At 36.5% G+C, this 144,179-nt stretch overlaps 6 protein-coding genes, 3 long non-coding RNA genes and 1 pseudogene across 23 annotated transcripts in view; 5 read left to right on the top strand and 5 right to left on the bottom strand.

Annotated features, from left to right (window-relative positions):
* The window catches only part of LOC139815139 (FHIP family protein AGAP011705), a 197,076-nt gene extending 178,739 nt beyond the window's left edge, over positions 1 to 18,337 (top strand). For 3 of the 4 annotated variants that reach the window (XM_071781805.1, XM_071781806.1, XM_071781807.1), the window contains one exon: positions 1,074 to 6,956. In XM_071781805.1, the coding sequence (XP_071637906.1) occupies positions 1,074 to 1,233 (160 nt within the window). In that variant the 3' untranslated portion in view covers positions 1,234 to 6,956. Of the gene's footprint in view, positions 1 to 1,073; positions 6,957 to 16,322; positions 16,635 to 17,067 lie in introns of those variants that run through there. The other variant, XR_011732674.1, reaches the window with a different exon arrangement.
* E(r) (enhancer of rudimentary) lies at positions 18,011 to 20,346 on the bottom strand. The gene is made up of 3 exons (XM_071781808.1): positions 20,100 to 20,346; positions 19,095 to 19,182; positions 18,011 to 18,337 (listed from the first exon to the last, which is right to left on the bottom strand). The coding sequence occupies exons 1-3, from the start codon at positions 20,100 to 20,102 to the stop codon at positions 18,117 to 18,119; spliced, it is 312 nt and encodes a 103-aa protein (XP_071637909.1). The 5' UTR covers positions 20,103 to 20,346; the 3' UTR covers positions 18,011 to 18,116.
* A 5,244-nt stretch (positions 20,347 to 25,590) lies between these two features.
* On the top strand, positions 25,591 to 41,994 carry Fancd2. The gene is made up of 16 exons (XM_071781518.1): positions 25,591 to 26,720; positions 26,813 to 27,083; positions 28,645 to 29,004; positions 29,095 to 29,452; positions 29,606 to 30,039; positions 30,120 to 30,211; positions 30,458 to 30,632; positions 31,611 to 31,868; positions 31,997 to 32,330; positions 36,042 to 36,357; positions 36,444 to 36,650; positions 36,744 to 37,041; positions 37,227 to 37,444; positions 37,925 to 38,133; positions 38,217 to 38,371; positions 41,505 to 41,994. The coding sequence occupies exons 1-15, from the start codon at positions 25,835 to 25,837 to the stop codon at positions 38,361 to 38,363; spliced, it is 4,563 nt and encodes a 1,520-aa protein (XP_071637619.1). The 5' UTR covers positions 25,591 to 25,834; the 3' UTR covers positions 38,364 to 38,371; positions 41,505 to 41,994.
* Tango2 (transport and golgi organization 2) lies at positions 39,866 to 41,672 on the bottom strand. Its single transcript, XM_071781528.1, has 4 exons — positions 41,531 to 41,672; positions 41,143 to 41,389; positions 40,792 to 41,010; positions 39,866 to 40,665 (listed from the first exon to the last, which is right to left on the bottom strand). The coding sequence occupies exons 1-4, from the start codon at positions 41,670 to 41,672 to the stop codon at positions 40,446 to 40,448; spliced, it is 828 nt and encodes a 275-aa protein (XP_071637629.1). The 3' UTR covers positions 39,866 to 40,445.
* A 691-nt stretch (positions 41,995 to 42,685) lies between the features above and the next one.
* Positions 42,686 to 46,518, top strand: LOC139814974 (uncharacterized). Its single transcript, XR_011732633.1, has 5 exons — positions 42,686 to 42,909; positions 44,345 to 44,438; positions 44,508 to 44,760; positions 45,073 to 45,411; positions 45,763 to 46,518. It is a non-coding gene; the product is annotated as an uncharacterized lncRNA (long non-coding RNA).
* A 124-nt stretch (positions 46,519 to 46,642) lies between these two features.
* On the bottom strand, positions 46,643 to 47,601 carry LOC139814975 (uncharacterized). The gene is made up of 3 exons (XR_011732634.1): positions 47,414 to 47,601; positions 47,126 to 47,340; positions 46,643 to 47,045 (listed from the first exon to the last, which is right to left on the bottom strand). It is a non-coding gene; the product is annotated as an uncharacterized lncRNA (long non-coding RNA).
* Positions 47,602 to 48,037: 436 nt separating this feature from the next.
* On the top strand, positions 48,038 to 135,391 carry Dredd (Caspase-8 Dredd). 12 transcript variants are annotated; one of them, XR_011732628.1, is made up of 9 exons: positions 48,044 to 48,388; positions 48,599 to 49,163; positions 50,472 to 50,749; positions 50,808 to 51,000; positions 116,903 to 117,028; positions 119,482 to 119,619; positions 133,377 to 133,609; positions 133,793 to 134,055; positions 134,132 to 135,391. XR_011732628.1 is itself a non-coding variant. In XM_071781521.1 (7 exons), the coding sequence occupies exons 2-7, from the start codon at positions 48,623 to 48,625 to the stop codon at positions 120,099 to 120,101; spliced, it is 1,482 nt and encodes a 493-aa protein (XP_071637622.1). In that variant the 5' UTR covers positions 48,067 to 48,289; positions 48,599 to 48,622; the 3' UTR covers positions 120,102 to 120,281. The 12 variants fall into 12 exon arrangements, 7 of the variants coding, with proteins under 7 accessions (XP_071637623.1, XP_071637624.1, XP_071637622.1 ...); XR_011732632.1 differs by lacking the exons at positions 119,482 to 119,619; positions 133,377 to 133,609; positions 133,793 to 134,055; positions 134,132 to 135,391 and adding exons at positions 56,364 to 56,595; positions 57,760 to 57,857; positions 61,088 to 61,181 and having other exon boundaries at positions 48,041 to 48,388; positions 116,903 to 116,919; XR_011732631.1 differs by lacking the exons at positions 119,482 to 119,619; positions 133,377 to 133,609; positions 133,793 to 134,055; positions 134,132 to 135,391 and adding exons at positions 56,364 to 56,636; positions 57,760 to 57,857; positions 61,088 to 61,181 and having other exon boundaries at positions 48,041 to 48,388; positions 116,903 to 116,919.
* LOC139814976 (uncharacterized) lies at positions 96,837 to 98,822 on the bottom strand. Its single transcript, XR_011732635.1, has 2 exons — positions 98,216 to 98,822; positions 96,837 to 98,141 (listed from the first exon to the last, which is right to left on the bottom strand). It is a non-coding gene; the product is annotated as an uncharacterized lncRNA (long non-coding RNA).
* On the top strand, positions 108,176 to 116,896 carry LOC139814972 (uncharacterized). The gene has a single exon (XM_071781527.1). It carries the CDS (start codon positions 110,471 to 110,473, stop codon positions 111,362 to 111,364), a length of 894 nt encoding a protein of 297 aa, XP_071637628.1. The 5' UTR covers positions 108,176 to 110,470; the 3' UTR covers positions 111,365 to 116,896.
* Positions 134,190 to 136,785, bottom strand: LOC139815414 (uncharacterized; annotated as a pseudogene).
* Positions 136,786 to 144,179: the final 7,394 nt, after the last annotated feature.

The following is a 144,179-nucleotide window of genomic DNA, read 5'->3' as shown; positions in this document are numbered from 1 at the left end:
TTGGAAGAAGCTCAAGAGGCAAGAAATAATTAAGGACTATAAACGATATCGACTTAATCATAGTAGAAAATGTAGCCGTCTGTTTACAAATGAAGATGTTATGCATATGATGCTCGTGTCATCCGATCCGTTAATAACTAGTTTAAGAAGTAAACCACATCAAAAAAATTTAGACTTAAGCGATGATCGACGCAAGAATTACTTTGCTCTTATACGTAAATTAAATGTAAATTGAATTTTTATTTAATTTCAATCAAATACTTGTTCCTATCATTAATTTTTAATAAATATACACTTTTGCAATTTTTATAAGTCAACATTGAAAGGTTCTATGATCATTCATTGCATATCTTACAAGTAACATAATTTTTTCCGCGATTCGCGCAAACGACTCCACTGTGCGCCGCGGCCGCAGCATATCCCCTCTAACTGGCTAGTTCGGACACGAACCATTAGCACGGACGCAAACCATGTGCGGTTACCGAGCGAAACGACGTAGTTGATACGCACTTTCTCAGGCGGCGCGTCGGAAAATGTGACACAGAAAAATTGACGAAAAATGCCGGGATGGCCTCTCTCAGGTTTCTCTCTGACTAGATTATAGCGCGCGCTTCGCGCGCGCCTTGTGATGTTTTTTATGTGTTATTATCTGTGCAAAAAACATTTGTACACTCAATTAATCGATTGAATCGAGACGACCAATCACGTTCGCAATAACACGGTAACAATTGCAAACGCGATTCAGCCAGGGTTTCGTACCGCTTTTATAAGAGGATCTATATGACTATATATATTTACATTAATTAAAATATATATATTTTTGTATATATTTAAAATATTAACAGATTTTAAAGTGAGACTGTGTATACTATTAAACGTTAACGAATAATGATTTGAAAAAATATTTATTTATTTTTACATAAAATAGATTTATACAATTGTTCGGTTTAGATTTTATTTTATCTCAATATGCAATAAGAATTTTATTCCAATACAAATGCTTGAAAATCGATATGCAATATATAGATGTATGCTATTGATTAGGCTTTAAACATAATCTTCTTTTTTAACAGATATACAAAAACTTCGTGGGAATCGCCAACTGAAGTGACCCCAGTACAAAATGTTGTACTATGTGCTGTTATATTAGATGAATGGCTTAAAGAGCTCGCAGCGATCACTCAGGAGCATGCCATTATGTCCCTTACAGATAAAAATAGATTTAAATCTTAACATGAGAATTTATAAGAATATAAAACTGACAAGAGAATATTTGAAAGTATCCTACTCCGCTTATACACGCAATTCAAATGTAAAAAAATAAGAGGCATGTATTTTTTTTCAAACAATTTAATTGTACATAAAATGCTGAATTTAGCATATTTAAACGAAAGTGGTGAGATATATGAGACGAGCGTGGCCTAGTAGACAGCGCACTGGTTTATTGAACCGAAGTCCCGGGTTCGATTCCCGGTAGAGCCAAAAATTATATTCGCTCGTTCTCCTCTCGGAAGGCAATGGCAAACCACCGAGAGTATGTCTTGCCAAGAAAGCTTCTCTAAAAAAGTATAGTTGTGCAAAAACGCGTTGATTGAACATAATTTTATCTATATTCGTGTTCAGGCCCGTATTCTAAATAAAGACCCTTAAATATTATTGTGTCTCCGAATCTCAAAGTAAGTGATTCCAAAGAGTAATGCATGCTGAACACGAATCCAGTGAATTTCTTTTATTTTCATTGATTTCTAATATTTTATGAGCAACCAAACTTGAAACTTGTGTCTGGGGCGAAGTCGTCACCAAGCCATATCATGGAGGCTTTCGGCGAAAATCAAAGTCAAAGAAGCAGCAGTGGTCGGATTCCGGCGATGACTCGGATAATATGTGCTGCGTGTGCTCAGAGATGACAGAATAGAGCTGACCAGAAACGTGCGAGCATAGGACACATAAGTGTGTGCGCTTTTCTTGTAATTATTTTCCGCCATTGTGTTTTTAACCCTCAGGGTACAGACTATAAAAAAGTTACGTTCCGTATGGACATAGGTTAGCCTAGCCCGGCGACTTTGATTGACTGTATATATCGGGCTGTAATTTGTCAATTAAAACAAATTTTTTTTTTATTTCTTTTTGATTTTTTTTTTTATTTCTTTGGATCAGAAATTTTCTCAAAAATACAATGGCGTTGATAGATTTATTACATTACTTGTTTAAACAAAGATACATTTAAAAATGTAAACCATTCTCAAAAAATTTTCATAAAAATTCACTTTTTCTTTTAAATTGCATAACTTTATGAAAAAAAAAGATATCGACATTTTTTAAGTCGCGTTTGAAAGCTAAAAAGTTGTTCTTTGAAATGGCTGAATTCGTTTTTTGATCCATTCCAAAAAGTATATTTTTTTGAACTATGAAAATACCCGTTTTTTGCGACAGCGATATAACGTTACTTGCTTGATTTATCGTAATAACGCAAAAAAAAAATATCAAAGTAAAAATAGTTCTTTTGGATGTTGTTGATTAGTATAATATAAATAAATAACAAAAATTGAAATAATATTAACATGCATGCACGGATACGTTATACTGGTATCCTACAGAGCATCATTTTGAGGTTAAAATGCACAAAAGTATATTAAAAATAGTAAATCATACATACCAAAATACTAAAAAAAAAAAAAAAAAACTACTGCAGCAAATACTCGAAAAACACAAATTTTTTTTTTTTAACACGGATTTTGTAACGTTCCGTACGGACTGGGTGTAGACTACTCGAGTTCAATTTTCAAAATCGTATAACTTGAGCACCAAGCGTAGACTGACGCTGCCCCTTGGCGCTCACATAGTAGCTACCTCAAAGATTTCCCCCCCCCCCGGTACGGACCCCCACCATTCACTTCCTTTGAAATGGCGCTACTTTCAAAATTCGCTCGGGTTACGCTAACCCAGTGTGTACCCTGAGGGTTAATTAATGTTTCCATTTTTCTATTAAAAAATAATTAATAAAATGTATCCTATCATTTTTCATGATCAGAATTATGAATTTTCATTTAAAATTCAGTCCGAGAATGGAGTGACGACTCCGCCCCAGCAGTTTTGACATTTCAAATTTTGTACCTTTGTCGTTTTCACTCTATACCAGTTGAACAAAGCGACGTAGGCCAAAAATGTCCGTATAAATTTTGTAGCCAAGGGTTCACTCTTTACAACGGTATACTACATTTTACTAAAATTATTTGTTTTATTGTTAAAAATCGGCACCGAAAAAATAGTGATGACTTCGCCCCGGTCTCCCCTACATATATGTTTCAAAGTTTATATTTTATTTATTTCGCACGCTACAAAACTTTTTCTTCAAAATAGATAAGTATTGGCATTTTCTGTCACCGGGCGGAATCTTCTGCTTAATAATGTTGTGCATTATATATACATTTTGTCTTTTATTGCTTTTTCTTAACATATTATATTTTGCAATATGCGATAATTTGTAAAATTAAAGCAACCATTTAGTATAATTATAAATGATTGAATACTGATTTTTTGTTGAGATATTTTTCTGTGGCACATTTAATATATTGTAATGTTTTCTTCATACATAATCATACAGGGTGTAACAAAAAGATGAGGACAGATTGTGGTTTTTTTTCCCGGAGGGAGAAGAAAAAATGCCTCGCGCATTCCTGACCCCGGCTGTCAGATTATGTGGGGCTTGCACCCACTAAAAAACCTCTCCCCAACATGCAGCACGCCGGACATAGGTTACATCACATAGGAGACTCGAGGTATTACTTCACGAGATGTAACAGTCCTCACGCAGAGGCAACAGTAAGACGTAAACCGAAGACACAGGACACACGGTAGGTCATCTCAGGAGGGGTGTTTCCGCCCCCGGAAGAGGACGCACCCTAGTCGGGCGGCGAGATTGCGCGGCACCATTGACATGAGAGCCCCATGTCCTGCAATATCGAGGACCAACGCGTCCATCACCCGACCACCTCGGGACGCCCCTAGATGACCGCGGGCAATCATATCACTGAGGGTCCCCTTCATCGGCTGCGAGAACGTTCGTCCAGGGACATTCCCACCCCCCCCCCCCCACACACATACAGCAGCACACGCGCATGTGTGCGAATTAGACGAGACAGGGACCGCCTCTATCCGGAGAGGGGTTCCACACATAACTAACTAACCCACGAGTAAACTCGTTAGACTGGGGCATGCACCCACCCCGGGGTTTTTCCCGCTCCCGGAAAAGAACGCATCCTAGTCGGGCAGCGGAATCGCGCGGCACCAATGACATAAGGGCCCCTGTCCTGCAGTGTCGAGGACCAGCGCGTCCATTGCCCGACCACCTCAGAGGACCCTCATGATGATGACCACGGGCAGTCATATCATTGAGGGTCCTCTTCATCGGTTGCGAGAACGTTCGTCCAGGAGCATTTCCACCCCCCACACATGCAGCAGCACACGCACAGACGTGCACTAATTAATCAACCAATTAACCCACGAGTAAAGACTCGTTAAAACCAGGGCGTACGACCCACCACCATATGCGGGATCCTAAGACCCCCATCCCCAGCCACGCACACGCGGCGAGAGGCGACAATCGCCCCCCCCCCCCGCCGCCCACCCCAACCCCTAAGGGCAAGGGGAGAGAGGAGGGAGAGGGAACGCAGACTAAAGACGCCCCGAGAGAGCCCCGCCGCAGCCGAAGAGTTCCCAGGGGAAACGACCAACCGCGGACCGCAGCCACAACGGGACATCCGGAACTCGCTGCCTAGCAGCGGGTCCGGAGCCCCGCGAGCACAGCGGTGAGCGGCGGACCCCGGCCGGCCGACCCCCCAAGAAACCAACGGACCCCCACGACCAAGCCCCCGAGAGAGAACCATGATACGCAAAAACGCAACCTATAAAACTATAAAACTATAAAAGACTATAACTATAATGCGGGGCAATACAACAGCCCCAAGGCGGACCAACGCCGGCCGCCCCAGACCCCACCCACCCCTAGGAATCCGGGAGCGTCGCACGAGTCGACGCACCGAACCCCAGGAGGGGAGAGAATCCACACCGACCAGCGCCCGACCGCCCTAAAGGACCAAAAGAAAAAGCCCCGCCCGCACACAACAAACAATCCGCAGAAATATAAAACAATATCAATAAAAGCGGAGTCGCTACTTGTCCTCCATCGCATCCCCGGCGCCAGGTCCCACGGGGTCCAACAGTATCTGCTGCTGTTTTCTGCGCTCGTCCTCTTCTTTTCTTTGCAGTACTTTTTCGGCAAAGACCGAAAATGCCTTCCACGACTCCTTACTGAAACACATAGCTTCGACGACTTTGTCAAGTGCCAGGTTCTGGCCGATGACAGCAGTCAGCTCTCCCCTCTCAAGGCCCCAAGAGCCGCAAATGGCTAAAGTATGTTCTGAGGTTTCATCCTCTGCGTTACAGTACCGACAGACGGGTGTTTCCTCCTTCCCTATTTTGAAGAGGAAGGCCCTAAAACAACCGTGCCCCGTCAAGAATTGCGTTATCCTGAACGTTAAGAACCCGGTACGTCGGTCCAACCATCCCTCGAAGTTCGGGAGTATCGCTTCTCTGGTTCTTCGTCCCGCGAGACGCGGATTCCGGATGTGGTTCTTCCATTCCTCCCGCAGAGCCTCCCATTCGTGCTCCCGAACGGCAGCTGAGTACACTCTGTTAAATGTGCCCTCCTCTTTCATCCTCCTTAGACGCATATACGTGCGCTTCACATATTTCGCGTATAGATCTATCAATGGAATACGGGCAAGTAATGTAGCCGCCTCATACGAGACGGTACGATATGCTATTATCGTACGGGCGGCAGTCAACCGCAGTGCGCGTCTGAGGATCCGTTGTTTGTTTTTAGATGCGCAGAATTCTTCGCCCCAAATAGGAGCCGCGTAGAGCGCGATCGAAGTGTTTATCGTATAATATAACCTACGCTTGCCCTCCAAAGGACCTCTCAAGTTTGGAAGCAGCCCGTACAATGCCCTGTTGACCCTAGTGATCTTTTCCGCAACATATTTAATGTGCGTATTAAACGCCCAGTTCTTATCGATATATACGCCAAGGTACTTCATACTATATGAGATCTTAATCTCTCTTCCGCCGTAGACAAAGATGGAGTTTCGCGGACAGGAACCAAAAAAGACAGCTTCAGTTTTAGGCCACGAGATCTTTAGGCCCAGGTCGCTAATGTTAATCAGGAGTCTTTCAAGACATTCCGTAGCGAGAGAACACGCTGCGTCGAAATCACTCTCCACCACGACTAGGAGAGTGTCGTCTGCATAGCAGACGACATGACAGTCCTTGAATAGTCTCGTTCTTAAAACCCGGTCAAAACCAACATTCCACAAAGTGGGGCCCAACACCGAGCCCTGTGGAACCCCTCTGTTGACCGGTCTCGTATGCCTAGTACCATCCGGAGCAATATATCTCACCCTTCTACCTCTGAGGTAATCTTCCAAAATCCACCGCAAGTACGGAGGAACCCGCTTATTTCGAAGTGCCCCTCTAATGCTTGCATGTTTAATAGAGTTAAAGGCGTTCTCTATATCAAGGGATATTGCCAAGGCGACCCCGCCTTCCGCCCGGGCGGTTATTATATTTTTCACCAAGAAGAGGGCATCAACCGTTGATCGCGACCTTCTAAAACTAAATTGGTTCCCGGACAGGTCGTAAGTCGGGTTTTCACTAAAGTATGTATCGAGACGATGTACGATGACCCTCTCAAAGGTCTTGCCAACCTCATTTAAAAGACATATAGGCCTGGCTTTTGGAACTCGCCGGGAGGTGAGACGTCCCCCTTCGGTATTAGAACAAGATCCGCCAGTTTCCAGTTCGTGGGAAAAATTCCTACCCGCATATAGTGATTGTAAGCCAGAGCGAGCCGGTGGACCATACTCGAAGGAAGCTTATTCAATACGGTCGCTTTAAATCCATCAGGACCAGGCGCCGTCTTCGCATTTTTCTTCGCTCTAATTGCCTCTATGACTTCGTCCGCCATAATAGGGGTTCTTCCCTCCTCGCAATCGCCAAGATCTACCGGGATCAGTTCTCTACCCGGGGGAAAGAGCTTATTCAGCAATCGACTAAGAATGTCCGGTTCCAAGCTGACGCTAAGCGGTGTGGTGGGCTTACGCAGTTTGTCCATCACCAGCTTATACGGCAGACCCCAAGGGTCATCGTCCAACACATGCACCAACTCCTGCCACGCCAGCGAGAGGACAGATTGTGTGCTTGTAGGGGAGGTTGATATAAGTAATTTGAGTATAGGAATGCATGTCCGCTGAAGCCTCATTTCCGTGCTACATGGCAGTGAAGTTGCCTTTTGGTAAAAGAGATAGCTAAAAATTTTATTTAAGAAAGCTGTTCAGAATTAAAAATCAGGCCCGTATATCAAATGTTGAATCAATCGGTCTACTTTGGAGTTTTTGCTTTTTTATCATTAAAGGTATGCCATGAATAAAACGTCAAAGGCCGATTGATTCAAAATTTAGTTTAGGTGCCTGATTTTTAATTCTGAACAGCTTTCTCAAATAAAACTTTTCCCTATCCTTTACCGAAAAGGCACTTTTACCTACATAGGTAATTAGACAACTTCACAGCCGTGTAGCACGGAAACGAGGCTTCAGCGGACATGCATTCTATACTCAAATTACTTATATCAACCCTCCCTATACTCCGTCCGATTATGGTTGGTTCTGCGTATAGGCGAGCAAAGTGGAGGTAAAGTTTCTAAAGCGTGGCGTATCGTATACCCGTAAATAGATGTTCTGTGGGCGGAGACCTTTGCGAAACGGACGAGTTTTCGTATACAAAGTGTGTCCCCATCTTTTTGTTACACCCTGTATAATGATCAAAATCATCCATAATAAATTTTTTAATAAATTTTGAATAAATAATTGAAAATGTTTTTAATGATGTTTATACGAGATTAACAAATTTATACGAGATTATGTCAAATTAGTTGATAGAAAGTTTTTATTGTGTGTAAAATCAAAATTTTACTTAAAAAATTGATAATTATTTATTTATATGATTCATAATTAAAGATTAATACGGATTAATACGCGCGGATTAATTCTTATAAAATAAATAAAAAATTAAGAGAAGATACAAAATAAATGGTAAACAAAAACATTTTTTAAACATGGATTTGTGAAACAGAAATTTGTGAAATATTTATCCGAATAGCTGAATAACAATTTGCTGAATATATATCTCTTTATAGATAATTATATTCTTAATAAATGACTAAAAATTATATACGACTATGAATATCAGCTTTTAAATATATTTATACATATTGTAACTGTGTAACATAATCTTATTTGTTACTAAGAAAGCACATGTTTCTTATTTTAAACTGTTTTATAACTAAGAGTTATTAAAATCGAGAAGGACACTTATAAATGTTAAAATGAGAAAAACAAAATTCTATAAATATTTTTCTCTTGATATTTTGTATCTGTATGTATATGTATGTATGTATGTATGTATGTATGTATGTATGTATGTATGTATGTATGTATGTATATAGATAGATAGATAGATAGATAGCGAGATAATAACATACGTAATAATACATGTTGTGTAATTATAATACAAATATAAAACTTTTCTTGTAATTATAGCATAAATATATAATACAAATTGTAATTATAACACAAATATATAAAAAATTCTAACAATTAAAAGAACATAGAATTAGTAAAAACTTTAGCATAATTATAACAGTCATTATGTTGCATATTTAAGGAATATTATAATAATGATATAATATATATTTATGAAGTCAGATAAAATCGCAAATACCATACAATCGCAATAACATATCCATAATAACTCCACACACACACACACACGCGCACACGCACACGCGCGCATACACACATTATAACTTTATTAATATATATGTATATTAATATATACATACATACATATATATATATATATATATATATATATATATATATATATTAATAAAGTTATCACCTATATTATCACACGATCAAAGCGCATGCGCATGTTGTGTGAATAGCCAAATCTGTTGAGAACAAATTTTGAAAATGACTGCTGCACATTTTGTCAATGGAATGTCAACAGAAATATAACAGAATATAATGACAGATTAACTGTAGAACCAGTAGAATATGCCATTTCGTAACTATTTACATAATGCATTCCATTTAAATGTGTACGAAATGACAGTTTCTGTCGATTATCTATTTTGTCAGATTATATCGACATGTTCTGCCAGCAAAACACGAGTTTAATGCGGACATAAATGATACCGGATCTGTTGCAATATCTGAATAAAATTAGATTTACATTGAAAATATTAAAACTATTGGAATCCATCATGGGAGCGGGGCTTACATCATATGGTCGAATATGACCAATTTAACCGCGTAATAAATATTTTGTACCGGTAATATCGCGTAGGTTTTTGATAAATATGTGGCTAACTATGCAACATATTTGCGAGTTGGACCCGTACAAGTCCCTCTGAGAGGAAAATTATAGAGAGGGAGAAAATATTCTGGGGTCCTATTACGTATCTTTTCACGAAGTAAACATGCGAAAAGTGAGAGAATTCACAGAGTATCTACGATTTCATTGGTCAAAATCTAGTAAATTTGCACTTTTCGCATTTTTACCTCGTGAAAAGATACGTAGTAGGCCCCTGAGCGTGGGTGTGCGGTTTTAATAGTTCACATCTCGTCACCTGTAACTCTTATAACGACAGTTTCGTTATCATTATAACACTGTGTACACGTGTATATTAAACTAAAAGTAAATTAATATATAGATATAATATTATTATTAAGATATTCTCACAATTCATAATTGCAAATTTGATAAGAATACTTTATAATTCTCTCTCTTTTCTTTCTTTTTTTTCTTTTTTCTTTTCTTCCTTTCTCTTTCCTTCTTTCTCTTTTTTTATTTATATTTAACAATTTATATAATTTCTATATAATTTACATATTTTCTGTTCTATAATTTAAATCAGTTCTTACAAATAATATAAAGTACATAAAATCTTATTATATTTACACGCGATTATATGATGCAAAAATATAATTATATAATTATTCCGAATATTTTTAAAAGCAATGCTAATTAGAACCCAACATGAGTTGAATGTAGATAATAGAAAGTAATCCAAATTAACATCTCTTGGTATTTTGCTTCTAATTAATGAAAATATATTGGAAATTATCTTCTTGCATTCATATATGTTTATTTATAGCTTGTATTTAATTTTACACAATCTATGAGTCCATATTATCCTAAATTTTTATTTCAAATATATTACATTTTATTTTATATATAAATTATATTTGAATGTTGATATGTTGTAATTAGTCGTAATTATTAATTGATTAATAATTAAAGAAACATAAATATATAAGTAAAGTTTTTAAATAATATTTTTTTGTGTTATTGTTATTTACAAACATATTTTTTGCAATTAACTACATAAAATAACACATATGCTGCAGATAATAACATATATAATAACAATATATATATTGCATATAATTATATTATTGTACTTATCACTTTTGTCAGGTTTTTGTATATATTTATCTATTTAACACATATCAAGAGGTTATATAAATGTATTAATATAAAGTTTAAGAAATTTCTATTCTTAAATTTTAAGAATAGAATAGTATATATAGAATAGAATAGGTATGGGGACGGCGCGTGCCACTCTTAGCCGCTAAGGGCGCTAGTGAAATTGGAGACACCGAGCTGTCACCGAGTACCGAGCATATCGTTGACGAGAAAATCTGTGTAACATAAACGTGAATATTTCGGAATTTTTTAACATGCCGGGAATGTGTGTGGCATATGGATGTAAAAATAAGGGAGAGCATCGGTTCCCGAGGGACAAGAATGACAAGATGATGAAAAATAAACGGTGGATCATCACTGCTATAAAACGCAAGGATTTATGTCCGAATACAAATTCGGGTATTTATATAGAATAGCTACTGCACTTCAAAAATTAATAAAAATAGGCTCATTCGACGCATTTTGGCACGAAACGAAAGAATCTGGCAAAAAAATGCGGCGGTCTGCCCTGCGAAGCGAGATATTTAACGTTAAAGTTGACGATTCTTAGGTTAGAAATCCTGTCATACCAACGTGATGTAGCGATCATGAGCACACACACATGTGTGTATGTCCTGCTTTATAGAAGTTGTGATTTTCGTTAAAGCAGGGCACATACACACGTGTGTATGCCCTGCTTTATAGAAGTTGTAATTTTCGTTAAAGCAGGGCACACACACACACGTGTGTATGCCCTGCTTTAGTAAACAATTTGTCAGCAAATTGTAACCAAATTGACACCAAATACGCGCAAAACTTGTCGACAAATCCGGTGCAATCTGTGTCTGCAATACGCTTGTGTTTTGCTAGCAAAGCTTGTGTACATGACTTGACACCAACGTGACGCTAAATATCGAGCAAAACAGCAAAAGTTTAACGGCAAATTTGCGCTATATTGTGAACAAGGCTTGCCAACAAAAGCTCGACAGCAAATTTGTGCCAAATTGCGAGCAAACCTTAATTGACGAAAGAACTTGACGCCAAATTGACACCAAATACCGAGCAAAGCTTGCCAGCAATCTAATAGCAAATTGTTGACAAATTGCTATCAAAGTTTGTTGACAAAACCCGACGCCAAATTGATATCAAATATCAAACAAGATTTGAGAACAATACTTAACAGTAAATTTGGCACCAAATACAGAGCAAATCTTGATGACACAGATTGACGCCAAATTGCAGCAAGCCTTGTTACGTAGCCATTAATAAATACTAAAATATATTTTTTTAGGGAAAATTAAAAGCATTAAATTATAAAAAACATACCTATAATTTTTTATTGATTTACAATTTTATTGATTTATTGATAAATTATTTTATACATATGTTAAAAGAAATCTTTATATTTATAAAACATTATGACATTTATAAAATCTAACGGTGGCAATACAATAATTAATTATATATTAATTACAGTAAATGTTATACAATGTGAATTTATATAAAATATCTTTATGGGAAATTTTTTTCCTCATCGTTCTTTTGGTTCTCATTGTTCTCATCACTATTCTCGCAATTTTTAGAGTTATCATCGTTGTCATTTGAATGAGCCTCGTTTGCCGATGTGTCTGTTAATGTTAAATATATTTCTATAATTATCGTTATTCTCGAAATCAAAGTGTTCAGAGTAGAGGAGACCGGAGCTAACTCGACGCTATTTTTTCAAAGGCAATTTTTAATATTTAATTAAAATTTTTAGGCAAATTCAATGGTATATATTTAAAGAGTTCCTTCAGGTACAAAATTGATTCAAAAAGTTTTGTTGTACGTCGCTTTGTTTTGCCGCTAGGAAAGGAAAAGTGACGCGAAGACAAATTTTCGAAATGAAAAATGCCGGGGTAAACTCGACACCCCGCCGGGGCAAACTCAACACTTTGTCTGATCGACACAATTTGATCTGGAACTTATTTTTTATTGTTTGAAACTGAAAATACATGGTTTATTGTGTATTTGGAAAGTACAATAATTCGAAATTAAGTAAAACAATCATTGGAAATAATGAGAACAAAAATTGTTGAACTTCTAATTATTTTCATCTAAACTCATGTCTAAAAAACAATTTATGCAAGTAAATTCACGCGAACGTGCGCACACATTTGTCATTAGCCATATGATTGCATGACAAGCATCGTTTGTTATTGGGAGCCGATGAAACGGCGTGGTGTCGACTTTGTCCTGAACGTCGATTATTTTCACTTTTGTCACTCCAAAAACATAAAAATTTGGAAAATATGCAAAAACTATTACCGGATTCATATAGAGCATCACCCATCAAAATCACTTACATATAGATTCGCAAGAGTAAAGATCGATGAAAGAGTAGTTTTTGAGAGATCAGAAAAATTACTTTTTACCATCAAAAACGCTTATGTCGCTAAAAATTACACCATAACTCAGAATGTCACCAAATTCCATTGATAATACTGGCACATAAAGACGCATTTACAATAGGAAAGGCAAGTTTCTACGATAGATTTAAATTGGCAAAAAGCTTAATGTCAAGTTTGCCCCGGTTTCTCCTATCGGTCGAGATTTTCGGATCATCGGTTTTAGAAGTGTAAGGTTTTTCCCACTTTAAAATAGCAGGTTTATTTTTCTAAAATTACTAGCTATTTATAAAAAGTGCTCTGGAAAAAAGGAATTTAAAAAGTAGTCCTAAGCACTGCTTAAAAGGTGACAAAACTCCGATTTAAAAATTGGTCAAATACATCCATAGGAGCGAGATCCTGAGACAGTCATACTTAAAATTAATCTCGTTTAATTAAACAAATTTTAAATACAATTAACGTTTTACGTTTCGACTTTATATACTTAGTCTTCTTCAGAAACCTGATACATAAGAGATAATACATAAAAAATAATTAAAAAATAAAAAAAAAATAAAATTGCTATACATAAAAAGGATAAAGAATAAAGCCGCATACTTTGGACTGATTTGCCAGAAACGTAGATAAGATCTACACTATGACATAGTATAGACCTTAGCCACAATTAATGTATATACGAGTTGTCAAAAATAAAATAAAATAAGTCAAGTAATAAAATTGTTACTATTATCTATACTGTTGTTATTATTATCAAACAATATTATTTATTATTTGACAGTGTAAAATTGTAATGCATATATTAAAATTACATTAGGGCTAGAATATAAACCAGAGCCACAAGTATGAGAGCAATTCCAAGATCTCAAGACGAGAATTAACCAGATCTTACAGGACGGAATTAAGGAGTCTGGATTACTGATTGAAATCAAAGTAAGAAAAGAAAAGAAAAGAAAAGAGAGGGGGGCCTCTGCATTTGTCTACGAGATCAATTCTAGAGCTAGAATATAAACCAGAGTCACAAGAATGAGATCAATTCCAAGATCTCAAGACGAGAATTAACCTTACAGCGCCCCTTGTACTACTGCGATCAATGTCGATCTTCCAATATGGCGTCCCAAATGAGAATATCGGAAGAGCCCTGCTCGCTGGACTGGACTCCTTGCCTCAATCCTCCCTCTCGGACGAAAGCTGCCGCAGCTCTCCTTTTCCTGGCGGTGAGCTCTCCTTGGTAAGTCGAATCTCGCTCGGTTGGTCTCCAAAATACGTGCCGCTTAGCTCAATTAGTTACGAAAGAAAGAAAACGTACTCTTCTCGTCCGAAGAAACGCAGCAAGAGCGGCCATGACACTGAACGAGAGCGAGGAAGGAGGTGGGGGCGCTTTGAAAGTGGCGACTCATGCGTCGCGCCATCTGAATGAAACGATCGGGCGTTTGCAAAACGCGAAGGAATTCGAGCGCGTCAATTTGTTCTTAAGTTTTGTTACCAAAATTTGCTCAATATTTGGCATCAATTTGGTGTTAGGTTTAGTCAACAAACTTTAACAGCAATTTGGTACCAATTTGTTATCAGGTAGTTGCTAAGCTTTGCTCGGTATTTGGCGTCAATTTGTTCTCAAGCTTTGTCACCAAAATTTGCTCAATATTTGGCATTAATTTGGCGTTAGGTTTTGTCAACTAATTTTAGCGGCAATTTGATGCCAATTTGTTATCAGGTACTACTAAGCTTTGCTCGATATTTGGTATCAATTTGGCGTCAATTGTGTACGCATGTTTTGCTACGTATTTGCTAGCAGTTTGTCGACAACATTTGATAAAACAAATTTTGATGCAAATTTGTACCATTTCTGAAACCAAAATTTGTAGCAAGTATTTGGCATTATTTGTTCGAACAGACTTGGCTATCTGGGGAAGTTGTAATTTTCGTTAAAGCAGGGCACATACACACGTGTGTATGCCCTGCTTTATAGAAGTTGTGATTTTCGTTAAAACAGGACACATACACACGTGTGTATGCCCTGCTTTATAGAAGTTGTAATTTTCGTTAAAGCAGAGGGCACATACACACGTGTGTATGCCCTGCTTTATAGAAGTTGTGATTTTCGTTAAAGCAGAGCACACATGTGTGTATGTCCTGCTTTATAGAAGTTGTGATTTTTGTTAAAGCAGGACACATACACACGTGTGTATGCCCTGCTTTATAGAAGTTGTGATTTTCGTTAAAGCAGAGCACACACACAGTGTGTATGTCCTGCTTTATAGAAGTTGTGATTTTCGTTAAAGCAGGGCACACACACACACGTGTGTTGCCCTGCTTTATAGAAGTTGTGATTTTCTTTAAAGCAGGGCACACACACGTATATATTAGTTATTTATGCCTTCCAATACTCAAAATAGCTGCTATATTTTCCAAATTTTTTTTATTAATAACTTTTTAACGAATAACGAGCGCGAGCTGAAACCTTCTGAAGGTCACTCAGGAGGGTGACTTTGACAACATACTAAAATATCAAGGTCATCCAAGGTAATCCCCCCCCATCTAAACAATTACCATATTTATGCATTATAAGTATGCATACGTTTAAAATTCGCACACTTTTGCATGCGCGTGCGACCACGGAGCATGCGCGTGTGGCCGCAGGGCATGTTCATGATCGCTACATCACGTCGGTATGACAGAGGATTTCTAACCTAAGAATCGTCAACTTTAACGCTAAATATCTCGCTTCGCAGGGCAGACCGCCGCATTTTTCTGCCAGATTCTTTCGTTTCGTACCAAAATGCGTCGAATGAGCCTATTTTTATTAATTTTTGAGGTGCAGTAGCTATTCTATATAAATACCCAAATTCGCGACTAAACATATGTTTCATTATATGTCTATTAATTTTATTGTAAACTCACTACTTTCAAAGCCGGTGGTAATATAATCCTCAGGTCTAAAGTGGTTTGTGCACAGCGAATTTGTATTCGGACATAAATCGCGTTTTATAGCAGTGATCCACTAATGGCGTTTTCGATTTACTACTCAACCCGACTCGGATCGCATCAATGGACGTGGAATACATACATAAGATATGTATGTATTCCACGTCAATGATGCTAGAGTCCTGTATACATGATGCGACCCGAGTCGGTTTGAGTCGCAAATCGAAAACGCTATATGTCTAACATAGCGGCTTCATACTGATTAAAAACGCTTGAATCATCAATCAGATTATAACGACCTTTTAAGAATAGTCGAACGCGGACTAGCTCGATCGCCGAACCAGGGGCTCGATTGGAAGACCCAGAGGCAGTAACCAGATTTTAATTCACACAAACAAAGTTTATTAAATGATCAAATTAATACAGATTTCAGCAAATTCGACGGGAGGCCAATTTTCCCTGTGATGTGTGCGGGGTCCTTTCTTCAATTTTGAGCCGCCGTATTGAAACTGCCATTCTGAGTTTTGGAAATCTAATACCAGATTCGTTATCAGTGACTCTAAAAATCTCTGGATCTAGAACGCTCCGATTTAAAAATTGGTCAAATACATCCATAGGAGCGAGATCCTGAGACAGTCATACTTAAAGAAGTTAAGTTTCGACTTCTCTTGCGAGTGCGCCGCCACCTATGCCACTAACATAGCAATTCTCAACGCTCGCATCCTAGCGAAAACCAGCGTAAGTACGCAATACAAACCTTTAAGTTATGAATTTTTGTATGTAAATAATTTTTTTGAAGTTCTAGATATTGCCACTCACGGTCGATTTAAATTACTTTAATTCTTATTATAATATGTTAATATAAATTTTTGAAATTTGTATTTAGCACTAATGCGCGTTATATATTATCAGTTGCTGCAACATGCAGAAATGTCTCCTACTTTTACAATATTTTATATATATTTATACATATTTATTTTGTTTATATAATTTTAAATCTATTTGTTACTAAAAAGTGTTGGCTGACATCATGGCCAAGATAAAATTGTTAATTACAAACAACTAATTGGTCACAGACGTTAAAAACTGACAATCAATCACAAACGATTTACAAACGAAATACACTTATTAAAAAAATTAAAAATTATCAAATTTAGTAATTTCTGTCTAGCTTATAGAGGTCAAATCTTTCAACCGTGTACGACAGCTGGTTTCACGGAGATCAAGACAAGGCCAAGCTAGTACAATTCTAAATAAGTTTCAACTCAACACATGAAGCGAGGTCCACCCTACACCCCCATGTGTAGCAAGGCGAAACAAGATCCAAGCTAGTACAATTCCAAATAGGTTTTCGTTAAATAGTACAGTATATATTTTAAATTTCGCGTACTTTTACGTCACACTGTTCAGAGAATCGATTGTGTATCTTGAAACAAAGTGAAAATTACAAAAGTGAACAGATTTATTAGATTTCGAAAAATAAAATCGTAGATATTCTAGTGAATTTCCTCACTTTTGTAATTTTCACCTCAATCCAAGATACAATCGACCCCCAGAAAACGCACATGGAACTCGATTTTTAGATGAAATAATTATTTCCCAAACGTTGAAAATATTACAGACGTGTTTCCCAAATTATTTCACATTGATTAAAAAGAAAAATATGTTTTCAAAATTGTCTGCTAACTATACGCTCAATTAACTTTTGTTAATTATAAATAAACTATTATTTCCTAAACTATGAGAATATATTCCTAAATTTGCCCAAACAATTACAACAAAAAATAAGAAATATCAAATATGAATTAAAGCCAGTGCAATTCACAAATTAAAATTAATTTTGTTAATTATACCAGCTTTATATATAAATCACAAATAAAAAATTATGAATTAAGCCTGTGTAATTCACGAATCAAATTTTAATTATGAATTAAAGCCTGTGTAATTCACAAATCGAAATGGATTTGTGAATTAAAGCTTAGTGTAATTAATAATTTAAAATTGATTTGATTTATAAATGTTTTAATTACCAATTTTGCAACCCTGCTTGAATGATATACTTTACGTAAAGAGGAAGGTATAAAACGTAATTACTATATCAAAATATAATAAGATATCGTAAATTATAGATTTATTACAACAAATAATATATAGATGTTTAAAATTATCTTATATGAAATTATATGAAACACACACGTATACATGTACTTTATATACTGATTATTCTCCATGTCCTGCAGCTCTACGCAGTAGTACATATATCTTTTCCTTGATCCAATCCTTATTATAGGGAGCATAGGTATTTGTTGATTTTTGATACACAAGACAGGATAAATCCGTCAACTGATCAACGAAATCAAATAATTGACTAATGTCATAAGTGATAGTTGGAGTGTTTGGATTTCGTCTCTTCAGATGTTCTTCATAAATTTTACAAACACCTGTAATAGTAAACAAATAATTAAAGTATGTAAAAATATTATAAAAATACAATTTTGATTCATAATCATCTATATACATAAAAACAAATGTCTGAAACTGTACAGGGTTGGGTACGTCCCTACAAAACGCCCTTTTAGACCCCTTGGGGTAATAAAGTATCCATTATCTATAAAAACAAATGTCCTGACTGACTGACTGACTCATCAATGTCCAACCCAAACCCTTAAACCTAGAAACATGAAAAGAGTATGACGTAAATACCCACTAAGATTTTTAGAAATTTGATTCCTAATGGGATGAAAAGGAGCAAAATGTGTTCACGGATTCCTCAATATCTCTTAGGCCTGATGAGATTTGACTTGGTTTTTGGTTACAAAGGTTACCCATACAAATGCTTAAAAACACAATTTAGGATTTTGCCCTAATCGACCTTAGGACAACCTAAAGGGGCAAATCTAGAATCGGGAATAAATTATAGAATCCTTCACATACTGTTGCAAAGCAAGGATATCAAGCTAGTAGATCATATAATACATAAAAGACGAACTGCATTCTGTCGTAATATATTTTTTCTATTTTTAATGCTTATAGTCTAGAATGAATTCACTGTATGCTGTTTAATATATGCAATTAATGTTTTTATTCAAAATATATAATTATATGTATCATGCATAATTAAAGAATTAATATCTTTTATTAAAGTTTATAACTTAAATTTATAATGTAATATTATTATAAATTATAATGTAACATTACCTTCCATGCATTCATTAATGCTTTCATAATCAGAATATGTTCTTGTTTCAGGTCTGTCACCAGGTTGTACTAGTAGTATTGTATGAGACTAAAATCAAATAAAATAGAAGTTAATAATAATAAAAACTTAATATACACTATTGATCATGAATTATAAATATTAATCGATTAAACTTATGCCTCTATTGTCATGTTATACTTATATACCATGTCTCTTGATAAAAAATTAATAAGGAAGCAGAAAAACTCCAAGTTTTTTAATGTTACAAAAATACCAATTGAAATTCATTACAGTCCATATTATAAATAGCTATAGTTTCTTTCTACACTTATAGATTTGCCTATATTATCACTAATTATAATATAGAGTTAATCGATAAATCTGGAATATTATGATTTGCCATTATATATAAGAAAGGTAAATTTTATCTTATTTATGAGATATTATCACTATCAATATACAATATATAACATACGAGCAATATAATATATAATATACACACAAGTTTTCCTTTTTCAATTATTCAATTATATGTATATCAAATAATTAGATAACTTATTTTTCTTATTTAAATTTAAGTAAAAATCAAGATCATTGATTTCAAACTAGGCATATTATTCTCTTGAGTTTCTGTTCAGTATTCTGTTCAGAATAATAAAAATAACGGACTATAGAAACATTCGTGATTAGTACCATTACTATGAAATCATATTTTCAACATTTTTCTTAAGAGTTCATCGAAATTAACCATATTTATGTATCTCGTTCGTCTTTCAATAACAAACTACTAATAATCTATTTATAAATATAGAAATTTTATAATTTCGAACAATTTGAAAGTACAGTATAGGTTGAATCCCATTATTGTCATATATCCACAATGTACTACAAATACAGATGCAAGAAAATTTGTTACAATGTTAATGTTACGAACACACATAATTGTATAATAAAGTTGATTCTCAGAGATAGACATATAATGATGGACAAAAAACTTTGCTTACCATTTTTATTTATGCGCTATTAGCGAAGTATCGATCATAGAATGATTAATCAGCAATTCTCGCAGACAGCGATTCAGATAATATGGGACGATACGCCCTTTAAAGGACTTGAAAGCTAGAAAGAAATCTGTCGGAATTAAACGCGAGCAAATTACATTATACAAGTGCAATTGTCGACAAATAACATTTCCTAGATTCTTCGATAATGTGTTCGTCCCAGAAGTATGTACCATGTGTGTTGAAGAAAAAAAGTCTCTCAGCCTGCCCTCTAAAGAATTATCTTCAAACTAAATAGAATAGTGGGAAGAGAAAGGCCCGTATTCATAGGTCGGTATTCAACATTGATCTCTATAGTGTTATGAAGCGACGTGGTAGCCAATAAACTTTTGGTTCTTACGGAAAAACAACACGTTGATTGGCTGCCGCGTCGCTTCTTACCGCGCGGCAAGCGTTTTCGTGTCCTGTGTGAAAAAGCCATAAGGCAGGGCACACACTTTTCGTAGAACATAAAGGTGGAAGCACATAAAATTGCAGGAGCCATGAGCAGAAAGCAGAAGCCATATGCGCATGCGCTATGGTATCCGTAGCTCTACAGATACCATAGCGCATGCGCATATGGCTTCTGCATTCTGCTTATGTCTCCTGCAATTTTATGTGCTTCCACCTTAACAGTAAAGCGGGGAGCACACACTTCTGCATAACGCATAATGCGTAAGCATAAGAAAATTGATTGGTTCATACACATGTGCATAAGGAAATAGACCAATCAATTTTCTTATGCTTACGCATTATGCGTTGTGCAGAAGTGTGTGCTCCCCGCTTAAGGTTTCGACCAATCGCGTTTCTCGATTCTTAAGGTCTATCCAAACAAACTTGCATAGGTGCATAACCATATGCATAAAGAAAGTGATTAGTCTATTTTCTTATGCACATGCATATGGACCAATCAATTCTCTTATGCTTATGTTTATGCGCTATGCAAGTTTGTCTGGATTGACCTTTAAGTAACGCGATTGGTCGAAACCTTACTGTTACATTCTATGAAATGTGTGTGTGCCCTGCTTAAATCTTTATTACGTGCAATGGCCTTAATTGGTCAATTTCTTACGACTTACGACTTACGACGCTACGATACGACCAATGTAGGACCAGCCTTTTATTACGACAAAGTTATTACATTGATGTAGTAAGTTTGTCGTAAAAGAGCGTTTACACAACATTTAACGTCAGTAGTTATAACATCAATGTTATAACTTCGGCGTAAATCGGGCCGTGTAAACGTAGTAAATGGCTGCGTTCAGCCGATACTCCGCTAGCCTAGCAATCGTGAGCAGTCGCTCGTTTCCTCTCCTTTGACCCAATGGATTAAAAGAAGAGGAAACGAGCGACTGCTCACGATTGCTAGGCTAGCGGAGTATCGGCTGAACGCAGCCATTGCCGCGTCGCCGCGTTCTGTGAACGGACAATGGGCGCGTTTAGCAGGCATAACTGTTGCACAACTGTTGAATTTGTCTTATTAACACTCTGCGTTGATTGGTTGGTTCTAAAAGTCAGAGCCAATCACGTTTGACTGCTACTGAGCAGCTTGGTCTGCTGAACGCGACCAATGTGCCGTCGTGGAGTCAAACCGGATATAACGTTTTTGATGGCGATTTATTTTGACTGTTGAATAAATATTACAGCTCGGAAAAAGAATCAAATAACCGGATATCCGGGTACCCGTCCGCTTGCCCGTTATGCCCGTATAAGACTATGGATTGAGATTTTGAGATTGGATTAAAATTTGACCAATCAGAGCAAAGTTTACTAAACTTGAGATCAGTTTTCTCTGTTCTGATTGATTAAATTTCAATCCAATCTTAATCCCAATCCGTAGTCTGATACGGGCATTAGTGCTGGTCTATGTACAACCTTGCTTTAAGCCCCGGACAAACACTTCGTACGTTCCCAATTCAAGCAACGCGATTGGTCGAAACTTTGCTGTTATGCTGGGTCTACAATTTGCGAGTCGCAAAGTCGTGAGTCGCAAGAATTGAACAATCACAGTCGAATTTGAGGAGAATAATCGACTGTGAATTACGACTCGCATTGTAGACCCAGCATAAGATTTGATCTTTTTCCGAGCCGACAACGACGCCCGGCCAACTTGGACAGTCGACACGTAAAAATCATGACTGTGCGCATGCGCACGACATACTATTCCGACAGACAATTTATTGTAGACCCGGCTTAATCACAATCGAATTTGAGGAGAATAATCGACTGTGATTGGTCAAATCTTACGACTCACAACTTTAAAGAGCCAATCACGTTCGACTGCTACTGAGCTGCTTGGTCTGCTGAACGCGACCATTGGCTATAGCGGGGAGCACACACTTCTGGGCAGCGATCATGTACTTTTCCCCTAGGGTGGAAACGTGAAAAGTGAAAAGTTTCACGTGAACTCTAATTCGCGCGATCATGTACCTCTCCCAACCGCGGAAATATGAAACTTTTCACGTGAACTTTTTCGCCATGAAACTTGGTGGCGGAAAGGCGGAAATCTAGGGAATTAATAAATGTACTTCGGAATAAGAATAAATGTGGTACGGTACATATGTATATATATACATTCTTGTTAGCATTCATCAACATACATACAATTATAATAGTATAGTTATATCGTTTTAATAATATTTTTATGCATAATTATAATATGGCTGCAGTATGGTGGGTTTTGCAAATGGCTAATGAGGAAGAAAAGAATTTATTAAGAATACAGAGAAGACAACTGCGAGATGCAGTTAACCCTTTTGAAATTCCAGAATCACAATTTCTTTCTTTATATCGGTAGGTAAAAAAATACTTTAACAAGATTAAATATTAAAAATAAAAACATGAAGAAAAGTATAAAGATAAATTACATAAATATAATAATTTATATATTTTAAAGTAAAAATAATTTTTATACGTAGAACTTTGAATTTATTGTATCTTATTTATTATATATCTTGTTTATTTTATTTTATGTAACAGTGTAAATATATTGTGAATATAAATATATATATTAAAAATATTTAATGCACAGGCTTTAGCCTAAAAATATTTTGTAAAAAATAATTATTTATTTAACATTTTCAATAATACATGTAATAATACTTTTAATTTACCAAATGTAATCGACTCTCGGTTTTTCTGTCTATTCTTCCCGTCACTAATTCGGGATTGCGTTTTAAATAATTTAACAACATTTCCTTTTGTTTCATAGTCACATTCATGTTATTTTTGTCTGTCAAGTTATAGGTTATATTATTTTGCGGTTTGTCGTATATGCAGTGCTGTACTGATTTCACTTTCCACGCATCCAAGCTACATTACATGATCGCTATACGTGAAAAGTTTCACGAGAAATCTGAATGAGTGAAAAATGAAAAGTGAAAAGTGAAAAATGAAAAGTGAAAAGTTTCACGTGAAAATACATGATCGATGCCCTGCTCAGGATCTCGCATAAAGGTGAAATTTTATGGGCAGTGAAAAGTAGCAGCAGATCGTACTGATTGGCTACAAAATAGAGAAGATCTAGGAACTCGAAAACTTCTCTATTTTATAGCCAATCAGTACAATCTGCTGCTGCTTTTCACTGCCCATGTTTCTTGTGCTCCTCGCTTAAAGGGCCTCGCACACAAAATTGCATAGGCTGCATATGCATAGCATAAACCCGCTAAACCAATGAGCATCTTATGTAAATTAATATGGCGACTTTATGTTAGATGCTCATTGGTTTAGCGATCTTATGCTACGCTTATGCTAAGCTATGCATTTTGTGTGCGATGGCCTAAACTTTGTTACGTGCAATGACCTTAAAGGTGGAAGCACATAAAATTGCAGGAGCCATAAGCAAAACGCAGAAGCCATATGCGCATGCGCTATGGTATCTGGGGCCCGATTCTCTATCGACAAACGTATGCGTAAACTCTGCTCTAACAGAAAAGCTGCAAGCTTATTGGCTAAAAACTGTGCGATAGCCAATCAATTTGCAGCCTTTCTGTTAGAGCAGAGTTTGCGCATACGTTTCTCGTTAGAGAATCGGGCCCCTGCCTTTATTCTGCCCATGGCTGTGGCTTCTGAATTTTCAATCTACATAAACTATGCTTATGTATTTTTATGTAGATTGAAAATTCAGAAGCCATGGGCAGTATGCAGACACCATAGCGCATGCGCATGTGACTTCTGCATTTGTGCTCATGGCTCCTGCAATTTTATGTGCTTCCACCTTAAGCGGGGAGCACACACTTCTGCATAACGCATAATGCGTAAACATAAGAAAATTGGCTGCGTTCAGCCGAACCTCTGCTTAGCGAAGCGAAAGGTAGCAATTAAGTGTAATTGGTTGGATCCAAAGGTAAGAACCAATCACATTCAATTGCTACCTTTCGCTTCGCTAAGTAGAGGTTCGGCTGAACGTAGCCATTGATTGGTCTATTTTCTTATGCACATGTGTATGGACCAATCAATTTTCTTAAGGTCAATCCAGACAAACTTGCATAGCGCATAAACATAAGCATAAGAGAATTGATTGGTCCATATGCATGTGCATAAGGAAATAGACCAATCCGTTTCTTTATGCATATGGTTATGCACCTATGCAAGTTTGTCTGGATAGACCTTTAAGGCCATCGCACACAAAATGCATAGCTTAGCATAAGCATAGCATAAAACCGCTAAACCAATGAGCATCCAGCATAAAGTCGCCATATTGATTTACATAAGATGCTCATTGGTCCAGCGGTCCTATGCTACGCTTATGCTAAGCTATGCATTTTGTGTGCGATGGCCTTTATGCTTAAGGCTCAGTCACAATGAGAGGAATAAGGAATAAGATAAAGGAATTAGGAATAAGGCATATTGCATCTCACTTTAATGTACGTGTACTGAAGTGAGATGCGACATTCCCTTATTCCTTATTCCTTTATCTTATTCCTTATTTTTCTCATTGTGACTGAGCCCTTACGCATTAAGGTGGAAGCACATAAAATTGCAAGAGCCATGAGCACGAATGCAGAAGCCATATGCGCATGCGCTATGGTGTCTGCATACTGCTATGGCTTCTGAATTTTCAATCTACATACACTATGCTTATGTATTTTTATGAAGATTGAAAATTCAGAAGCCATAGGCAGTATGCAGACACCATAGCGCATGCGCATATGGCTTCTGCATTCGTGCTCATGGCTCCTGCAATTTTATGTGCTTCCACCTTTAAGGTCTATCCAGACAAACTTGCATAGGTGCATAACCATATGTAACCATATGCATAAAGAAACGGATTGGTCTATTTCCTTATGCACATGCATATGGACCAATCAATTCTCTTATGCTTATGTTTATGGGCTTATGCAAGTTTGTGTGAATATAGCTTTATGTGTTGTGCAGAAGTTTGTGCTCCCCGCTTTAATGCATTTTGTGTGCGATGGCCTTGAGGTTCCAAGTTCCTCTTTGTCCCTACTGTATATCCTTATATACTATGGTTTAGTCCATGACATTGTGAAAAAAAGTCCCGCCTAAAAGAATTTGTTTATGCTCGTTTCTTTGTCTCTGATAAGTACTGTGACGGTGAAATAAGTTTTAAAAGATAAATTTTATCTTTTAATTGCTAAGAAATCACCATCAATTGCGAAGTGCTATTTTCAATCAGTTTTAAAATTTCTAATTCCGAGAATACTGAGAAAGAGAAAAAAATTTCTTCTAATTTCACTATGGATAAGAGAAAATTGACAAAAAGTAACTTGCACAAAGAAGTACAACCAATTAATCTTATTAATCAATCGTTAGAGAAAATAAACTCTGGCAATAAACAAATGAGTTCCCACAGCACTAATATTATAACACAGGAAAAGAGTGGTTTATTTTGTGAAGAAAAATTGTCAGATATCAGATCGTCAACGTTAAGATCCTTAAATATTTCGAGAGAAAAGAACAATTTCTCTATTAAAAGTAAAAAAAAAAGTTTTTGTGAATCTGAGAATGATGTGTCAGAAATGGATGATTTAGTTGTTGCCTCTAAAGTATTGAAAGCTAAGACATCAATGTCAAAACAGCTTAATAACCAAGCAAATACATCTTTTATGTCAAGTCAACAAGAGAATATACATTTATCAAGAAATAGTGTATCAACAACAAATAAGTCCTTGGATACTGCTAATCCATCTGTGGAAAAATCAGTTGCACAGAAGCATAAAATTGCAAATCTTAATTTAGAAGAAACTTCAGATAATCTTGATCTTTCAAACAATGAATATAACGTTATAAAGATGAAAAGGAGCAAAACTACATTTGATAGAAATACAAAGCATATTACCCAAGATAATATCAGTTCTTCTAGGAAAATATGTTACAAATCACCTATTAAAACAGTTACTAAACCTTATAGTTCTCAGAAAAATAAACAAGATAAATCTAAGGAATTTCAATTATGCGCAGAATCAGAGAAAAATAAAATTAATAATAAGGAATTAAAGAAACATATAATTAATAATGAAGAACATCTTTCAGAAAAGCAAAATTTCTATGTACCATCTGTTTTTTCTAATTTTTTACAGAAATGTGGTATTGTACTATCAACTGATGGCATATATACACTTAGTAAGTTTTTCTTTATTATACATATTTTTTTTCTATTTTTTAATTTTTAAAAAATTTAGAAGATACTTTACATCTAAGATTTATTTTTACAGACGTTCCTCCATCCATTGTCAAATGGAAAATGAAAAAAGTATTGAATTTAAAGCAATATCAAAAAATATATATAATTGATTCCATAGAGGAGCATATTAGAAATGAAGAAAATTTTGAAAAAATGTTGAAGGATGTGGAAATATCTACTGATAATGGTTTTGGTGTTCTAAGCAAAATGACTTTTGCAAGAATTCTATTAGAAGTTACAGAAATTCAAACAGACGTATATAATATCTTTATGTCTAAACTTAATGAATCTATTCTTTTAGCGTAAGTATTGAAGATTGAAATCTATAATTTTGCTGATTCTAAATTCAAATATTTTTTGCCTATGCGATAGTCTTTATTCACAAATAAATAAAATATGATAATTGATACAAATATTGAAACATGATAATTTTCTTTTACGTGTCTCAGGATTTCAACTTACCAAAATTAATATTGATTTCAAATCTCGAATATTGATATATATGTATGTGTGTACACTGCTTTCCAGAAGTTTGAGAAAGGGGGAGGAGGGGGGAGAGAGAGAGGGAGAGAGAGAGAGGAGACCACGTATAAAATTGAAAAATATTTTAGTGAAACTACTTAAAAGTCTAATTCATGTCTTACTCAGTATTTTTTATGTGATTAATTTGAAAATAAATAAGTATTATATAGTATTATCAACATAGTTGTGATTAACATAATATTTAATTCTAAAAACAATATTATTTAATTCTAGAAAAAAAATAAATTAGTCATAAAGCCTTTTTACTGAAATTGAACTAGAACTATTTTAGAAAATGGATGGAAGTTTTCTGTCAGAAAAAATTAATTTGTAGCTAAACTATTTAGATAGTAAAAAAAGGATTAAATGTATACGGCTGTTTTGATGAAAAAAGCTAATAATACTTTGTATTGTAAAAAATATTGTTCGTAGAACTTTTAAACAGTTTATATAATTTTTCATTTTATTATAAAATAATGAATAAAATAAAAATTTAATATATAATTTAACAAATTTAATATAAATACATATATAAAAATACATGTGTGTGTGTGTGTGTGTATATATATATATATACACACACACACACACACACACACACACACACACACATGTATTTTTATATATTTATATTAAATTTGTTAAATTATATATTAAATTTTTATTTTATTCATTATTTTATAATAAAATGAAAAATTATATAAACTGTTTAAAAGTTCTACGAACAATATTTTTTACAATACAAAGTATTATTAGCTTATATATATATATATATATATATATATATATATATATATATATATATAATATAATAAATATGTATATATATGGTGGGGTAAAAGCCATAGTGGTGTAAGTCAAATTTTTTATGATATTGACTCGTGTGCATAGATGCAAACTGTACAACATATAAATTGCATTTATGCACACAAGTCAATATTTTTAAAAATTTGACTTACACCACTATGGCTTTTACCTATGTACAATGTGTATGCGCGCGCGCGCGCGAACGTGCGTGCGTGCGTGTGCGTGTGTGTGTGTGTGTGCGTGCGTGTGCGTGTGTGTGCGTGTGTGCGTGCGCGCGTGCGTGCGTGCGTGCGTGCGTGTGTGTGTGTGTGTGTGTGTGTGTGTGTGTGTGTGTGTGTGTGTGTGTGTGTGTGGAATTATGGAATTGTATATGTATGTATATATGTACAACACGCATGCACTGACACACACACATAGACACATACACACACGTGCACAATTAATTCTATTGCTTGTTATGTGTTTTATAATTATGATATTGAAAAAGACAGTCATATTTGAATTAATCCAAACATTTTATACATCTTTATATAGAGACACTTTAGAAGAAGTTCCTTGGGCTGCATTACTATTACATCAATTTCGCTTTTTGGATACTATAACTGATATTGATATATTAACTACAAATATACAACAGCTATTAGAAACGTGTCCATTGTGGTTTCAACATGAACTCATCTTATTTCTGCCTGACGTTTTGTCAGATGCTCAGCATCAGACTATCGCTGAAATTCTAACAAAAATGTTAGAGGAAAATTGCGAATTGACGAATGTAATTTTGAATTGTATTGCCAGTTTTAATCTTGGCAAGGAATACTTGGAAGAATATAAAATTAAAGTATTACAATTGTTAAAAACGAATATGAAAATAGAACTTGTACCAATTGTCATCAGGTATATTTATATTTAATTATAAATTTGTTATTATTTGTTATTCGTGCTCTTAATATATTTTGTTGCAATAACTTTTTAATTGTATTGCAGATTTCTTCTCAATGATTGTGTATCTTCTGATATTGTTAAACAAATGTTGTTTGTATTACGTAATATAGAAATGCAACCGCTTGCGGGAGATAAAGCTGAAAACTGTTATAAAAATCAAGTACAGATAATTAAAACGTTAAAGATATGTATGTTACTGGCTAAAGATGTAACAGATGTCGCAATAACAGTGATAAAAGATATTAATAAAAATCCAAAACCATTAGATTTAATAATTTTGATCGTAATATTCTCTGGGACAATAAGGCAAAAAAATGCAGAAGCTTTATTGAAGCAAAATATACGTTGTGGTTTTTACAGGATAAGTTTGCTTCATACACTTTACAATGATTATAAAGAGGTTTGTATACATATATCTTGCAAACGAAAAATTTATATTTGTCTCTTTATTTGACAAAAATCACAATTATGTATAGCATGATGCAATATTGTACATATATACATATATGTACGACATTGTATTATGCTTCATATTCATATATATCTTTTTTAGGTTGTTCGAGAATTACAATCGTCAATATTGCAATTAGCGGGTAAACTGTTGAAGTCTGAAGAACGTGTGTTTATTATTTTTGCAATAGAATGGTTTCGATTACAGTTTCTCAGTCAAAAAGAAATGCCGTTTAAGCAACGTGAGATTGTAAAAAATACTATTCTTCTTATGGGAAATAATGATCAAACTATGAAACATGCACTGAATGTACTTTGCAAAATGGCAGAGAATTCAACAGAAAGAGGTTGTTTAGTATCACACTGCAATCATTTGAGAATTTTACTAGAAAAAATAGATTGCTTTGGATTAGAAGAAGTTGGCATTTTAAGTGATTTATTGCATGGATTATGTCTAGCTGATGACTCTACCTCAGAATCTTTACGGGATGATTTATTTATATTGTTACAAAAACAATTATCTAGTGCAAAACCCATGTAAGTCAGGTATAAAATTAACATAAAAATTAGATTTATAATCTTTATATAAAACGTAAATGTTGGATTATTTATTTTAGTACAAAATGTAAAGGTGTCATGGGAGCAGTAATGGCAATAAAACATTTGGCAGAGAAAGCTGAAACATGTGATCAAGCTCTCAAATTATTCAGTACGTTTATTTTGCATAATCTTACTGTAACTATAGTGAGTGAGTAAGTGCGTATATGTGCGAGTGCGTGTGCGTGTGCGTGGCGTGTGTGTATATGTGGTATAAAAGCTCAAATAAGACATTTATTTATGATATAGTTTAATGCAACATTTGCTTTATGAAATAATATAAATAAGTAAATGTAATTAATATAAATAAGTAAATGAAGAAAAATGTATAAATGTTTTATATAAACATCTTTTACAGATAAGGTAATGAAGAGCGTAAAAAGTTGTTGTAAATCGCAGCCTCTGTTTTATGACCAACTAGCACAAATAATTGAACGAACTGAACTCATTAACATTGATTTTGTCCAAAAAATTAGTAACTGTATTGAAGATGAGTTTGTGAATACGTACATGACAGATAAATTCGAATCCAGGTAAATGATGCAATACAATATACTATATAATTGAAAGGTTTTGTGTGTGATATGTGAATATTATATCTACATATATATGAATTCTTTTATGATTATTTACATAATTTATTATATTTACGTGAATATGAACACATTTTATACATACACGGTGTCCTGCGTTTTACCCGACAAATTACGGAATCATATTCTACAAGTAAAAATAAGAAAAAAATATATGAAGTTTGGCTAGAAAAGCTTTATTGCGAAGTTAACAAATATTGAAGCGGAATACGAAATAAAAATAGTCCTCTGATCTCTGAGATTACAAGATTTAACGCTTATTAGACACTGTATAATAAGTTTTTCTGATGCTTTAAAGAAGTAGTATTTTTTTTCTCCAAATAAAATATCCCAAACCACTGCATATTTTAGTAAAATAACATTCAAAAGAAATTATATTTATATATAAAATTATAAGATAATTGTTACTTTTAAAATTATCAGATAAATATTAACCCTAGAACAATACACGGAGTTAGCGTAACCCATAGCAATTTTCAAAGTCGCGCCACTTTTATATCGTACGGGGAGGGAGGGGGGAAACTATGCATGCTTTGGAGAACTCCCTACTAACTAAGATACACCCATAATCGAGCCAGCGCATTATAAGGCTCCTGGTCCTTGAGCCGAGAACTCCGCGTTGACGATGACGACGTACCGTCGCGACAATGAACTTGATCTAAATGCTACAGACACATGCATCTTCTACTAAAAAGATATATAATTGTTTCTTTATATATATATGATATAAGATATAATAAAGAAACAATTCTTTTTAGTAGAAGATGCATGTGCTGTGTGTATACACACACACACACACACACACACACACACACACACACACACACACACACACACACACACACACACACACACACACACACACACATATACACATATACATATACATATACATACATGTATATAATTTTTCTTCAGGGAAGATCTAGTACCCAAATTTGGTCTAAATAATGCAGAAGACGAACCACAAAACTGTGTATTAAATTTTGGAAATAAAAAAAACGGTCCAGTTGCATCGATACTATTTCGACTTCTTAAGACATGTTGTATGAGGCTCAGTGAATATGAAGAATTAGAGGCCATAGATGCTCTTTTGGGATGCGGAATGTTAATGCCACAAAACTTTGATATACCAGAATCCTCAACATTAGATCTTATTATATGTGGTATTAATTGGTAAGCACTTATTTTAATTAAATCTTTTTTATGATGCAGTAATATACATATGATACCTGCACTCCTAATATTTTATCAGTCTGGTTAAAATTGTAAATGGCTAAAAAACTGTAAGAGGACTGTTACAGGCTTAGAGAAATAATCTCGGGCTTTGTCACGCAAACGGATCCTTTACTGCGAAAACAAGTACTAAAACGTTTAGATACTTTGATATATTTGCAAAGTGAATTGATTATGCTGTTAACATTATGTGACACTAAATACCAACCACCACCATGTTACTTCCATTATTTTCCGTTGCCGCCGTTTGTAAAAATTGAAAAAAAAAATAGTAAAAAGGGAAAGAAATCTATAAAGGAAAATAAAATGAATGCTTCTGTGACAATAGAGAATGAATCCTGGGAAACAGGTTCTATATTATGCTCTAAAAACCCAGCATATTTCAGAAAATTTGACGCAAAGGTATGTCAAGAATTTTAGCATATATACAAGATATGTTTCCATTTTCAATGAACTTTATGTATAAATCCTAGAAAGAAAAGTTTGTATGAAGATAATCTTTGTGTGCTCAATCTCTTTCACAGATAATGATGTTATATGTGATTATTATTGCAAATATGATAAGCGATATAATAACAGCATATAATTTAATACCATTATCTATTATCCTTGGTCAGATGTAAAAATACATTATTAGATATGAAAAGATCTAAATAATTTTATATGATTATATACAATCAGATCTGAAATTTTGTGCGATATGATCTTATCTTTATATAATTATATTCAACTTGATCTTATTATGTATGACAACAGATCTGGTTGAATATGATTTATATATGATTATATATATACAATTGAATATATATATACGTATATTAAATAAAATATATATTGTGTATATATATTATATATCTATATATATAAAGGAAGATGTCCTGACTGATTCACTGAAACCGAATTTTTACCAAAAGTATATGAAATAGGGGTAGAATTTTCCGGCGAGTGCTACTATGTGTATAGTTTTTGTTATATATATATATATATATATATATATATATATATATATAATTTGTTATATATATATATATATATATATATATATATATAATTATATATTATCATATTCAACCAGATCTGTTTTATGGAGGAAAAAGCCATAGTGGTGTAAGTCTGTTAAGATATTGACTCGTTTACATAGATGCAATCTATAGGTACAATATATAAATTGCATCTATGCACACAAGTTCATATTTAAAAAAATTGACTTATACCACTATGGCTTTTACCTCTCCATATAGGTATAATAAGATCGAATATGATTATATAAAGGTAAGATCATAACGCGCCAAATTTCGGATCTGATTATATATAATCATATATGTATAATTACATGTTATTATGATTATATATATAATTATACATATATAATCATATTCAACTAGATCTGTTGTCATATATGTATAATAAGAGCAAGTCGAAATGATTATATAGAGATAAGATTATATCACACCAAATTGTAGATCTGATTATATGTAATCATAAAATTATGTGTTATTTAGATCTTTTCATATCTAATAATGTATTTTTATATTTGACCATATTATACACACTTTTTTTCTCGGGTATAGCTAATTATTCCTGATTGACACCTTAAATGTTCACCAAAGATATTTTTTAATTACATAATTTTTTTACAATTAGAAGTATCTTTTACGCTTAGTTTACATAGATTCAGTGACGTAAATGTGGCGTGAATTTAATCATATAATACAAATTAGATTTTTAATTTTAAAAATTCTAGGTGATCTGTGCAATAAAAATAAGAGAATCCTGAAAAAATCGAAATAATCTTGATGTAATCTCGACTTATTGACAAAGTCAAATAAAGTTAATGCTATTAACTTAGTTAATGTTTTTTTCCTTTTTTTTTAAATTAATGCTATTTTTTTAACGTTTTAAATAAGTTACTTTATATTTATTCAATTTTATACTTTATATCTATTTTTGTAATGACAACTTTAACCCTAGAACGGTGCACTTCTAAAAGTAACGTAGATGATACACATAGGTTAAGCTAATGCCGTTTTCTTTCTACTTTAACTTTTGATTAACTATGCACATTTTAGGACAACTGTTTTTTTTTTAATTGATAGTTTAGAATCTCAGGAACTTGAATATCCACGTTAGAAAGCAAAAAAGCTTTTGCACACGAGCTATTTACAAAATATCAAATCAAAATTTTTTTTATTGAGTAAAATTGAGGTTTTTGGTTATTTAATCATATTTCTTTTTCTAAAACGAGTTGTGACCTAATTCTACTGAGATTGTAAAGGTCTGTAGTTGTACTTTAAGGGGATTAATGCATATTTTCAATTACTTCCAAAAAGTATAATTAAGTACATATTTTGAATGATAAATATAGATAATTTTTGGCTCTTAGTAACTTTTTATGGTAATGAATAAAATGAATTTTGCATGATTTGACATTTTGTATTAAATATTTTAAGTGAAAAATTGATAAATAATAAATTTCTAATGACATTAGTATTCTAATGACAATAAATATTGTAGCAAAATTTGCGTTATTGTACATACATTATTAGATAACTTTGGGGTTATAAGATCAATAAAAAAGTTTTGTTGATTTTTTAATTCCATTTTATTACAAAATTCTATTTAATTATTTTTTCAAAATTGGTATATATCACGGGTTTACTAACGTTAACGATACATTGGGTTAGTGTAACCCGGAGACTAACTTTCGATGTTTCTTACTCGGCAGTTTTCAATGCACTGGTTCGGTTATGAGTGCAGCTTAGTAGGGGGCTTTTAAAAATTTTTTTTTCCTTGATTCGGACTCTCCTCCCCGTACAATATAGAAGTGCCGCAACTTTTAAAATCGTTGTGGGTTATACTGACCCAGTGAACCGTTCTAGGGTTAAGTTGTAATTACAGTTAAGCTTCTTTATTTTTTATTATCTATATTATCCTATTCTTTGTTCTTCTTTTCTTGTGCTGCTATCACTACTTCATATTTATGTGGTCATGCTAAAAAGAAGAAACTAGTGAAAGACAAAAAATATGATTACACAAAAATATAAAGTACAGTTCAATTTCTTAAGGCCTCCGCACAATGAAAAATATAAGGAACAGATATTAGCGAATAGAAATAAGAAATCAGGAACAAAGCTGGTGTAGCATTAATACACTGCTTCCAATAGGTTAAAAATCTATTGCCTATGTTATTGCCTGTTTCTGTTGCCTGTGTTTTTCATCGTGTATCCAGGTTTATTTCTGATTTCTTAGTCCTAATCGCTAATATCTATTCCTTATATTTTTTATTGTGTGGGGGCCTTTACTCTTAATATCTATATTTTTAATATTCTGAATCTTTATATCTGTAATATTTTTCTTTGTATTATCTCGTAATTCACTTTTGTAACATGATCGTACGTATAATAAGAAATCGAGTAAACGGCAAAAAATACTAGATACATATTTTAATCTTATTTGTTATTAAAGCAATTAACGTAACATTTTCATTCCGTGCTTGTATCATTAGATTAGAAATGGAGATTGAACAGAAAGATTTGAAGAACAGAAAGGTTGGTCTTTCATCAAGTTAGAATAGAAAATTTGATTGTGTAGTGAAGAAGCTACGCAAGAGAAATGATAATGGAATGGGAAAGCAAAAATTTAAGAAATACACAAGATAGTATAAATTATTATAAAATATTAAGTATTTTATTGTAATAGTAAAATGAAAATTTTTTTTAAATAAAATAATAAAGTATAAAATTTATTTGAAATTGAAACTGGCAAACATGATTGCTGCAATAAAAAAAAACTTTATATTTCTAAGTATTATCCAAAAACTGAATTGATAGCCTGATTTTTAATTTAGAAAAAAAATTATTTTGAATATTAATCAAAGAATTTGTAATTAAACAGATATCTGGTGATCTTGAGATACTGCATACATATCATAACTTCTAAGGATGTGTTTCGTTTCACGCATGATGCGCATAATGCATCATTAATCCTTGTTATCACCAAATGTTAAACAAGGCTAAATAATGCATTACACATATCATGTGTGAAACGGAATGCATCTTAAATTGTCGTTACAAGCTTTGATTATGTTTGATAATACTGTGTCATGATATTTAGATAGCCTACCTTTTGGACGTTAAAATAGATGTACAGTCATCACAATCTGAAACACAAGGCATATCAATAAAACAAGTGTGTTTCCTTGTAAGAGAACTTTTGACAATATTCGAAAATGAACCTTCTGAGTGTTTTGTCAAAGATTTAATCCATTTATTACCAAAGATCTGCTCAAAATTGGATGACGTTGTCAGCAGATTAAGACAAGATGACAATTGCAATTTTCGAAAAGGCGCAATATTATTATTGCACCTTCTCACTAGCATTTTTAATTGGAAAGGATTTTCGAGTGTAACATACAATACATTGCTACGTGGTGTGATATTTTTATTAGTTAATTATAGATAACAATTAGATATCTGACATGTATGTTATTTATATTTTATTGATATATCTTTTTAGAGGGATTACGTACTTTGGCTAGACAAGTCAATGAAGAAAATGCATTATTGCGGTCTTGTAAGGAACTCGTTGCAGAATCATACAAATATTTTGAATCATTGTTAGATATTGCTACCGAAATAGCATTAGCTAATGTTCTTGTCAACATGTGTCAATCATTAATGAAACATTCTGAGACTTATGTCCAAGAGTATAAGGGTAAACATGGTAAGTGGACTGTTACTGAAAATTTTTAACAAGAACAGTAGACATTTTCAACAGTACAAGAAATCATAAATTCCTTATACTGATTGATTGCAGCAAAATTAGCGTATGAATTTCTTTGCTCGGAATGGCCTGAGGATAAGCATACTGGTCCTCAATATAAGTTATCTGTTATTCAGTTATTAAATAACTGGATGGATAATGAACCATCGCCTCTAAAGGCAGTGACGTCAATTTTGAAATGGTTACCAGATGAAGTCTACAATTTTGAAAATGTTCAAAGTTCCTTAACAAGAATACCTTCTGTGAAAAAATATATTTTTCACTTGTTATATAAAAAACTATTTGACGGTTTAATTAAAGGTATTAATATAGCATTATTAGCGGTCAACTCGTAAGTATTATTTTATTTCTTTTTTTTATAAAAGTAGAAACTAAATTTTGTGTAGAAAAACATTCAATGAGTTTTATATTAGTTAGAATTTTTAGAATTTACACGTTAGAATTTTTACTAAAGATTTATTACAAATTTATTATGAATACACTAACTCTTTTCAAATTACTGATTACATTTTTTAGAGATCCAAAAAGAATAAAGGTATGGCACAATATTACTTCAAATGTTCAAAAACTTGTGCAAATTTGTAAAACGTTGCAAACAAAACCTACTATACGACTATTTTTACGATACATGCCACTGTTAATAAAACAATTTCTAAATACTGGTATGCCAATACTTGAACATAATCTGAAGTATCAAACAGACGACGTAACTAGTATTCTAAAAATGATGCAAAGTAAGGAATAAATTGTTTTTATTGATGAATTATATGGAATGTCTTGTGAACTATAATTTCAATTTTAATGATTAGTTATCTAACAAATTAACAAAAATTTTCTCACTAGAAAATCAAAAGATATCATTTATTATTTTACTCACAACTAAAATATTTTATTAAAATGATAAGTATCTAAAAGATAAATTTTAGTTGATTTAGCTGTAATCTATTTAGTTCACAAAAAACTTTCTTTTTCAATCATTTTGTGATTATAAAGTTGTTAATTTTAGGACATTTTTGCTAAAAACTTGTTTTAAATTCATAAAAAGAATTTATTAAATTAAAATGTTGAATTATAAAACATTCTGTGTGCGAGCGCAGGTGTGTGTGCATGCGTGCGTGCGTGCGTGTCTGATAGTAGAAAAAAAAATAATATTCTTTTCTAATTTATTTATCATATATCATATATTTTTCTTATACATCATATATTATGTTTAGATGGTACGCGATACTTACATGCTATATGTTGCGACTGCACAGAAAAGAAGAATTTACCATTGTTTAAATATGTGCCTGCAGCGAAATCTATAGCAGAGAAATTCATTTATAGAGTCAAAGGGATGTTGGTCCTTAATGATAGTGCAGCAGCATTTTGGATGGGAAATCTTGTCAATAAGAATTTAGATGGTCGTGAAATTCTTTCACAGGTTTTTATTATTTTAGACTTAGATTTTATCTTACATTGTATCAAATAAAACAGAACTTGAATTTTAATTTATTAATTTTCCAGACATCATCAGAGGAAACTCCTTTACTAGACATGAATAAAAACTTGGAAGAATTAGTAAATGCATCATCTGAAATTTTGGATTCTGATTTAGGCGAAAAGCCAATAGAAGAGACAGAAGATGAAAATGAAGACATAGATGATTTGTAATTGTATAGGTAAGTAAAAAATAATGTTCTGTAATTTTATTACAGAAATAATATTATACTAAAACATTATGCAATTGTATAGTAATAAAAAATTTAACAGTGATGATGAGACATGCTTAATATATTTTTTACTAAAAATTTAATAGTGATAAAACATTGTTTTATGTGCAAACATTATTTTATGTAGTAACTTAGGATAATTCACTCATTTACGTGGAGTGAATTATAAATTACTACAAAACCCTGTTTACGCGGAGGAACTATCGTAAGTTACTACAGAAGTAACACTCGCGTAAACATAGTAAATAAGTATGTTTAAACACATTTTGAAAGATTATTAGGAAAACTGTGTATAGTAACGGTCAAAAGTACTGCATCGCTTATGGAAAGGGAAGTTGTTACTTTAATGAAGAAAGACGTACATAAATGATATAAAATTCTATTTTAGTACCTAATGTTTTATGCTTTGATAGGAATACTTTGAGAAAAAAAAATCAAGATCTTAATGATTTAATTGATGTTGAATAATTATCATTGATGATAATTATTTAATGTCGTAATTAAATTTATATACGTCTTTCTTCATTAAAGTAACGACTTCCTTTCCATAAGTGATGCAATACTTTTGACCGGTACTGTTCATGTTCATGCACATATATTTTTGTATATAAAATGTACATATTTTCCACATACACAATGGGATTATTAATTTTGTATCAGAAAATTCAGAGTATTTTAATAATAATCTTAATTATTATTAGAATATCATAGAATATAATATGATTATAATATAATTCAAACAATTCAAAATTTTTTAGCGTTTGTTATAATAAAAGAATACATAACATAAAATTAAAATAAAAAGATATTTAAAATTTGAAGTATAGGTTTCAATGGAAAATCCATACGAATAAACCGGGTTAACTAAGAAGGTAAATGAACTAAGCTCGGTAAATGATGCGCGAAAGTTTTTTATTTATTTTTATTTTACATATTTTCCAACCTTTGACTGCGTGCCGACTAGATTTGTCAGACTTGAAACACAGCTCCCGGTTGGAGTAGTAAAATCCTTCCCCCACACCTAATTAAATCGATTCGAGTTAATTTTTGATGCTATATGCATATAAATAACTAAAGAAATCATTGCGAAAAATATTACCTCAGCCAGGGTTTGAACCTGGAACTTCATTCCGTGAAGGTGTCGTACCAATTCGACCACTGAGGCATGTGCTAATATTTATCGCAATAACCTATTAGTAGTTGTAATATTACGCGTACTTTCTGCCAGCGTGATTTAAAATTCGAAGTATAGGTTCCAATGAAAAAGATATTTATTGCAAAATCTTGGTACTGACAGAAATACAAAATAATAAATGGAATTTTTTTAACGTGTTTGATCCTCAATGAGAAAGCGTGCTGAATTGTGTGTTAAAATAAGTGGATGACACATCGAACATCTGCTATAGAAAAAGCTTATAACTCAGAAATAAGTGATTTTTGGAGTAATGTTTATTAAGACTTTTTTATTTGTTTTCACAAGTACTACATACTGTTAAAATTTGGTACCACCTCTTTTGAACACTCAGTATACATATATCACACACATGGACTGGTCTCGTCCCATTTAGCATGAGATATTATCATATTTCTTGATAATATGATTATGTAGCATATCTTTCCTCAGACTATTTTAAAAAGAATAATTTTTCTAATCATATTCAATTAAAAAATCAAACATGATAAATCTATAAAGTTTTCAATAGTTAATAAAAGATTTCTCTTAAATATTTCTTATACCATTGAACATGTCTCAAGACATGACATTGAATATGTCTTTTATTTTTATCAATAAGTGAAATTAATAAATATTTATTATGAATACTATGGATATTATATTTTGAATTTTATATTACTAAAATTTTAACTTATTGGTTTTGTGTATCTCTATTCTTACTTAGATATTTTTAAGAAACAATCTTTATTTAATTAAGTTTTGATTTATATAAATACAACATAGCCTTTTTTTATTACGGAAATAGATGTTGAAATAGTATTAAATGACTTAATTAAAGTCACTTAAATATTAATAAGTATTGTCATATATCAATTTATTTTGAAATTGTTGCCGTTTCCATGTAAAATCAGGCATAAGAGTTTCTTCAACAAATGTTACATTGTTTGAACCATCAATTAATAATATAGAATGTGTCCTTGTACCATATTCTTTTCCAGAAATAAAAATTGAACTAAGATTTTTATATTTCATTGGACATCTTCTTTGTAATTCGTCATCTGGTAGATATCTGTAATAAATATATATTATATATACGTGAATATTTTATATTAACTGAATACAAACATATTAATACAATTTTGATATTAAAATTATTTTAATATCTTAGTATTAAAATTTAATATAGATGGCATACTTTTTTTTTGATTTTAAAAAATGAATAAGCTTTTCAATTAGATCATCTTGTTTTGATATATCTGCATCTTGTACAACATGCTTGAATTCTTCCTTTCCTACTTCCACTTTTTTATAAGAATGATCTAATCCACCATTTCCAATACCTATAATATCACTGTTATAAATTTTTTTAGATCCAGTAGATTTTATACTACTCAGATAATGTACGTCAGCATTGCTAAAAAAAAATACACAGTAATTAAGAAATTTAGTAAAATTACTTATGTAAGATTTTAGATTTTATTACTATTATAATTAAATAAAGGCAGCTGAATATTCAGGTTTATAATATTAGCTATTATCTACGTACTTTAAATTGAATAAAACCAAACAATAAGGATTGTATGGTTGTCCATTAACATTTTCCTTGTGTAAGGTACTTAAGTATGATTCTATAGAATCATTAGAAGTAATAAAATTGCTTATCAAAGAACCACGACCTTTTCTTGAGGAATTGGTTATACTTTCTCCATTAAGATTTAAAATAACAGCAGCTTTTCCTTTTATTGATAAAGCTAACCAAGTTCCACCTTCTTTGCCAGGTTCCATGTCAGTACCTATCTCATATAATTTTATATAAATTTAAAAAAATTGATATTTTTCCTTTAAATTTAATATTGTAATTCAAGCTATTAAATGTTTAAAGAAATTTTCACAATGTTATTGTTTCAGAAAATTTGCTGATATTTTCATCATACCTCCCAAACATTCAGGATGTTTTTCCCAATAGTGGGCTGATGATGCAGGACGTTTATATGTTTCATCTCGATTTGATGCAATTATTAATCGATAAGATCTAACAGCAGCGTTTGGATTGCGATAAATAAACAAGATACACATAGTTAATTAGAATATTCGTACACTTTTCCTTTTTTCAATTTATAAGTTTCTATTTTGAGTTGAGACACAGTATCACATCCCTTATTCGTCAAGAGATTTAAAGAAGAACTTATATTTGCTGGTATTTATATTGTCATATTTTCACATTCTGTGACACCGATAACGTTATCAGATATCGGTCATAAATTAAGATAATGTTATATTGCACAACCTCTGATGATATGTATTTGTTTTGTTCTACTGTTACAAAAATGGCTGTTTATAAATCAATACAGATACTATGTTAAATAAAAATATAATAAAGTAAGAATTTTTCTGATAATACATTGCATTTAGTTAAAATTTATACCAATAACAACATGAGAGTTAAGCTCTCTTGTAAAAAAAATACGTGTAAAACCTTGTTATATGAGCTGGCAAGCGTTTCAATAATAGATATTCAAGAGAAAGAATAGAAATGTTGAAAAATTAGATCCAATATAACATGTATGCAATGAAGTTTTTCTTCCACAAAAGCATGTAAGTACTGTGCAGTATGTACTATGTTATGTGAGTACAGAGTTATCACAATTCTTTAATCAACAAATTCATATTGTGTAAATGCCAAGTAAATGCCATAAGTATTCAGATTATTTTTAATAGTATTAGAAACGAATAATCAATTTATATGGAAAAGTTTCGTGATAAAACTGAAAAATTTATAGACAAATGCGCAATTGTCTATTGACAGCCATTTGTGCAGACTCGACTCAGGGTGCACTCCCATGTAGAAGAAAAAGCGGAACAAAAAGGAAGCATAGTAGGGGATAACCAATCAGAACGTTTCTTTAAAAGACGATAATTGTATAATCACCAACGAGATACTATAAAGACCGACAACCCTAAAGCCCCTTGCACAATAGGCGATAGCGATAGCGACAGCGACAAGGTTGCCGACAAAGCTATTAAGGGGATCCTGCAGCCGTATGATTTACCGACATTATCGTTAATCAATGGATCTTTTAATTGGCTTTACAGAATTGCAAGTTCTTGGTCTAGAATTAAAGTCCGCACAAAAATCTAGGGTGGAAAACGCGATTTTATATCAAAAGCACCAAAAAATTAAAAATATTACTTATTGGGGCACATACATAGCTGTCACCTGACGACAATATTTGCTTAAAACAAAAATTCTACAGTTTATACGTACATAATGTTTATCATCCACCCTTGGGAAAACATGTAGGAATAATATCGTGTAAGTAGAAGTAAGATTCAATGCGTACAAAAAAAGATCCATCTAATAATTATTTTAGTAATGTAAATACGGATGCAGGATGACAAGAAGAGCAGCAACAGTAGTTGCCGGATTTTGCGTAAGATGGCGAGCAATCGAAAAAAGGACAGATGTCATTTCGTTAGACAAAGACAAATATAGGGAAAACAAAATTAGAAAGGTTGACATTATCGACCTCGAGGAAGTTCGCCAGTCACTGCAGGATCCCCTTAAGTTGCCGGCAACTTTGTCGCTGTCGCTATCGCTATTGCTGTCGCCTATTGTGCAATTAAGGGGCTTAATTTTCGTGACTACCAAAATCTCATTGTATGCTAACGCCCTCTTAGCAACTTCGCGGCCAAAGTAGGAAATAAGAGATGTGTCGATAAATTATTATTACAGACGCGCTCGTAGATATATATTTTGTTTTACCTACAGACTTTTACTATAAAAAGCTGTTTTACCTTAGCAATTCACTATAATTTTATTTGAGTGACAACAGAAAACCTGTAAAAATTGATAAAATAATAACAGCTTGCTATAAAATAAAAAGACTTGGGTGTAACAAAAATAAAAAATGGGAGTTACCCGCATTACTATTGAATTGATATAGAAATTTTCTAGAATCTCGAAACCAATCTCAAACAAATTTTTCGAATATTAAATCCCATTTCGAGAGTTTTAAAGTTTTTCATGCTTTTTCGACAAGTGTGAGTTTAAAGCGCTTTGAAAATAATTCTCTTTAATTGTCGTCAATATTCGACTCAGTGTCTCGATTTTCGCTTATTATTCGCTATATAAATTATATAGTAGTAAATGATTGATTTATTCCTGCTCATGTGGAGTACAGGAAGGACTTCCACTTCTTATATATAAATTCTATATTTTAATTATAAATATTAATTGTATTAAATAGAACTTATACAGCACAGAATCTTGTAGTTTTCATCATCGTCATATATTGCAAAAACATTGCAATTTTTGCATATTGCAATGTTCCAAAGACATTGCGAAAATATGCAACATAATCCCAATAATATTATAACAATATTTTAAAAATATAATAAAAGTTAAGTACTTAAAAATGTATTTTTTAAGTATAGTATTTTAATAGTGAAGTTTGATAGAACAAAATTCCGTAATTACAAAAATTTTTCTACTTAAAAAGCAATTATATTTATAATTTTATAACAAAAAATAAATTTAATATCAAATTTTAATAAATATTATTTAAATTTAATATTAACTTTTAATATTATTTTAAGTTTTAAAAATTATTACTGAAACAAATCTTATATGTATATGGGGCATTCCATGCGAAGTGATCCACCCCAAAAAAATGTTTTTTTTTTTATTGTGCTGAAATTTGCACAATCTATTGCCCTATTGACCATAATTATCCACACCAATTTTTTAGACTCACTCGATGCAGCTCGCCCTTAAGCGCTATTAGAAGTCACGCAGGTGCGAGCCTGTATTTGCTGATGCGACAGAATTTTGAAATTGGGAATGTAAGCTGTCATGAGATCTCGTGATGTTGTGAACTATGAAGCGTTGTTTTAATCTTACATTCTTCACAGAACTTTGCGCGCGTCAAGATGCAAGTCACAACGTCCTTATCCGCTCTTGTTGGAAGAGGAAGAGCACCTAGCGAGGGTGCGTTACGTAGGGCCTTGAAAACGGTACTGGTATACACCGAGAGAGATACGGAACTTTCAGACACGTCGAGTTTTCCTGAACAAGTGAAGGATCTACTATTCAATCTTCATATGATACTGTTAAGATGAAGGAATTCCAAGAGGATCCTGAAATGCTCTTGGATGTAATGTATAGGTAAGATTTCTGAATCTTAGCAAACAATTTGACTTAAACACTTCGAGTGCCAAGCACATTTCGAGCGTGATCTCTGCCCAAGAGTGAATTTTTGATAGTTTTGTTTTAAATATATATTCAATGCACTGCCAAAATAAGGTTTTATTCAATATATTTATAAGTAACAAAATCGTTTCTACTTGAGTGAATAAAATCGTCACCCATAGATGGATGATAGGCTCCCTGCGAGAACTTATGCGTCACTCAGATCTGAGTGACGTGATACTCAAAGTAAACATAACGAGCTAAGGAATGTATCTAAATTTTGTTTAGAATCGCCAAGGGTTATCAAAGATCGCTTGATCTTCGCCTGACTTGGCTCGCAAACATGGCGCAGCAGCACATGGAAAGGAAAAATCACACGGAAGCAGCAGTGTTTGGTGCACAGTGCCGCTCTGGGAGCGGAATATCTTCATCTACTCGAACCTGGTGGCGGCGGTCGGCTCGTAGGAGCCGTTGCTTTGAACGCCGTAACACTGAACCCTTTAGAGGAGAACGCCGTCGGCGATGACGCACTGGCCAGAAAGGAAGAAGGGCTTTGCTTAGGTCCTGATTTTCCAGAAAGTGGATTGACGGGTTTATTGGAGCACGCGGCTAGCTCTTTTCACGCATGTAAAATTTAACTTCTAAAGGAACTAATAAAATTAAGATTATAATTTCAAATATTGAAAAGTCTGAAAGTAAAATTAAAATTCAGAATTCTTCCGATTTTTTAAATCTAAATTAAAATTTTCAAGTTAAAAATTTTATTAAGTCATTCTTTTCGCCCTTATAACGCGCGAATGTTGAAGGGATTTAAAAAATAAAAAATTTTGAAATGTTAAAAATTCTGTAACTTTTATTTAGACATACTGACGTAGAAGTAAAATATTTTATTCGGATCACATAATTATTAGAAGGATTCTATCATTAATCGAATGTTATAAAATTACAACAGTTCTTATCTCATGTGTATATTTATAGTGTTTCAGGTCACCTCAAGAGTAGATACTCCTGTGTCGCCCACGACGAACGATAATACGGTTCATCAAAATCCGAATGGAACTACAACGCACAGTAGTTCGACTAGTCCTATAACCGATAAGAACAAACAAGTGAAAAATGGCGTGTCGAATATCGGCGACATCGAAATCACCACCGCGAATGCTGACGCTTGGATTGGAACCGACGAGGCGCCATCCCCAGTTCAGCCTCCGTCCTCAGCTAGTTCTGGTTTTACAAGGAAGGGTCAACCCTCGGGGTCACCGATTTTGTCGAAATTTTACTAAAATGTATTATTGATATAGAAGTGACAAATGCTGTACGGAGACGATGCGCTTCTCAACCGTTGCCGAGCGTGGCGTAGCGAACTAGGCGTCGGACTGCAAGCGTGAAGGTTGCTGGTTCGCGTTCCGTTCCTTTTATATAATTTTTTTTCTTTTTTTTGTACTTATATTACAGTATACATCATATACAATATATTTATTATTATTATTATTACTTTTAAACAAAAAAATGTTTATTATTATAATTTTAAAACTGTGCATAAAATGTTCGTAAAATATTAGCGATTTTGAAAGTAAACAAATAAATAAATATATATATATATATATATATATATATTGACGGGGATATTTACATAATATTAAAAAAATTGTATGTATATTTATTGGTTTATTTATTAGTTTTGTATAGGTATAAAAAAAAGGTTACAATAAAAAAAGGCGTACAAAAAGAGAATATTATAATAAAATGATTGCGATTATTCGTCGTCTTGCTCTGTAACTTTACAAACTTTAGAGTGATTGAAATAAAAAAAACAAGTGAAACATAGAACTGACTTACACCAAACACACTTTATAAATCCAATTTTTTCGCAAGCACATTTTGTTTTTAATAATGAGACAGAAAAATACACGTCATTAACATTCAAAAAGCTCGTTCGTTCGTCAGTTTTGATGCAAACCATGCGTATTTAATCATAAGTGAAAATACCGGAATACCAGGCAATTGGCAAAATCGTCCGGCGACCAACTACGTCTTTTATCCGAACTCCGTCTTTCTAGCGAACCACGTCGCGTCGGCGGTTCCACTTTCTTTCGCCACTGTTCTAGACCGCCCGACTTTCTGTCTAAAGATCCAGCACTGCCAGTGCTATCCGTATCACCACCGCCTCCGATTACACCAGACAGATGAATTGCAGTCCACGCGAGAGGCATTCTATAACGACCCAGGCGTTCGCACGCAGCAGCGGCGGCAGCTCTGACCTATACGGAAATGAATAAGACAATAATATGAGAAATTGCCATTTAGAATGCATCAGTATTTTATTTTAACATTTTATTACCTTATCTTTATTTTTATCTTCGCGTAAATATGGTTCGGCACACTCCGATATATCGCCCTGCAATACTTTCTCGAGCCATACGACAAGAAACAAATCGGGGTTTATTAATGCTCAAAACGCAACTTCTAGCTAAGGTACTTGCTATAAGCGATGTGTCCTCCAAGCATTCTTTTCAATCTCACTGAATTCATATCGACGTAGAAATTTTTGGACACCTGAAATATAACAATTTGTAATTAGCATTATGCATTCTTGAAGTTGTAAATTCAATGATAAAAAATATCATACCTTTTTCTTTTCTCTGGCATCGTATAATGCGAGACTCGCGAATATTGACTCCACTTCTAGTTTTAACTTTAATTACAGACATTTTACGAGAATTTATGAGCAAAGAGGGATTTTTCAAATTTCCTCGGATGATTTTATGAGCAAAAGTTCTGTAGGTTATATAGGTTGCTGATTTCTTGCCAGTCTTGCCACTCGTCGTCAGGAAAAGTACGTGCACTTTATTGCACTATAGCGCAGACATTAAAACGAAATATTGACCTTTAATTAATTTTTATTAGAATACAGTTGTTTTCTAAATAATAAAAATTATATCGACACATTATCCAAATGATTCTGGAGCGATTGGATTAAAAAAAAATATTTTTTAAATACTTTCTGCTAATTATACGCTTATTAATTGATTTTAATTAATTGTGATTAATGTATGGTTTTCCAAACTCTGAAAAGTTTTTTCCAAATATTTCCAAATGATTTCCAAACGATTGGGTAGGATAATTTTCAATAATTTTTAATTCGTTTGCCAACTATACGTCGGTTATCTATCGCTGAGCACAGCTGAGCATTAAATACATATATATCAGTTATATGATCATGGTGAATTTGCAGAATGGGTAAAATCTGATTGGTTGACTACTCCCCACCACTTTCGGACGACTGCGCATCCTCCGGAATGTCTCACCTAGTAATGGGCGACTGGACGCTCGATGCTCCCATCCCGTCTAAACGCACTTATACGAGCTAACAGTTCATTGAAGTACCGGGAGTCGCCACTTGTGCAGTGGGAGCGCGTTTGATGTTTTTTGCATAAAAAATAGCCAACTGGCAGTCTATGGTTATATAGTTAAAGTTTCCGACTATAATGAATACGAGCCTTATGTTAGTGATTTTGACTGATTTTGACGTGCAACGCGTGACTTGTATCTTTGATATATTTCTCAATACATTTTTTAATGTATATTTGCATGGTATAGCATGGTATTTACATTAAATTTAAAATTTTTGTGTAACATAAAAATACATATTTTGTGTAATATTACATTAATAAATAGGAAAATCTTTTTTGGCAAGAATTTTGTTTTTGTAGTCTGTTAATATCTTGTTGATTAACATTGAGGTTATCACAATGAAAAAAATTAAATAAGATGCAGAGCGATTGAATTGTATTGAATAATATATATATTTCAGGAATATTATTGAGATATACAATTTATGATGTCATTGTCAGTAGATGCAATTGCATATCATGCAGCAGAAACAGTTATAAACATAAACATTTTAAGACAGATAGAAGATGATCTTGACATAGATGAGAAGATTTCTATATTATTTTTAATAATAGACAATTATTCGGATGGATTTAATAATATTTTCAAACTTTTTGAAACAAAAACAGAAAATGCTTACGTAATTGTAGATTATGTAAAAAAACATCCAGAAAATTGGAAAGAGAAAATCTTAGAGGCATTATGTATTTTGAACAATCAGGAAGTAATAAGGAAATTAAGAGTATCGTTCAATGATTTAAACTTACAGTATGTTCCAAAGCTCATCTTCTATTCAAGAAGTATAAATACAGTTGCAAAATGTTTATATAGATTATGTGAATCTTTGAATGAAAATGAACAAAAACTATTATTAAATAATGTTAAATCTGAAAACTGTAATTATGAACCATTATTGGATAATGTAGACTATCTTGAATTACATATGCTTTATTGGATACAAATTGGATATATAACAATTTCAAAAGGTATGTTTACTTTAATATATAATCTGTGTAAAGTAACAGCTTATTTAAACAAACAAAAAGTAAAAAATGTTTCTTAAAACAAACATTTTATTAGACTATATGATATATCGAGTGTATCATTTTAAGTGATTCAGCTGAATATCTCTTGAAGTAAAAGAGATTGGAAAAATTGTTTCAGACAAAAGTTGTTTGGTTCGAAGAGGGACATAAGATGGTATCATTGGTTTGACCATGGATGGTCGTTTAAAGCTCACGTGAACATCTTTAATTTCTTAAATGGAAACTCCTATTTTTCAATGCATATTCTTGTAGCTAATCTCGAGAGCTTTTCAAAACACTATAATAAAGTATTTTTTTTATTAAGAACTTTTGGAATTATAAGCCTTGAAAGTTCTAGTATTTTGACATAAAATACAAAATATCTTGTAAAACATTAAGTTTTCAGTAATGTTACCTTAATACTTTTATGCACAGAATAATGAGACAAATCAATTGGTATGAAAAAAGGCATAGTTCCTTTAAGAAAAAATATGTAATTTGCAACACGCATCTGTATATTTTTTCTTAAAGGAACTGCCTTTTTTCATACCAATTGATTTGTCTCATTATTCTGTGCATAAAAGTATTAAGGTAACATTACCGAAAAATTAATGTTTTACAAGATATTTTGTATTTTATGTCAAAATACTAGAACTTTCAAGCCTCATAATTCCAAAAAGTTCTTAACGAAAAAATACTTTATTATAATGTTTTGAACTCTCGAGATTAGCTACAAGAATATGTATTGAAAAATAGGGGTTTTTATTTAAGAAATTAAAGGTGTCGTTCACGTGAGCTTTAAACGATCATCCATGATATATATATATATATATATATATATATATATATATATATATATATATATATATATATATATATATACATATATATATATATATATATATATATATATATATATATATATATATATATATATATATATATATATATATATATATATATATATATATACATACATGACAACTTAGTTTTGTTTATTTACCTAATAAACTCGAAATATTTTTACATGTTACATATATTACAGTAGATTATATAGTTTAAAGAATTTTTTGTATGTGTATAAAAAAATTTTTCTTTTTATGTATTTTATTGTATTTTGTATAAATATATTATATTTTTAAACGTTTAGAAGATTTAATTAAACATTTTGATGAACAATATATTAGAAATGGAATAAGCATTCTATAGAACTTAAATTAGTGTTAATAATATAAGATTAAATAAGTTTTTATATTGTTCTATTTTTAGATAAACTGCATAATATGAAGAAATTATTAAAACATTTAAAAAAATTTAAAGATGGCCGTTTAAAAATAATTTGTATTGAATTGGAAAAATTAGAAAATAATCTACATGTTGTTGATAATTGCGGAACTCTTGGATGTATGATAAAATCAGCGTATGATAAAAATTACTTACAATTGACTCCGCCAGAAGTATCATCTCGTACTGAAAGGCATCATTACACAAGGACTATTAATAGTGGATTATGTATTATTATAAATCAGGAACATTTTCAAAAAGAGGTACTGTTATTGATCTTAATCAGAAATAAAAGTTTATTCTATATTTTTATCTTTTCAGTATGAAAAACGATGCGGAACAAAGGCAGATTGTATTACTCTATCTAAAACATTTAAAGCTTTTGGATTCAAAGTTGAGGTACTTCAAGATCTGAAAAAAAGCGAAATGTTAGAGAAAATAAGAAACATTTCAAAAAACCATGGTAAAAAGTATGATTGTTTGTTTCTCTGTATTTTGAGTCATGGATATGAAGGTGAGTAATACTTATATTAATAAGAAATATTTTGATTGGATTTAAATTCTTTTTAGATTAAATCACCATTTACGGTCCGAGCTTGGATCTTGGTAGCCTAATTATTGTATATATATTTGTGTATTGCACATATCTTTTCCAAACATTAGTAAATTGTCAAGATCTAAGCTCGGACCATAAATGGCAATTTAATTTAATCTAATTTGATTGTCATAACGGTCGTATATTTCTTGTATTATTGTTGATTTACATCGCCTGAAAAAGGCGTTCAAAACTGTTATTAACCGATTATTGCGATAAATATTAATTACCACATGCCTTAGTGGTTGAATTGGTATGACATCCTTCTCAGAATGAGGGAGGTTCCAGGTCCGAATATTATCTGACTGAGGTAATATTTTTAGCAATAATTTCTTTACAGTTATTTAAATAGTTAAATCAAATCGATTTAATTACGGGGAAAGTTGGGATTTTACTCCAACGGGAATTGTGTTATAAGTCTGACAAATCTAGTCGGCGCGTAATTTACTAATGTTTGGAAAAGATATATGTAATTGTGGTGTATTAAGGTAACCAAATAAATGATGCCTTGTGCGGTGTTATGAGTTTATTCTATATCTCAGTGCCGTCCAGATACTACTACCCGTGTACATGTGTGTGTCTCGCAGTCGCTACGCTACTCGCACGAATCCTACCACCCGCCTACCGGTCACGTACATCACGCCACCTATCGTTAACTCCCGATTTCGACTACGGTCGGTATATAACATCTCCTCCCCCTCTAATTTATGAGTCTGATAGTCTTCATATCGTTATGGTGCTCTTTTTATTCGAGTCGATCTTCGTGGTTCCCTCTCAGGTTCTGGAGCTGCTTCGAGTTCTCTCTCGGGTTCTGGAATATCTTCTGGTTGTGCTCCTGCAACTTCTGCCGGTTGTGCTTGTTCAGTAATATTTGGGAACTCCTCCCAACTACCTTCGTCCTCTGTTCCTCTGCCATTTTCCCCTATTTCCCTCCGGGGGCGAATTTGATCAACATGCCTGATCCATTTCGTATGTTACTCGTCCCGTAAATTTTACTATCCAAGCTGCTATCCATTTCTCTGATGTAAGGTAATTTCAACGAACACTGGATCCTGTGCTTCAAATACTCGGATCTTGGATGTTTTGGTTACTGGTATCTCCTTCGTATTATCAGGGTGTAGGCCATCTAATGCTGTACGCAATCGACGTCCCATGAGTAACTCTGCTGGTGAGACACCTGTTGTTGTGCTAGGTGTAATGTGTTGCGTGAATAGGAACCGTGCTAGTCCTACGTCCCACTCTTCCTTCGGTATCTTCTTCAAAGTTGCCTTCATTGTTTGCACGTACCTTTCGATTTGTCCATTTGAAGATGGATGGTATGGGGCGCTATACATTGCTGTTATTCCATTCCTTTGTAAAAAAGACCGATACTCACTTGAAGTGAATACCGTTGCGTTGTCTGACACAATGGTTTGCGGTAACCCATGTGTTGCAAATAGATTTCTTAAGCCAGCGGCACACGGAGCATGTTTTCCTGCTGGATTGCTTGCGATCTAGTAAATTACTAGAAATCTTGAGTGCTGAGTGGTGCAATTATAGTAATTGACTAGATTGCAAGCAATCCAGCAGGAAAACATGCACCGTGTGCCACTGGCTTTAGTTTAGTGATGACTGCCATTGAAGTGCAATTCTTCATTGGAAACACTTCCAACCACTTAGTGTATGCATCTATGACTAGCATAAATGTCTCCCCTTGCAACGGTCCAGCGTAATCTATATGTAGACGCGTCCATGGTTTTCCCGGGGATAACCATGTCGTTCCTTGCACTGGTGCCATATTATTTCTGGTCAATTGACATTGGTCACATTTGCTAACGTATATCTCAATGGGTTTGTCCATTCCTGGCTACCATATGTAACTACGAGCCAATGCCTTCATCCTAACCACTCCTGGGTGTGCATTGTGTAACATTTGTAGAACAGATTTCCTGGCTCGCTCTGGTATCACAACACGTGATCCCCATAATATGCAATTTTTGTGTGCTGATAATTCGGTTTGACGTGACAAAAATGGTGTAAACTGCTCTTCTTGTCGGTCTTCTGGAAAACCATGCAATAGCCAACAATGAACTCTGGATAACACTGGGTCCGCTTGGGTCCATTTTCCTATGTCGTTCATATTTATTGGTATGTCCTGTATAAATTTCAACATCTGAATCTCGCCCGGCGGTGGAATATCGAATTCTGGAGTTTCCAACGGTAATCTGCTCAAACCATCTGCATTCGTATGTTTTTTTACCTTGCCTGTATATTAGTTTGTAGGAATAAGCTGCTAAAATTAGACTCCACCTCAATAACTGTGGTGATATGACTTGTGGTGTTGCTTTATCTGAACTCAGCAAACCCAACAAAGGTTTATGATCCGTTATAATTGTTACCTCCCGGCCATACACATATCGATGAAACTTTTTTACTCCGAAAATGATCGATAATGCTTCTTTTTGTAACTGCGAATAATTTCTTTCCGCCTTGGATAACGTTCTAGATGCGAACGCTATAGGTCTTTCCTTGCCATCTAAATCCGTGTGTGACAGTACGGCTCCCAATCCATATGGTGATGCGTCGCATGCCAAAATGAGAGGTTTCTTCGGATCGTAATGTGTTAACGCTGTAACTGATATTAGCATTTCTTTTGCAGTACGGAATGCTTTCTCGTGCGTCATAGTCCAACTCCATTTCTTCCGAGCGTCCAAAAGTCTGTGTAAAGGTTCAAGTACTGTTGCTTTATGTGGCAAAAAACATGAATAAAAATTCAACAATCCTAGAAAAGCTTGGAGCTCTTCCTTATTTCCAGGAGCACGGGCCTTCGCAATTGCCTCGACCTTCCCTGCAACTGGATGTATCCCTTCTGCATCTATTCTAAACCCTAAATATTCCACTGCGTCAGTGTTTCGAATACATTTACTCTTCTTAAGTCGTAATTCTGCATTGTATAACCTTTCTAGTACTGCCTTTTCTCTCTTTTCTAATTCTTGTTCTGAATCCGCTGTTATGATTACGTCGTCTAAAAACTTCCCTACTCCTTCCAGTCCTGCCAGAACAGTATCCATTTCTTTTTGAAAAATGCCTGGTGCTGAGGTGATCCCATAAGGTACTCTTAAAACTCGCTTTAATCCTCTTGGAGTGTTTATTGTAAGTAACCTCGATGTTGCTTCATCAACGTGTAATTGTAAATATGCCTCGGATAAATCCAATTTTGTAAATCGCTTCGTTCCTGCGTGTTGTGCCAATAATTCTTCTGTTGTAGGTAATGGATTCTTCTTGATAGCTTTATCGTAGCCCGATAATCTCCACATAAACGTATACTTCCGTCTTTCTTTACAACTACTACTATTGGTGTGGCCCATTCTGAATGTTCGACTGGTTCGAGAACACCTGCTGCTTCTAACCTACGTAGTTCTTCATCTACTTTCTCGGAGTGCATATGGTATGGGTCTGCTTTTTAAAAATATAGGCTTTACCTTTGGATCTACTTCTATACTAACTGGCGCTCCCGTATAAGTACCTAACTCCTCCGCAAATACTTCATATATTTCTTGTCGCTTGAATCTGCTGTATTCCTGACAATGATATCCCTAACGCGTTAAACCAATTCCTACCTAGTAAATTAGTTCCTTTTCCTTTTATAATAATTAACGGTAATTTGTGTATACATTCCTTATATTCTACTCGCGCTATGAACATTCCCTTTACTTCTAATTGCTGTCCATGTACGCAATGTAATATTTTCTTTCGACATTTTCGGTTTATGCGTCGGCCATAACTTATTAAAAGTTTCCTCGCTTATAATAGTACACGTAGCCTCTGAATCTACTTCAAACAAAAGTGGTTTTTCGTTTATCTTTAATTCTAACGTAAATGTTTTTTCGTATGTTATTTCTCTAACCGTATTTAAACTATATTCAATCGCATTTTGTGTAAGCGCATACGGAGCGTCTGATACTACATGTGTATTACTCTCACTTGACTTTTTTGTATTTAAACTACTATTAGTTATCGTTTTCTTTTTTGCAAAACAAACGCGTTCGATGTGACCTTTTTTTTACAATACCGACATTCAACGTTTACGAATCGGCATTCGCTAGTAGGTGCATGTGTTTCACCGCATCTAAAACAAGACTTTTTCGCTACCGACCATTTCACCGGTTTCTCGTATTTAGTGTTCTTATTTCTATCGTTCTTCTCAATCTTGTGCGTATTTCCGGATGTGGGCAGTGACCAAGTCCAGTGCGTTTTTCCTGGCTGTCTCGGCTGCAATTGCGATGTCCAGCGCTTTCTGGAATGTTAAGTCTGTCTCCGCTAATAGCCGTCGTTGCACTGCTTCATCCGCTATGCCACAGACTATCCGGTCTCGCAGCATACTGTCTAATGTGGTCCCGAAATTACAGTGTTCTGATAGTTTACGTAAATCTGCAACATATTCCGCGACAGATTCTGAAGCAATTTGACTTCTTTTATTGAATTTAAATCTTTGAATAATTTCGGATGGTTTGGGAGTAAAATGTTCCCCTACTTTTTGTATAATTTCTTCATACGGTAACTCACCCGGTGTTTTCGGCATAACTACTGAGCGTATGAGAGCGTATGTTGCCTTGCCGCATGCACTGAGAAGAATAGTTCGTTTCTTAACCTGGTCGATTATTCCGTTTGCGATGAAATAAAATTCCAATTGTTCGATATATTGTGTCCAGGATGCATCTCTCCCTGGCTGGAATTCCTCTATGCCTCCGACCGTTGCCATTTTCCCACCTTGAGCCATCGCCATTTTTCCAGAGCCTTCCCGATTTCTCGTGCTCGTCGAAATATTCTTGTCGGAATGTGTCCTTTCTTACTATCCTCGTTGGATATCGTTTCCACGTTCACCTCGTCACCAATTGTGGTGTATTAAGGTAACCAAATAAATGATCCCTTGTGCGGTGTTATGAGTTTATTCTATATCTCAGTGCCGTCCAGATACTACTACCCGTGTAACATGTGTGTGTCTCGCAGTCGCCACGCTGCTCACACGAATCCTACCTCCCGCCTACCGGTCACGTACATCACGCCACCTATCGTTAACTCCCGATCTCGACTACGGTCGGTATATAACAGTAATATACAAAACATATATAGGTATAATGGCTACCAAGATCCAAGCTCGGATCATAAATGGATTTAATTTAATCTAATTTGATTGTATATCATAGCGGTCGTATATTTCTCGTATTACTGTAAATTCTTTTTGTTACAATATACGAGGATGAGTCAATAAGTATCTATATTCTATTTCTATAATTTATTAGAACAACAATAGAGAACGCAGGGCGGCGGTGTGGTCTAGTGGTAGAGCGCCAGACTCGTAATCTGAGGAACCAGGTTCGAGTCCACTAGAGCCATGAATCATGGAAAAGTTTTTTTCCGAAAAAACCGCGCCCCTCCGTGCAAGATGCGGAGAAAACTGGGCTCCGTTTTTTGGAAGAGACGTTAAACCGTTGGTCCAAAGGGGGAAACAGTAAGGTAGTGGATGAATTGGAGGTTAGGGTTGAGTACGTCCCTTCAAAACGCCCTTTAAGGTGGTATGTCCATATAACCTATGAAAACAGATCGATGCAGTTTTTTCAGTAAAAGTAATTAAGCAACTGACGAATCTTCATGCTAAATTTGAAATGGATTGACCGTGTAGTTTCCGAGATATTATTGTCTAAAAATATGCTTTTTTCCCTATCTTAAGCATTGCGTTTATGGCGGACGACGCGTGAGAGACCGTAATTTTGAGATAAATTGATGGTAGTAAATTATAGAAAAGACAGATCAGGTTGAAAATTAGAATAAAAACAGAGGAGTGTCTTCCGAATCATATGGTACCAAAGCCAACAATCTTAACCGTATAGAATGTTCACAAAATTAGTTAAAAGACATCGATTTCAGTCCATTCCTCACTGTGATCACAAACCTTCGGATATGTGGCAACGTCGCGCTTTGAATTCATAACGCGAGTTGCATAGGTTAAAACGCGGTTGTTCGTTCATGATATAAAAGTAAATGTTGCACTTAAATAAAATTAACCTCTAAGTTTATTGCTCCGAACGATACACGTGCAACCATTTGTTTACATGAATGTTGCGACGTTGCCACATCTGAAGCTCTTCTGTACTACGCTAAGAAAATTGGACTATTTTCATTCGCCTCTTTTTTATTATTGATTATTTATTCGATTTGTGATATACAATCATTTTGAGAAATTCATTAATGAATTTAGTCGACTATGAAAGTGTATGAAATTAGAAGTTTTAAAATGAGGTTTATTTTGACTCACATAGTCGCGAATAAACCACCTTAAGGCCCCTTGGGGTATATAAAGTAAAATTCTTTATCCTTTTTTTATCCAATAGAGAACGCAGAGAAAGTTTGGGTATTCTGAATCACCACAAACCTTTTTCAATACAACTTGAAAAATATTAAAGATAGCTGAACTTTCTTTACGTTGAGTTGTAATACCAAATGTTTGATACAACGTGTTTGACACTTTATTTATTTTGCAAAAAAATAATTTTTATTATGTTTTAAGGCGTTAATAATAAGTATTTAAGAAGGCGTTAATAATAAAATAGTCTATAATAATTATTATATTATACATTTATTGTATTGTAATTTATTACAATCTTTACCAGCTTCTCCAACATGAAATGGATTTTTTAGCTTATTCCGGATAGTGAGTTGATAGGCCATGGATCTCAAGTCTCGTCTTGTTAAGCCGTAGAATTTTGCTTTTACTATCTCGACTTGTTCAACATTAGGTACTATTTTTAACTTTTCATTGTATAAAATAGAACATTGTATAAAATACACCATATAACACTTACTAAATATACCATGCTAAAGTTCTATGTTAGTTTTACATGCAACAAAAACTTACCTTTACAAACCCCCCCCCTCCCTCAATGACCACCTTTACATATATTATAGAGGTCACCCTCCTGAGTAACCTTCAGAAGGTTTTAGCCATCGCTCGTTCTTTATTAAAAAATTATTAACAAAAAAAGTTTGAAAAATATAGCAGTTATTTTGAGTATTGAAAGGCATAAACGACTAATATGTATGTGGAAATAGTACATACATGTATGAACGAAGGAGAGTTATTTGAAGCAGTGAATCATTAATATTAGAGTCCCTCTAATCAGAGTCTGAACTTGAAGTTCAGGATATAAGAGAGAAAGAGAAAGCGGTATACATTTATATAGCTTTCTCTTTCTCTCTTGTATTTCTTTCTCTTTCTGTTCTTTTGCTTTTACCAAAAATGTCGGAAGTTGCTGCTGTGTGGCCAGACTCTTATTAAAGAGACTCTAGTTAATATATTGAACAGTCTCTTTGTTGAAGCAGAGAATAGTTGGCACAGAAAAGGGTAAAAATGAAGGTAAAGGGAGGCACCTCTAATAATCTTGACCTTGACATATTGGAGCTTTCCAGCAAGCGACACAAGTCGACACAAACGTTGTTCTATTTTTCTTTTTTGGCAATGAGTAACAAAGACAAAACGACACTTGTGTCGACTTGTGTCGCTTGCTGGAAAGCTTCCGTTGTCAAAGACATGACCCTGAGTAACTTTTCTTTAAAACTTCATCGTCGGTCATTGCTTATTTAAATGATTAAAAAAGGGGCAACCGCCCCTCCCCTACAGGTAGGGTTGGGTGGGGGTGGATGTTGGTTCGCGTGAAAAGTTGAAAGCCTCAACCGTACAATGATAGACCTCGTTTCGCCTTATAAGCAAGGATGAGGTGACGTGGGATGGATCTTGTTTTTTATGGAAAATACAATATCCAGAGAATCATCTACGCGAAGCGAGGTCCGCCCCACCCCTACTTACAAGACAAAATGAGGTCTATCAGTGTACGGTTCGGGTTTTCAATTTTCCACGCGAACCGAGGTTCACCCCCACTCATCCCTGCCTACATGTGTGTGTACTGTTTATACACATATCAGCAAATTACTTCCCTTAGTAATACTGACACAAATTATTATATTTTTCAGTTAAATTTGTTCATAACTTTTTAATAAACAACGAGCAACGGCTAAAATTTTCTGAAGGTTACTCAGGAGAGTGTTCTCTACAATATATGTGAAGGAGATATGGTCATTGAGGGGAGGTTTATAAGGATAAATATTTACCCGCCAAATTTTCAACTTTAATTTGTTATTTAACGACACGTTGTGCCACGCTGCTGCTTTGTATGTTATGTTATAGGGCCGACAGTTAGTAATTTCACTGCTGTCCGCTAAATTGTAACACTTAATATTCTAGACATTGCGGTAACTGGTTCTGTTTATAAGAGTATTTCATCTTACTCGAACTCCTATAGTTATATTATTTTTCAACAGCCCCCTTGCTTTTCAATGCACTTGTTCTAGCGTTCCACAAGCTTGTATATACTTTCGGAAAAAATATTTTTTGTTTTTCAGTCATGTATATATACCGCTTCTTGTTAATCTGTGGCAAAATTGACGACTTTTTAAGACATTTTTAAGTGGACCACATAGATGGTAATCCAAGGGAGCGAAATCTATATGCAGGATGCTCAAAACCCAGTTTCCGAAGCGTTTGAATAGTATAGATAGCAGTATGACAGAAGAGGTGCATACATGGCTGAGGGACAAATTAAAGACATTTTTTCCCGAGGGTATATGCAAGTTTGCGGAATGCTGGAAGAAGTGCATTGAAAAGCAAAGGGACTATATTGAAAAATGATGTAATTGTACGTTCTCTGCTATTATTCTAATAAATTATATAGAAATAGAGGGTAATTATTGATTCACTCACGAGATCATTATGCATCATTACAAGTTTAACATAGGTGAGAGTGGGACACGTTCGGACACTTTAAACATGGATTATGTTGTCAATTAATATGGTATAGCAACTTTCTCATAATACAATTTTATTACATTTATGTGAGATAGTATATAGAAAATACGATAAAGTTACATACTTTTTCTGGAATATGTATCTTTTCTGTAGCATTTATCTGAACCTATCTCATACCGCTACTTCCGTACAATACATGGGACATATTTAGATGTAATTAAGGAGTAACACCACTCTAGAGGCCCGAAAAATAGAATTTTTTGTGGTTAAAAAAAGTAAATAAAATCTATTTAAAAGACTATTGTACATGTATCTTAAAGTGTATGAAACTATTTTTTATTTTTCAAATGGCGGCACTGAAGCCTTGTAAGCGTAAGCATTTTTTTGCGAGAGGTGCTCGGGGGCTTGCAGCATAAGTGCCGCAAATTTTGACCTGGAACAAAAAACAAAAATTTTTCATATTTTGCATGATAATAGCTAGATAAATACGTAGGGGATTTTAAAAATATTGTTTTATATAGAAATGACAAGCATTAAAAAAAAGTTAATTGAAATTTTCAAATTATTTTTTTTCAAATGCTTGCAATTTCTATGAAAAACAATACTTTAAAAATCCCCTACTTATTTCTATAGCTATTATAATGCAGATTATGAAAAATTTTGGTATTTTTGTTCCAGGTCAAAATTTGCTGGCACTTATGCTGCAAGCTCCAGAGCACCTCCCGCAAAAATAAAAAACGCTTACGTTTACAAGGCTCCAGCGTCGCCATTTAAAAAATAAAAAATTGTTTTATACACTTTAAGACACGTACAATAAAGTCTCTTAAATAGATTTTTTTATTTACTTTTTTTTAGTTACAAAACAATTTTTCTAATTTTTGGGCCTCTAGAGTGGTGTTACTCCTTAAATGTAACACAAAAATATTGCAAAACAACTCTTATAATCATCTCTTTAATCTATTAAACGATATAACTTTTGTGAGACTGGTATTTTCTGACTTCTTCAATGACAAATGTTAATGCTTGCATATAATCTATATCTATATATCTAGTCTTTGCCTGCTTGCTTTTTGTCATACTACTAAGGAAGAGGTATTGGTTTATTTAATTCAACATTAAAGTCATAAGCAAGCTTAACTTTCAAAGTTAGCCCAAAATATATTTTAGATGATGAAAAAATATGCCCCGGCCATGAAGAATAGAGATAAGGAGTCCGAACTGTATGTTCTGGACATGCGACTCAAACCGAGGCCCGGCAATGGTACGTATCAAATACATAACCCAGATAGCCAAGCGTGATAGAGCATATTGAGCAAATTAATGCATTGCATGTGTTTTCATATATTTGCTGTAAATTTGCTGACATCGAAATATAACACATTACAAATACAGCTATATGACTTATATTCGCTCGTTCTTCTCTCGGAAGGTAATGGCAAACCACCGAGAGTATGGCCTAGTTTACACCGATCACTTGATACGCGTATTAAATAGTAAGTAACTAGTAAATAAGTCTGATTATTGGCTGATCAGTTCAAATATATTTGATACGCGTGTCAAAAGATCGGTGTAAACTAGGCCTATGTCTTGCCAAGAGAACTTCTCTAAAAAATCTAGCCGTTCGGAATCGGCGTTAAACTAGGGTGCCTCCCCATGCAAGACGGAATCTCGGAAAACGGAATCTCGGAATCATTCTGATTGGTTAGTCCCATGAGGCTAACCAATAGCCTCATGGGACTAATCAATCAGAATGATTCCGAGATTCCGTTTTCCGAGATTCCGTCCTGCATGGGGAGGCACCCTAAGTCCCATATACAATGTGTATAATCCACGTGCGCAACACATGTATATGAAGAGAAGTCACCACGCTCGGACACGAGTAATATAGGACTGAGGATGGAACTTAAATGTGTACTTACACACGTTCAAGTATACGGCTACTAAATAAAGACTAAATAAAGACAAATCGGGGGCAAAGTGCACGAAATGTAAAAAAACAATTAACGTATACATGCTTATACACGCAATCAGTTGACGCAATTTCAAGAGCAAATGGTCCGCAATATTGGTACGTTATGTTGTCTGCAACATGTCAGCAACATGACAGCAATGAATGATTCATCGTTCCATCTTGAGCATCATGATGCAAACGTTACGGCAACAACACATATATAATGATTTCCATCCGTTATTGTGTATGTCATCAAGCTATGAAGTTTTTTAATTGTATCTCGTTGCTAACGAAGTGTTGACAATATGAAATTGTCACAAATCTTTCACAAATTGATGCTGTCAAGTTGCAATCAATTTGTTGTTAATAGAAATATAATTCATATGAGTTCAACTCGACAAGCATAATGCTGTCTCACCTTGTCCCGAGTTTGTCAAAATTAGTTGCATTAACGACAAGCTGCTTGTTGGCAACATGGCAGCAAACTCACAGCATTTGGCTATCTGGGAATTTACGTGTTTAACACGTATCGAATATATATTGTCATATATTGTGATATAATATTTGAGGTAAGAGGAAAAGTAAAAGGAAAAGATGCATAAAGAAAAAATTGTAAAGGTACTCTAAGGTAGTATTCAGCGTTTGAATTTCCCGCGCTACAAGCGTTACCACCGCGGCGCTCCGCGCATGCGCGCCTCGCGCCGTAAGACACCAGCGCCTCTAACACACTACACTAGCGCCTTAACAGACAACCCCAGCGACGCCCTGTGTGGTGATTGGCTGACCCCCTCCAAGCGAGTAGGATATGACGTACTATCCGGTAGCGGCGGCTACCGAGGAGGATTCGTGTTCCGGCGTTCGCCCGAGATAGTCGCGTGCGGTCGTCGCGGATCTTTTGTACCCGAGTGCGCAATAAAGAGCCTTACAGCATCGAGGAGTGTACCCCTTCACTTCGCCTTCATATTTCCTATCCAGAGATGCCAATGGTGCTGTTTTGCCCGCTGCCTGCGCGCCTGGTGGGGGCACGCACACAGCTGACGGAGCCGTGTACGTGTGCGCTGGGCGCTCGGCGGCGGCTCGGCCAGCTTCGGGCGGGTAGAAGAGCGCAGACATACACTCGGATGTCTCGTTCTTCCGCGAGTCGTAGCATAGCCATAGCCGGTTCATCGAAAGTCGTATGCGTTAGCGCGTCGACTGACTTGGCTCATCTATTATGTCTCGCGTATCTTTTCTGATGTTGATTTATGAATAAAATATATATATTATAACATTGCAGATGACAATAAAATATCCCTTCCCACACTAGGCGCGATACACTATCGTGTGTCTCTTAATTATTTAAAAGTAATGAAACTAACAACAAAAAATGTTAGTAAAATTTATTAATTACATAAATGATGTCTAATAAAATTATATTATCTTTATTCTGAAAATAAACTATATAAATTAAGTAAAGAAATAAAAAACAGAAAAAGCGTAAATAATAGAAATCCACTCTTGGCCAATATGTACGCTTTCTTCTAAAAAAATCTTGTTATTAATTTAGAAAAACGACTTCTGAATTCTTACATTTTTTTAAATAAAAATATATTACTATACATTATCAGCACACTGCGTAATTTATATTTTCTCTTTACCATATACGATTATATATTTTTTATCCATTTATTTTAATAAATATCTGTACATATTGTTGGAATACATTTACTGACTTAATATGACTCATAAAAATGTAAAATTAAGTAAACGATGACTTTCAGTTTTTATTTTATATTTGCGGTTTATTATTAGTAATAAATTAATAAAGAAATGGAAAGTTTTAAAATATTTATTTTCTTTACAATTATTTGATCTATATTTATAAAATGTGTAATATTAATGTCAGCAATAAATCGTATATTGGTTACCGCTTCTACATGACAATCAATATAAAAGATATTTTATGCTCGTAATCTTGCACTTTTTATTTATCAAAATATTTATCAAATTTTTCAATATGTTATCAGCAATCTTTATAATCTATAAATGCATATTTTGGTGTAATAACATGGTCTTTTCATAATAATGTCTGAAAGCTGTACTTTGGATTATCTTAAAAATGAGAACTGACTATATTAAGACTGACCTAATTCATATTTATATAACACCTCTATTTCACTATCGCGAACAAATAGAACATTTAATATTTTTACAATAATAATATGGATATACAAAGCTCAGACAGTGTCACAGGTAAAGATCAGGACCCCGTGGTTCGTCACTCCCACAGTATTTAACGACTCCAAACCCTCTCTACCTGTGTGTATGTGTGAATGTGACTAGTCTTAGAGACATCAGGGAGGTTTCGTACCTAGTTAAGACTTAATTACATACAAAATACCGGAAATTTTCTGTTTTTATTGACAAAATATCTGACATAATTAATCTAAAATGGATGACGTTTCTTGTTCGATATGTTGATCGCGAAACTTTAGATATTCGGTCACAATTAGTAAAGTTAATTGATATTGATGCAAAAGATTGTAGTGCAGAAAAGTTATTCAATGCATTTCAAACTGAAATGCATCAACTTCAGATTCCATTTTTAAATATTATTGCTCTGTCATGCGACAATGCGTCTGTTATGACAGGAAAATATTTATCTTTCAAAACAAAACTTGAATCAAAACGCAAAAAATTATTAACATTTTCATGTCCTTGCCATTGTTCTGCATTAGCTGCGTATGATGCGTGCTCTAAAATGCCTGATATGTGCAAAGAATTTCTGAGAGAAATTGCAAGTTATATTAACAGTAGTCCAAAGCGTTCAGCTATTTTCAATGAATTTTGCGAATGTTTTCAAGATACAAATTATAAAATTTTGAAGTTACGCGAAACTCGCTGACTTCCGCGTTATTCATGTATTGACAGAGTTCTTGAGTCGTGGGATATACTAAGAAATTTCCTTACTGAAATGGTCGTGGTTGAAAAAGCAAAGGGGTCTGGGGAATATTTATTGTCTTTGATGCAAAATGTAGATTTAAAACATCATATAATTGATATAGTGAAATAGAGGTGTTATATAAATATGAATTAGGTCAGTCTTAATATAGTCAGTTCTCATTTTTAAGATAATCCAAAGTACAGCTTTCAGACATTATTATGAAAAGACCATGTTATTACACCAAAATATGCATTTATAGATTATAAAGATTGCTGATAACATATTGAAAAATTTGATAAATATTTTGATAAATAAAAAGTGCAAGATTACGAGCATAAAATATCTTTTATATTGATTGTCATGTAGAAGCGGTAACCAATATACGATTTATTGCTGACATTAATATTACACATTTTATAAATATAGATCAAATAATTGTAAAGAAAATAAATATTTTAAAACTTTCCATTTCTTTATTAATTTATTACTAATAATAAACCGCAAATATAAAATAAAAACTGAAAGTCATCGTTTACTTAATTTTACATTTTTATGAGTCATATTAAGTCAGTAAATGTATTCCAACAATATGTACAGATATTTATTAAAATAAATGGATAAAAAATATATAATCGTATATGGTAAAGAGAAAATATAAATTACGCAGTGTGCTGATAATGTATAGTAATATATTTTTATTTAAAAAAATGTAAGAATTCAGAAGTCGTTTTTCTAAATTAATAACAAGATTTTTTTAGAAGAAAGCGTACATATTGGCCAAGAGTGGATTTCTATTATTTACGCTTTTTCTGTTTTTTATTTCTTTACTTAATTTATATAGTTTATTTTCAGAATAAAGATAATATAATTTTATTAGACATCATTTATGTAATTAATAAATTTTACTAACATTTTTTGTTGTTAGTTTCATTACTTTTAAATAATTAAGAGACACACGATAGTGTATCGCGCCTAGTGTGGGAAGGGATATTTTATTGTCATCTGCAATGTTATAATATATATATTTTATTCATAAATCAACATCAGAAAAGATACGCGAGACATAATAGATGAGCCAAGTCAGTCGACGCGCTAACGCATACGACTTTCGATGAACCGGCTATGGCTATGCTACGACTCGCGGAAGAACGAGACATCCGAGTGTATGTCTGCGCTCTTCTACCCGCCCGAAGCTGGCCGAGCCGCCGCCGAGCGCCCAGCGCACACGTACACGGCTCCGTCAGCTGTGTGCGTGCCCCCACCAGGCGCGCAGGCAGCGGGCAAAACAGCACCATTGGCATCTCTGTTCCTATCCTGACAATATACCGGCCTTGCTATTGCCCGTTGGTTCCCTGCAATAACCTGTGGCCTAGCCGGCCATCCCTTACAAAATATCAATTTATTTGAATTGTTGAATTAAATATCGTAAATCAGAGGCACACGCGAACGCCGACTGTCTTTCTCGCCTTCCTATAAAAGAATCAGGTAAATGAGGACGTAGTAGATATTTTTCAATCAAATACAATCGAAAGTCTTCCACTCACACTGTTAGTCCTAGTTTACAATAGGTGTTTTAAGCCCTAACCCCCTTAGAAATTGACCAATCACAGTCAATTATTCTCCTCAAATTCAACTGTGATTGAACAATTTCTTAAGGCTTAGGGCTTAAAACACCTATTGTAGACTGGGACTTACAGAATTAGCTACAGCTACAAGTAAAGATAAGGAACTCTTAGCAGTTTTAAAAGTTTTAAAATCAGGGAAAGATCTTAAAAACGTATCAGGTTTCAACTCAAATGTCGGTGAACTTACACTACAAAATAACGTTTCTAATTAATAGCGTTTTCGACTGGGCCGGGTTTCAACTCAACCCGAGTTGGGTTATGACGTCATATGCTCTTCTTTTAGGTTTTAATTAGACGATTCTAACATATAGGCTGGATTCGGGGAGCGCGCTATTAGCGCTATTTGCTTATTCTACCCTTGTTTTACACCTGATGAGCGATAAAGATAGAATGATGCAATAGCGCTAATAGCGCGCTCCCCGAACGCAGCCGTAACGTCATAATCCAACTCAGGTTGGGTTGAAACTCGGCCCAGTCAAAAACGCTATAAGAGGTCATTGAGTAATAATGCCAACGTTGCGTAAAAGAATTCTACAAGAATTACATATTGGACATTTTGGAGTTAGTAAAATGAAAAATTTAGCCAGGAGGTATGTTTAGTGGCCAAATATCGATAAGGATATAGAGTCATTAGCTAAAAATTGCAAAGACTGTAACTTCTTTCGTAATAATTCTACTAAAATAAAACCACATATTTAGGAGCAAACCACAACTCCTTTCAATCGCGTTCACGCAGATTTCGCAGGACCTTTTCTAGGTCATTTTTTCTTTATCTTAGTAGATTCACCACGGTGGTCGAATTGGTACGACGCCCTACACGGAATGAGGGAAGTTCCAGGTTCGAACCCTGGCTGTGGTAATATTTTTCGCAATAAATTTAATAATTTAATTTAATTTAAATTATTTAAAAATGAGATGCATATATATATATATATATATATATATATATATATATATATAGGGTTGTGTGGGGTGATGTGCAACACTTTTTTTCGTTGCTCAGAAAACATATCCAAAAATCAAGTTCTTGAATATATCATGGCTGTATAATGTAGAAGAAATAAAATACTAAAATTCTGCGTGATTAGATTTTCAAAATTTTAAATTTTTCCTAAAAATTTTTCGAGTTTTCAAAAAAACGTCTGTTTTTCAAATTTTCTTGGGGTGATGTGCAACATAGTAAAATTAAGGTAAAAAATGCATGAATATCGACATCAATCGACTTAAATGTTAAATTTGGGCTTCTTAAATACAAATTAATCGAAATCTGGTAAACAAAAAATTTCACTGTGTTGTAATCGATCTCTGACAAATGGAAATTTCACAAAAAAAAATCATTTTTTATTTGATTTCTTTATTTATCGCTTAAGGGGTTAGTACAGTGTGTTTCAGGATAATTTTCAGGAATTAATTTCTAACAAAATATTTATGAAACACCAGTAATTTTTTTTTTATTATTTTCTATACACATTGAAGAACGTGTCAAAATTTTGTTGCCTAACTAAATATAAAACTCGTCGAGTTAAGCCGCTTCGCGCATCCCTATGACTTTCGGATGGTGTACATGATTTCGCGAAAACCAGTCGTCTGAAACAAAAATAAAAAATATGCTCATTATCTACATTGTATTGGCTTTCGGCTGACGGAGCATTTTATTTTTTTTCATTTTTGGCGACGAGAAAAAAATTCCTGAATTTTTTACTGCAATTGGGCAAAATTCAGGAATTTTTTTCTCGTCGCCAAAAATGAAAAAAAATAAAATGCTCCGTCAGCCGAAAGCCAATACAATGTAGATAATGAGCATATTTTACTGGTGTTTCATAAATATTTTGTTAAAAATTAATTCCTGAAAATTATCCTGAAACACACTGTACTAACCCCTTAAAAATTAATATAATGAAAGGAAAAACGCAAAAAACTTTATTTTTCATCATTGAATCGCAGTTGTCACAAGTAAAATAGTTGCGACCTTGCATGTCGACACAGTGTTGCACATCACCCCAAACACGCTATTTTGCGCGGACTGGCGTAACACAATGTAAGGAAATCACAAAATCGCTTTGGATTATCAAAAGAACTTGAAAAACTAACAATATCAAAATATTTACCTATAAGATGACTAAAACCAATTCACGAAATCACTATAAATGTGAAAAGAAAAAAAAACTTTCAGCTTGAGAAATTTAACTCGCTTTTTGTACAGCAAACCAGGGTGCGTGCTATCTCGCGAGTTATTTATCTAAAACAAGGTACTGTCGACACAAACACATGGCAGTATGCGGTTCTGTCAAATGTCGACATGCAGACCAGGAATCGGAAACGTTGCACATCACCCCACACAACCCTATAAGAGAGGAAAATATAACTTAAAGTAGAGAAAAAATTGTCTGCGAAGAAAAAACTAAGAACAAAAAGGGTTTAGGATCAAAGCGATCTAGACTAAAGAAAAAAGGAAAAGGTTTTGAGCACGAAAAACCTAGTGTATATATATATATATATATATATATATATATATATATATATATATATATATATATATATTATATATATATATTTGTTTCAATCTCGAAGGACCAGAAACTCATCTGGGTCAGATGCCAGACTTGTTTCAATGCGGTGCGGGGTAGGGAGGTTCGTGCTCCGTTTAGGTGCGCGGTAGGATCGTAGGATCGCAGAACGGCAGGTTCAGTCAGTTTGAATCGTGTTGTTTGTACTGTGAGAGAAAGTCTTTATTTGCTGAGGTGTCACAAACATGTGTTCACGTGAACACCACAATGCTGGCACTTGTTATTCGAATGGCCGTGTTGAACGGTGACACGGCGGCCTTACACCAAAATGGCCGATAACGGCGCACGGTTACAGAAATGACCGCGGTAGTCTTCGTACACGAACGAGGCGGCATATTACATGAATATGGCCGATAACGAATATCTTGCGCGCGGTAGAACGGCTGAGCGGGGCGCCTGCGAAGTTGCACTTGTCTCTCGCGAGGGATGACGGCCGAGCGCGGCGCAGATCATTCGCAACTCGCGAGATCGAATACGATTCTGGACTTCCGGTTCCGCCACCGTGGCGTGTGCACGGTGACGAGTTTTCGCTCGCATTAAAATTGTTGCGTGTGCTCGAATCGCGGATTATTGGTCTTATTCTGTGCGCTCTGCGTGTACAGGCGCATCCGCTGTTTTCCGGGAGTCTTTATTTCCGGGGCTTTTCCTGTTTTGTGCGTGTGAGAAATCTTTTCTTCGCGAGTGGGGCAGCTAACCTCACTCTTAGCCGACATGTCGGCAGGGGACGATCCCCCGTCCCCCGTTTCGCCTACTTATGAAGAAATAAGAGACGATTTCCAGGCATTTATGTCGCAATCGGAGAAAAGTACAACAGAGAATGTCATGGATGTTGTTGAGGAAACGAGAAAGCGTCCCCTTCCCATTTCTTCCACCGAAGATGAGGAGGATGCTACCGAATCCATCTCGAATGGTAAAAGCAACAAGAAGAGGCAAGGCAATCCTACTACACCCGGTTCTTCCCCGAAGAAAGCAGGAAAACAATCTCAGACTACACCGGTACAACCAAAAATGAAGAAAGTTAATAAGGGGGATTCTAACCTGCCAAATAGTAATCAGGGCAATAAGCCTGGTGCAAGTGAGATTCCAGCTATATATGGTGCTTATACTGCTTATACAAAAGCTCCTTTCATTGTTCTTTTCCGTATGCCTACGGCAAAGGACCAGCCCAGAAGACGCATCTCTATTCTTACAATGGCAAAGAAACTTATGTCAGCAAACGTGAAATATGAGAGTGTTGCGCCTTTCTCGTTTAATACATGGAAAGTTACATTCCCGTCAAAAGCTGCGGCTAATGCAGCTCTCAAGAATAAGTATATTAAAGAAGCTGGATTTTTAACTTATATCCCAAAATATAAGTTAACTCGACAATTTGTGATTAGAAGTATTCCCCTTGATTTCTCTCTGACTGATTTAAAAAATACAATCGAGGATGAGAATCAAGACATTCTGATTTTGGATCTATTTAGACTAAAAAGAAGGGATCGTACTACTGGTATATGGTCGGACTAGCAAGCGGTCTGCATTCAGAAGATGGGAGAGGATCTTCCGGATCACATCAAAATCTTCAAGACAATAGTTCACACGTCACCATTTCAAAGGTCGGTACGGCTGTGCTTTAACTGCGGCTTTTTTGGACATTTGGCAAAATTTTGTGAAAAAAATCCTAGATGTCTGCAATGCGGAAGCGAGGATCACACAAGTTCTAAAGAGGCTCCCTGCATTAAGCCAAAGAAGTGTATAAACTGCGAGGAGGAGCATGCTACCAGTGACAGGAAATGTCCCAAATATCTGAAGAATCTCGAGATCTCAAAGGTAATGGCTGTCGACAACTTGCCTTTCATGGAGGCAAGGGCTCTGGTACAGAAGAGGGAAAAAGGCTGTCCGTTCGTCGATGATCGGCGACCACCAGTCTTTTCTTCGAAGAATTTTCCTCCACTTCCTTCGAAGGGAGGGATCCAGATGTCAAACATTCCGGCTAGTCTTCAGTCTAGTCCAAAAGGAAGGTCGTTTGCTGCAAGTCTTACGCATTGTGCTCCGGAAATCTCATCCAGGCTTCTGGAAATTATGGAAAGGGCGTCTGCCATGAAGCAGGTGGATGTCTTGCTGAATAGGCTGGAGAATACCTTAAAACTTCACGAGGGAACCACCAAGGAATAATGCTAAGTTTTATTTTCTTTTCTTTTGTTTTAGCGCTCTTTTTTTTATATATATAAATTTTAAGTACTTTAATTTATATCCCTTTTTTGCAATACACCCCTGAGCGCATCTTAATATTTTGTAAAGTTATCTGTTTATATCTACCTTAAGGAGTTACTTTAACTATTTCTTTCATTTATATTTGTTCTCTTTATTGCGATTGAAATGGATAAATTTAGACTTGTACATTGGAATGCACATTCTGTTTTACAACGTTTTCAGGAATTGGAAAAGCAGAGTACATTGTTCGACTGTGCTGCGATCTCGGAGACGTGGCTTAAACCGCAATTTAGCTTCATGATGAGAGGATTTGATACGGTTAGACGAGATAGAGTTATAGGCAGAGGCGGAGGGGTGGCTATTCTGGTCAGCCACTCTTTGAAATACAGAGAGGTTTCCGTGTTGGAGGACTGTGCGGGTAAAATAGAAGCCTGTGCGATTGAGATTTTTTTCTCTGATATGAATCTTTTTATTGTATCTTGCTATAAGCCTCCACAGAGTGGCCAAATTTCTGAGAATGAATGGCTAAGATTCTTTACTCAGTTTGATGACCCTAATGGTAATGGAACTAATAAATGCATGTTTGTAGGCGACTTTAACTCTCATAGTCCGGCATGGGGATCCTCCTTTCTCTGTCAGTCGGGTAAATCAATGTCATCGGCAATCGAGGATACAGAACTCGTTCTTATAAGCGATGGTGCCCCATCCTTTCTGGGTAACGCCTCGTGCGGCCCCTCAATCATAGATTTGGCATTTTGTCATGCTTCTATCGCTCCCAAATTTAGATGTCAGACGCTGAACGATGCCTGGGGTTCGGATCATTTCCCGGTTTTGATTACGTCTTCGGTGAGCAAAGGTTCCTCTGCTCCTCCACGTAAGCGAATTAAGCTATACAATAAGCATACGGACTGGAAACTTTTTAGTTCAGTTATGGATAAGGATCTTAGAATTTTAATGTCATCAGAGCAACCTAGTCCTACAGTTTTATATTCATCGTTTTTGGCGATTGTGGAAAAGGCTTTGGTGGAGGCTTCCCCGGGAGATCCTCGTAACCCTCCTCCTTCTCCCCCTCACCCTCCTTGTATTTGGTGGACTGAGGAGTGTGATGCTCTAGTAGCCGATAGAAAAACTAAATTACAAACTTTTCTGGAAACAGGTAGGGGTACGGATTACGAATCTTACAGGAATCAATGTACTGAGACAAAGAAGGGCTTAAAAAGGATCAAACTTGAAGGTTTTAAGAAATTTGCAGAATCTCTTAAAAGGGATACGAATCCTAAAATAGTTTGGGACACTATGAAGAGATTTGATTCTAGATGGAATCGAACTGAGACGGGTAAAGCTGTTCCAGTTGAAAAAATTGAGAACGTCCGTAATCAAATTGACGACCTCTTCCCCCCGTGGGTTCCCCCGCCCCCTCCCATCAATTCCCTTAATTCTCCGGGGACAGACCCTTTTATGGATTTACCTTTTCTTCCTGAGGAGCTTGATTGGGCTTTGGAGTCGGTGAACATTAGGTCTAGTCCTGGACTAGATGGTATTGATTACAGGATTATTAAGAATTTTTCCCCTTTAGGCAGGTCTTTTCTTCTTAGAATCTACAATCTCCTTTATGAGGAGGGTAGTTTTCCCGAGGAGTGGAGGGACTATCTGGTCTTTTTTATCCCGAAGCAAGGTTCCAATAATAAGTTCAGACCTATATCACTTTCATCGTGTCTATGTAAGGTCATGGAGAGGCTGGTGACTAACAGACTTTGTTCAGAATCTAGCATTTATTCGAATTGAGAGTAAGGGCGAGCAGAGCTACCTGGGGTAAAACAGAGCCATGAGCAGAGAGAAATCTATAGAAAGATTTATTTGTTATCGACCTCCCGTAAGCGCGCTATCTATCGAGCAGCGTTTCTGTTGTTGTCGCGCTGCGAGGCATCCGTCCAATTTAACGCATGCGTCGTGTTTCTTTCTATATTCGTGCGCAACGCTGACGCGCAGGCGTTCCCGGACTTTACCGCGCAAACAACGACGTTCTCGTCGTCACTTCTTTTCGGACGCTCAACGAGTGAGCATATATCATTTTGCTTAGATATTGCGTAGATACGCTACTTATATATTGGTAGACTCCTTAATATCCCGGCTTCTGAGGAAGCAGAGCTGTTATATACAGCTACATTGCTGATTTGAGAAGACGAAACCTTGTATCTGGACTTTCTGATTGCTGAAAAGGAAAACGAGGAAATTCCGATAGTAACCACGAGGGCGGCCATTAATCCCGAAATATATTCTTGGAAGGACGAGGATCCCTTGCGTCGTCTTTATACTTTATAAGTATTGTTAGCCGTTCAGACGGCTGAAGGGGTCGTGCTCCGCTCGCGAGCTCGGAAGGATCGGGATGAGGGCGTCTGGCGGGCTCGGTTAATGATCACACTTTGTTAAACACCACTTTAACACTTTATTAAATATACTAGAGCTTGGCTTGGACGAGGTGTTCTTTATTTAGTGTTCCCGTCTCGCGATTCGTTAGAGTTCGTAGATGTTTCAACGCGACGTCGTGGAGTTCTCAGACCGACTGCCTAATCGCTCGATTCGGCGGTCTTATATTGGTTTCCCGTTGCTACCTCGGGATCGCCCGCGGTAGCATTAACCTGTGTGGTCAGCGCTCCGCGCTGACCTTCGCGTCAGCGATATCGGTCCCTCGATGGACCTTTGGTCTTGACGATTTTAGTCGCTAGGGTCGAATTTCCCTGACACTTGGCAATTCGGTTGCCAAGTGCGTTGTGCGCTCACAACATCCCTCCCCCCGCGGAAAAAGAAAAACGTAGTTTTTCGTTTATTTATGTGTGTTTTCTTTTCCCTTGAGGGGTTACAATCTAGGTGTCTTATGCTATTTTACATGATTGTTTTTGTATTATAAATTTTTAGTGGTCCCTTCTTTTCTTTATTACATAGATGATTACAGCTATGATACTTATTACTATTACAATTGTGACTGTGGAGCCTACGGGATATATAATATTTTTATTCGTGAAAATGTTCGGTTGGTTATTTTCCATTTCCTTTTTGATTTCTTCCAGATTCAAGCTTAATTTTATTAATTCTGTCGGATCTTTGATTATTGGTTCCAAATTTATTTCCTTATCGGATTCTATTCTATTGCTTATTGTTATGCTTTTTTCTATTGTGTCTGTTACATTAAATTCAGGTAAATACATTTTTACATTTTTATTATACACTCGGTTTTTGGTCTCTAAATATATATCTGGTGTAGTTAATTTACAACTGTTGCGTAATGTGATTTTTCCGGTTTTCTCTAGTTTTACTTTATTTTCTGGCAATTCTTTGCATTGAATTATTATGTCGGTTGTTTTTGGAGTGGAAAATAACCATGTCTGGGGTTCTGATACTGCAATCCAGAGTGTTACATTTGAGATTATGTGACGCTGTTTTCGGTTTTCTATATATCTCGACGTTTTTACGAAGAGTTGTATTTCAGTCGGCGCATTCGCAGTTATAAAGTAGACAGGGAGATTTTGAGCGCAAGTGAATTTGGTATTATCTCGCGTACATTCATTTAAATCGCTTTCTTTTAAAATTATATAATTGTGATTTTCTCGATTTATTCCTAGTAGGGTATGAGAGGGTTCTAGGAGTGTGAAAACATTATGGTCATTGTGTATCGGTACAGGAGTGATTTTTATAATTTCGTATGTTGGGTACGCTATCAATGGGAATACGAGAATAGTATATATGTTCGAGTTATCATAATACGCGTTTACATTTAGATATTTTTGGATAGAATTCCAGTTTTCGGCTTGTATTTTGAATGGAAAATTCAATTTCCTGTCTATGTGTGAGGTCGTTTCTCTTAGTTCTATGATTATTTTTTCGATCGGGAGCACGCGCGTTAATAAAATATTGTGATTTGCGTGAGTCAGATAGTCTGTAATGTCGTTTATGTCTGTCGTGAGGTCATTCAAAATAGCGTTTAATACTAATAGTTGTTCGTCTAGTCCCTCTCTGTACATAAGCTGTTCTTCTAGTTTTCTTGTAACGTTAGCCATTAAATTTTCGTTATATGACAGTGTTTGTTCTAGTTTCTCAATATGACCTATTGTAGCATTAATGATTTTCAATTGATTTTTTGCCGCGTGTTGCAATGTTTGTTGTTGATTATTTAGCAACTGTATTTGCTCATTTATGATTTTTGCGTCTTCAGCGTCCATGGTGCCAAATAACGTTTTACTTATTTGGCCTACAGCGTCGATCAGGCCTCGTTTACTTAGGGGTGATCGGTAAATGGTTTGTAGTTGCTCTAGGTTGCGTGTCATTTTACTATTTTCTCGCCTAATAGTTTGGAGCGTGATTTGGCATGTGTTTTTGGTGCTTCTGATGGCATGGTTGCAGATTTCTTCGATGCGTGCTAGGTTTTCCTGAAGTTGTTGATATCTTATGTTTAATGCTGTTACGTCTATGCGTATTGCCATTTTCCATGTTGCTTTCGTTTGCTGGAGTTGTCCGATTTTCTCGTAATATATGCCGGGTTCGGCAGTGAACGCTGTCATCTCGTATGGTAACGGCTCTGACGTCATTTCCCTTGCAAGGTGTAGGGTGATAGCTAGCCTGTAATATGAATATGTTCCTGGGGGTATTCTATTTATCTTTTATTTTATGCTGACTTTATCTGTCAGCAAGTGTCATTTCTTTTGAGTAGCGCATTTTTGCGTTAGTCTACTGCTAGCCTCCAAGCGGTTCTTTACGGTTAGTGTGCTTTGAGTGCCAAAAAAAAGGAAAAATGCGTTGCTTTAGATGTAACCGATTTTTCGCGCCATCCACGTGTGATGCGTGTTTGCGCACCTACTGGTTGCGGGTGGCTCGAGCTCCCCGCGCCCAGGTTGCAGAGCCTGAATCGCCTGACTCGCTGCCTCCCTCGTACGAGGAGGCAGTTCGGGCTGATATCCTCCCCCTGAGGATTACCGTGGATGTGGCCACAGGGGGGAGAGAAGTCTCCGTCGTGCGACGTGGTGACCTTTAGGTGAGTACTGTTAGTTTTCTTCTCTTTTCTTTTTCCCCCCTTTTTTTGCCTTTTTTTTTTTTTTTTTGCTTTTGCTTTAATGTGAGTGCTTTTTTATTCCTCTACTAACGCTTTCAATCGGTTCGCGTGAACGCGTAGCGTCTTTCGTTTAATTTTAATCGTGTAATTTACATTGTCGTGTTTTTCTAAAATAATATATGGTCCCACCCATTGCGAGTCGAGCTTCTTTGAGCGGCCTCGTCGTATCGTTTCGTCATAAAGTAGTACTTTATCGCCTACTTTGAAGGTTGCCTTCTTGCTTTTTTTATCAAATTGTAGTTTCGATTTCGCTTTTTCGTCCTTCGTATTTTCTCTCGCGATTTGATTCGCTGCGCGGATTCGCTCTCGTAGTTCTTTTGCGTAATCCTCGTATGAGTATGTTAATTTCGGCGGTTTTGTTAGGGCCGTCGGTAGGTCAGGTCGGTGCCCGTAGACCAATTCGAAAGGCGTGAAGCCTGTAGTAGAGTGTGGTGTCGTATTGTATGTAAACATCGCATAAGGAAGCCATTCGTCCCAGTCAGTTTGATCTTGATTTATGTCTCAAGTATTCGGCGAGAGTACGATGCGATCTCTCTAGTGCCCCATTACTCTCAGGGTGATACGCCGTTGTTTGAATCTTCTCGATTTTCAATAATTTGCACGTATTTTTGAACATTTCGCTTGTAAAGTTCGTGCCCTGATCCGTGAGAATTTTCTCCGGAATTCCGTGTTCTAACACGATTTTTGTTACGAATTCTTTGGCGATGGTTCTGGCTTCCTGATTTTCGATCGGTATCGCCTTACTAAATTTCGTTAAATTATCCTGAAACGTCAGAATATATTTATTTCCTTGATTTGTAACTGTTAACGGACCGACGATGTCGAGAGCGCATTTTTCAAATGGTCGTTCCGGCGTGTCCGTGATGACCATTGGCATCTTCGTTTTTCTGCTTAATTTATTTTTTTGGCAGTATTCGCATCTGCCGATGTAAGTCTCGACATCCTTTGTTATACCTTTCCAATCGTGTTGCAATCGGATTCGGTCTAAAGTGCGTGTGACTCCTTGGTGCCCTCCGATAGGCGAGTCGTGATACTCGTATAGTATCTGTTTCTTTTCCTCCTCCGAGTATTCTCGGGGCGCATCTTCTTCTTCTTGCTGTATCATATGCACAGCTGACGCCTCTGTTATCGGGTTACGGCTCAATGCGTCGGCGTTTAGGTTGCTCTTCCCTGCCTTGTGTATGATTTCGTAATCATACTCCTCTAATTTAAGCCTCCATCTAATTAATCTTGAACCGGGGTCGGTAACATTGAATAACCAGATCAATGGTTTGTGATCGGTTATTATTTTAAATCTAACGCCATAAAGATAGGGGCGAAAATGCTTGACTGCCCACACGATGGCTAGCAGTTCTTTCTCCGTCGTATTATAATTCTGTTCCGCTTTGCATAATACGCGGCTGGCGTACGCTATCGGTCGGTCTTGGCCGACTACTCCCTGTGAGAGGATAGCTCCTATTGCGAAATCTGACGCGTCTGTCGTCACTATAAATTCTTTATTGAAGTCGGGATAATTTAACACCGGCGCGGTTATTAATTTTTCCTTTAATAATTCAAACGCGTTTTGCTGCTCTATTGACCAAATAAAATTTTTCTCTTTTCCTAGTGAGCTTGGTCAGTGGCTTGGCTAGTTTCGAAAAATTTTCGATGAATTTTCGGTAGTACCCGGCTAGGCCTATGAACGACTGAATGTCTTTCAGTTTTTTAGGAGTCGGAAACTCCTTGACAGCTATTAGTTTCGACGGGTCCGGTGAGATTCCTTTTTCCGAAATCACGTGACCCAGGTACACGACTTCCTTTCGTAGGAACGCGCATTTACTCGGTTTTAACTTTAGATTGTATTTTCGGAGCCTGAGTAGCACGGCTATTATTCTTCTGATATGTTCCGTTAGCGTCGCCCCGTATATGACGATGTCGTCGATATACACGAAACATCTCAGCCCTAGCAGGCCGGCCAGCACCGCGTACATTAGCCGCTGAAATGCTGCCGGTGCGTTTTTTCAGACCAAAAGGCATGCGATTAAATTCAAAGTGCCCATCCGGAGTGGAGAAGGCTGTTTTGCCTTTGTGGTCTTTATGCATGGGGATTTGGTGATACCCCGAGGCCAAATCTAAAACGGTAAAATATTTCGCGTTACCTAATTGGTCTAATATGTCGGTTATGTTCGGCATGGGGAAAGAATCTCCCATGGTGAGATCATTCATTTTCCGAAAATCAATAACCACGCGAAATTGCACTTTTCCGGATGCGTCCGGTTTTTTAAGAACGACTATTATCGGTGCGTTCCAGTGACTCGTGCTCGGGCTGATTATGCCGTCTTCGAGCATCTTTTCTATTTGCTTTTTCACTTCGGCCTTATGCTTCTCGGGTAACCGATATGGTTTCACATTCACGGGCGCGCTACCTGGCCGGATATTTATCTCGTGCTCTATTGCGGTAGTCGCGCTTAAATGGTCGCCGTCTATATAGAACACATCAAAGTAATCATCGCAAATTTGTTCTACGGCTGCTCGCTCTTCGGCGTTCAAGTGATCGAGCTGTACTTGCTCGCGTACTTTCTTTTGTCGTTCGGCGATGGTCTCGCGCTCGTCGCTCGAGCGTAACGAGAGAACGTCCGCGGTGTCGGGCGGCGGCAGGTCTTCTAAAGTTACATGTGGAGTGAGTATCTCCACGGGCTTGTCCGTCACATTCAATACGCTAATCGGACATTTAAATTCGACGGGCTGCACTAGGCAATGCCCGATAAAGACCCCTGGGGCGGGTTCGCCGCTCCGCACAATGCCGACACGATTATGATCGGTGACGGCTTCCACGATTGTTTCGCTATGTGGCGGAAGTTTTACCTTGCGAAAAGGTCGGAGCTTAAAGGAAGCTGAGCCGATTTTTAATCGCTTTTTCGAATTTGAAATATCTGCTTTGTGTTTTGAGAGGAAGTCGTTTCCTAAAATGCCTTCGTACTCAATGGGAAAATTGTCTTTCACCACGTACATCGTGTGGCGAATTTTTTTATCTCCGAGATCCACAGTGGCTTTTATCTTCCCTATCGTGTGAATCTGGTGTCCGGTTACGCCGACTAGCGCTAACCGTTCTTCCTTCACCATCGCTTTCGCTTTCAAATTTCCCACTTTTATTAACGTGAGTGTTGCGCCTGAATCTAATAACAGGTCCATTTCTCCTTTCTCTGCCTCCTGTACGGGCAGCGTCACTAAGTCTAGCGGGCCTTCCTCGTGCTTCTTGCTTATCTGTGCAACACGATATGTCTCGGCGGCGCGCGCCTTATTCCTTTTAGGCTTCTCATCCTCCTCGCTGCTGCTGCGAGAGGATGTTTCCTCGCTAGATTCTTGTGTCCTTGTCTTTCTGACAGTACTCACGGGCGTTTTCTTAACTGCTTCCGTTTTCGTTCGGCGCGGTCGCTCGGGTTTTGGTCGCCCGTTTAACGACCAGCATTCGTCGCGCTTATGCCCTGCCTTTTTACAATATGAACACTCTATCGTGTTAATGCCGCTAGGCTTCTCGGGTTTCGGCAACGCGTATCTGTTTGCTTGTCGGCCCGTACGGCAATCTCGCGCGTAATGACCGTTCTTTCCGCACTTGTGACATTGTCCTACGGTATTTCCCGCGCCTCGCGTATTCGCGGCGGGGTATTTATTTTTTGCCGTTGCTTGCGCGCTCCGCGGGGAGGGGCCTCTAACCTTTTCCTCCGCGCTGGCGCCGGTTATTGCTTCTTGCAAACTTGCGTATCGCTGCGCTCTTACTAACAGCTTTATATCGTCGTGCAATCCGATCTGAAAATTATGCAGCGCTTGAGTTTTTATGTTTTCAAGGATGGCCTTCTGCTGTTCCTGCGTGTGGCCTTTACCCTCTTCCATTGCTTCATACAATTCGCGCGCTAATTTCTCGACGCGCCTACCGAATTCTTGTGCGCTTTCGCCGGGCTTTTGCGCTAGCGAATTAAATTCCAGCTGCAAGTGCGTCGTGCAGCGTTTTCCTAAATATTCTGTCTCGAGTTCGCGCTTTAATTGATCAAAATCGCGGATATCGCGCGTGTCGAAATCTGTCATAGCCTTCCCTTTAAATTTTGTACAAAGAATAGCTTCGAGTAGCATTGACTCGTTGGTCGGCTGTATATTTTTCATAGCATACGTGCTAGCGTTTATGAACTCTCGGACGCGTTCTCGCGAATCTCCATTGATCTCGGGTATCATTGCTCGCGCTTCTTTAAGGCTGAGGTACCCGGTAACTAGACCCGGTTGGTTCCGGACGTCGCTACGCGTTCGTCCGTATGTGATATCCAGCGGGCCCTGGCTGTGTACGCGACGGTCTCGCGTGTCGGAATCGTATGTGGCGGATTCCATCCGGCCTACGCGATTCTGCAATTCGCGAAAAGCGCGAAGGAGTTCGGCTGATCGGTCGAATTCCGTAGCCTCGATGCGGTCCATGCGTTCTTGCATGTCGCGTATTAGATTAATTAAATCAGTAATTACGGCGTCCGGGGCTCTCAACTCGGATCGCGTCGGCTCTGGGGCCTGAAATCGCCTGGCGGGCGGTCCATTTTGCGCCGTTTCGGTGACGGCTTGTTCGGACACTCTAGATGGGTCCGGATTTTCCTCGCGGTTCTCTCGGCTTGGAGTCGCGTTTCTCGTCTGACTCATTTTGAGAGCTTTAGGCGTATAGTCCTCCTCGTTAGGGTCAAATACGTCGGTGTCGTATGAGGTGAGGGAAAATTCTCCTCGTTGTGACACGTGGCTCGGCGTGACGTCGGAGACGTCTGTCAGTGAGTCTGTCGGAGTCGGTCGCTCTGTATTATTATCGCGGTGTTTGCGTTCGCCTGTTACGCTTACGTCTACTTCGTCGAACGGAAACTCGCGTTCTATGACAACGTTCGGAGATAGTACGGGCGTCTCTTCCTCGGCAAAACGCGAATCTAAATTTTGTCGAACTCGGTCTAATTCGTCTTGCTCAGCGGGCCGGTCTAACCCTTCGCTTTCAGCGGGCCGGTTCACCCCTTCGCTTTCAGCGGGCCGGTTTAACCCTTCGCTTTCGGATCGCGTCGCACTCACCGGGTTAGCTAGATTACGCGAAGCGCGGTGCGCGGACTCGCTATGGACGAACGACGCTTGTCGGACGGGCGTTTGTCGGTTCGGGTCGTCCGACATCTACTTAGCGCTCGGGGATATAATAATTTTCGCACTTACAATATCGCCACGAATCGCATGTTGCCGTCCGTCTGCATCGCCTGGTCGTCGGGCCGCTTTGCTGCTTGGCTGCGTCCCTGTTGTCGCTGCGTCCCTGCCGCGCTGCTATGCTGCTTCGCTGTGTCCCTGCGTCGTCGCTCGGGCCGGTGATGCCGTGCGGTAGGTCGTGGCCGTCTCCGGTGTCACTTCTGCACTCGCGGCTGCTACCGTCTTTTTCGCTCGTGTCTTAGCTGGCTTTTCCTCTCCGGGATATGTTGCCGCCGTTCACTAATGTGCTCGTTTTGTTTCAGGCGTGTGAATGAGCTCAGAAGTCCGGTCCTCTTGCGCGAGTAGATGGAGCAGATCCCACCGCTGCCACCAATGTTAGCCGTTCAGACGGCTGAAGGGGTCGTGCTCCGCTCGCGAGCTCGGAAGGATCGGGATGAGGGCGTCTGGCGGGCTCGGTTAATGATCACACTTTGTTAAACACCACTTTAACACTTTATTAAATATACTAGAGCTTGGCTTGGACGAGGTGTTCTTTATTTAGTGTTCCCGTCTCGCGATTCGTTAGAGTTCGTAGATGTTTCAACGCGACGTCGTGGAGTTCTCAGACCGACTGCCTAATCGCTCGATTCGGCGGTCTTATATTGGTTTCCCGTTGCTACCTCGGGATCGCCCGCGGTAGCATTAACCTGTGTGGTCAGCGCTCCGCGCTGACCTTCGCGTCAGCGATATCGGTCCTCGATGGACCTTTGGTCTTGACGATTTTAGTCGCTAGGGTCGAATTTCCCTGACACTTGGCAATTCGGTTGCCAAGTGCGTTGTGCGCTCACAACAGTATATTTCTGATGAGAGAATTCCAGTTATTTTATTCTGGAACAAGCCTAATTTTGGCTAATTTCAAGGTAACCTTATCATTCTATTTGGTAAAACCGTTCTTGGGTTTACATTATATTCAGGCTTTACACAGCCTAATCCTCGGATATTGGTTACTGAGAATATCGTGAGATTTTCACGATTCCATTTTGTGGTGCACATAAATTAATACGATCGACAGGCCTTTTCTCGAGAGCTCAGTTCCTTCGTGAACTTTCCAGAAGACGAATAGTATGGGGCTATTCGTGCTTCTATCCGTATAACACATGGCGTGTTCGGCGCGTGACAACGGAATATTTGAGGCGTGAAACATCGCGTGATTTGAGCGTGATATACCGTGTTAAACTAGTACGACATTGCGTATCCTAAGCATAATACATTGCGTGTACTAAACGTAACTGAAGTCAATATAGATATTATTATCGAATGATACAAATAGTAAATACTGTCGAAATTCTCAGTTCGAGAAACTATATTCCTTTATTAACTGTAATTATTATTATTCTATTTCTTGCGTGTTTTTCTGTATATATTGCTAATAATTTGCGATATTAGCCTATATTCAACTTATACAAGTTTATTCAGGTCAATAATGATTGAAGTACCATACACTATTATAACATATCGAATTCTAAACATGATCATTCCTTTCAGAAATTATATTCTTATTCGACGTTCTATGCTGAAACATTACTTGAACTTAGTAGTTTGATTGGTAAAAGAAAGATTAAATATCTGATAAAAAGTAACAAAGAAAACCTTCAATCATAAATGACAACAATTCAATATAATCCTTTACTGCATTGTTCCTGTATGATTTACGTTCTTTGCATATGTTTATGACTGTTTATTATATTTTGCATTCCTTTGATTTCGTTTAAATTACTTTGACATTGTCTAATTGAGATAAACATTAATTGCTGCATTCCTGCACAACCAAATGTAATACTTTGATTTTGTTATAAAATGATATAAACATTGTACTTTTATTTTATGCATACTGGTAAGGTTTTTGGCAGTTTTCCTTACCCGTGCAACGAATGTTGGTATTCGATGAGATTCTGCCAAATAAAGTATAATTGATTCATTAAGCAATTAAGGCATCGTTCTTTCCTTCCCTTCGAATAAAAGGTTTGATACTCAGTTCCTATACAGACTTCTTTGGTGGTTAGAGGTTAACAAGCTCATTCCGGATTCGCAGTACGGGTTTAGGAGACAAAGAAGCTGCCTTGATAATTTGACAATTTTATATACCGATATCTTGACAGGGTTCGAGGAGAAGAGAGCCATTCCCGCTGCGTTTCTAGATGTAAAGCAGCCTACGATTCGGTTCTCCCGGATATTCTTATTGATAAATTGGCCTCTATTGGCCTTCTCCCCCTTAGTAAGGCATTTATTTATAATTCTGTCTCTTTTAGGAGGGTTTCATGCTGTTTCCATGAGGTGGATGAAAAAAGATTTGCCTATCGGGGTCTTCCGCAGGGTAGCGTTTTGAGCCCCATATTATACACTATATATGTTAGTCATATAGAAAGATTGATACAGAATGATGTGCAGTTACTTCAATACGCGGACGATATTGGCCTTTATTCATCCTCCCCATCGGTGACAGTCGGTATTAGAAATCTGGAACGTGCCATTAGACAAATTGAGAGGGGATTGAAGGAAATCGGATTGGTACTATCTCCACTAAAGACTCAATTTTGCGTTTTTAATAAGACTAGAACGAAAATCAATACCCCTCTGAATGTTTCGGGTGTAGTTATTTACCCTTCTGAAGTAATATCTTTTTTGGGAGTCACTTTTCATAAGAATCTAAATTGGAAATTTCACATGATGAAGTTGGAAAAAAAATGTGCCAATTCAATTAGAACTCTTAAATGCTTAAGTAGGAAATGGTGGGGTTCTGATCCATGGGTACTAAGAAAAGTTTATAGGGCTTTGGTCCGCTCTAGACTGGAATATGCGGGTTTTCTTGTGGACTCTGTTTCTAGGGATTTATCCACAAAGTTGGACAAGATTCAGATGAGAGCTATTAGACTCGTTATGGGCTATAGGGGATCCACTCCTCTTAACGTTATGCTTGCAGAACTTCGAGAACCCTCTCTCTATTGCAGGCTTAAATACTTAGCTTTGGGTTTTTTTTTTAGAGCTTGGTCCAATGCAACACACCCTCTCATTGAAAAATTGACACACCTAAATGATATCCGTCCCATCCTACACGGGAAGCGTATGAGTAACCTTTTTTGTGAGGCAGTGTCCTCCTTCCAGGAATATGTGAATCATGTTCCTCAGAGGGAATATCCGATATGTTATCCTAGAAATTTTGAGGCTTTTTTTTCTCGTTTGGAGGTGGATGAGGTTTCTGGAGATGTAATTAAAAGAGATATTTCTCCTTCTGACAAGTTTAACGAGTTATTCGGTCAGGCCTTGCTGTCAAGTAAAGCTATATTTACAGACGGTTCTATTATAAAAAAGGAGGGTGGGGACTCTGCTGGTTTCTCCGTTGTTCTAGATTCAGGTACCATACTTTTTAGGTCGTCCGCTCTTGGTTTCTTGTCCTCCTTCACAGTGGAATCAATGGCCATATTAAAAGCTCTTCAGATCTGTGAGGAGCAGGAGTGGTCTGAAGCTTATATTTTCTCCGACTCGCTGTCCAACCTTCTTGCTATCTCTTCTAGATATAAACCCTCTCGGGCCTCTTTTTTGATCTTAGAAATAAGAAATCTTCTGATTGAATTCAAAAGAAAGAATTGGAATATAAATTTAGTCTGGATTCCGTCGCACAGAGGTATAAAGGGAAACGAGCTTGCAGATAGGATTGCCAAGGCGGCCTGTGACGATCCCCGGGGTGACTTTAGTGAAATCTCTCATAGAGAATTAAAGCGGTTATGGAAAAACGAAACCTTCAAAGAGTCAATCGAGTGGGGTTATGGGGAAAGGATCTTCAGAGGATCCAGATTTTTCTGTCTTTTATGATCATGATAACTTCAACTTTAGAACGGCGTGGTTTGATGGGATGATTATGAATAGAAGAGCATTTACATCTATTAATCGTTTGAGGTGCGGTCATACATCTCTCCGAGACAGTTTGTTTAGGTTCCTCATCGTGGACTCCCCGGACTGTCCATATTGTGGGGAATTGGAGACCCCTGAGCACGTTTTCTGGTCTTGTTTTCAGTATGACAAGCAACGCGAGATTTTGGTAAAGGCCCTATCCAAGTTGTTTGGATACGGCCCCTTCTTGTTGGAGTTTTTACTTCAAATCCCCTCACCGGAGGTGGCATTCATTCTAGAGGAGTTCATATGCTCATTGCCGATTTTCATTTAACACAAATCCTCAATTTTTTATGATTTGTTAGGTAATTCTATACCCAGTTTATGGCCCGTTAATTATGCGCCGTCGAGATGTGCTCTGCTTAACTTGAGATGATGTACAAGCTTTCGGATATTTAGTCGTATATTTTAGTTCGTAGATATGAATAGAAGTAATTCGTGCAACTACAAGAAATGGTTTTATAATTCTCTTTTTTTTATTTATATTTTCTTCAATTTATAATTTTTAGTTTTTTTTTTTTGAAAGTTTCTTAAATGTTTATGATAGATGTACCTTAGTTTTTAATTTTAACAAGTTATCATATTCTTAAATGTATTTTAATCAATTTCTAAATTCTTAAGCTTAGTTATTAATTGCGGGCTGTGATGTAATGTTTAGGATTTTCCGGTTAGATAAGGAGGGGACTTCCTTCCAATTTTTTAGGGGCTGTGCGCGCGGATGCGTGGATGTCTCATCCCCTTTGGGGCGACATTCCCTTGCGAAATAATTATTTTATTATATGCTTTATTTTTAGTTAAGTATGAATTGTGATTGGGACGCCTCTATTGAGGCGTTCATGTTCATGTAAATGGCCTTAATGTATGTAGCTGTGTCACAACTAGTTCCGCGTCATGTATGTAGACCATATGGGTTCTCCCCATGGTCCTTTTTTTATCTGAATAAAAAAAAAAAAATACGATTCTCTCGCGAGGGATGACGGCCGAGCGCGGCGCAGATCATTCGCAACTCGCGAGATCGAATACGATTCTCTCGCGAGGAGTGACGGCCGAGCGCGGCGCAGATCACTCGTAACTCGCGAGATTGAATACGGCCGAACACGGCACTTAACGTTCAAACGGAGGGCACTTAGAGTGCGTCTCAAAACGTACTGTCCGGTGCGGGACGACGGAGAGGCTGAGTCGACACGGTGAACCACGATATCGTGCGACGAGCGGGTGTCCTTTTACGACACGCGGGATAGCAGGCTGACGGCGGACAACTTGTAGCGATGCGAGCGGAGAATCTTGTCGCGGTACGAGCGCAGATCTCGTGTCGACGCGAGCGGAAATCTTGTCGCGGCACGAGCTGAGATCCTGTCGGCGCGAGCGGAAATCTTGTCGCGGGCTGGCGGAGATCTTGTCGCGTGGCCCGCTACCCGGTTCGACGTTTTCGGTTTTGCAGATGTAGACACGTATATTCACCGGCCGGCTACAGACGTACTCTATTGCGCGCATCCGGCGGCGCCGCGACGCGAGGATGAAGAACCATGCCAATTGATTTCGATAGATATGCGGGTCGATGTGCTAACGCTCGCGCAATTTGATTGGTCGCGAAGCGCTCCTGGAATCGCGCATGCGGCCGATAAGAACGGGATCGCGGTAGCGCTTCCTCATCCGTCGCGAAGGGCTCGCCGTGCGCGCGAACTCGCCCAATCCGAAACAATATTTGAAATTTATAAATATAAAGATTGCAAATATAATTAATTAAATAAATATTTATAAACATAAAAACAAAAATTCGTAAATGTAATGTATAGAAATCCCCGTTCTGGCCAATATGCTTTTCTATCTAAAAAAAGTCTTACATTAAAAACCTTTACTTTACCATAATAGTATTTAAATTTAATATTTAAATTCATGACAATAATTATATATTAACTATATCAAGAAAAAAATGGTAGTTTATAATGTTCTTTTTACTCTTATTAAATTTATATTAGCTATGCATGTTCAAGCGGCTAAATCACGATCGAACAACAACAAAGGGATATTGGATTAAAATAAAAACAATTTATTAAATAAACAATACACACGGTTAACGTTTCGACTGTACTTATTGTTAGTCTTCTTTGGGACGGATTACTACAAAAGAAAGAGATAAATATAAAAAAACATGATAATTAATGTTCAAGTTAACATACTAAAACATTAAACAATCTCCTAATAATATAAACAAAATAAACAATGATCTAATTGAATTACAAATATAAAAACGCCGAAATAATGAAATAAAACCATGATAACATAAATTTATATTTATATTGAGAAGTGGTAAAATCTCTTCCGTCAGGAAGAAAATGTAAAAAATTATTAGGGGGTAGTAGATGTTCTGATTTTAAAGATCTTTAAAATAGATATTTTTCAAGAATTTTTTATAGGAAAACGAAGAAAGTGAATAACGTTAAATTTTGCATGTTCTCTTCACCTTATTTTAAAAATTTATTTTTATTTTTTAAGTAACAAAAATGCTTTTGTTTTCTATATTATAGGTATTCTGGTCACTAGAAGGTATAAATGACAGACGGTGTAAATAATTCTAGCTGTTCTAGGTTCTATAAGGTATCTGAAACGCAAAAAGCTAAAATTTTCTTATTCAGAAGAAATATATGTAGCTATCGTCTGAACTAGAACCAAACCAATATTTCCACTCTATATAGGCGGCCTTTTTATCAAAAATATTATTAATTAATATTAAATAAATTTACGGTTAGAGCTTGGATTTTATAGTAGCCTAATAATATTTTTTATGTAGGGGAGACCGGGGCTAAACCGTCAGTTTTTTTTCGGTGCCGATTTTTAACAACAAAATAAATAATTTTAGTTAAATGTGGTATACCACTGTAAAGAGTGAACCTTTAGCTACAAAATTTATATAGGAAATTTTTATCTACGTCGCTTTGTTTAACCGGTATAGAGCAAAAACGACAACGATGGAAAAATTGAAATCTCAAAAATCCCGGGGCTTAACCGTCACCCCCTTGGGGCTTAACCGTCACACTGCATTTTCAATACATATACGTACATCTAATCCTGAAAAATGATAGGATACATTTTAATAAGTCACATTGTCAACGCGGGCAACCACGCGGAACATGCGTGACGGCGTTCCGGTGCCATAGGATCAGCGCGGGCCCTCGAGCAACCTAACCAAGCCGCGTTTCTCGCGGTAGAGCGATAAATAGCGACAGGGGGAGTTAGAAAAGCTCGCGGTGGAGCGCGGCCATTTTACCGACTCGACGGCGTCCTCGCGCCGATTCCTCGACGGCGACGGCAACGGCGACAATGACGCCGACGACGATGATGATGACCACCACCACTACAACGGCGGCGACAATGACGCCGAGACGATGTCACTGATACAACGACCAACAACGACGATCGCGGCCGGGACGATCTACCGCGCGCGCGGCATGTCAACTCGCGCGCGGAAATCGCGGGATCTCAGAACCGTGCCGTGCCGTGCCTCGCCGTACCTCGCCGACGTGCCGTGAGCGCGAACGATCTCGAATCCAACGAACCGCCATCTTTTCGGTCGGCCAAAACACCCGTTTTGCGACGATACGTGCGTACCATTTCCCTCCTATACAAACTGACGCACGTGCAAGGGAAGATAGAATCACGCTCGAGGGAAACCTAACCTGAAATCGCCGTGAGCTGAAGTCGTGCGCCCGGAGCGCCACAGTGACGAGACTGCCGGAACAGCCCCGGGTGCTTACTGACGGATAAGCCCCAAACACAAGTTTCAGGTTTGATCGCCCACGAAATATTAGACATCAACGATAATGAAAAAACTACACTGGATTCGTGTTCAGCATGCATTACTCTTTATCACGTACCTCGAGATTTGGAGAGCAAATATTATTGCAGATATTACAAAATTTTCACGCGCAGAAAATTTCACTTTCACCTTCCGAAAACACGTTTGCTCTCGTAAAAATCATAACACGGCAGGTAACCTGCTAAAACTCCGTTGGTCACATGGGTACCATAAGTAGCGTTTACAATGTTAATAGCGAGTTCGAACAATATACAGGTTCCGAGATATTTGATTTGACGGACTTCCGGTTGGGTAAGGAAGGAGGGCGGTTGCTCCGTAAAGGAAAGGAAGAATTAAAGAAAGATTGGCGGAGCAGGAACCGAGGAACGATGGGAGAAGAGAGACCTAAAGGAAGGAAAGAGGAAGGTGTGCAATTGGAGGAAGACCCGAAAGCAAGATAGATTAGGAGCAAATCAAGAGGATAAGGCGAGGAAGAAAGTGAGGTTAAGCGGGAGCAAGGCAAGGTGAGGAGAGAAGAAGAGAGAAGAGGGAGGAACAGTAAGGAAGGTGACCGGAAAAGGGAAGGTGAAGAGGGGCGTGCGGACATGCGCGAGACGCGGACGCTGAGGCACGGTGCGCGGAAATAGGTACGAGCGGTGAAGTGAGAGGGCGCGGCAGCGAGGGACGAGGAGGCTCGAGCACGGTCGTATACACAGGTCTGGCAACTCGGGCCGAATTTTAGTGGTGGGGGTAGCACACTTATTGAAGCAGGTTTTTTAATTTATGATATCTCCACCACGTGTCGCTACTATCTAGTATACAGCCGCCATCACGGTCGTACCACAGTCCACGACCGTAGCCGCCGTTATATTATTATATGTTCAGTGGTTCAATGCACGGTCGTGTGTTGTGTCACGTATATAGCCGCTGAGTTAATAATTTTGAAAAATATAATCTGTGTGCCTACGTCGTTTATTCACTTGCTCACCACCTTCGCTAGCATTATCTCCTTGCTACGCTGAATTGGGCCCGGAACGCCGTCTAATAATCGTCATAATAACCGTCATAATAACGACGTAACCTATAACGACGCTATTGCTGCTGTGGCTGGCCATCTCCCTCGGCATTTGCATCATCATCGACCTTTCCTTCGCCTTGCTCGTAACCTGTGCTCGTAACCCTCCTGACGTCCGCGTGATCTACGATTCTGCGGTCGATCATTGCCGCGTCTCGGATACACCCAGTGGATACCGCGATATCTGCGACGTTTGTTCGCGGCATAGGGTGAACTTTTTATCTTTAGTTACAATTAGTAGTGCGAGTAAAATAGTGCGAGTTACAATTGTCAAAGTTCATTAATAACTTTTAACCTTAGATTAAGTCACTTTTCGAGCGATCAATATTCTGCTGTAATTGAAACAATTCCGAAATTGATTTTGTTAAAATTAAACGTTGCTTATTTTGATACAAGTACTTGAATCGCCTTTAAAATTGTTTATTTTTGTCAAACTAATTTCTTTGTTTATTCCTTGTCATTTGAAAGTTTGTCTATTCTTTTTCTAAATTAAATTTTTTTATTACCTTTTATATACACTATGCTAATAAGGGAAGACATTTTACAATGTTGAAATAATCCAAACTGATACGAATAATAACATTTAAAAATTACTTTAAAATTTATTTTAAAAAAGAAAAAAATGTTTTCATTAGAGAGTATTAAAAGGTTAGACATGAATGTACAGAAGAAAATTATTTTTTAAAAGGCTTAAGTACTTGTATAAATAAATATTAAAACTGCAAAATTCGATTTTATAATTATTTTAACACAGTAACATTATGTTGAGCAACTGCATATTAAAATATATTCACAAGAAATTAAATGTTAGTGCCTATATTGGACTTATAAATATCTACAATAATGACTTACTTATTTCTAATATGCGATTTGCAAAAGTGATGACTTTAAATAGAATATAGTGACGAAATGTGATCTTTGTGATAAGCGCTTGCATTTAAAAAAAATTCATTGAAATCGATACAATGTAATAGGAAATATTTAAAAATTTTTTGCTGTTACTCATACGCATAAGTAAAATTAAATTATTTATAGTGAAAATAACGAGTAATACAATGTACGAATATATTAAAATTATTTGATGCATTTCTTATTTGAAATAGGGATGATACCTGTATAAAAGCTGTGAAAATTGATTCCTGCAGTCGAGCTTCAGTACCGAACGCGGCAACGAAACTGATAGATATAAAAACTCGTGGTGGCATGATTTACGCCAATCTTAAATTTTTTAATCTCATCCGTCACGTAGAAGCATGCTTCGCAAAATATGCATATCATGTAGATGTTTTTGAGTTAACGTTCGATGAAGTTATTACAACTTATGATTTTACGTTTCCGTGCAAAGAGCACGCTTCTGACATACTATCCTTTGCATTAGTCTATTACATTCGGTTAAGGATGAGGCAACACGCTCATCAACAAAACTTAAAATTAAGTAAAAAATTTGTTGTGAAAAAAAAGCTGTCAAAATTGACGAATGAATAAACTGCTCTTTATATAATAATGTTATATTGTACTTTTTTCTTTACCATGTAAACCTGAAATGTGTTTTTTTTTTCAAATCTGATACAATTTAAACATTATTCATGAGTGAATAATGTTAAAATTGTATCAATGATTCATCCGGAATCGGACACTAATATCATCAAAATGTCTCATGCCGTAGCTAAAGACACTCGACTAAACGTTATTTAAAATCACGGTATAATAAGACTCGGTCATATTTATCATGCTCGCCTGCATGTACAACGAATTTATTTCCTGCCAGTCAGCATCGCGTTCTTTATTTGTCTCGTTATAACCGTACTTAAATTTGGCGCGTTTTGTAATTCATTGTCTGGCCGCCGCTGTCGTTGCGATCTAGTAGCCCGACTAGCTTCAATAAGTGAGTCACCCCCCACCACCGGAGTTGCCAGACCTGTGTATACGACCGTGGGCTCGAGGCACCGTGATGGCGGGCGAGTGCTAGTGCTGAGACGGCGCTGGGTGCCGACCTCTCCAAAAGAGCGGGTTGGCACCACTACGGGGCGTTGAGTCGTGGTACTGGAGCGAGTGGCGTCTGCGCGCGAAAAGGTGAATCAGCATGTGTCGCTGCGGTGAGAACACTGACCTCATAGAAGTTAGCTGGACAATTTTGACTTATGACATTTTTTTTTTACGAATCGATTGTTAGTCGTTTGTTATTGATTGTTAGACTAATTAGAACGTTTGTTAGTTAATAGTTTTTACGTAATCACGAAAATAATTTTTAGTGTTAATTTAGCCGGTAAATATAGAATTCTTTACAATTTTCGGTTCAAACCGTGGTCAATCGATGCGGAATCGTTTGTTAGTTCCGAATATACTAATTAAAACGTTTGTTAGATCACGGTTTCGCTAAAAAAAAAACTGAAAAACTGTATATCGTTTAGCTGCCGGAGAGTGGGAGTGAGACGTAGAATATGTGGTGGTTTTGGAACGCATTACGTAATAGGGTAATTCTTCAGTTTAGCTACAGCAGCACAAAAAACGATGAATTTAAGGTGAAATTTCATGGGCAGTGAAAAGTAGCAGCAGATTGTACTGATTGGCTACAAAATAGAGAAGTTCTAGGAACTCGAGAACTTCTCTATTTTATAGCCAATCAGTACAATCTGCTGCTGGTTTTCACTGCCCATGAAATTTCACCTTTAGGCTCATTCGACGCGTTTTTGCACGAAACGACCGAATCTGGCAGAAAAAAGTGTCGCTCTGCCCCGCGACGCGAAATATTAAACGTTAAAGTTGACAGGAATCAGGTTACGATTTCTGTCATACCGACGAGCTGTAGCGACTACGAACATGCCCTGTGGCCATATGCGCATGCTCAGTGGCCGCACGCGCATGCAAAAGTGCGCGAATTTGAAACGTATATGTATACTTGTATAATGCATATCACTTATTGTTAGCTTTCAATGATGAATATATCTTATATAATATATCAAAGTACATACGTGGGCGGGAGGGCTTTGCTCCTCTGCACCCCCCCCCCTCATGCGTGTACTTTATAATTTTGCTTTACAACTTAGCATGTACTTTAAGTTGTAAAGCGAGTTCCACGCTGCCTACCGGCGGGGTGGGTGCGGGGGAAAGGGGGCCGAAGGCCCCCCTCGCACTCCCCGTGTGTGTGTGTGTGTGTGTGTATGCATAACATCTACAATTTAATATAGTTAGGATAAACTAATAAAATCTATTAATTTATCCTGACTATCCTGACTATGTTAAATTGTAGATGTTATGCATACACACACACACAGACACACACGGGGGTTGCGAGGGAGGCCTTCGGGCCCCCCCTCCCCCGCACCCATCCCATCGGTAGGCAGCGTGGACCTCGCTTTATAACTTAAAGTACATATTGCTAAGTTGTAAAGCAAAATTATAAAGTACATGCATGAGGGGGAGGGGGTGCAGAGGAGCAAAGCCCTCCCGTCCACGCATGTACTTTGATATATTATATAAGATATATTCATCATTAAAAGCTAACAATAAGTGATATGCATTATATAAGTATATACGTTTCAAATTCGCGCACTTTTGCATGCGCGTGCGGCCACTGAGCATGCGCATATAGCCACAGGGCATGTTTGTAGTCGCTACAGCTCGTCGGTATGACAGGAATCATAACCATTTTACACTTACCTATATTTTTGCACGTGAAATGTAGCCAGGTATTAGGCATAAACAAATCTGATAAATAAATTGAAAATAGGTTAAGCACGTTTCCCGTGTTAATAAACTATAATTACGTAATGCGTTCCGAAACCACCACATATTCTACGTCTCACCCCCACTCTCCGGCAGCTAAATGATATACAGTTTTTCGGTTTTTTTTTAGCGAAACCGTGATCTAACAAACGTTTTAATTAGTCGTATATTCGGAACTAACAAACAATTCCGCATCGATTGACCACGAATTTGAATCGAAAATTGTAAAGAATTCTATATTTACCGGCTAAATTAACACTAAAAATTATTTTCGTGATTACGTAAAAACTATTAACTAACAAACATTCTAATTAGTCTAACAATCAATAACAAACAACTAACAATCGATTCGTAAAAAAAAAAAATGTCATAAGTCGAAATTGTCCGGCTAACTTCTATGAGGTAGAACACTGTGAGTGAAGGAGACGGACGATCTAGGGGTGGCACGACTGAATGTTGAGAGAGCCGATGCGCATGTCTGGCACGTGTGTTGAGCGTAGATTGTGAGCGCACAGCGTAAGGCAAGCGAGAAAAAGTATCTCAGAAAGAGTATAACGGAGAAGGATTGAAAATGCGAAGGAGGAAGGAAGTGGATGGAAATTTGGAAGAACGTAAGTGATAGAATCCTCAGTAGGGTGTGGAAGAGAGGGGTCAAGAGTAGTGGTAAGAAGGATAGAATTATGTGCAAGAGAGCGGATAGGTTAGGGCTGGCAAAGAGAGGAAAGGAGAGGGAGGAGGACAGTTCACCAAGTAATATAAGGTTTTAGTTGAATATAGTGGTTGGCAAAGAGGAGACACCGAGATTTGGGCGGAGGAGGGAGGAGACAGATTGGGCCAAGGAAATCACGAGGGAACTAAGGGAGATCGAGCTTGGAATCATGGAGGAAATAAGGCGAATGGGAAAGGAAGTCAAGGAGGAATTGAAGGATCTAAGAACCCAGCTGGAAAGGTTAGAGAAGAGGATGACAGAAGAGAAGGAGGAACGCGGGGAGGAAAGGTGGAGCGAGAAAGGGTGGGGAAGAGACTGGTGGGAGGGATCGACGGACGCGGGGCTAAGAAGCGCCGAAAGGACAGGAAATGGTCGTGAGGACAAGAAGCGTCTGGAGGTCAGGCAAGAAGTCCAAGGGAAGAGAAGAGGGGAGGGTTATGACGAGTCTGAAATGGAGAGAGAAACGTCGAAGGCGGTAGAGGAAAAAGGTGACAGAGGAGAAAACGAGAGTGAGAAGGACTGGAGAAAACCGCTGGCACAGTATATACAGTAGCGCAACTCTCTGTCGGCGCCTTTGAAGTTAGTGTTGTCCAAAATGGAGTGCGCATGCGCGAAATAAGTAAGCGCCCACTAATACCAACTGAACGGCCACGTACAGCAGACACAATTATTGAGTGTCGTCTTATCGACACGCTACGCTGATTCGTTGGGTCTAAAAGTATAAGAGCCAATCACGTGCTATGCTACTGAGCGGTTTTGCTGAACGCGCCCAACGTCTTTCTCTGAACTTCTTTCTCAATTGCTCTTCCTTTCTCCGCTCTCACTCCACTTTTACATGAAATTAATCTGAATTTAATGAAAATAATGAAGATAAATATTTATTATGTATTAAAAATAAGAAAAAAAATTTAAAAATGAGAAAAAATAAAATTATATAAATGTGATTGTGCAGATTGAATAATATAAATGTATTGAGGTAAATTACTAGAAAATATAATGTTATATAACATATATTGAACAACCGAAAAGCAAAATATAATATTTTATACATTATACTTATAAGAAAACAATTATAATTATAAAATATTTAATATAAAATAGTTTTATTACATTAAATGAAATAAATGAATGATTTAATTATGCATCCAAAATAAAAATGAGATATATATTCATGCTTAATTTAAAATGCGATAAATGAAACTTTAATTTTAATACAACGATATGTTAATATTACATTTTAAAATAATTTTATGTATACCTATACAAAAAGAATATACCTGTAATAAATATAACTGCAATATATTAAAAGTTGTGACGTGACAAATGTCGCGTCCCTTACCCCAGATGGGAGCTCGGCCGAGGGAGGCGTCAGGGATGGTGCCTCCGCCCGAGGCGGGCGGAGAGCGAACATTTAGGTTAGGATTAAGATCTTTTGCGAGCGTTACAGGTCGAGGGGAGTGCGGAGCAGATGGTCAGGGTCATGGTATAAATACAAGGGTATGCTCTTGCGCATATTTCCGAACCCAGCCAATCAGCGACTTGTCTAAGCTTACGTCACACTGAGCGGCACATTTAAGCAGCGAATCTGTAATAGTCATTTATAAAAGCATTTTGAGCGGACAATATGTGAATACAAAATAATGTTAATCATTTATGTGAGAGAAAATTCTGTTTTATAAATAAATAAATATATATAAACGAAAATATATAAATATAAAAAACGCACGTGACATACGGATAAACGCTCATCGTTTCCCGAATTTGTCTCTCGTTGTAGATGTTAGAAACGTTATTGTTATTTGACGAATTTTATAATTATTTTATGTGGGTTTGTCTAAATATATGATATTACAGAAAATATTATTATTATTAAAAAAAAAAGAATTGTGTGCATTGAATAAAAGTCATTGCGACGTACCGAAAAATTTCACATAAAACGAGATTTTAATTTCCAGTCATTTATTATTAAAATTCTGCGAATTATTAGTTTTAATCAAAACTGGTCGGAAAACGATTGGAAAAGAATTGTCAGCTGAGACGCAAAACAAAAATATATTGTGGCGTACGACATAAAGAACTATATATGCAGAGGAAAGATGCAGATAAAAGATCAAATAACAATAAATGCAGATATTTAATATACAGGTTTTTTATTAGTAAATTTTGACATCTTTCTTTTTTTTTGCCTGTGATTTGCGATTGCAATCGCTCGGTTCATTTCGCGCAGCCTAATATATGTCCTAGTCCTAATGAGGCATAGTAATGCCTCTCTCGGTATTTTAATTTTCAATTGTGGTTCTATTATTTTTGCTAAGTTTTGAAATATAAGATTTTCTTTATTCAAACTGGATCCGTGATATTTAGCAAACTCAATATTCATTATACGAGCACATTGTAATAATTTGTCACTCGGATACATACATTTTCCTCGCGAAATAATTTGCAGCCAATCTTGGTCACCCGTTGTTTCCAATTGGCGCGTTTCAATACCTAATGTTTTATCTGTGCTTTTAAATCTAAATGCTACGTATCCGGCTATATATTTTAAACTCTCTTCTTCGATAGCCTCGCTAATATTAAAATCTTCTAATTTCTGTAATAACTGTTCTTCCTCATAACTTGGAGTAAGATAGAAATTTTCAAAAATATAACTTATTTGGCCTTTCTTATTTGGTCATTACAAAAGATTTTAATGTAGCCCTCTTGACAAAATAGATTGAGAACCTCTAGTCTAACGTTACAAGAGTCTGGACAAGATACGTGAACAGAAAGAATGTAATAACTTTATAATTGTGAAATACGTATTGGCAAAAAATAAACGTTAGCTTGTGAAACTGTAATTCTTGAGTGTACGAACAAGTAGAGTGTAAGAACAAGTAATTCTTTTTGTGTTTACGTATTGAAATCTGTAATCATGTATGAAAGACGAACATTATCGAGTTTGAAAAAACGATTTATAAGGAGCTCGCGTTTCTCGATGCGTTATTTAAACAAACGTAGTTGCTCTACTTAAGTATGTCAAACGATATCGTTCTATAATTACTCATCGCAATAATAAACGTACATACACGTGCACCGTCGATATAAGGTTTCTATATTTGGATCGATTAGTCACTAGTTTGGCGTGATGGTTTCTTGGCGCTCGACCAGCCCCATGATTTATTTACATGGGAAAAGTTGTAAAATATCAGTTGATCGACAATCGGATTTATCTTCAATGCATGAAGTCTGGAACGCGTGATCCTTGATATATTTTCTGTAGTTTCGAAGTTATGAGAGTTTGGAAGTTTGATGTTAGTGGAGGTACTGCATGGAGATGCAACGTCGGGATAGCATCAGGACGTATCTTCCTAGTTCGTGTAGGTGAATAACCTAGTAGATGTTCTTGTAAGGGCTTCGTAAAAGCTTCATCAGCAAAATGCTTCGAACATATCTTAGCTGAAGCAAACAAGGTTTAAGGTTCTTAAATATATGCTTTTAATATATGCTTATTACTATACAAAAGTACATACCATATTTTGGTGAAATATTTTCTTTTCCGCATGCTTGACGCCACTTATTACACAGTGCTGGATCCTTTGGGAAGGAAAAATATTTTATTTTATTTCCTTCGATCTTTCTGGTCTTTGCCAGATAGTTCCCACACCCTTTCACATTACACGTCATTGCGTACACTGTAATAATCACAAACGAATTACTCGACATAAATAGCGAACCGAGTGAACGCAGCCATTGCGAATCACCGAGTACATCCGATTCATTCCGATGCTACACGAGTATGACGTAAGCTTAGACAAAAATGGTGGGAATGCGCAGTGGTCTGACACGGTATGAGCATACCCTTGTATTTCTACTGGTCAGGGTCACGACGATTGTAACGGCTTATGTCGCGTCGAGGGACTTACGGCTAGGCAACCAGGAGCTTTCGAGGGCGTACGGTCGGCGGGCGGGTCACGCTGGGGCCCACAGCCGGAAAATCAGCTGACCTGTCAAGGCGTCACAAGCGGCACGAGAGCACTGCAGCCCGAATACGGAGGACCCGGAGAGGGGGACGCCCCGACGAAGGTCCCCGTTGAGGAACGGGACCACCACCGGTGTACCGCCCCCGGTCGACGAGCCATGGCCCGGCCAGCCTGGCCGTCGAGGAACCGGACGATGAGTCGCGGCCTGGACAGCCGGTCTCACGTAGGCGGACTTTAAAACTACCGCCGGCGGATGGGAGCAGTGACGAGGGGCGCTCTAGTAGGGCGCGGCGATCGCCTAGAGGGATCGCTGGCAGGCCAGGGCGCAGCACCGACCAGGCCAGGGAAACCGGCGCGCGCGGGCGCGCGCGGGCCCTGCGTGGTCCCGCCGGACCAAGGAAACGCCATTGTCGTGCGAGCCGCCATCCCGGCAACATCCAGCCCTGCGAGCTGATTGTAACGAGCGACGAGCTGCCGGAACTGGAAGACTTTGTAAGGCCACTGCTCAGCCCTCCTCGAAGTAAGATCGCGGTAATACCTAGGCCCTCCCGGGAGTCGCGTTGTGCCGCGGTAATGTATGAGATCAGCCGTAATTGAAGAATATCGAGTGCCATACCGCGGGAGGGCCCGTGCGACGAAGTGATCGCGAGTGCCCGTCTCGGGGATGAGAACGTACGGCCGCCGACAGTCAGCGTGATTGTAATTTCGTTGCGTGTGATTTCGTTTCGTGTACTTTCGTTGCGTATAATTTCGTTGTGAGTAATTTCGTTTCGTGTAATTTCGTTGCGGGCAAGTTCGTCGCGTGGAATTTCATGATCGCCGTTGGCTTAACCGTGCCGTAGTTTTGAGAAGTGGCTCTCGCGCGTGAGAGAGCCTAGTATCGTTGCCGGTTAAGTTCATGCCATAATTAGCTATACGTGCGTTTCATCGGGATTAATGGCCCACGGTTGTGTCGAGTTTACGGGTGAGGCCATTCGTGCGTTTCGAGGGGTTCCGCGTTGTCGCGGTAGACCGTAAGGAAATTGCGTTAATTGTTTAATTGTTAGACGTAGACGTTTCGAGTATTTCGCGTTTGACCGTCCGGGTAGAATTCGCTGCAACTTATGTCGGGGAATACTCTTGTACGAATTCAATCGGGATTGCCGTGCAGTTCAGCGACGGAATGAGTATCGTGCTCGTGGGGTGACACGTGGCGCGTACTCGAATTCTGCTTGTTCGCCGTGGAACACGCTATCGTCCACATGTTATCTGCCTTAACCGAAATATAATTTTATGTTTTCTGTTATTTGAGTGTGATGATTGCGCTACGCTCCCTCTCCTATTCCACCCGCGGTTGATCAAAGAAGCCCACGCCTGAGAAATACTGCGATCTCGTGAATCGTGGTGCGTGGAATCGCACCTGGCGCCCAACATAACATCTTAAAAATACTCAGTCGAGCTACCATCGGGGTTTCGGAGAGAAATATCGCGAATCATAGAAGGATCATTAGTGAGGAAAGCGACGGCGCGCTCCTCCACGGCCGGCGAGACCGTGAGGACATCGTCGTCGTCGTCGCAAAGTACATGTTTTATTAATAAATATAATAAAGAAACTACATTTTTTATGTAAAATAAAATTGTATCTTTATTACAATACATAAGAAATTACATATTATGTATTACCAAATTGTAGTCTTTTTTTCTTTTAATTTATTCACTGCTCCATGCTTCAGCTACTCGATCCACCTCAACACAGACCAGAGAAACAGAACAAAAAAATACATTAAATACACTTTATTGTACAATTCTTTTATTGATCTGTATCTCAGCTACTCGATCCACCTCGATACAACCCAAAAAAAGAAAAAGGCAATAAAAGTGCAAGCTACAATAATTACCGTACAATAATGTAAAACAGAAAATACTTAAAATATAAACAAGGAATCTATAAAATGTAATATTAATAAGCTCCATTTCTTCTCCAAGTTTTTCATTCGTATAACCTTTTGATTATTCATCCTTGAGGCATATAAGAACTTAAAAAAAAAAAGAAAAAATAATTAATTAATTAAATGTATCACTAACAGTATTCATGCCTTTACAAATACACATGCACCATCGCACATACATATATATATACATACATATATATATTTAACACACACGAATACATGAATTTATGTAACATACACAATATGAAATTTAATAAGTAACGTAATGTATAAAAGTCTATTGATGCACACATATTAATACATATATAGTAACGCATAATTTCAACGCACAATATGAACGCATAATATCAAAACACAATATCAATATTAACGCAACTGAAAAAATTGCACATACATGTTGCCATTAATTAAAAGTAAAATGTAAAACGCAACAATACAATCAATACATTATTAAATATAATATAAGTTAAACAATATAATTTGAAAATAAACAAAATGCAATAAAGAAACACGCAAAGTTATATATAATGTTATTTGCAAGCAAACAAAACATGCAATAAATGAACACACAATACTGGGTAAGTAATATATCACAATCCATTATAAGAATAAGAATCAATGAAACAGTAGCCTCAATAATTAAAATATGCCCGTAAAACATAACTCAACATGACAATTAAACATTATAAGAAGAAAATTTATAAATGGGAAACGTTTAAAAGTTTCCTATTTTTTGTGGTAACCCGTTTGCATGATTTATTATGCAGCGATAATGTGTAATATATACGCATACGAAGATATAATTTTATCAAAAATGAAGTAAGGAAATTTGGACATGGCGGTTCAAAAGTTATATTTTGTGTTAATTGGAATAAATAATTGCCAATATTTTTCTGGAAACAATTCTTCTCAAAATTTTTTACAAATACTTCTTCTAATTTATGAATATAATAACAAAAGTCATTACTTGGTATGTTTAACTTCTCAAACTTTCCTTCTTCGTTTTCATAGGCTCGAAAAGAACAATATAATGTTGTATTATCTAAGATAGCCATATTATCATTCATATATTTTGTACATATATCACAAGAATGTATTGCTGTACATCTTTTAATTAAAAATCCGCAAACATATTTAAATGCGTTTTCTTCTGGCAGATCCATTGAACGATATTCATGAGTCGGAATATTAAAAATGTTATGCGCCGATGATGAAGCAGTAAATTCCGAAACAGTGGACTCTTTGTTATTATCTAACGTTCCAATAAGATTTAACATATCATCATTATCAGAAGCACTACAATTTTGCGTATCCGAATGTTTTAATAATGTTGTACTAAAAAGTTTTTTAAAGGCGCGCTTAAATTGTATAGGTGTCGGATTAAGACAATTACCGCCTTGTTTCCGAACGGAACCAAAAAAATTTTCGACACAATCTTGATTCAATCTACGTGTTCGGAGATATGGAAAATTATGATTTTTTAATGTTTCCCAAAGCTGAATGATGCTATTAATTGTTATCTGCCAGCATTCAAAGCATTTAACTTTTACATATTTACCATTATTATTATTATTAACTACTTTAATACTTTTTATAAGATCTGACATTTCTTGCAAAAACTGCATTTGTTTTTCACTTCCGGTAAAAACTTTTCCATGTTCTTTAGGATTATTTACGGCGGACGAATTTAACATATCGAACAACTTATCAAAAAGATCAATTAAATCTATAGTTCCAACGATTTCAGTCGGAAGAAGACCGACAGACATCTGTGTACACATTCCTGCACATACATGATTACTAAGTACTTGTACGGCATATTTAACTTTCATTCTCATAAAGTTATTTGGGTCCATATGAATTTTTGATAATTTAGGAGCTGCTCTTATCCATTGTTTGACGTCTTGCATATAAAACTGTCTAATATGATCCCACGAAGTTACTTTATTATTAAATTCAAAATTATGTTTTAACAAATTATTTCGGGTTGCTTTTATTAAATGTGGAGTGTCAAAAATGTAAACTAAATTTTCTCCGTTAACTGAAAAAGTTGAATTTTGTGTAGATATTCCTAAATCACGGGACAGTTGTATAAAATTAGAACCCATGTCCGTAATCAATGCATAGCACCTGTATTTCTTAATTTAATTATTGTATCAAATATCAGATTTTTTAAAAAGTTCATATGGCATGTAGTCTCTACAAAACAAAAAACAATAGGCACCTTCCAATTACCTGCAATACTACGTGCCATAATAACTAAAGCGCTTCTTGCGGTTTAGATGATTTTTTATCACCAATGTCTTCGAAACCAATTATTTCATCCCGTGATATATTATAAAATAAATGAGCTTTTAAACTCATTTTGTCTGCACATATTATGCAATGACGTTCTACGAGAGGCAACGTATTCAATTTCAATTTAAGTGCTTCAAAAATTTTATCATTTATACCAGGCTCAATATTCCATTTTTGCGTAAATAATTGTAGAGAACGTACAGAAGGCAATGCAATTGAATCTTTCAATTCCCGGTACATTCGTGGACTTAAAAAAAATAATGATAAAGCAAATTTCTTAAATTCGGGATCATATCTTCTGCCACGTTTACATTTTAATTGTGCGTCGACTTGTGCCGCTAATATTCTATTAAATTTTTCCGGTAATAACTTACGGCCTAGTTTTATTAGTTGATCGAATTCGTTTTCTTCTTCAACTTTTGTAGCTTTCTTCTTCTTTTCCATACGAAGCCGTCGGATTGTTTCACGCATTACTTTATTTTGCGCCTTTAATTTTTGGAACTTCTCTCGCAATTTCCTTTTTCTCGGGCTATCATCGGACGATTTAGTCCTAACTGCAGGCTTCTTGATAGTGGATGTGCTCCTATAATATATTCAAAACGTTAGATCATAGCACAAAGATTATTTTTAAATATGATATATGTAATTATATAACTATTTTGCTGTAAGAGACAAAAACAGCAAAATAATATTAAATAAAATCTAAAGTTAAAAGAAATTTAAATATAATGTGTTAATAAATAAATTACATATATCCTGACAATTATATTTTATAAGAAAACTTTTATTACATAACAAATAAAGAAAAGAAAAATACATGTTTAACTTTAAATTAGTAAAGAAAAACTTACGGTTGAGTTATTTCTACGTCACTGACAATAATTGGGACGATTGTTTGTGAAGTTTCTGCTTTGCTGAAAATATACAATTTTTTTTCTTTTAGCCATTATTGTTAACCCTCAGTTACCTTACGTTTTTACACCCCGATATTACCTCACCAAGGTCTGAGAGACCCCTGCCATTTTCTCCAGCTTGTATCTTCAAGACAAATGCATCAATTTGAAGTCTTTTTTTTTAATTAATGCGTCTTTTAGGGCCAATTTCACCAACCACAGTTAGCTTAACCGACGGTTAAAGTTAGCAGGATTGACCAATAGAAAGCAGGGTGGATTCATTTCTATTGGTCAATCCTGCTAACTTTAACCGTCGGTTAAGCTAACTGTGGTTGGTGAAATTGGCCCTTAAAGATCTACAAAACTGTGCAAGTTAGATTATTCCAAGTTAAAAAATGTAAATGTTATTTAAAAAAAAGGGAAGACGTGTTTTTCTAAAAAAGCGAAAAACTTTGCTTTTTTTCAAATTGATGTAGTACTGACTAAAAAAAGATACAAGGGTTTTATGAATGTCTTAAAAACCCTGCACGTTTTAACAATGTGCAGGGTCTCTCAGACCCAGGTGAGGTAACTGAGGGTTAATAAACGTAAACAAGTCCTTTATTAATATAAATTACCTATTATCTTCTTGCACTTGCATTTCTGCAACAGTTGCCTCAGCACATGTATTTCTGCAACAAAAAATATGTATCATATAATATCTATTATAAAATATAATATTATAACAAATAGAAAATTTATATTTAGCATACCTATCTACTTTCTCTTTAACCACATTTTCCTCACTTTGTTGTGTTGTTTGTTCGGGTGCTGTGTTGTCCCTAAAAGATTTTAATTATTTTATGTTTTTATGTTACTTTCGCGTAATACATAAAAAATAATGTAAATATTGTTAGATATTGTTGCTATTATTATTTTTTATGTACTACTACCTTATACCAGTATTATTCAATTTTATACTTTTTTATGAAACAAAACTAATTTAATTAAATTAAAATATGTAAAATTAATAATTATTTGTTAGTAAAGACTCACTGTTGTTGAAAACCTGGTCCAAAAAATATAGTGGGTACAGCATCTGGGTGAAGACGAGCCCTAAGTTTATTAATTTTGTACCATTTGTTTTCAAAATGCAAATGGCACAAACGACAATTCTGGTGGGCATATTCTGGACCTTTAGGTTCTAGATCCAGTCTTCCACATGCTCGTACCCATTGCAGCCATCTGTAAATGTTGTACCATTTTACCAATGACAAAGTAATGCACACATTATAATTAAAAATATAATTTATATAAAAAATAATAATATTATATAAAGCAATGTGTTATACCTGTCTTGTTCCTTTGGAAATTTAAAAAAATGTCGTTGCACATCAATAAACTTCTTAACGCACTCTGGTACTGCACAGCTTGGCTTTCTTATCGCATTCATTTTTAATTATTATGCAGCAACACCTGAAACAAAGCTAAGATCAAAGTGCTTCCAAGAGAATTGAAAACTTATATAATATTTATATAGGTTAACTATTCCCTTAGAAAAAAATTTCTCTTTTATGTTTCCATCGCTTTTATCACTTATATCACTTATTTCACTTTTATCACTTTCTTCACTTTTCTTCACTTCATTCTTTCACTGTCTTTATACTTTGTAAACTCTTTTAACTTTAATCACATAAACGTATTCAGAGTCTGTCAAACACTTCTAACAGCTCTCAATAGCATTCAGTGACTAATTGAGCTAATTCCCTCCAAATTTCTGTTCCAATACAGATAGGCATTTACTTAACTGACCATTTAAATTCTTAAGAGGGAGCGGAGCAGAACGGAGAAAGGAAGAGCAATTGAGAAAGAAGTTCAGAGAACGACGTTCAGATGGGGTTAGTGGGCGCTTACTTATTTCGCGCATGCGCACTCCATTTTGGACAACAAGAAATTAGGAGAGTTGCGCTACTGTATATACTGTGCCGCTGGAAAGTGACAGAGGGAAGGAACATGAGGAGGAGAGGAATAGGTTGAGGCGATTGGTAGAAGAGAGAGAGGAGGAGGTAAGAAGAAGAAGAGAGAGGAGAGAGAGAGAGAGAGAGAGAGAGAGAGAGAGAAAGAGAGAGAGAGAGAGAGAGAGAGAGAGAGAGAGAGAGAGAGAGAGAGAGAGAGAGAGAGAGAGAGAGAGAGAGGTGGAGAGAAAAGAAGAAAGAAAGAAAAAGGAAAAAATCGAAAAGAAGAAAAGGAGTTTGATATGGAGGAGAGTAATAGGAAAGAGACCAAAAGAAAGAAAGGAGCTGTTGGAAACTATAATGGAAAAGGTAACAGGGAGAATTATTCCGGTAAGAAAGGTATTGGAGGTGACGGGCACGGACGGAAAGGTCATAATTTTTATGGAACTGGAAGAGGAGGAAGATAAGGAAGAGGTAGTAGAAAAGTGCGACGAAATGTGGAGAAGGTGGGAGATAGGAGTCGATGAGGAGCTAACGTTGGAAGAGAGAGCCTACAGACACAAAATAGTAGAGAAGGCAAGAGAAGAAAGGCTGAAGGGAAGTTCCGTAGTATTGACAAACAGAAGACTGTGGATAAACGGAAGGGAGGTAAAATGGGAAGAGGAAAAAGGCAGTTGGAGGAGAATGTGAAGGAAGCGAGGCAAGGGGGAGGGTCCTTAGAAGACAGAATGGGGTTAGATAACAGATATTGATGTCTGTTTAATAATATTCACGATGTTTAGAAAGACAAATTGGATTTTCATATTCACACGCGCATTAAATGCATTAAAGAAATTTAAAATATATTTTAAAAGTTAAGATAAGCTTTTCTGTCTCTATATGCAAAATCTTTCTTCCAAATTTGCCAAAATTTTTTGAACAAAGAACATTTCAAACTTTTCTGTACATACATAGTATACTTTCTTTAAAGAAGAATAAACATTTCTTAATTGGATTATTATTTTTAGAATAAGAATGTGAGAGATACCTTAACGAATTAACCCATCGAGGCCACACTGGGTGGTGGCCACCCAGACAGAAATTCAGGCCCGATATTTTTAAGATAGGCTTTAAAATCAGTTCCTCCACCTAGGATCCCTAGTTTGAGTCCCTTTCTCGAAGATCCGTACAGTAGAAAGAGGCTTTAATAAAAGCCATGTCAGTTATGTTTGATAGACATTTTAAAATTATTTATGGGTGGTGACCACCCAGGTGTGACCTCGGTGTATATTTCTTTTCGCGACCAAAAATTACAACATTTTTGTTCATCGAGCACATTCGAGTTTTGCACCATACATATTTTTGAACAACACCCTTAAGGATGTTTCATGAATTTTTACGTGCACATTTAATTAAAATTATGAGACTGAATTCGTCTGGGTGTTGACCACCCAGGTGACCGGGGCGTATTAAAAAAAGTGTGGCTTCGGAGGGTTAATGATGCAAGGGCATACAGACGTTGTTACAACCGTTCGAGAAAACTGTTTAACATTTTATGTGATTGCTGCAGAAGAAATTCGTAATGTTGGCGGACAAATTATACGCTAGTGCTTCTAGAAAAGATCGTAGTATTTTAAGACTATATGATGTGGATGATATTGCTGGTCACTCGTTTGCAAATTAAAAATGTTAAACGTTTGATATCGAAATCTTGCATTTGAAGTCACTCTTATAACAGATAAACAAAAATCTTGTCTGTATTTGACATCACACTTGTAAAAGTTAAGCGTGTAAAAAATCTGCAAAAGAAATGTAAACGTGCAAAAGAACTTGTCAATAATATCACACACACACACACACACACACACACACACACACACACACACACACACACACACACACACACACACACACACACACACACACACACGCACACGCACACACACGCACACACACGCACACACACGCACACACACGCACACACACGCACGCACGCGCACGCACGCACGCACGCACGCACGCACACACGCACACGCGCACACACGCGCGCACACACACACACACACACAACGCGCGGGCGAGGGTGCAAGGGCCTCCCTTCCGCACCCACCTCCGCGGGTAGGTGGCAGCGTGGACCTCGCTTTACAACTTAAAGTACATACATGCTAAAGGTTGCGGTCCGATTCATGTGTTAAATGATGTGTTAAAATTCCACGTGTCGATTGTGAATGAAAAAGGGTAGGTACAAATAAACAGCATACAATGTAGTAAATAATGAAGACTTATTGATTTATTAATTTAGACAATTTTTTAGCCGTTTGCTATTCGTTGACACTTTAAAAACAGAGCGTTTTATTTTCAGGCTTTTGTAGCCTGTTTTGCATTTAGGTACAACGATGGTTTTTGCCATCATTTTAAATCTGACAGAACACACAACGCGTACACGGTGACGAACTATTTAGTTCGTAGGTGAGTTTGTTAATCTCAAAGAGCCGAAAGCCAGCTATCCGACGCAATGAAGAGTATATATATATAATAGCTGTTACGTTGGCACTGTCAAATCAACATCTCTCGATAGCAGCAAGACCAAAAAATGACTTCGATATTGGAGTCATCCCCACCACTGAAATTGTATCGAGTTGCGAAACCTGTATGTAAGACCGTGTAGACGGACGACCGTAGTCGGATGAGCCGCGAGTAGGATCATCCTCAGGTCTAGAACGGGCATAAGGGCCGGTTGTTCCAATCTGTTGGTAAAATAACTAACAGTTAAATCATATGTCTATATGTCTATTCTTGTTTAATTTGGAGGAAAAACAAAGACACATATGATTTAACTATTAGTTAGATTATCAACAGGTTGGAACAATCGGCCTTAAGTCTTGTTAGAATTCCTCTAGAGTTAGGACACCGTCCGCTATTAACAGGGAATTATGCGAACGAGAGAGACAGCCTCCCCACTTTCATACTTCTTACGGGATGTTGTGCTTTGTTTCACTCCTACTTATAGCTTTAGTTTATAGAGTTAGGACACCGCGTGATGACGCTTGATTGGTCCGCCATTAACAGGGGAGAAGTTAGTGGGAGTGAGACAAAGCACAACATCTCGTGAGAAGTACGAGAGTGGGGAGCCTGTCTCTCTCGATCGTTCGCATAATTTCCTGTTAATGGCAGACGGTGTCCTAACTCTTACTAAAGGAACTCTTAGGCCGATATTCATAGTCGGATCATATTTTAAGGCATATTTTAAGTTTTAAGTAATGTCTTAAGGTGGTAATACGGTTATTTTATTGGCTGGACGGAGTCTTAAAGACTGCCTTTGTCCGCGGACTTAAGACGATCTTAAATATAAGATCTGACTATGAATACCGGTCATAGGCTGCGGTCCACTTGACGCTACAAATCCTTTGCAGCGTTCTTCTTTTTTTTTCTTCATTAAAAAAAAAGAGAAGAGAAATACTTGGAAGCATTTGTATCGTCAAGTGGACCGCAGCCTTAAAAGCCTGTGCCCACGATGCTAGAAATCGGTCCGAGTTTTTGATTCAAGTTCTCGAATAGAAGTAGTTGTACTTTGATAATTCTATATAGTGTTACAGTCGAAAAATGTGGGGTTGAGAGCTGAATATGGACCCGGGCCCGTGGAATATCCCAAGTAGCAAAAGTCATAATGACGGTAAATTTTGGTCACAAAATGACCAATCAGACGTCCTAAATAGGTCTCGTGAGACCCGAAAATGACATCGATATGTCACATCATTTTCTGACGCCTTATTGACGGCAAAAATAGGTCCAATGTACGACATACCGGTTTCTAGAAATGTTTTTTTATGAAATTAAAATGTTAAAATGTCCACTTGATAAACGTTTATAAAGAAACGTTCTTTTTCTTTATCTAGGAAAAAAACGCTTTTTTAACTGTTTCTTTACATATATCATGTGCGTATAGCCGCTCTCTCAAGGCAGTCACTCATCCTAGTATACAGTACCGCGCCCGTGTTGCTTGACTTCGATGATCCAGTGGACAGTGACGATCTTCTGACCCTGATACTTCCTTATTAACTGTACTTGTCTATAACAGGTACATCTTAAAATGTTCAAAAATCTTGTAATGATATCTTCTTGGTAGCTATAACACTGCATGAAATAGTTATAATAAAGAAAGATATAGGCTCTCTAGATTAACACAATGTGAATAGGAGAGGCAATTAGAGCCAAGCGCGGTAATCAAAGCGCAAACAATTTATAAAAATAAATATATATATATATTAACGTACGTTTCGACACATTATTCGTGTCCTCTTCAGCGTTAAAAGTTACATAAAGTCAAATACGAAGATTAACAAAGATAATAAAAAAGAAGTCGAGTATAAGGCGTAGTCAATAGACGAACAAAGTATAAAAGACGCAGTCAAAATTAAAAAAAAAACAAGGATTGAAATCCTATGGATGTACCGTTGCCGAAATTCCAGATACGCCGGTAAGCACTCGCTCCACATCCCTCGCATCTTAGAAATAATCTCGCCAGGTTGAAAGACCAGGTGGGTAAGAAAGACCAAAAAACTCATCTCAAGCTCAAGAGAATTACTAACTAGATGGAAGAACGTTAATTATATTACAGGGTCAACTTACAAATCTCTTTATTGTAGCGACGGGGTTTTGCCGAGGGCATATGGACTTCCAAAAATCCATAAACCGAACTGTCCCTTTAGACTTATTATATCTTCTATAAACAGCCCCTTATATGATCTGGCCTCCTTCCTCCACCGTATAATGTTCCAAAGCTTTCCGAAAGCCCGCAGCTTTGTAAAGAATAGCATAGATTTAGTGGAAGAACTTGGGAACGCACATGTAAATGACGGCTACAAATTAATTTCATTGGATGTCGTTTCCTTGTTTACGAATGTTCCCATTGAAAGGGTATTGGACAGCATAACAGTCAGATGGAATTTTATTTCCAAAAATTGCAAAATCCCTAAAGCGGAGTTTTTTATTGCTGTCAGGCTAGTATTAAATTCCATTTTTTTTATATTTAATGGGAAAATCTATCGACAAACTTTCGGCGTCCCCATGGGTTCTCCTCTTTCCCCCATGGCGGCGGATATAGTGTTGCAAGACTTGGAGACTATAGCTCTCGCTACCTTGAAATATATTCCACCGTTTTATAAAAGGTACATTGACGACATAACACTTGCGGCACCGTCGGCTCTTTTACAGCATACCTTAGATGTTTTTAACTCCTTCCATCCTAGGCTGAAATTTACCATAGAAATCGGTGAAGACGACACGTTGAATTTTTTGGAGATCACAATGATATTGAACAACAATAGGCTAACTTTTGATTGGTTCCATAAACCGACATTTTCTGGCAGGTATTTAAACTTTTTGTCGCAGCATCCTGCATGCCAAAAAAGAGGTACGGCCATAGGCCTAATAGATAGGGCATTTTTGTTGTCACATCCGTCCTTGCATGCTAAAAATCTCAGACTGGTCATTGAAATTTTACTCAATAATTGTTACCCATTGGAATTCATCTTTAGAATTTTGCGCGAACGTCTTAAGTTTCTGTTTAACAGAGACTCGAATACGAATGTGAGACAGAATGAAGAGGAGGTTACTCCTTTTTTCACGTTACCGTACGTCCCGACGATTACTGAAAAGCTTTAGGAACGCCACAAGGGATTTGAATGTGAGACTGTCTTATAACAGCTTAAATAAGATGCGTACATTCATCAAGGCGCACAAGGATAGTCTCCCACGGTCGAATAAATGTAACGTGGTTTATAAGGTGAATTGTAATGATTGCGACGCATCTTATGTGGGCCAAACGAGTAGGCAATTGCAAACAAGAATCAAGGAGCATCGTAATCATATTAATTGGAGTACTCCGAATCATTCTGTCATAACTGAACACAGATTAGAATGAAATCATGATTTCGATTGGAATAGCGTTGAAATCTTAGATAATGAATCCTATTGTTATAAACGTTTGATTTCGGAGATGATATGCATAAAAAGGCAGGCGAATGGTTTGAATTTACAGACCGATGCGGAGGGTTTACCGGACGCGTATTTAAATGTGATCGAGAGGCTGTCTAAAATTTAGAACAACTTTATGCGAGAGTTTATCCCCTCCTCTGGTTTATACACCAGTCTCTATTATGTTAACCTTCCCACCTATGCCTCACTTATTCGCGACGTTTCGAACCGTGAAGTTTGTTGTTACAATGCGATATTCCGGTCTGCAATTGCTCTGTAAGTAAATCCATTAGTCATCTAATTTTAACATAGATAATTTACGCCTTTACCACATTGCGACTCCGTTTGATGGTACAGGTAGGCTTTCGAATCTTTCTTACTCACCTGGTCTTTCAACCTGGCGAGATTATTTCTAAGATGCGAGGGATGTGGAGCGAGTGCTTACCGGCGTATCTGGAATTTCGGCAACGGTACATCCATAGAATTTCAATCCTTGTTTTTTTTTAATTTTGACTGCGTCTTTTATACTTTGTTCGTCTATTGACTACGCCTTATACTCGACTTCTTTTTTATTATCTTTGTTAATCTTCGTATTTGACTTTATGTAACTTTTAACGCTGAAGAGGACACGAATAATGTGTCGAAACGTACGTTAATATATATATATATTTATTTTTATAAATTGTTTGCGCTTTGATTACCGCGCTTGGCTCTAATTGCCTCTCCTATTCACATTGTGAAATAGTTATCATATAAAACTATAATCACACGCAACTACATCCATTTATACCATAAATTCACCACTTTAATCATAAAGTTGCGAAACAAACATATTATAGTTAATTTTGTGGTTTTTATTTTATTATTACTTTATTATACAATATTAAGAAGTAAAAATAGTTATATTACAAAAAGACCTTATTTGGACGTCTTTAAAATGACATCTTTAGATGGTCTAAGAAATGACGTCTTATAAACGTCCATTATTAGTTGCCGACGTCATAGACCAAAAATGACTAAAAATAGACGTCATTATGTCGTCTTCTAACGTCACTTTGCTACTTGGGATATAATCCTCTTTTTTGTATTTATCAAAGATTTATGAAAGTTATATACATTTCCATTGTCTAACGTCACATTGACCATCATTGACTAGCTATTTATAAAGTAATAATGTTGGCAAAAAGGAATTGAATCGGTATGAACCTAGTAACTAGCACGAACAAATGGGACGTGCTGCATTTTTTCATTCAAACTTTCTATTAGATTTTTGCATCCAAGTTCAGTGTGTCCACGATTCAAGTTTCAGTACTCAGATAGCAAGAAGTGTTCGTTCTGAGTACATATTGTACTCACGTTTATTAAAAACATGATGGCAAGAATAGACACAGATGCGGGCTCGTATGTTGCTCAGAATGCAGACATGTTATGAAATCTATAAAAGTTTACAAAAAAGTTACATAATGAACACATAAATGTTCAATGAAATACTGCATATTGTGTGCATATAAAGCTCAAGAAATGACAACAATTTTAAATATTTCATACTTAATAAAATTATTTAAAAACATGTAAATAAATAAGTAAGACGTATCCAACAATTTATCAAAAATTACCAAAGGTATCACAAGCTGATCTGCAGCAAAGAACATTGTAATTAGGCTTCTCACAAGCTCGCCTCTTATACTAGTGCGTGATGATTTTTGATTACGAGAAAGTGACGCGTGGTATAGCCGCGTCGCGGCAGCGTGCGGTACTAGCGCTCGTCAGCATGTGATTATCATGAGTTGGCTAAGTCAATATCTGAGCTCATATATTTCCTCATATACATGTTAACTTGTACTCATGATGTGTATCATCACAATATGATTACTAGACATACATCACATTTCGATCAATATCAGAAGATCATGACGTGATGAAATCCGATCATCAGGCATTGCTATCTGGGTAACTTTCCTTCGGTCCGAGAACTTGGACTTGGACCAAGTTCTACCCTTACAGAAAAAACACTAAAAAAAAACACTCAAAAGGATACTCAAAAAGACACTCAAAATAACATTCGAATAATAATAGTTAGTACTCTTAAATTGAGAGTAACATCAAATTAATTCTCAAGTTGAGAGTAACACTTAAGTTAACACTCAGCTTGAGGTGAACACTGAAGTTTACTCTAATCTGAAGTGGTTGTTACACTAAAGTTTAGGGTAACAACCCAATGAAAATAACTTAGTCAAAGTGATGTCAAATTATCGTCATATGATGTCAAAAAGAGTGATCAAAATGCTGGCAAAATGATGGCAATATTATTGCAAATTTTGATTCCATATCTTGATGGTGATTTTGACTGTCATTTCGATATCCGTTTTATGTCAAAGTAAATAATTCCCTTTACAGGAATAAATGTAAAACTAAAACTAAATTATATTGAATAGGAGACAAAATAAAGACAGAAATATTCATAAGGTTTTTTATTCAAATTTAAACTTTGTTCTTAAAGTTATATGATAATTTATAAAATCACATGGTAGGTTAAACGTAAACCAACTTAGTTAACGAAACTGCATAACCGCATAACTTCGTTAACTAACTTTGTTCAATCAAAATACAATAAAAAATTACAAATATACATATACATTTTAGGCATCAGAATCTAGATACTTATTAATTCTCCTCCCATGCAGCTTTGTTAACTAACACCTTCCAATCAAAATATAATAAAAAACTACAAATATATTTCAAATACATAAGTACTGAAAACTCATTTACTAAAATTTTTCACTATCACATTGTAACTTTCTATTTATTAGATACAGAAAATCCATATATCAAGCATTCAATGTAACTTTTGGGAAACAATTATATTCAATTGCAGTTACTTATTAATAAAGCCACAGAATTAGAATAAAACCAGCCCTAAACGCTCAGCAATTATATATGCTTTGGAGATGTCCATAATCTTCGAAGTATTTAGACATTTAGACAATACGCGCGCTATCGCTATTGCGTCATTCTAACCTTATTTTACATACATCTAATAAGCGATGAAAATATAATGGTGCAATAGCACTAATAGCAAGCTCCCCGAACGCACCCGAAATACAATTAAACGACGAATACATTACTATATCCACTTACTATGTGGAAAACACCGGTTAACCTAACTTAACCTCAATCACAATGTGCTACCAAATTAGTATGGAAAAAGCAAGGAATATTACAGACAATTCAAACTTATTAGTCTTCTATCCATGTCGATCCAATATGTTGTTATCCTTTTCAGTTTGTTGCGCACTACATGAAACTTTACACTTTTGATGGGTCCTGCACAGGACACGGAAACGATTGCCGCACGTCAAGAAGCAACGCTACGGTAGCCATTCAATGGTTGAATGGCTACTGCGTCCGAGACTGCGTCGCTTCTTGCGGCGCAGCAAACGTTTCCACGTTCTGTATGCAAGAAGTATCATATATAATATCTTATATTGTATTATATATAAGCTGGATATCCAATTCAATGTACTTTTAACATATGACATATGTCTATTATTTAATATTTTTCAGTATTTTTCATATCATTAAGTATTATTTTATCAATATGTTTTGTTTTAACATATTTTAATATTTTTTTCTGTTGGTACAAATAATTATTGTGGAGCATTGTAATAAACATATTAAACTGTTAAAAAACATGATTAATTTCTAGAGTTTACTTAAAAAAGAAGTATTTAAAGTATATTTTTAATTTAAGAAAAGATTTTATTATGCAACCACAATCCTCCTATCTAAAAAAAGGCATGTTAAATCGATACTCGCATCTCTCGAAGTCTTCTCGAAAGTCTCGAAGTTTATTGTTGACTCTTTTCCGCGATGCTGATTGGTTCTGTCGCTGCGCTAACTTCATGAGCGGCTGTCATAGCGTAGTTTTGACAGTTGTGTATCTGTTGCTAAATAGCGCGCGCGTAGCGCGCGTCTGTGATGTCTAGTATTCTAAATTTACTGCATTTACTTAAAATCATTTTTAAGCAGTGCGCAAATATTTGCAGGCGTTTATATTGAACATTTCAGCGTTAATATTCAATCATGCGAATTAACACTCAAGTAACTCTTGAGAATACTCAATCTTCAGAATAACACTCAAAGGTTTAGGGTTTACACATCTATTGAGTGTCATACCCAAGTGTTGAGAATAAACTTTTAGGGCCACTTCGATCAAGCTCCGATTAACTTAATTGTTGATTAGTCCATTGGAAATGACCAATCGCATTTGCTCATTAAGCAAATTGATAAATGCGATTGGTCATTTCCAGTGAACTAATCAATGATTAAGTTAATCGAAGTTTCCCTTAAGTCGAAGTGGCCCTTAAATATTCAGTATTTATACTCAAACTTAAGTGTGAACACTCAGTCATTGAATGTACACATTCAATCTTTTAATCTATACACTCAATTTGAGTATAAACTCTCAATCTTTAGGTGTGCATACTTAATGTTTGAGTATAAACACTCAAGATTTGAGTGTATACACCAAAATTTTAGAGTAAACTCCCAAAATTGAGTATTACTACTCAATATTTGACTGTTTTTCCGTAAGGGATAGTGTCATGGACACAGGCCTTAAATCCCGTGGGACAAAAGCGCAACCTTGGCTCGGCATTCAGTCGCACGTTTTGAAAATTCCTTCATGCCAGTTCGGCTACCTTTTCTCTATTCTTCATGGCAATCATGGCCCCAGCCTATTTATCCGAATGTACATTATTTCTTTAAAATGACAAAAATTAATTCCCTGATTGTTAGGTGTTGTCAAACTACTAAACTCTCATAATCTACCAAAAGTTCCGGAACGGCCAATTATCTCACAATCAGAAAGTATTGGTTTATTGAAAAAATGTTTTACATAAAAATTGGAGGGTTCCGAAACTTTTGGTACGCACGGTAAAAATGCCAAAAAGTTAAAAAAAAAAAAAATAACCAGAAGACTTATGTTATTTATCTCAGAAACTGTTACAGGATTATTTTTCTTGCATAAAAATTTTATTGCAGTAAAATACCAAAATTTCAGAATACAATTTACTCCAACAAGCGTCGTTGCAAATTAACACGATTTAAGCGGAAATTTCAAAATGTCCAAATGTGCTCCACTCTTGCCTATTTATTTTCGACATTTATAGTTAATATTTAATATTAACTTAATGACTTAACTTAAATCATAAATTTATATTATAGGAGGCGTAATATCATCAGATGAGAAAGAAGTTTCTCTGGAAACAATTGAAAGGGCTGTCTGTTGTATGAAATTGAAAGATGTTGTAAAAATTGTCATTATTCAAGCCTGTCAAGGAAAGACACGAGGTAAAGTTAAGGTTACAATGGTTAAAGTTGCTGTAAAAAAGAATATATGTACATTTAAAGAAATTAAATACAAATTTAATCGTATGTTTCGGCCTGTATTACGAGCGGTATTCAGGTGTTATTAAAGAATTTTACATTAAATTGTGATCCATTTAAATTCGTAGCCAACGTTTCGACCTACTTGGTCTTCTTCAGGGCAACTGTTGTTACATTCGAGTTAATAAAATTAATGTCTATTGGAGCTCACATAAGAAAATTATATACAATAACATTAAATTTTGATAGTCATCGTCGGTGATGCGTCACGCAAGCAAGGTCAAAGTCGTGCTCAAATTAGCGCTGTCATCAAGCACACATTAAAAAGTTACCGATTACATTATCGCGGTTGACAAATTCGTATTCGTTACTTTTCTTGTAGCAGCAGTCCTCTATAGGATTAAATTGCATCTTATCAGTGGTCCTCTGTAGGATTGGAATGCATCTATCGGCTATGTTCGGCGTCTGAGTTTGTCGTTGTTTGTCATATGTTACGTAGGAGTAGATTCAGTCAAGCTCTTATTCGCGCGACCATGCTTAGTGGCAACTATATTTCAAATGGAAATAATTAATCACATGGTTGGTATTGTAATTAAACGATAATGAACTTATATATACATAAGTGGTCACGTTAACAGGTCTTATGTTTTAACGATCGTATCTCCAAATCAATGTGTTTCGTATCGAGGACGTACTGCTAATGCGAGGGCGAAGTATATTCGATGGTCGACTCCGTATAGTCAATGTTTATGTTAAAAGTTAGATAGTTCACTTAGAATGTCAAAATAGGCCCTGTCCAATGATTCGGTATCTTTGTTCAAGTTAATTCCGTTGGTTTGTTCCTTTATGTGGATCATCTCAGAGATAATTTTTTTTTTATATTTACCCTCATAATCTAAAATTCGTGTTTCATCCCAATTAAACGAATGGTTAAGTGAGGTGATGTGTTCCAAGACTACCGAATGTTTGGACGGGTCTAAATTAACATTATATTTATGCTCCCTCAGTCTGGTATTTAGCTGTCTTTTAGTCTGACCCACGTATGATGCATTACAATCATTGCAGCAGATTTTATAGATTACATTATTGTTATTAAGATGAGGATTCCTGTCCTTTTGGACCCTAACTAAATTGTTCAGTTTATTGATAATTCTATAACCTATGGACAGATTCGTTTTATCGACCGATGCCGCAATGATCTCAGAAGCAGATTTTAAGTACGGAAGGGCGATGTATCTCTTTTTTCCCCCTCCGTACTTTCGCTGTCATCCATATTATTTTCATCCGCGGGTTTTCTTTTGTTGAAATGGAGCTTTTTAATTCTCAAATTGATTTGTCTGAATATTAAGTCCACCGGATATCCATTATCTAATAAAATGTCAACAATCAATGATAGATTTTTTTTGAAAAACAGAGGGTGAGACAACAATATGGCTCTGTCCACGAAACTGTATATCGTTCCTAATTTTTGTTGTTTGGGATGGCTTGAAAAGAAGGACAAGCATATCTGCCTGAAAAGGTTTTTTTATGGAACCAATCTGTAATGATCCTATTATTACTCACAATTAATTTCAGATCCAAAAAGCTAAGAGATCTATTTTCTTCATATTCAATCGTGAATTTAAGTCTCTCATGATATTTGTTGAAACGATCGAATATGTCAGCAATGCTTGTCCTTTGTGCTGCAAGTACGACATCATCTACGTAACGACGGTAAAATATGGGATTCGGAAGTTTAGTGATTTAAGCATCTCCTCCTCCAAATCCTGCATAACTATATCTGCTGTGTCAGGCCTTATAGAGGACTGCTGCTACAAGGAAAGTAACAAATACGAATTTGTCAACCGCGATAATGTAATCGGTAACTTTTTAATGTGTGCTTGATGACAGCGCTAATATGAGCACGACTTTGACCTTGCTTGCGTGACGCATCACCGACGATGACTATCAAAATTTAATGTTATTGTATATAATTTTCTTATATGAGCTTCAATAGACATTAATATTATTAACTCGAATGTAACAACAGTTTAGAAGACAAAGTAGGTCGAAACGTTGGCTACGAATTAAAATTGATCACAATTTAATGTAAAATTCTTTAATAACACCTGAATACCGCTCGTAATACAGGCCGAAACATACGATTAGCTTTTGCTTCAGACAAGCGAAGGTACTTTTATTTATTGTAAATACAAAGTATTACAAAAAATTAAAGATATTTTTGTGTTTATTGATAATGATTTTTTTTATAATTTTAAAAGACGCAAAAAATGCGAAAAATTTTCTTTAATATACTGTAGTTTATATTTATTAGATATGTTTTAATAGATTAATAGTTAAATGTTTATTTTTCTTTCTCGCAATACACATTCCATAAAATGTTATTTGTGTACCTACTATGTAACTTTTACTTCTAGGAAGTATAAATAATTGCTTGACAACAGACGGTTTATCTGATTCTCTTGCGCCTATAGAAGATATACGCCAATTTGAAAACTTTTTCATGTTTATGTCGACCATGCAAGGTTTTTTGTCAATACGTCATAAAGAAGAAGGTAAATAACTAAGCTATATTTTACATGTAGATATCTATATTCTTTATTTATTCAGATTAAATTATTTGTTCGTGACTCCGTACTTCTAATTACTGATTATATTAATGATTAAATCTTTAATAAATAAAGAATGTAGAGACTAATATTATACATATAATGTTGAATTATATAAGTTAGTATTGTATAAAATAAAAATTTAGAGAAATTTACATATGATAAATATAAGAGAATTCGAATTATAGCCTAATGTTATTTTATACTTTATCATTTATTCAGGCTCATGGTTTATACAAGAAGTTTGTAAAATCTTCAAAACTTATGGGAACGAGTTAACTTTTGTTGATTGTATCAGAAAAATAATGAAATCAATTCGAGAAAAAGAAGGAATAATAGACGGAAGTCAGATTGCACAGTTACCAGAGATACGAAAGGACCGTTTGTTATCAGATTTTCAATTAAAGCAAATTGCTCCTACAATTTGACTGAAGAGCAAATATACCTTAAAAATGATTGTATTTTATAAATAAATATATTTAAGTGAACAATATTCATATGTTGATTTTTATTAGTAATTCATTTTTTTAAGACAAATGTTATATAATAAATTTAAAAGTATGTAAAATTTTAAATTAGAATAAATATTTATAAATTTTATTTATAAATTATCTTTCAATGTTACAAAGATATTATAGGATACTGTATTCATATTATCAATTGAAATTTATTATAAAATACATAAAAAATAAAAAAAGGTTAATTTACTGATGACCTCGACTTTGATCTGCTCTTGATCTTGACCTTGATTTTGATCTTAACCTTGACCTTTAATATATTGTACAAGACGGAATCCTGAGTCTTTTGTATGTATGTATGTATGTATGCGTTTATGGTTTCTCCCCGCAGGGCTTACAAGGCGTTTTTGTGAGGAACGTTCCCAAACCTCTTACAAATACAAACTACTCCTCTCGCGACCTGGCCATGTGCGGCCCTTTACACTCTCATTCCCTCCCCCCTCCTCGGCCCTTATCCCCCCTCTCTCCCTCATCCTGCCCTTCCTTTCCCCTCGTTTCTATCCTATTCCTTCTCCCATTCCTCCCTCTCCTCAACCCACCCTTCTCAATCCACCTCCACTCTCTGTCATCTATTCATATTCTCCTATTCGTCATTCGGACCTTTCTTCCCTTCGCCCTCTCCTCCCCGCTCGATCCCACTCCCCCCTCTCTGCCCACCATCATCCTCCTAATCTTCTCCATTTCCTCCCCTACCTTCGCTATCCCCCTCACCAACTCCTCCACTCACTCCATCTCTCCCCGCTCTCCCTGACGTTCCCCTTTCTTTTCTCCTTTCTCTTCCTTCGCCCTTTACACCTTCTCTCCCTTTCTGCTTTCTCCCCGTCTCTCTTCCCTGTTCCTGCTTCACCTCGTCAGCCTTCCCGTCTCGTCTCTCTGCTCTCTGCTTCCGCTTTCCGTCCGCTCTCTCGTCCTTCTTCGGCTTTCTCCTCCTTTTTTATTCACCCTTTGCCTTCCCTACTTCGGTAAATCTGAAGAATATAGTGGCCTCCTCACCGATTTCGTTGAACTTAGGCTTAATTGACGCGTTTTTGCATAAAACGACCGAATCTGGCAGAAAAAAAGTGTCGCTCTGCCCCGCGAAGCGAGATATTAACAGTTAAAGTTGATGACTATCAGGTTATGAGACCTGTCATACCGACGAGATGTAGCGACTACGAACTAGAGACCTAGAAATCAGAGATGCGACATTGACGGTCGATATATCGAGCTATCGCGATTATCTGCCATGTTGGTTTTCCTATGAGTACTTTGAGACGTTGAGTGAAGGAGGTTAGGTTGTATAAGAACAAGAAAAGGGAAACCGTGTTTCCTAAATAAAATTATTATAAATATTTTCCTGTTGTTTTTCTTGTTTTTTAAATAATATTATTGTTTTAGTTTTAATGTCCCGACAGTGCGCTGCTTTATCATGTCCTTATTTCTCTGTATCTGATGAGCCACATTTTGCTTTTAAAATTAAAGCCTTTTTCAAGGTTTTTGTGTCCCATGGTAAACCTTGATAATTTTTCCTCTTGATTGCCTTTATTTGATCTTTATTTAATATTTTCGATATGTGATCTTCTGGAGTTTTCTTCTGGAGATTTGTCAAACTTTCGTTTTCTCGACGTAATTTTTTATTACTCTTGCGTAGCGTCTCATTTTGTTTAAGTATCTTACAGCGATTTTCTGAATCCTTGACAATTCTTTTTTAAGTTGTTTATTTTCCATTTTTAAAGACGTAGCTTTAATATCAATATTTTGCTCTTTCACAGTTTGAGCAGTTATAGCATTTTCAACTTCCACCATCATTTCCGAAAAAATATTCGAAGTATTATTACTTTGTACAGTAGTACCAGAATTTTTAAGTACAGAATCATTTAATACAATATTAGAGTTTCCATTATCAACGAAATCTGATTCAGTTTCTATATTTGGTATATTATTTTCTGTAACTTCTTTTACCATAGATACTGAAGTTTTCTTTATCTGAAGAGATAAAAATTTGTATTAAATAGCAGAAATTCTTTTTATTTTTACTACAGTGAACATAAAAGAATTCAAAGGCAAGATATAAAAAAAAATCTAAAAGCAGAAAATAACTTACAGATGTGGCATCAAATATAAATAAATTTCTATCACTGGAGACAGCTTTACTTGCATACATATAATCATGAACAGATAAATGCAATTCATGTCTATCAATCTTTCGTTTTTTCAATGTAGAACTGTTAGTAATATCTTTCATTATTGACATTCGTGAATAATTGTGATTATTTTGAGATATCTGTGAAACATTATTAAAAATAGGAGGAACTGCTTGGAATTTAAGTTTCCTTTTCTCCTCTTTTCTATTTTTCTCCCAAGAGGAATAATCAAAGTGTTCCTAGAAAAATATAATACGCTATTATGAAATGATCAAATTTTATCAAAAATTTTAGCTAAGTTCTAACTTACAGTGTGTGCTACACGTGACGAATTTATAGGCTGCCAAGTACACCCATTAATTTTTCTCACATTAAATATCCGAGCAGTTTGTACCTCAACATTTTTAGGAAAACGATGGAATAAAACAAATGGGCAATTTTCATCTCCTTCGAGTTTCCGATGCTTCTTAAATATATTTGCACAACCAGATACACAGCACTTTATTCTGTATAATAAACAAAATATTCTCAAAAGAAAGGATCAAGTTCAATAATATAGCTTTGAAAGAAAAGTCAGGTCGTTAACAGCACATGTAGATTTTGAGATTATTCGGAAAATATCGCAAATGTAGAGAATATTATAGATGTTTTTAGTAAATTAAGTCTATTCTCAGTCAGAGTCTTACATAAGGACTCTATTTTCAATACATTCTAAGTATGTACATTCATATGATATTAGAGAGAAAATGACATTATGTGCTATTAGAGGTTAGATTAAGTTTACATTTGATAATAAATATGTACACAAATAGGAATACTTACACTATAATAATAATAATGTATTGCACAAAAGTGTAAATTATAAACACTAATAAACTACCATTAATATCCCAGCAAACGAAAAAAGATTGAAAAGAATTAAAACGGGATTGCCAGGAATTCAATTAAGGACTTTCCGAATTCCATTCTGTCCAAAAAAGGGATTGAAATAGTTTCAATAACATGGAATTCCTTATTTTGGAAAGAATTTGTCTTTTTTGAATCCCATCCAATTCCGACACAAAAATATTATACCACTGAATGCCAGGTTAGGGATTGGAAAGTTTCGTGATGAATTCCATTGAATACCATTGATTCCGTTAACGAAAATGAATACCACTGAATGCCAGGTTAGGGATTGGAAAGTTCGTGATGAATTCCAATAAATACCATTGATTCCGTTAACGAAATGAATACCATTGAATGCCAAACTAGGAATTAAAAATTTCCGTATTGAATTCCATTGAATTCCGTCTATTCTGACAATAAAATGAATACCATTGAATGCCAGGATAGGGATTGAAAAGTGTCCGTGTTGAACTCTGTGGTGGTACGCGCCACCAATAGTACACGCCCGCGCGGTATCTGCATTACCGGCAGTTCGCGTCGACGCCGTTAGGCGTCGCATCGCCGGGGCATCTTCTCGAGTTCAAAGTTTCGTCTCGACCGCTATGTAAAGGGACCCCCTACGGGGCCTGACAGATCTTATAAATCTCATTTTCGGGCTAATTGCCCGTCGGCAGTAGTGCGTGTAATGCCCTTAGGCATACACAAAAGCTCACCGACGAACAAAACAGCGCTTGGTCGCCCAACGGAGGCGCGAGACGTTTCCTAAACCATCTAATGCCATGCAATTCCATAACCTTTACAGATTCCATAGGATTGGATGGAATTGAAAATTTCTTTTTTGGATTCCATGGGATTGGACCATCTTATTTCGAATCCCATCTAATTTCATTTAATTCCGCCAAAAAAGGGATTCAAAGGTATTAAAAATTTTTAATATCTTTTAATCCTTTAGCGTTTGCTGGGATACAAATGTGCATTATACATATTTCATTACCGATGTCAATCACATGCAGTAAGGAACCAACATGGCGTTATTATCACGTGATTTAGACAACCAATCAGGCTATGCCCTTCAATGTCGCATCTCTGATTATCTAGGTCTCTACTACGAACATGCCCTGTGGCCATATGCGCATGCTCAGTGGCCGCACGTGCATGCAAGAGGTCACGTGACAACTGTTTGGTTGGTAAGTCAGAAGTGTAACATAATTCGAAATGATATTCTTTCGGCGTATACATTAAGGCCATTGCACGTAACAAAGTTTTAGTCATAATTGTAAGACCGTAAGAAAATAGACCAATCACACTCGATTATTCTTCGAGCTCAAGGAGAATAATCGACTGTGATTGGTCTATTTTCTTACGGCCTTACGATTATGACTAAAACTTTGTTACGTGCAATGGCCTTTAGTGACGCGCTTTAAAAGTATTTAAGTGTTTAAAGCGCGTCACTAACTTGCAGTCGTATGATTTACGGACATTATCGTTTTTCGATGGATCATTTAATTGGCTTTATAGAATTGCAAAAATCTTTTACAGAATTAAAGTCCGCGCAAAAATCTAGGGTAACAAACGCGATTTTATATCAAAAACACCAAAAAATTAAAAATATTACTTATTTGGGCACATACAGCTGTCACCTGACAACAATATTTGCTTAAAACAAAAATTCTGCAGTTTATACATACATAATGTTTATCATATGCCCTTGGGAAAACATGTAGGAATAATATCGTGCAAGTAGAAGTAAGATTCAATGCGTACAAAAAAAGATCCATCGAAAAATTATTTTAGTAATGCAAATACGGATGTAGAATGACAAGAAGAGCAGCAACAATAGTTGCCGGATCTTGCGAGAGATGGTGAGCAATCAAACAAGGACAGATGTCATTTCGTTAGACAAAGACAGATATAGGGAAAACAAAATTAGAAAGGTTGACATTATCGACATCGAGGAAGTTCGCCTGTCACTGCAGGATCCCCTTAAGCGATCTTCATAAGCATGAACGCGTTTGAAGAGATATTCAGCTAAATATCCCACTAAATGCGAAGAACGCGTTTCATACCGTGGGATATTAGCCCTTACTTCTCTCCAAACACGTTCAATATGCTGAGTGTAGGCTCTTGCACTGGCACAATAAAATTTTTTTGAAGTGAAACTTCTTTAGGCACGGTAGTGAATTCGATTTGCGACACGAAAAAGTGTAACGGAAGTGAAACTTCTTTGGTACGGTAGTAAGTTCGATTGTGCGACACGGAAAATGTAACGAAAATTCGACCAATAGGCGTACGGCGTTGGCGAGACGGTTCTTCTTCTGGCACGGTAGTAAGTTCGATTATGCGACACGAAAAGTGTAACGAAAATTTTCGACCAATTGGCGTACGAAATGAAACTTCTTTAATTGGTACGGTAGTAAGTTCGATTGTGCGACACGAAAAAACGTCACGAAATAGTGTCACGAAAATTCGACCAACAGGCGTACAAAGTGAAACTCCTTTTGGATCGGTAAGTAGGTAAATTCGATTTTGCGACTCGAAAACGCGTCACGAAAATTCGATCAGGCGTACGGCACTGGCAAGACGGATATAGTGAGAACTGCGTATAACACTATATTTTCGAGTTGCGGGCGGCTTGGAGTGACTAATTCCGTTGCATTATTTTTGTATTAATTTTAGAAAAGTTATGGCAAAGCCTTGCCTTCAGAAGTTTCATTTCTAACGCGCGTGGCGACCACACGCATGATTTTTTGTACCACGTTCGTAATCACCGAAGATCCACTTTCCCTCGATTTTTCGGCCACGATTGTACTTTCTTTTGCCGATTTTTGCTTCGTCTATTTCGACGATTATATTGGGCCCTCCAAGTTTCGTTGAGTTCTTTTCGGCTCAATATATGCAAACCTATTATAACAAATCAACATAACAAATTCTATAAATATATATCTATTGAACATATATTCATTGTATTAAGTATATTAAATGATACTTCTCGGCAAAAAGAAATCCAGTCAACAACCGAGTGCTGAGAAAATTGTAACTCTGTGCACATAAACATAAGTCTCGGAGGTCTTAACATAATAAAATATGCAGTCATCCTGCATATTGTTTCCAGGCTTAAGTTAGATTTGCTGAACCATGTATCAAATCTAACACTTCATTTAAATGTGCATTGTTTCTTCACATATTTTTTATGTTTATTTTTCTCATATAATACTTTCCGACAACGAAATGAGAAATTATCTCTCTTTAACTTTAATTTATTATTGCACTTCGGACAATATATTCCGTTGCTTATCACATTATGTTCTATTAAATAATTTATTAATTTGTCTTTATCGTGAGTCACTGCCAAAAACTCGTGCTGCTGCATTTTGACACGATAACTTATGATAAAACAAAAAAATATCATTTCGAATTATGTTACACTTCTGACTTACCAACCAAACAGTTGTCACGCTGCATGCGCGTGCGGCCACTGAGCATGCGCATATGGCCGCAGGGCATGTTTGTAGTCGCTACAGCTCGTCGGTATGACAGGTCTCATAACCTGATTCCTGTCAACTTTAACTGTTAATATCTCGCTTCGCGGGGCAGAGCGACACTTTTTTCTGCCAGATTCGGTCGTTTTGTGCAAAAACGCGTCGATTAAGCCTAAGTTCAACGAAATCGGTGAGGAGGCCACTATTTTTCAGATTTACCTTTATCTTCATTATTTTTATTAAAATCAGATTAATTTCATGTAAAAGCGGAGTGAGAGCGGAGAAAGGAAGAGCAACTGAGAAAGAAGTTTAGAGAAAGACGTTCAGATGGTGTTAGTGGGCGCTTACTTATTTCGCGCATGCGCACTCCATTTTGGACAACACTAACATCAAAGGCGCCGACAGAGAGTTGCGCTACTGTATATACTGTGACCCTACCTTCGGTTCGGCACACAAAATTTGTTTAAACAAACGAACGACGTGGAGTGATTGCGATATTGCTACGACTCAAGTCTCCTTTATAGAAAACAATAAGTGTAAAAGTATGAAATATATTTGTAAGAAGCTGAAGGAATAACTAGCGGATAATTCAATATATTCGTTTATTGAACGATCACTCGACAGTCTAGACCGGTACGCAACGCTCTCGAATAAACACGCGCTCTCCCGCGCTCTCCCGTGATAATTTCGCGCATCCGCGTGAGCCCTGCGGTCCCTTACCCCGGGACGCCACCGAACTGGGAGTATAAATATCGGCCCTGCGAAGCCGGGAGCTGGCAATTAACGTTCGATCTCCATCAGGCACGATTGTATTCGCATCTAGTTGAGAGCATCGCGAACTGTGAAACACTTAGCGATCGCCGAACGAGCACTTAGCCGCGAGAGCGCGACGGAACTTAGCCGCGATCGCCGAACGTTCAGGGCGTCCCCAATTCGTCTCAACCAGCCCCGGCTGTCGAAACGCGCTCAAAACCTAGAATTTTTCAGACAGAAACATTAACACGGTAAATTCGTCTCATCCTTAGAGAGTGTAGCGCGGGTCAAAATTTAAAAGAAACACATCATGAGTCTAACTTACCTTCGAGTTTGCCTTAGAATATTTCAAAGGCTTTAACATTTCGATTCACGTAAACCCACGACGTTCCGACGTTCCGATTGCAAACGGGACGTAACATTGTACTTAAGGCTTAATTGTAGTTGCGGTGAGTACACGCGGAACCAACGTGACAGTCCGCTCCAAGCTTAGACCCGTCCGTGTAGAAAACAATGGAATCTTTCATAATTGGACCGAAAGCTTGATCAAATATATTTTGTACGGAAGATCTGGGAACTCTTTTAAAAATACTAATAAAATCGGCTCTCGGGTAGTAGTGAGGTGGGGAAAAAGGGTGGATTGGTAAGAGTTGGAATGGAGTAGAATAGAGTGATTGGTGGAGGTGAAGCGAGTATGAACTGGCTTATTGGAAGAGATTAATCAGAGGGAAGTCTCAAATGATACTCTCAGTTACCTCGACGTTATCATGAATAGCGTCTGAAATTTGATACAGTACTTTGCTTACGGGGTGGTCAGTGATTGATAGGATTTTAAACAGATATTTGGAAGCTAAGTATCTCAGTCGTAATTTCAAGGGGCGTTCCTTGGTTTCTGCCAACATGGTATTTATAGGGATGTAAATTCTATACCCTAGACAAGCTCTGATGGCCTTATTTTGTATTATTTCTAATCGGTGAAATTTGGGGTTGCATTTAAGTGCAAATATATGGGAGGCATATTCAATTGAGCCCCTCAGAATGGCACGGTATACATTGAGAAGTAATTGTGGGTGTAAGCCCCACCATACCTCTCTCAAAAAAGATATAATGTTGACAATTTTCCTGGTTTTGCAAATGATATGGTCCATATGGGGCTTTCCCGTTAACTTGGAATCCAATACCACACCTAAAAACCTCACTCTCCGCAGGCCTGATGATATTATCACCCAGCTTGATGTGATGATGTCTAAGGTTGGCCGGAGCGCTTTTTGAAAAGATCATTATTTGTGACTTACAATTAGTGGGAGATATCTCAAGACCTCGATTTCTCAAATATTCCCTAATACTAGCCAAAGATTTTTCCAACGAACTGAGAGACTTACTAAGGCTGGAATCCAATGCATAGATGACGATGTCATCCGAAAATTGTAGTATCTTAGTGTAACGATGTAATTTATTTCTAATTATTCTAAGATAAAAGTTGAATAACGTAGGGCTGAGGACCGAGCCCTGCGGAGTACCTTTACGGGAAAATCTAGATAGGTTGGGTTTACCGTCCGGAACGAATTGAACGTTTCTTTGAGAGATTAAATTTTGAACAAATGTACATATATATTTTTAGGAAAGTTGGCATCAACTAAGTTTTTGATCAAAATCTCAGGAATAACGTTATCGAAGGCTGCCTTAACAGGGATCCTGGACAGGCTACAATTACCGACAAAAACAGTCAGGGCTTGTTCTTTGAAACGGCTTTATAGATCGCAAAATACTTTTACAGGAGTAAAGTGTAGGTACTAATAAAGAGTGGGAATTTAAAAAATTAGTGATAATTGAAAAAAAATGTAAAAATGCTATCACTTCATAACCATGTTTTCTAATATGAACAGTTCTATAGATTATATGTACAAAATGAAATGTTCCCACTCTTCAGAATACGTGCAACGTGCACAAACAATAACGTACCGTTGAAATTGAGATTAAAAACCTGGAAAAAAAAATTTGGGCTTCGAAGAAATCGTGTATATTTTCCACAAAAATATACACGCAGGCTAGTAAGCAGAGCAGTAAAAGAGATGGCGCAGCGATCGAACAAAGACAGATGTCATTTCGTTAGACAAAGACAGATATAGGAAAAACAAAATTAGAAATGTTGACATTATCGACATCGAGGAAGTTCGGACCGCCGCGCCGTAGAGTTAGCAGACAAATTGAATATTTTTGAATTATTCTTTTTCATATAATTTGGAAATTATTTAGGGAAGTTTAGGAAAATTGTTTAAACATTTGGGTAATAATATTTTTCTGTTATTAACAAAATTTTATCGAGCGTCAAGTTAGCAGATAGTGACTATGTTTTATGTTTACTATAAATGGAATCGATTGGAAATCATTTGGGGATGACATTTTTATTATAATTTTTATTTGGGAAAAGTCGCTTTTTTGTAATTTAAATAAATTTTTATATTAAAAACAAAAATAAAAAATGCATTAAGTCTCATGCATCTTTGTATTATTTATATTATCAACAGTGTATACCTATGTATACAGATTAAACATGAAATAGCTTTTTTGCATAAAAAATATAATAATATTCATTATTCTGATAATAATTATAATAATAATTATTATTATTACAATAAAACAATATAGTTTTCAATATTTACTAAAAGACGGAAGTATGGGAATCATTATTGTGTTTAATAATAAAAATATTTATTATTCTGATGATAATAATAATAATGATTTTGGTAATGATAATGATAATGATAACGATAACGATAACGATAACGATAACGATAACTATAACGATAACGATAACGATAACGATAACGATAACGATAACGATAACGATAATGATAATGATAATGATAATGATAATAATTACATTATAGTTAAATTAACTACTACTAATTAACTACCCAGCCAACACAGAATACACCGAGTGCGTAATTTGCTATCAAATTACGCACTCGGTGTATTCTGTGTTTGCTGGGTACTATTAGTTATTTTTTCTATTTAGGATTATACGAAACAATAGCGTTTTCTCTTTTTCGAGTGATACAAATTTGATTGCACTAAAAGCAATTAATGACCTCATAAACTCTGTGCTGGATTACTATAGACTTCAAATCAATTAAGCACTTGATTGATTAAATTAGGGCAACGAATCTTGTGCTTTAAAGCTAAAATAACGTTGAACAGGATAAATTTTATAATATTTATATCATTAATGTATTATTTATATTAATAATTTCAAACATTCAAAATCCACTTTTGGTTGAATATGTGTTTCCCATAAAGCGCTTTTAATGCGATCAAACTTGTATCACTTAATTGAAAACACTGAGTAAAGTAAAGATAAAAATTAATTTTTATATATAGGATAAATTAATTCAAATGCGTTCCTTTTATCAACATAGTTTTACTCGCTGCTCCTCCGAAAAATATGTAATTTTCACACTACTACCGATAATGGTCTGTTCTTTTTTGCTGCAGCAATAAGTTAACTTGTTGCACTAGTGCAGAAGTGCAGCGAAAAAGAACAGACTTATTTTTATTTTTAATACAAAGATTTATTTAAATTACAAAAAAGCGACTTTTCCTAAATTAAAATTACAATAAAGATGTCATCCCTAAATGATTTCCAATCGATTCCATTCATCGTAAACATTAAACATAATCGCTATCTGCTAACTTGACGCTCGAAAAAATTTTGTTAATAACAGAAAAATATTATTACCCAAATGTTTAAACAATTTTCCTAAACTTCCCTAAATGATTCCCAAATTATATGAAAAAGAATAATTCAAAAATATTCAATTTGTCTGCTAACTCTACGGCGGTGAAGTTCGGCCGTCACTCCAGCAGCCCCTTAATATCGATGAAAACTGCCGCCGTGGGACGACCCTTGATGAAGTTCCGGTGGACTTCCGAGGTGAAAATAGTGAGATTGTCTGAACAGGAACGAAATCTGCAAAACCCGAATTATTGGTCAGGTACAAGTGTGTTGTCCGTACTACGTGATTCTATAGCCCAGTGAATTCTATTTAGTATCATTTTCTCAAGGATTTTTGAAATGCATGAAGTGAGAGCAATGGGACGTACACCTTTGCCATGAGGTTTCGGGATTAAATATACTAATGAATAAAGCCATGTCTCAAGAAAACACCCTTCCACAAATAGGCTATTGAGAATCCTTAGAAGTTTCTTTAAAGACAACGGGAAAGCTTTAAGAATTTTGTAATCAAAACGATCTATTCCAGGGCTGGATTTTCCGTGAGAGGAGTTGAGTGCGATATGAAACTTTTTATATATAAAGGGGTTATCAAGCCACAATAGAGTTTGGTTTTTCCTAAAATGATTACCAGGTATTTGGACTGAAGAATTTGAACAGGAGGGGAAGCATATGTTGGCGATTGTGTCCTCAATAACACTATTGTCTGGAGAAACATCAGTGTTACCAGTGGCGAGTTTGCGATTTCTGTATCTCTTTATCATTTTCCATTTACTGGTTTTAGTCAAATGATCAAGCGAGAAACAGTAGTTCTTCCATCCTTCCTGCTTAGCTTTTCTCAAAACTTTTCTTGTTTCTATCACTTGTTCATGGTGTGACAGGAGATTCCGACCTTAACGTTTCGCAGACTAAACTCTCGGGATCCGCGTTAAAATAAGGCGATATTCAATTGAAATCAAAATTTAGCGCTGGATCCAATAGGATCGCTCTGTTAAGCCGAACTACCGAACAGACCCCGACGGCTGCGCCGGTAGTGACATAGCGCCCAACGGCCAATGAGCGTCGGCCGTGCGTGTGGCAACTCTCCCCTCTCTCCCGGACCACGGGAGGCCGCCGGCGAGAACGGGACCGTACTCACTCTCTGTGTGAGCATCGTGCGAACGTGTTAATTTGTCTATTCCTCTGTAAAATCGTTAACGTCGTCGAGAATTGTGAACGATCTGAGAATTGTGATCACACGGAGAGTCGATCTCCGAGAGTTGACTGCTAGTCAAAATAAAGGATATTAATCTGTCAATACGTGAGTAGTAGTCTACAGTTCCGCTAATTGCCTCCTTCTTGGTATCTCCTGTTTCATTTTCCTGGGTCGCCCAATCGGACCATCTTATTGAATTTATCGTAAAACGCAGAACTTTGTCAATTTCGGGAAAATTGACTAGCGCCCAACACACTGGCTAATTTCTTTGAGCCCCGACAGCTTCGACCCAAGCCGCGTCGGGTGAAAGGCTTAGTATTGAAAAGTCTTGTCTCAATGGTATATTTGGTAGTTCTCAATTGTAGGCATTTTGCGATAGTTCTTACACGCCACTTTCAAATTCAAATTTCTTGAACCTCTAACTGGAGGTGTAAAGAGGTTAATCACGTCTTGCAAGGATTCGGTAAAGACTTTATATTGTTGTAAGGGCTCATTATCACCCCAATTAAGGATTCTTCTTTGGATATTTGCTGAGTTGTTCTCCAGAGTTTTGATGAAGTTATTAAATTGTTGACGAGTAAACTTGCATTTAAAGGAAAAGACGGATCTTGTTTTGACCTTGCGACTAAGAATGATCTGAATCGGGCAGTGGTCGCTGCTCAGAGTATCCCGGAAGACTCGGATTTCCGAAATTGGGACAATACGTGCGAATCCTATAGCTAGGTCAATTAACGATGGAGTTTTGTCCGGAGGAGGTATGTAAGTTAGGATCATAGGATTGAGCAGAGAGAAGGGTTTTTTGTCTAGCAAGTCTACCATTTACCAGGATCTAGCATTTTTGTCAAATTAATCTCAGATACACAGATAGTGTTAAGGCCGTATCACACTAGCGATTGCTGTTGGCGGTTGCGGTCGCTGTTGCTGTTGATATCGTGCGTCGACCAATTAGAGCGCAACAGCTCGCAGTTGTTGTTCGCTGCTGCCGTTTAGGCTGAAGTCTATTTTTCGCGACAGGATCAGCCAATCAACGCCCAGTACGGAGCCGGCGCGAACACAAGAGGATTTTGAAGGGAGCACGATGGCGCCGAAAAAGAGTATTTTTACTAACGAGTTGGATTTCCACCTTGTTGAGGAAGTTGAGCGGCGACCGATACTTTGAGACTGCACACTAGACATTTATAGAAGAAACGACATAAAAAGCAATGCCTAGGACCAGGTCGCGACGGTCTTGGGGCCCAACTTCACCAGTAAGTTCATTTTCAGGTTATGTCAGATTATGAATACTATTCACACTAAATATATAATAATGCAATTGCAATGCAGCATTTCTGCCCATTATAAATAAGTAACAACCGGTACATTTAGGACTTTGCATTATCATGAACTCTGTTTTGCATTGAAATTTCTTAATTGTGGTTGTGCGTTTGCAGGCGATTCTGTTGCAGATAGATGAAAAAATATTAAACAGACTTTTATTAGTAACCATGAGAAGGTCAGGGAATCTAAAAACAAGTGCAGTGGGGCGGACGGGGACGGCATTTATGTGCCCAAGTGGCACTTGTACAAAAAGCTTTTCTTCCTCGAAAAAGCTTGTGTTCAGGCCGAATCTTCGTCAAATTTGCCAGTAATCCAAAGTCAAACAGCCATGAATACAGAACTGGTGCTACCTATTTATTATGATGAAAACCTGCAGGTGAATGATTTGGAAGTCAGTAATTTAGTAAACAATTTACACATGTATAAATGTAATTTTTATTTCCTACTTCCAGATGTTTTTGAAAATTCCTGATGATCCAAACAATGATCTGTAACCTGTATGTGAAGGTGCTACAACAAATTCTCCGACCACCAATTCGTCTTGTACTTCCTCAATGAGCCTTCCAAGTGCGTCAAGCGCCAACAGTTCTCGGCCTTTGACTTTACCTGTGCTTCTCCCTTCTCCCCGCCCAGCATCTGCCCTTTGCAACAATTTGTACGAAAACAGGGGAACCAAACGTTATAAATCAACTGCCATCATGGAAAAAGCAATCAATCTAATGCAAAAAGCCAATCAGCCACTGCCTCTTACTCTTCCTCAAGAAGATAATGCAGACATATTTGGCTACCTCGTTGCAACTCGCATTCGAAGTTTGGAAAAAGAAAACAATGTGAAAATGAGATTTTGATAGTTCTTACTAGATATTAAATCATGTTTTTTCCCCTCCAAACATTGAATGTACGTGGCAAAAAGGTTGCCAAATTAAGTTCACATAATTTTATTCTTTGTTATAATTAGTATTAGTATTACTATAAAACAGTATTTTTATTTCAGTCATGAGTTATGACCAAAAATATTATTGCGCTCACCGCGTCGCACTAGCACTCGCTCGCACTCGCGTACTCGCACTCTCGAAGCTCGCGGGAATAAAAGAGACACCGCGGTTTTAAGGAAACAAACAATCTCAACGTTTATTATCTCGATACAGAACAGACAGTGCGGACACACGTCCGAACAGTCCAGCAACTCCAGACAAAATCTGACAGTTGACAATTGATTCGCCGATCAATACATCCCGTCGTCAGGGAACGCGCTTCGGCTTGAAGCTACTCGCGAGCGAAGCAACGGGTGTCTCAGCGCGAAGGCGCAGTGCCGCAACAATATTGATTGTTAAGCTAAGAATGTGCAATTTAATTCTGTCCATTATTTTAGCCAAAAATGGTGCCAAAGAATTTACCTGACTTGCTGTGACTAGTATCCATGTTATAGATTTTTATAATGTAAAGAAAAGAACACTCACAAACTCGTTGTATGCCGACTGTAAATGGCAGCATTAGTTGTACGGATAATCAGAACTTGATTTATTTTTTAAGAATGGTTTTATGATTTACATTTTGTGCCACTAGTTTTAGTTGTATAAAAAGTAGTTTTAGTTGTATTTGTTTCCTATAACTAATTTTAATTATTTAGTAATTATTGTAATTAATTTTAATTAATGTTATTAATTAATTGTCTAATTTGAAGTTGGTATATTGTAATAAATATGCTTATTATAGAACTTAAACTTTTATTTGGTTCAGTGGATATAACCATCACATACCTTCATATTATCACTTTATCTATACAGGTCTACATTAATAATATCACCACAAGTTTACCCAAGTTTTTACAATTTTAATAATTAGTTTATTTTTATGCATACATCTATGTCTATATTTATGCCATTAGAAATTAACCATTTTCATTTGCCATGGTACAGCTCCCACTGTATTAAAATATGCACACCACATGTCTCTCAATTGCAGGGCAGAATTGGAATGTCTGTTCCCGCCCTGATGAACAAAGTTTACAATGCCTCGTATTGGCTCATTGTGCCAATCTCCAAACCTTATTTCGCCTCCAAATACATCCTCTTTATCGAGGAAGGTAGGTGGAGTGTACATTGCTCGCCCGACGACTTGAGACCGCAGCATATTGTGTAAGCAACAGCATGCAAGAATGATCTCCTTTGCACAGTGGGGGTCGTATCTCATTGGACTTCGAAATATCTGGAAACGGGCTCCCATTACTCCAAAAGTGTTTTCGGAGCATCTGCGAGCTCTTGAAAGCCTCGAAGGAAAATTTATACTAATTATTATATATTTTGAAATACTACTGTTTTCGTAATAAATCTCATAAGTAATAAATCTCATAAGTAATAAATCTCGTCCAGTGCATGAAGACCCAGGGTAAGGTATGAGTATATATTTATAAATAGCGGAAATCCCTCATCACCTACAATGACAAAGGGAAATTCAGTTTCTGTGCCGGGCAAAGATGCTGCAGGAGGGATTTTCAATGAATTGCTGTCAATATGAGCTTTCAGAGTGGACTTGTTCCAAATGCCAGAGTCACTAATCCGGCCATTAGTGCCTACATCCACGTAAATGAAATGTAGCTGGGCGTCTACCAATGCCAGTAGCACAATACTGTAACTGTCTTTATAGTTGTAATAAAGGGAGCCAGAATTTAGAGATGGATCAATCAGAACATGCTTCCCATCAAAGGCTCCGATACAATTAAAAAAATTCCACCTCTCCAAAATCCGTAGCTACAACTTTCCATTCTTCTTCGCTACTTGGTAACTTCAAATAATCCACCTGCAGGACTTTGATCAAAGCAGAGCAGGTGTCTCTGATAATACCAGAAATGGTACTTTGTCCCAGACGAAAGCTGAGCGATAAAGACTCCTGTGTCTCACCTGAAATCAAAACTCAATTTCATAATCGGTCACTTAAGGTTTTGGTATATTTTTTTGTGATGAAAATATACATTACCTGTAGCTAAATGTCGCAATGTAACTGACAACCTTTCAGCAGGTGAGATACATTCGCGCAAGTGCGTGTTTTGTTTCTGAATTAGAGGAGTAACCTTTTGAAGCATGAATTCGAATGTATTTGTGTCCATTCGAAGGTACCTGGACATGAGATTAAAAGAAAATTACTTGAGTTTAGATGTAAAAGCAGTTATTTCAAAAAGTAAATACCATTATTATACATTAAAAAATACCTGCGAAATTTGTTTGGATTTTCTAGAGACAATTCTAGAAAGACATTGTGATGAAAACCATGATGTTTTCTTCGAGCCACCCAAGACCTCACTCAAATTTTTCGATTTAAAGTTTCTTCAATAAAGCTCTGGACAATAATTCCGAATAATGCTGCTATACGTAGATTTCGCCGCTCTTTTTCGACGTAATACTGGTACTGCTTCAACGTTTTACTCATTCTAAGCTAAAAAGATTGTCTTAAGGATGTATGGGTCGTACAGTCCTTACTAAAAGTTAAACTTTCAATAAAAGAAGACTTTGCATGTATGTCAAACAACTCAAAATTTTTTTATGTTAGAAGGGATTATCGTTAACAGTTTGAGTATGATTTTTTGTTATTTAAATAATTAGTATTGTTTAAACAATTAAAAAATTTTTTTGTGGTAAAAAATTTTGAAACTTAGAATACAATATCAATGATGTATGTTTTACACATAAAAAAAGTTTAAGAAATATCTTAATGGTTTATTTATATATTTATATTTATAGCAAAAATGTCGATTCTCTATAAGAGATAATGTTAATTTTATCAACTTTAAACTTAAATAACTCTTAATAACTTCAAAATTTTACACCGTATTTTTAATTTAATTTAGAAATAATTTACAGCACTTTCTGAATATATTTGAAATATCTCCAATACATCCTTAATTACAATAACTTTTAAACCAGTAAGAGAATTGTGCTGAAATTTTACACAGATACTTAGACGTAATAATAGAACAATCTATGAAATTTTTAGCTTTTTGGTAATGCTTTGAGATGTCACCCATACATCCTTAACAAGACTACTTGGGTAAAATTCAATTCTTTCTTAATCAACACTACGAAAAATGTTGATAAAGGTGTTTGGCGCTCGCTTTTGTAAATAGTTTCGTCAGTATTAGTAGTAGTATTAGTATTAGGATTAGATTATCGGTGCATTACCATATTTCGGTGACTCGCGCGAAACGTCGGCAGATCACTCGGATCTCAGATCGATATCGATATTTCCGCGACTCACCAATCAGTGCTGCCCTCGCACACCCTACGAGGGCACCCGCCGAAAAGGACAAACTACTCGCTCGCGGCACATTACAGGACCGCGAGCACTCACTCACCGTCAAGACGTCGTAAGACACTCATCGCTAAACGGTCTCGGGGTGCACTCTCCCTCGTGCACGCTCAAACCTACGGAAGGCTGACTCCGAGAGTGCGATCTCGCTTGCCTTGCTGCCTTGCCGCTCCGTCTGCTTGTTCTGTTTGCTTCTGCCTGCCTGTTTGCTCTGTCTAGCCCGCTTGCTGCATGTGCCTGCCTAAGGACGAATCCCTCCACGTGACGACGGCCGACCGAAAGGTGAGTCGCTTAACAAATTCGCTTTCGCTTATTTCGCTTAATTTCGCGTCGAGGAGACGACATACATCTCCTCTGGTCCTTCGAACAATTAGAACCTTTGCAAATCCGGGAACGGTGTCCTACCACCCCCGAGCATTGGTCCTTCGAGCCGGATTATCGCGTTAGTGTCTACTGCCGACCTTTCGCTCGTTTGTTAATATTCGCTTAATAGCTTAATCGCGCAATTGCATTAACGATTAATCGGTGTCGCTAATCATACGCCACGATATCTCTCGATCGCAAGACTCGCTTCGCGACGAAAATACACGCGCGGAATCTCGTTGCACGCCATTGTCGTTGATCGCTCTTGTCGCTTAATTGCTTGCTTATTAGCCGGAAATAATTGGTAATATAGTAACCGAAGTATTCTAGATCTAGAATATTTAGATCTAGATCTAGATCTAGAATATTCTCGGATAAGCCATACGTTTTCGCCTTGCTGTCGGCGGCCTTGGCGCTCGGTCACGGGCCGCTCGCGTGTACACGTTTTTTTTCTGCATAGACTTGCGCTCAATAATAACGCGTTACAATATTTCTCGTCGTTGCTGAGTCCGCTTTCGGCACGACTCGAAATACATATTATTCCGATCGTTGGAATTCTCAAGAAAACATTTGCCATCGATCGAGACTATTGTTTGTCGGCACTAGTTCCCGGTATAAAATATCTCAGCACTCTGGCGTTCTTTTAAGTTGATTATTAGACATTATAATTGCAATTATAATCGAGTCCAAAGAAGTTGTCGTAATTAATGCTTGTGTCGTGGATTATTGCTCGTGTCGTATACGCCGCTCGTGTCGTATATGCTGCTCGTGCCGTAACACCGCGCGCAACACACCCTGATCTAATCGTAACGCCATAGATATTGGAGTGCATTTCTCGCCGCAACCGGGTACCGTGCCAATCTAATTGACAATTTTGATTACTGATACACAACTATTTTCTTATTTTGTACATCCTCTGCAACCATCCTTGATAGTTATCCTGAGTTTGATTCTAATTTCCTTGCATTCACGTCGCACTATTCTTGCGTCCATCAAGTCGTCATTTCGGTATCGCGCATTATATTGTATCATAGTTGAAGAATATTCTCTCGTGAATATTCCATCGAGCCTTCGCGTAGGAATTCGAACCAGGCTATCCGTTCTCGTTCAAACTCGTCACCTTGGCGAGTTTCGCTATTGTTCTCCGGTATTTGTCGATATTTTCGGGCGGAGTTGAGTTATCATTATTTCGAGCTTACGTGAACCCTCAATCTTGCGCGCGTGTTCCACTCTCCGATCATCATGAGCCGAGGTCACATAACTAAACGCGAGTGGTGTGTACAGCGGATGAGGGAGATTCATGAGCTGTCGATGCTCGCCGCGGACAATGTCGCACAGAGGCCAAATTTCCTCGTTAGATATTTTACCGTGACTAGGTTGATCGATGATTTTGCGGCAGCCCACCTCAAGATAATCCAAAACGCCTCAGACGATGAGTTCACCGCTGAGGATGCGATTCGCAGGGAATTCGACACGATGCGCTTCGGGGTGATCGGGCGTTATGAGAAGTTTGTGGGCGTCGACCGAGCGACCTCCGCGTCCGCTCAGGCTCCGGTCCAAACGTCGTCTATCCGACTGCCCAAAATCTCACTTCCGCAATTCTCGGGAGATCTTTGGCCCTCGTTCATCGCGTTATTCAACGTTTCCATTCACGAGAACCGGAGTATCTCCTCCATGGAGAAGTACCAATATCTGATGGCCTCATTGAAAGAAGAAGCGCTCAATGTCGTGAAGAACCTCCCCCTTTCCGCCGATAACTACGCGATAGCTTACGACTCCTTAGTGTCGCGATATCAAAACAAACGCGATTTGACGGATTACTATGTGGATTTAATGTTGAACGCCAAGCTGTTGAAATCAGAGTCGGCCGCCTCCCTGCGCACACTGTTAGACACATTTACCGAAAATACGCGGGCATTGAACCTGTTGGGGTTTCCTACTGACTCTTGGGACTACCTACTTCTCAAATTCTTGCTGGAAGAACTTCCTCGTTCGCTTCGCAAGAAGTTCGAATCCGAGCACCGGGCGGAGGAGATACCTAAGTACACGCAGCTTACGAAATTCCTCTTAGATCACTGCCGGATCCTCAGGTCCGTTTCGGGCCCCTCAAGCATTTCGCAACCGCATACATCTTCGCCGAAAAATTCCGCGTCGGTCTCGTCGTTCGTGACTCATACAACAGACTGTCCTGTCTGTAAAGAGCAACATTACATATCTAAATGTTCTCGGTTTCTACAACTTACGCCGAAGGAGAGACTTTCTACCGCTCGCGATTTGAAATTATGTCTCAACTGCCTTCGTTCGGGACATGGTGTTGTGAGCGCACAACGAATTAGAGATTAAGTATTGCACTTGGCAACTCCGAGTTGCCTCCTATCGGAAATATGACCCTAGCGACGAAGACCAACGAACCCGGTGCCGGACGTATTTCAAGGTGCGGCACAACAATGGTTTGAAGAATTATCCTTTTGCGTGGACATGTCGAGCCTGCGGAATGAAGCACCAGGGTCTTGCATTTCGAGCAGAGCTCTAGTTTTATTCCTACGGCCGGTCCGGTAACCGCGACTCCTGCGCCGCTCAGGATGCCGCGACTGTTCTTAAACCGAAAGATAAACCACTCGTGACGATGACTAGTCTCGCCAATAGCGTGCGGGGGACTTCAATGTGAAGTCCACGCTTTGGGGTTCCCCGCGCATTGACGCGAGGGGCAGCGTCCTGGAGGGGTGAGCGGCGGGGCTCAGCCTGTGTCTCATAAACACGGGCCGAGTAAGCACACGTGTGCGCCGGCAGGGGGCCTCGGTGATCGATCTCACCTGGGCGACTTCCCTTGCCGCGCGCGAGATACACGGCTGGAGGGTGGCCACGGATCTAGAGTCCCTGTTGGACCATCGATATATAGAGATGATGGTCCGGGTCACCCCTCCGGCAGTGCTGTCCCGCCGCGCTAGCCGTTTTTCGTTCAAAATAGGCTAGAGACGGCAATATCTAACCAAATGGAACAAATTTTTTTTTAAATTATTCGTAAAAAAATAACAAAGAAGACTGTCTGAGCCGATTTTCAATAAATTTCATCTCTCGGAACATACATCCCTCATATTCCCTCATATTCCTCACATCAAAATCCAATGACGTGACAATGACAACACATTAAACGGTAACTTTTACCCCTAAAACCTCAACTTATAAGCCCAATGACATCAAAACAGTACAAACTCACATTACAGCAATGACTGCATGACTCCATAACTTCATGTAATCAAAATGACAAGTATAATTATGCTTGTAGCTTAGTACAACTCGAATCAGCTACACTGTTGGGATGAAAAGTGTACCCAGAATGTGCCACGAAGAGACTTCGAGTTTCCATTCCATATTTTTTTGCAATTTTAATTTAAAAAATTTTTTTTTAATTTAAAAATTTTTTTAAATTTTTTTATTGATTTTTATGTTTTTCGTATTTTTATTTTCTGTTTTGACTTGTACATAAGTTTTTTCCACTTTTTCTCTATGAGATTGAACATAAAGTGATTTAGAATTAATAGATTTATTACAAGTCGTAATATAAGTATATCGTATTTAAGACTAGCTTTTTCGTATTACAAGTCTAGTAGATCCTGTGCTTCCGGATCAATATTTTTAGGTTTTTTGTGCGACTGAATCCTCAAACTCGCTATATAAGGATCCGAGGAAACAAATAATTTTTTTATGAGGTCCTGGTTTGTAGCAAATCTGCTGCACTTGCGCGCATGGTACTTTCGTGTCCTTTTAAAGAGTTTATTTAAAGCTTCTTGTGCTTCTTCTGTCAACAATCCGATAGGAAGAACAGCACATTCAATGATTCTCCATCCATGAATTAAAATTTTGTAGACAGAGGAAGGCATCTTGTACCAAGAATATAGTTGTACATATAATTCAGCTGTTTCCAGACAAAAACTTTTAAATTTTTCAATATTTATTTTGTATCCACACGTTATAAATTGTAGTATAATACTAAATTTTTTTATTAACAGTTCGTTTATTCTTGTTATTTCGTGGGTTAACTTAGGATCTGCAAAAACCTGCGAGCAGTATTGCCATCGTTTGACGTTCCAGAACCTTGTTTCACAACATCAACGATCAATCCCATCTTTTCACGGAAGAGTTTTTGAATTTCAGCTTTCTTGTTCTCTTTTAATATTTTTTCTTCATCTGTCCTTGCTATAAACTTAGCAAACGGTAAACAATAAGAAATATGTATCAGGCATTCCATTAAGCGAATCCAGGCATGCAATGTAGCTAAACCGTATTTAAAATTTTCAATTTTCTCATCTTTCTTTTTTACTTTTTCTAGATCGTTCATTTCCTTTGGCGATGCACCACATATATAACACACTGCTGCCGACTTTGTTTCCGTAACATACTGACATATTTTTCCATCTGCCATTGTTAAATGCATTTGGTGATTAATCATATATATTCTACCCCATCGACACAAATTTTTGTAGGAATGAGATTATCAATCTCGTCTTGTATTGATTGCACGTCAGTCAAAACTTTTTCTCTTGTTTCTTTTGCGAATTCAAATTTTATTGGCCTACAATACCTTGCAGAAGCTGGGTGAGGGTTTTTCCAGATAATTGTTTCTGTATCTTTCATTTTTAATACTAATGGTACCATGGATACCATGAAAACGCTACTATCTGATAATTGAGAATCAGAAAAAGCTTGCTTATACGTGCTATGACCCGAAGATCCGTCACAACCCCATTTCGTAATTAATATAAAAGACATACAGCTTGCGATATCTTTTATGACGTTCATGCTTTCAGATATAGCAAGTATGCGTTCAACAGTACGTGTTATCCAATAACTTTTGTAAGTTAACTTTAGCATCTCTGTATCAGTGATTTGAATATCAGACTCGTCTGGGTAACACTTTTTCTTACATTCAGTAAGATTGTCATACGAAGGAAAGATGTTTGCACCTGCTTCTTTTAGAATACGTTGAATGACTCTATATTGCTCCTTCGATAATTTGGTGTCTTCAATTACAGCAATTGCTTCGTCAGCAGTGAGTGGTTTAATTGGTTTCTCATGAGAATCGTCAATGGTTTCATTATTAACATCACTTAATTTTAAAATTTCTAAGATTTTTCGAACTTCTTCTTTTTTTCCGGATGATTTTAAATTTAATATAAAAGCTTCCTGAATTTCATTAGCAGAATGATTCTCATTGAGCTGCAGTATCCTTCGTCTTTTAGTAGATATTGAACAATCATTGAAATTACTAATAGATCGCCTCCCACACTTTCTTTGCATAAAATCAAAAGTAAATTCACCATCTAGCCAAGTTTGATTGGTTTTCTCGAATCGATCTTTTTGATAAATACTTTTCTTCAGTTTTGTGTAAAAGGTTGCAATAAAACGAGACAGTCGTGTTTTGAGTAATTCCGTTTGCGTTGAATCAAGTTTTGTACTAATATTATTTCCTTCATCAATTTTATTAAACAAAATAATTGCATTTTTAGTATTTGTCTCAAATAAAATGTCACAAAGTAATTTATTCGGTATTATTATACTATCCATTTTTTGTTTTATTAAATATTATAAAAACAAATATATACGAACATTAACAAAACACAAGTTAACTTTACTTCAAATTGTACAAATGAGAAAAAATTAAATGGTGTAAGTTATTAGATATCTAATTCGCATTAATACGTATAAATGAATAACTTGAAACTGTGCGTGTACGAATAAAACTTTAGAAACTATTCACTGCTTCTTAAAACTGAGAAAAGACAAAAAAGAACGCGGACTCCGTGTTTTGTCTGTCTCCGGTTCGCTCATTGTCAG

This window comes from Temnothorax longispinosus, chromosome 6 (genome assembly GCF_030848805.1).
Source record: "Temnothorax longispinosus isolate EJ_2023e chromosome 6, Tlon_JGU_v1, whole genome shotgun sequence".
Classification (NCBI taxonomy): domain Eukaryota; kingdom Metazoa; phylum Arthropoda; class Insecta; order Hymenoptera; family Formicidae; genus Temnothorax; species Temnothorax longispinosus.
Note: the sequence above shows the minus strand (reverse complement) of the source record. Positions and strands in the feature narration are given on the sequence as shown.

Bases quoted from the DNA above. Each gene is read 5' to 3' on its own strand.
- Fancd2 (XM_071781518.1), top strand. From the start codon at position 25,835: ATGGATAAGAGAAAATTGACAAAAAGTAACTTGCACAAAGAAGTACAA. The intron at 29,005-29,094 runs GTATATTTATAT...ATTGTATTGCAG, and splicing joins CTTGTACCAATTGTCATCAG to ATTTCTTCTCAATGATTGTG. The intron at 30,040-30,119 runs GTAAGTCAGGTA...TATTTATTTTAG, and splicing joins TTATCTAGTGCAAAACCCAT to TACAAAATGTAAAGGTGTCA.
- LOC139814972 (XM_071781527.1), top strand. From the start codon at position 110,471: ATGTTCCAAAGCTTTCCGAAAGCCCGCAGCTTTGTAAAGAATAGCATA.
- Tango2 (XM_071781528.1), bottom strand. From the start codon at position 41,672: ATGTGTATCTTGTTTATTTATCGCAATCCAAACGCTGCTGTTAGATCT. The intron at 41,390-41,530 runs GTATGATGAAAA...TATATGAGATAG, and splicing joins ACATCCTGAATGTTTGGGAG to GTACTGACATGGAACCTGGC. The intron at 40,666-40,791 runs GTATGCCATCTA...TATTTATTACAG, and splicing joins TTTTTAAAATCAAAAAAAAA to ATATCTACCAGATGACGAAT.
- Dredd (XM_071781521.1), top strand. From the start codon at position 48,623: ATGATGTCATTGTCAGTAGATGCAATTGCATATCATGCAGCAGAAACA. The intron at 51,001-116,902 runs GTGAGTAATACT...TTTATATTATAG, and splicing joins TTTGAGTCATGGATATGAAG to GAGGCGTAATATCATCAGAT. The intron at 117,029-119,481 runs GTAAAGTTAAGG...TTTTACTTCTAG, and splicing joins CTGTCAAGGAAAGACACGAG to GAAGTATAAATAATTGCTTG.